At 35.4% G+C, this 140,406-nt stretch overlaps 10 protein-coding genes across 12 annotated transcripts; 5 read left to right on the forward strand and 5 right to left on the reverse strand.

Annotated features, from left to right (window-relative positions):
- Positions 1-1,114: 1,114 nt before the first annotated feature.
- On the forward strand, positions 1,115-11,926 carry LOC136802482 (charged multivesicular body protein 3-like). The gene is made up of 7 exons (XM_067059211.1): positions 1,115-1,293; positions 6,208-6,268; positions 6,780-6,959; positions 8,332-8,453; positions 9,195-9,309; positions 10,113-10,156; positions 10,391-11,926. Exons 1-7 carry the CDS (start codon positions 1,249-1,251, stop codon positions 10,475-10,477), a joined length of 654 nt encoding a protein of 217 aa, XP_066915312.1. The 5' UTR covers positions 1,115-1,248; the 3' UTR covers positions 10,478-11,926.
- Positions 11,927-13,294: 1,368 nt separating this feature from the next.
- On the forward strand, positions 13,295-89,749 carry LOC136802483 (heme A synthase COX15-like). Of its 2 annotated transcripts, XM_067059212.1 has the most exons (9): positions 13,295-13,524; positions 22,218-22,305; positions 22,760-22,946; positions 23,281-23,467; positions 24,234-24,404; positions 25,046-25,127; positions 86,284-86,438; positions 88,756-88,869; positions 89,230-89,749. In XM_067059212.1, exons 1-9 carry the CDS (start codon positions 13,432-13,434, stop codon positions 89,365-89,367), a joined length of 1,215 nt encoding a protein of 404 aa, XP_066915313.1. In that variant the 5' UTR covers positions 13,295-13,431; the 3' UTR covers positions 89,368-89,749. The 2 variants fall into 2 exon arrangements, 1 of the variants encoding a protein (XP_066915313.1); XR_010846015.1 differs by lacking the exons at positions 13,295-13,524; positions 22,218-22,305; positions 22,760-22,946; ... (1 more) ...; positions 24,234-24,404; positions 25,046-25,127 and adding exons at positions 27,494-29,147; positions 29,508-29,903; positions 30,331-31,162.
- LOC136802488 (fibrinogen C domain-containing protein 1-like) lies at positions 35,205-37,914 on the forward strand. Its single transcript, XM_067059217.1, has 3 exons — positions 35,205-35,816; positions 36,027-36,317; positions 36,876-37,914. Exons 1-3 carry the CDS (start codon positions 35,318-35,320, stop codon positions 37,031-37,033), a joined length of 948 nt encoding a protein of 315 aa, XP_066915318.1. The 5' UTR covers positions 35,205-35,317; the 3' UTR covers positions 37,034-37,914.
- Positions 38,281-40,707, reverse strand: LOC136802485 (uncharacterized). Its single transcript, XM_067059214.1, has 3 exons — positions 40,401-40,707; positions 39,462-39,846; positions 38,281-39,289 (listed from the first exon to the last, which is right to left on the reverse strand). The coding sequence occupies exons 1-3, from the start codon at positions 40,665-40,667 to the stop codon at positions 38,868-38,870; spliced, it is 1,074 nt and encodes a 357-aa protein (XP_066915315.1). The 5' UTR covers positions 40,668-40,707; the 3' UTR covers positions 38,281-38,867.
- Positions 45,144-46,971, reverse strand: LOC136802484 (probable serine/threonine-protein kinase DDB_G0275165). Its single transcript, XM_067059213.1, has 3 exons — positions 46,640-46,971; positions 46,018-46,471; positions 45,144-45,740 (listed from the first exon to the last, which is right to left on the reverse strand). Exons 1-3 carry the CDS (start codon positions 46,889-46,891, stop codon positions 45,319-45,321), a joined length of 1,128 nt encoding a protein of 375 aa, XP_066915314.1. The 5' UTR covers positions 46,892-46,971; the 3' UTR covers positions 45,144-45,318.
- Positions 51,672-54,098, reverse strand: LOC136802487 (uncharacterized). The gene is made up of 3 exons (XM_067059216.1): positions 53,379-54,098; positions 53,066-53,189; positions 51,672-52,559 (listed from the first exon to the last, which is right to left on the reverse strand). The coding sequence occupies exons 1-3, from the start codon at positions 53,781-53,783 to the stop codon at positions 52,135-52,137; spliced, it is 954 nt and encodes a 317-aa protein (XP_066915317.1). The 5' UTR covers positions 53,784-54,098; the 3' UTR covers positions 51,672-52,134.
- Positions 60,519-63,200, reverse strand: LOC136802486 (uncharacterized). The gene is made up of 2 exons (XM_067059215.1): positions 62,456-63,200; positions 60,519-61,527 (listed from the first exon to the last, which is right to left on the reverse strand). Exons 1-2 carry the CDS (start codon positions 63,066-63,068, stop codon positions 61,106-61,108), a joined length of 1,035 nt encoding a protein of 344 aa, XP_066915316.1. The 5' UTR covers positions 63,069-63,200; the 3' UTR covers positions 60,519-61,105.
- Positions 78,125-83,083, reverse strand: LOC136802489 (uncharacterized). The gene is made up of 3 exons (XM_067059218.1): positions 82,692-83,083; positions 81,980-82,133; positions 78,125-78,639 (listed from the first exon to the last, which is right to left on the reverse strand). The coding sequence occupies exons 1-3, from the start codon at positions 82,956-82,958 to the stop codon at positions 78,230-78,232; spliced, it is 831 nt and encodes a 276-aa protein (XP_066915319.1). The 5' UTR covers positions 82,959-83,083; the 3' UTR covers positions 78,125-78,229.
- Positions 89,750-96,740: 6,991 nt separating the features above from the next.
- Positions 96,741-104,885, forward strand: LOC136802490 (iron-sulfur clusters transporter ABCB7, mitochondrial-like). The gene is made up of 13 exons (XM_067059219.1): positions 96,741-96,922; positions 97,430-97,636; positions 97,927-98,050; positions 98,369-98,555; positions 98,848-98,929; positions 99,300-99,388; positions 99,675-99,762; positions 100,108-100,282; positions 101,443-101,600; positions 102,343-102,509; positions 102,706-102,835; positions 103,082-103,357; positions 103,829-104,885. The coding sequence occupies exons 1-13, from the start codon at positions 96,791-96,793 to the stop codon at positions 104,060-104,062; spliced, it is 2,049 nt and encodes a 682-aa protein (XP_066915320.1). The 5' UTR covers positions 96,741-96,790; the 3' UTR covers positions 104,063-104,885.
- A 765-nt stretch (positions 104,886-105,650) lies between these two features.
- LOC136802491 (polypeptide N-acetylgalactosaminyltransferase 11-like) lies at positions 105,651-113,059 on the forward strand. 2 transcript variants are annotated; one of them, XR_010846016.1, is made up of 10 exons: positions 105,651-105,747; positions 105,975-106,300; positions 106,725-106,888; positions 107,116-107,482; positions 107,952-108,069; positions 108,520-108,888; positions 109,428-109,532; positions 110,997-111,152; positions 112,109-112,337; positions 112,378-113,059. XR_010846016.1 is itself a non-coding variant. In XM_067059220.1 (9 exons), the coding sequence occupies exons 1-9, from the start codon at positions 105,721-105,723 to the stop codon at positions 112,256-112,258; spliced, it is 1,782 nt and encodes a 593-aa protein (XP_066915321.1). In that variant the 5' UTR covers positions 105,651-105,720; the 3' UTR covers positions 112,259-113,059. The 2 variants fall into 2 exon arrangements, 1 of the variants encoding a protein (XP_066915321.1); XM_067059220.1 differs by having other exon boundaries at positions 112,109-113,059.
- Positions 113,060-140,406: the final 27,347 nt, after the last annotated feature.

The raw sequence follows: 140,406 nt of genomic DNA on the forward strand, positions 1-140,406 counted from the left end.
ATTTAGTTATTTAGCATCCTGGAACAACCAGGGCTAACAAATAGTGCAATCTCTCAGAGTTTTTATAGCTCATGCTTATTCCAATCAGCCAATTAGTCACAAAAGCAAGATGCAATGATGATGTTGAGGACATGATACTTTTCATGTTTTTACACACAAAAACATTATGTGTTGTTGTACAAAAATCTGATTGAATTCATCCTACTGCTACTGTCACTGTCGTTCATCGTTCCCAGCTGTGGTGACATGATATGGGTGGACAATTGGAGTTTACGTTCTTGAGGCTGGATATAAAAATTCTATTGGCTACTTTTTGGATGAGCAGCATAAGCAGAGTCAGCAGCAAAGCATTAGAGTTGTTGAAAATGTTTTATTTATTTTTCACATAATCTAAAAGTGAGAAAGAAAGCAATAATTTCAAGGTTGAAATTTCTTTAGATTTGCTGAGTGTGTTTTTTTTTAAAGCCAGTTAATTTATAGCTTTAACTGTTTAAGACCAGTTCACAGCAGTTTTCTGCACCAACCCTAAAACTTCACCACAAAAAAAAACCAAATTTAAAAAACAGTAATTGGAAGTTGAGACTTATTGCAAGGCTACTAAATTATTTTGAGCCAGTAAAAAACCATTAAAAGACAGAAGAAAGCCATTCTCTATTCCAAACAACAAACACAGTCATTTTCTACTTGCATTTAGCTTCCAAATGTCCAAATCAACATTATTTTCTTTTCCCATGCCAAATGGTCATACGGAGAAGAACTATTTACAGCATTTTGATATAAATTATTTTAGTAAGTGTGCTCGCAGCTCGGCTGTACTTGTCTTCGCAACATATTGCCCACACTCAAGCTGCCAGAGTCCAAAGGTCGAAAAATATCAAGATTCTTGATATTTTCTCTTCTAAAGTACCAGGGCCCTAAACGATTCCTCCAATTATACGGTACTGGCCTCTTTAAGTCGCAGAATCGTTTATCGGCCCTGGCTCGCGAGGGTGACGCTTACACAAAAAAAAGAAAGAAAAGTTTTTAGCGAACGGTAACCATCGTTTTTCGTGCTACACACTTTAAAGGAAACATTACGTCATTTAAGATTTTTTAAAGAAAACTTAAGATGGTAGCAAAAGCTATGGTAGTGGGAAGGTAAAATTTTCAGTAAAATCTGCATCCTCTTTTCTCTTTAAAGATATCTTTAGATAAAAGAAATAAAAGAAGTTTTTTTGAATTTGACTGAAGCATCTTAAATATCAAGTCATGGGATTGTTTGGAAAAACACCGAAAAAGGACCCAAAAGAACAGGTATATTTATTTATTGTACTTTTTTTTTATTATTTATTATACCTTTATTTAGCTATATGTTTAGTTTCAGGCGACCAAGGGAAAGGATCAGCTGACAGGAGGTCAGTAATTTGAAAAAGGCGAGTCTGTATTGTAGACAACTTTAACCTGAACCAGACCTGAACCCTGACCCTGAAACCTGTGACCTGGACGACCTGCGTTTCGTACTAGTCGCTTTTGGTCCAAAATTGTAGCCTTTGCCTTGCTTGTCCGGGGTGAACAGCTTCGAAAAATCCATGTGTTTCCATTTCAAGAAATCATGCTCAAATGCATTAATTTTTCTCATCATTCTTTTGATAGACCTTTTTTCAAAGAGGACGTCCTGCCATTGGCCAGTCAGGGACAGTCGCCTTAGGCAGGCGATGGGAATTTGATGTTCTGTTTACCGTCGACCGCCCGCATGCTCTTGAACTGCCGCTCAAAAAAGTTCATTATTTCTTAAAAACTCATTATTTTCTTCTTTTCCTGTGCCAAGCTATCCAAAACACTCAAAGTGAATCAAAAATAACATCTTCGCTAACAAAATGTGCGCCTCGAGTAAAAAACATGGTTCCAAACACGTCCGCGAATGGGGAAGGCATTTTTTTAAGCAGAGGGCGACATCATGGGCGTTTTCTCGAACGCGTTTGAATTTTTGCGCATGTAATTTTGATTCCGAAAGTGAAAGCAGCTCGATTTAACGGTGGAATTCAACTTCGTTGGAGATTGTAAGCACCAGGTAGGAATAATGAATAATGAATAATGAAATTTTGCCGCATCAAATATTTTTTGAAACGCGACGGTAAACAGAACATCAAATTCCCATCGCCTTATTAGGAGACGCCTCCTGATTAGGAGACGCCTCCTGATTAGGAGACGCCTCCTGATTAGGAGACGTCTCCTGATTAGGAGACATGTAGGTCGCTTGGGGTCGCTTGATTAGGAGACCCGTCTCCTAATTAGGAGACATAAAATTTTGATCTCAATTTTAAGAACTTTAGGCTTTTCCGCGCATTTTGAAACTAGTTTTAATGGAAAGAGCAGCCTCAAATTTAGCCTGGGAATCCAAGCTCATAATTTTAGAAAAAACAAAAAATACCTCACCTCACAAAGTTCTAAAATTATAGAGCTTGGTGCAGGTAGATTAGTCTGACACAGAATGTTATAAACAGTCTGTGTGTGAACCCTTGTTGACAGAGTTTCTGAACTTTGGAAACCCAGGCAGACACACATAATTAACTTACCATAAAACTCCTCTACAATCTATAAAGACTTTCAAAGCTACTAAAAACCAAATAAAAACATCAGCCACATGTATTTAGACTTCCAGCCAACAGCCATTTTGTTTTGAAATGAATCTATGTTTTCATTTTCATTTGTTTTCCTTTTTTCTGCAGAGTCAGCTTTTTCCATAAATTATGCGCGCGCATCGAAATAATCAAAATGCGCGCGAAAGTACTGCTAAGTAATACGCCGAAAGCTGGCCAATCAGGCCGAACCTGCATTGCAGGGAAAAATGTCCCTGCAGGCGAGTTACCTGCGCCAAGCGTTAAACCAGCAGCAAAAATATCATAAACTAGACTGTGAAAAAAAGTTTAACGCTTGGATTCCCAGGCTACCTCAAATTGGTAAAGTTTTAAAAAAATTATCAAAATTTCTCGGTGCAATCGATCACAATCCTAATATAAAATAAAGCACTACAAGGAAGCCCCTCTTGATTTTTTTCATGTCCGCCATTTTTCTTTTTGAGACGCTTTTGTTCAGAAGACAGATTCTTACTTCTGATTGGTTCTTATGGATTATTAGAATTGTGATTGATTCCACCGGTGGATTTTTCTGAAAATCACCATATGGAATCAATTTTTTGTGCTCTTTCCATTGGGAGCAATCAAATCATGCGCAGTTTGCTCGTTCACGAGATAATTACACCCGTCTCCTGATTAGGAGACGTGAACCTCCTGATTAGGAGACGGGTCTCCTAATCAGGAGGCGTCTCCTAATAAGGCGACTGTCCCTGACTGTTGGCGGCAAGCTAAAATATGTTCCATTCGCGTCATGAAACATCTTCAATTGGTCGGTTGGTCGGTAGTAAATTTTGTCGGGTTTTTAAAATCTAGTAAATCCCGAAGAATCAAGTAGTAGTCGGCAATCAACAAAATTTTTTGCCGCCATCTTCTGCCAAATTAACGGGCCGTCGACAAACGATTTTCCTTTTTTTTAACGGCTTCTGGCCGTAAGGGGTGGGAGGGGGTCACTGCAATACCGTTAAAAAAAAAGTAAAAAAAAAGGGAAAGTCTCACTTACAAATTTCATCCGTCCAAAAAGTAGAAACATGTGAAGAAAGGCTAAGACCAAAGCAACCACACGACATTCACCTTATTCCCGATCACCAATTAATGCTTCGACGAAAAAAATGACTGGTCACATGACGAAAGTCGGCAATTTTTCCCTCCGCCTCAGTTGACTCCTTGCTCCACCCATCCCGCCCTGACTTGCTGCAGGTCTTAGAGTTTCAAAATTGAAAGGTCACGGCTCAAAACCACATGTTTATTCCGTGCGAAAAGAAGAACTTTGAGGATTACGAATCGTAAGAACATGTCGGCCATGGCCCAGTGAAAGTTACTTTTGAAGAATTTTTTGGCCGCTAAGACGTAGGGGGGGAGGGGGTCTGAACCTTAACAGCCTCAGGCCGTTAAAAAAAAGGAAAGTCGTTTGTCGACGGCCCCTAAATGTGCGCGCGCATGTGTGAACCTTAAAAGCGGACCTTATTTTCGGCTCTCAAGGGTATTGGCCCTACCGCGTCGCTGGATTTCAACAAGGGTACATGAAAAAACTCAAATAGGACTCAATGTGGGTTAAGTAAACAAAAACTCGTAGCGAATGATGATTCAAAGAAGTGCTTAGCTATCAAAATCTTTTTCCGACATTTTTCCGACTTGTCCGACTCGGGATTAATGTTTTGAAGGTGAGTCAGTCGGTGAAGGCTTCTTCATAAAGACGAAAGACATGTATCTATTTTTCAGATCCGGTATGCGGGAATAGTGTCAGGACCTGCAGGCGACCTAGTAGGGTTTTGTATGGGTGTGGTTTGGGTGTGGTTACGTATCAGATTGGCTAGTAATTGGGTTATTATTATCAGTTAGGGTTAGGGTTGGAGCTCGAAACAAGCACTCTTTTGTGATTTTCTCCTAATACAGACTGGTCTGGAGTTTGTACAATATAAATAGCCGTCAGAAGCGCTATCCTGGTATGAGTCCGTGGCGCAGTGGATAAGGCAATGGGTTTCAACTTTGCATTTAGTGGGTTCGAATCCCACCGATGGCGATCTGTCGGTAAGTCATTCAGTTAGAAAACATAGAAAATAACTCACAAAGAACCATAAAGTCAGAAAAACTACAAACAAGAGACTGGAAAGTACGAAATAAGTCCAGATCTGTCTTTCGTCTTTGTGAAGAAGCGAGTCGGTCGGGCGACGCAAACGGAACATATTTTAGCTTGCCGCCATAAAAACAATGATAGAGCCATGCATAATTACTGTATCATGCATATTGTAATAATTATGCATGGTTTTATCATTGTTTTTCTGTTGGACTACATAATTATTCAACAGTGTGGCCTCTTTGAAAAAACGTTTATTACTGTAGTTTTAAGTTATTAAAAAATGACATCGACCAGCAAAGGTCTATGCTAAATGTCTGTTGTCAAATGAGGAAACTTTTTTTCCAGTGGATAATATATCTGACAGGTTGTAAATGAGTCCAATGCGTTCGGTGTGTGATAAAATGCTTAAGAAAAAAGTCTGGTGTTTGTCTGATGTTAAGAATTTGCATGAGGATGAGATCACAAGTAACTTGTGTTTGCGTCTTCCGACTGAATTTTTGAGTCAGAAAGTCACAAAATTGTCAGAATATTATCCAATTCCATCCATTTCATCCTTTGTTTCACCTGCCCTCTTTATTTCAATTTTGACAGTTACATCAATATGCCAAAAACATTTTGTTCAACCACCTTCACTTCAAGATAGGCCACCATAGAATGAACTTCCTTTTATAGGATGAACTATATTCATGTGGCTTTCAGCCTTGCACTCCATCGCAGAGGCTAATCAATTTTAATGACTTTTTTGACTAATGACCAAGTTATAATTTTTTAATTTTTTTATATTTGAGTATTAAAAAGGCATGCATTCAAATAAGAAAGCACGACCGTGCATGAAAAAAAGAAATTTAATCAAAATTTTATAAATTGAAACATTCACTGTGCAAATTACAACAAAGGTCTCATTTTATTTTGGTCTCACAGGAAATATTAGAACTGATTCTTCCACAATTTGTGGTGTAGCTACTTTAAAAACATGACAAGTTGCTATTTGACTTATATCTAGCTCGAGTTGGATTACGATTGGTTCACTATTACAATGACCAAAAGATGTGGCCTCAATCAGTGTAGCTCTAAAGCCATAAGAAAAAGCATAGAGTAATAGTTTTAAATCATTGCTTGAATGATTATTACTTGTTGTTTGAATGTTTCTTGACACATGACAGAAAGTCTTTTGTGTGATAATTGTCAAAATATGACAGTGTGGTAATTAATTTTGTTACATTTGGTAAATTGATGTTTGGGAGTGCACTTGATAGTTTTTCATCTGTTTAATATTTTGGTTTGGTTTCTGGATGCTCTTTTAGGGCTTTAGAGATACACTAGCATATGCAAACTTTCATTTTAAGTTTCAATAAGAACATTTTGTAAAGGTGTCTTGATTAGGCACTTGGTCTTGGATATATTAAGTGCCTGTCTCCATATTCCTCTTACTATAGAAATGTATATATATTTTCCAGAGTGCTGATTTACAAAAAAAATCATTGATTCTGTAAAATATACACTTTATCTTTTTAGGTCAGAGAATGGTCTTCTGGTCTAAGAAAAGAAGGAAGAAAACTTGATAGACAAATTAGAAGTATGTTTACTTTTCTTTTCTTTTTGATGCTACCATATAAATTGGTATCTACACCTTTTAAATATGCTGTAGTATTTAACAATTTTCTAGTATCAATTTTTGTCTAAAAAGTTTTCACTCTCAGTTACGTAATAAACGGGTAGTTGAACAAATCCTCAAATTTTTATGGGGGATCTAGTCGCTGTGATTATCTCTCAATAATCTCAATTTTTGCCACTTACCTAAAAAAGGTAATAATAGACCAAAGCCTGGCTATTTAGAGCAAAATAAGGAAATCTTCTTTTGAAAGCTGAAAGAAATTTTAAAGATTAATAAACAGGAGCCCTAATAAGGTTGTACTTTAGTACTACACCTGGGACATAATAGTAAATGCATTGATCCTTAGCAAATGTAAATCTCTAGTCTATTTCTCAATGTTTTAATTTACCAAAAGTTATATGTGAGCGTTTACCTGATTTACTATTAAGATTTTGCTATAAATTTGAAATTCTCTATCTTGATTTTATCTTAGCTATCAAAATGGAGGAAGCAAAAGTTCAAAGATCTATCAAGGATGCTGCCAAGAAGGGGCAAAAGGATGTGTGTACCATATTAGCCAAGGAAATTATCCAGTCCAGGAAAGCTGTCAACAAACTTTACTCAGCCAAAGCTCAATTGAATTCTGTTGATATGCAAATGAAAAATCAATTAGGTAAATAATGAAGAATGTCTTTGACTATAAACTTTGAATCAGAAAGAAAACTTTATTTCATTTATTTTTTAATACAGGATGTTTAAAGGAAAAAGTGTACAAGTTTCATCTGAGATTATTAAAAAACTAATAACAAGAAGCACAACTATGGTTGAATGTTTCATTTAAAGTTATTTAAAGAAATTAAATATTTATATTTATTTGTAGAAATTAAATATTTATACCGGGTGCGCCACAAAAAAGTTTCTCTCTTTAAAACTAATTTTCTCGAAATCTAAAAGTTTTAAACGAACCATTCCTATTTCATTAGAAAGAAGAAAGATAAACTTAAATTTTGATGGGTCATTTATTGAATTCGATTCATCAGATCAAAAGTTATGCTCAATTGAATGAAAAAGTTATTTTCAGAAAGTGCTCGAAAACGTTGAAAATCGAGCTATCAAATTTTTATTTTAAAATTGGCAATCGCCATAGCCTTTACATGATTAAGAGCATTTTTCCGCAACTAAACACTTAAATTTTGAAAATGAAGGGTCGAAAGGGTTTAAAATCTTCATCAGAATCATTTTAATTTACTTTTACCCAAATTTTCCTCAGATCTTTGGTTCTAGACTAGATAAAGTCGCAGAAAGTCGATGTAGTGTACCTCAAAACCCATATCTGATGTATTTTATGAATTTTTGCCAGATTTCTTTGCCTTTTTCGACGAATTTTCTTCCATTTGTTATAATTAAACCTTCCTTTATATAACAAAAGGTCATTTAGACAGCTAATTATCATTTTTGATTACTGAAACGAAAATACTGATGCATCATGTAATTAGGCTTCTGTTTAATTTGATAGGTCCATTTTTAACGTTTTTGAGCACTTTCAGAAACTAACTTTTTGATTTAATTGAGCATAACTTTTGATCTACTGAATCAAATTTAATAAATGACCCCTCAAAATTTAAGTTTATCTTTCTTCTTTCCGATGAAATAAGAATGGGCTTTTCCAGAAAAAAACCGTGCACCCCCTGTTGAGGAGGTCCAACCTTTTGTGACCTACCCCCTTGGAATTCCAGGCAATTTTAGGATCATACCCCTCTGGAATTCCGAATTTTTACAAATTTTCAATCACTACCCCCTTGGAATTCCGCTTATTTTTGACGGATTTTCGTCTACCCTTATGGAATTCCACTGCATTTCAAACCTTACCCCCTTGGAACGGAAATGCACCTCCTCAACAGGGGGTGCACGATTTTTTTCTGGAAAAGCCCAATGGTTCTTTTAAAAATATTATATTTCGAGAAAATTAGTTTTAAAGAGAGAAACTTTTTTGTGGCGCACCCGGTGTTTATTTGTAGAAATTAAATATTTATATTTATTTGTAGCTACATTAAGACTTGCTGGAACACTAGAGAAGAGTACTGAAGTGATGTCATCAATGCAAAATCTGATCAAAGTGCCTGAAATTCAAGCTGTTGTAATGGAAATGTCAAAAGAAATGACTAAAGTATGATAACACCCTTCCCCATTATAAAACGAGGATTTAGGGTAATAGTAGACCAGCGTCCGAGATTCAGAAAAGGCCTTATAACAGGTTTTCGTAGGGCACCACTTAGATCTGGGCAAATTTTTTATATTATGCTCCTAATAGGGTGTAGAATTGACAAAAAAAGTTGCCCTGCGAATCTTCTGCAGTTTTCGAGTGAATCGATTTTTAGTTAATTGATAGAGCTTATCAAGGGTCCCTTTACTAACGGTTTTTTCGAGGTTTGAAAATCAAAATCTGATGCTACCAACGGACTCAATATGAAAAGTAGATAAAGAAAATTTGTTTAGTTTCGACCATCTGGTGCCAAGAAATGGCATTTTTAAGGCGAAAAATGGACGTATTGGGCGTTTTGCGATGACGTCAGTATTTTTCTAGGAGCATTTTCAGAAAAAATCATTTCCACAGCTGGATAGCCCTGAGCTTGTAGTATCCAAAAATGGTATGATTTGTTATATTTTAGTGTCTAGATCTCGAGACACAATTCACTACCTCGGCCGCTGGTCTACATTAGAGAGTTTTAATATAATTCCGTTAGAAAAGTTCTAAAACAAGTTTTTTTCCCACTAATTTCCAAAATAGCAATACGTGCGAAATGTTTTGATGAAAAAAGTCATTATTTGCTCTTCTTTGAGGAAAGTACAAACTCGCAATTGTTTATTGTTTAGTTTCGATGTCATTAATGTGTTAACCCATCTATAGGCTGGTATCATCGAAGAGATACTGGAGGATACGTTTGAATCTATGGACGACCAAGAGGAACTGGAAGACGCTGCACAAAATGAAGTCGATAAAATACTTTTCGAAGTCACCAACGGTAAGCCAAGAACAGCCGAATAAGTTTTTTTTCTACCGGGTGACCCACGAAAAAGTTCGGACGTTTCTCAGCGTCTTGAGGCCAAACAAATGTCCCAAAGTGCTTGGAGTTTTATCATTTAGAAAGTAGATATCCTAACTTAAAATCCGAGCCATTACTTTTTAAATTTGACGCACAAGTTCCCTAGTTATGAGCTTTTAAACTCAAAATTCAATTTTCTGAAAGTGTAAAAAACAGGTAAAAAAGGGGTATTAAATTAGGTATTTTTAGACGTTTTTGATATACAGTTTTTGAGAAAATTCCTTGAAAGTGCCAATTTTGATAAAAACTAGTCTTGTTTTAAACAAAAACTACTTTCAAAGGTGTTTTTAATAATTATTAATGTCATAAAACTCGTTAAATAAGTCAATTTATAAGAGATTTTCTAATTGATTACATTAATTTAATACCTCTTTTTTACGTGTTTTTTACACTTTCCGAAAAGTGAATTTTGAGTTTAAAAGGTCATAAGTAGAGAACTAGTCGGTCAAATTTAAAAAGTGATAGCTCAAATTTTAAGTTAGGATATCTACTTTTTAAATACCAAAACTCCGAGCACTTTGGGACATTTGTTCGGCCTCAAGACGCCGAGAAAGGTCCGAACTTTTTCGTGGGTCACCCGGTACATTTAAATTGTCTAGCCGCAAACTTTACTAGCCGCTATACTTTTCCTGTTGAGAACTAGGTTAGCTCTGTGTTTATTATATTTTTTGTTGGGAACATTCGATTAAACCATTATATCAAAATTATATTCCGTGTTTCAGGAGCCCTTGGAGAAGCTGGTCCAGTTGCATCAGGAGGACTAGAGGTATGTTTTATTTACGGCTCTGAATAGTATGAATACTTGGAGGATTTTTGGCAAGTTTTTTTCACACTTCTTGGTGTAGCTTTGAAATGAATAAATGATTTGATATCTCAAAACAATTACAGTGCATCGAACTGGGGAGTAAGGTTGGGTTAAGTTTTTACTGGATAAGCCATAGCACGCGAAAGAAAAACATTAAATGTCATTAATATAAATATTGCTTATTTATTTCAACAGCCAACAAAAAATACAGCTGAAGCCATCTCAGACGATGAAGAAATCGACGATATGCAATCGAGGCTAGAATCATTACGTAGTGCTTGAGTCAGCATAATTTTCTCGTTCCTTAATTGTAAATAAATAAGCTATACATGGACGCATAGTGACCATTCATTCATCGGGAGCTCGATTCAAGATGTTCAACTTTGTATGAGTGAATGGACTTGTTTTCGTGATATGGTACATATGTTAATACAAAACATTCCATAAAACAAAAGACAATTAATACCGACGAATCATTAGTAATTTCGAAAGTAAGTCGAAGTGAGTTATGGATACTACCTTTCGTAGGTAAAATATGTAATTGCGTTTAGCCAACTGAAAGCTGCTACCGTTAGTACCATTGGCAATTCAAAAGTTCGCTTAACAATCAAATTAAAACATTCTTACTGGTCTAATGATTGGAGCAATGAACCAAGCTGACCGGCTAAAAAAACTCTATGAGAAGTTTCTTGTGGATAAAGCGCCATCTTGGTTTCCTTTTTTTCAGTGAAATCCGAATATTTGCTGATCGAACTTTTGGACTGTTTAACGCACAACCAGTCTTGATTACCCATAATTCATTTCGACCGTGAAATACATGTTTTTTTTTTATAAGCAAGTGTATGCCCCTTGGTCAGGCTCGTGTATGCTTAAGTTCTCAAAGCATCTAGGCATAGTTTATGCTTATTATATGCTTAAGAATCATGCTTATGATTCACCCCGAGCCAAGTTTTTAATGAAATTTCAGAAATTTTGTAAAAATTTGTTCAGATTTTGGAAGCAGTGAAATGTTAGCTAGCTGCGAAAATGTCTTATTTTTTACTTGACCTCTACCAAACCTTTTTAAACAGATAAAAATGACCACTTGAAAAATATTTTAGGCTGACATATATGCTCATGTTATGCTTAGGAATTCTGCAAATCTGAGCCTTCATATGCTTATAAGCGTTATGCTTATAAAAAAAAAACATGTAACCTAATCAAAATGCAATTCGTTGTGACTTGATGAGCGTTATTTACGTCGACAAAGTATTTAGAATTTGTGGAAATTATTTGATCGTTTCGTTCTGGTTCACCCTAGGAAAAATGAAATATTATTTTCTTTTATGGCAATGCTAGCTCATGTTGTTTAGCAAGCTCGTATTTCTTATTCTAACTTTGTTAAATTAGACACTTGAGTATCAGTTTCCTATCTCCATGACATTAGTAAATTTTTGGTGCTGGCTTTCAAATTACCATTAAGTATTTCGTTATGATTTATGGAATACTTCATTTCGTGAATTTTTTAGAAAATATTGGCAGTCTTAAATCAAAGCAAAATGAAATTTAGATTGCTCGTCTGGAAAACCTTGTTTACCAAAAAGTGCACTTTGCGATTTTGCATTTTATTTTTGTAGGTACTTATTGTATTTAAAATGTCAAAAATTGATTTTTTATAATATTAAAGAATAGACTTTTCTGTAAAATAAAAAGAAGAAGAAGGAGAAGAAGTCAAACTATGACTACAAAGGATTTATCGTCTTTATGAATATTTATTCCTCGGCTGACTTCTTGCTGTCCACTTCCCGCACTAAAATTTTCCCCACTTTTACGGGTTTTTTACGCTATTTTTTTTTTTCAAAAGGTACGAAATATCTCGTGTTTACTTACAAACTTACTTACAAACAAGAAATTGAAGCCACTTATTTCCTATCCAAAACACAATACGCCACAATCGTGACGACGGATTGTATCTCTAGCGGTTCCTTTGTTTTGGAGGAATACATTTAGCCAAACTGTGGACCTTCAACACTTAATTTGTTCCACCAGCTTCGAAGGTTGCCGTTCCTGTCGCGTTTCTAGAATTTGTCACGTTCCTAAAAAAGTGTCGCGTTCCCAAAAAGTGTCGCGTTCCAAAAATTTGACGTGTTCCCAGCCAGACGCCCAATCAAAACAGAAATTGTTTAGGGTGATTCCCAAAGAAAGTAAAAGCGTGTTGTCATCAATCATAAATGTGGTTTCAAGCCACTTGAAGGTGACGTCTTTTGTATTTTTGAATACATGAATTTGCGCCACAAGGCTACAAAAGAGGATTCCCTGAGTAACAGCTGAAATCACGCAACAGTTTTTGAGAATGAGACAGTTTTTGGGAACACGACAGTTTCTGGGAACGCGACAGTTTTTGGGAATGCGACAGTTTTTGGGAACACGACAGTTTCTGGGAACGCGACAGTTTCTGAGAACGCGACAGCTTTAAAGAAATCTCAGCAGCTTTCGGAATAGATCGCATGTTGACCCTTCTCGACTTCCATAGATTACGAATAGCTTAACTGGTTTGGAATAGCAGTTTCGAACGTAGGTTGCCAATCAGGGACAGGCGATACCAATGTTGTGGAGGAAAGCAGCTCTATTTAGGCTGTTAAAAATACATTTTCAGCGTCAACCAGAAGTACTGCGTCCGTCTCTGCCTTTTTAAACATTGATTGCATTGCATTGCATGGATAGCAACCTCACTTCCTGATTTCTGTCCGCACTAACTCTTTACCGCGTTTACTGACCTCTAAACGGACAATAGCATCGTCTAACACTTGTGTAAAAACTACGCGTGGGCGTTGGGGGAAATAAATGGTTTCATTTCCCATCCTGGAGTCTCGCCTCTAGCCAGCCCTTCGGGCTTAAAACAAAACTCAATGGTTTGTACCCCCCCCCCCCCTAAGAATGAAATCTTTTGTCCTGGTATCTAGCTACGGCTATTACAACGGTAGAATAGAAATTTAGATAGTTAAGGCATCAAATATACCGCCACACGCCCGCCGCCGGCTTTCCACCCAAGAAAATAGCGTGATTTTTTGTTGGGCGAAATATTATCAATCATGTTTTTGTTTATCTAAAAGCGATACTTTGAAATATTTTTAAAGTGAAAGCGAAACTTATGCAACTCGTGGAGCTTCAGATTTTAGATTTTTTGATGAAGATTTCGTACAAAAGAATTTTATAAGAATTTTAATTTATTTGGACTATCTGTTTATCAAGCAAAGATGTTTCAAAGGATAGTTACAAACCATTCCATTCGAAATGCTGTCACAAATATTTCCAAAAGAGTTTATCAACAGCACAATCCAGTTGCAAAGGTATAATATATATTTAGCTTTTTTTTCAAACATTGTTGCATTGGCTTTCAATTCCAGTCTGGAAAGAAGAGAATATTTCTTGGCGTAGCCTTTGTGTAAGCCTATGAAATCTAAAGTCTGCGCCAGAGATGTCGGGCGTACATGCCTTACTTTCAGTCAGGCACATCCTGGCAAATGAACGGGGTATTTTTCACTTGCGATTCGTGGCAAATGCAAGGGGTCGAAAACAAAAGTAATGTAATAGCACTGAATACCCCATGCAATTGAACCGGGTTGGAAATATTTTGCTACATTTCAAAGAACTGCATAGATGAAATTTTTTTTCCATGCATGGGTCAATTTTGTCTTCGAAGATTGAAGAAACTTTTAACGAAAAAATAAAGTTCTCAGTTTTCTTCCTTTTTTCCCGTTTTCAGTTTGAAGTTCATTTTTATTCATTTTCACGCTTTTAGCCTGAGACGTCCTATCTCATTTGCACTGGGTGACGAATACCCCATGCAAATACTCACCCCGTTCATTTGCCAGGATGCGCCTGACTGACTTTCCAGATTGGCTTTCAATTTTACAATAATTTATGTAATTGCACTTTCAGTTTTAGTCAGTCGCAGTGCTGCAAATAAGAAAATTTCAGTTAGTTGGCGGGTAAATTTGGGAGCATAACGAGAATAGTGTGAGCACACGCGTGTTCCAAAAGGCAAATCTTTTCAGCTGACCAAAATGACACAAAAATGACAAAATGGCCCATCAAGACTTTTTAATATCTTTTTGTTTGGTAAAGCAATTAATCCCAAATAAAGAGTATCTTGACGAGGAATAGATAAGCTTTTCATATAGCCAAACAGAATTACCATAGCTTTTACCAAAAAAATTATATCAAAGATCCAATTTTCAGCCATTTTCAGCCGTAGCCAAATCCAACTTTTGTTCTTAAAATTAATAACAGCACTGTTATCATTGACAATAAAACAAAGGATTTTCTGTCAAGAGTCTTGTAAAACTTTTTAGTGCGGTCCCAGGATTGAGCTGAGAACGCCCGCAGAACGCCCGCGCGGGTGAAAAACTTTAATCTGTCAATCATCTTCTCAAGCGAAGAGTATGCCAAGCCATTCCAGCTTCACGATAATGCCGTGGATCATCAGTGGATAGTATTCTATTATCATCATCCCTTTATTGGACCTACCGGGAGGTCCTTTAATTTGACCGTTGTCCGTTCGTCTGTTACAAGCTTTTCTCGGGATTGGCTCATTAGTTTTTTTTAATTTTTTGCACAATGATACAAAATAGCAATGCCTGAAAAGTGACGGAGCCCGATTTTTGAAAAAAGTTTTTGGGGGGCAAATTTGGGCCAAAAACTACCTAAAAATAAGGTTTTTTTGACTTTGTGCAAAATTGCTTCATTAGTTTTTCCTGATTTTTAGCAGAAAGATAGAGTGCAACGTACCCTAAAATGTGGCTAAAGTAATTTTTCTCGGAAAATTTTTTTTCGTCGTCAAATACGGATTTTCGCAAATTTGGGCCAAGAACTACCTAAAAATAAGGTTTTTTGGACTTGGTGCAAAATTGCTTCATTAGTTTTTCCTGATTTTTGTCAGAAAGATAGAGTGGAAGGTACCTTAAAATGTGGCTGAAGTAATTTTTCTCGGAAAATTTTGCTCAATACCAATAGTAAAATGTAGAACACCTACTTTTATCTGATTTTGATCAACAGGTAGGTCCATTCAGCATGTTGCTTGTTTTTGGACCTACCCCGGTGGGGTAGAGGTCCTATAAATTAACCGATGTCCGTCCGTTCGTTCGTTCGTCCGTCCGTCTGTTACCAGCTTTTCTCAGGATTGGCTCATTAGTTTTTTCTGATTTTTGGCACAATGATGCAAAATGGTAATGCCCAAAATGTGACGGAGCCCGATTTTCGAAAAAAAATTATTTCCGGCCGAAAATGCCGGAAATATGCCGGAAAAACCGGTTTTTTGGCATTTTCTCAAGATTTCATCATTAGTTTTTTCTAATTTTTTGCACAAAGATGCGTATTAGCAATGCCCAAAACTTGGCCGAATCCGATTTTTGAGAAAAAATCTTTTCCGGTCGAAAATGCCGGAAATATGCCGGAAATCGCATTTTTGCAGATTTTCATCGGACTTTTTCCTTATATTTCGTTGTTTTTTCACATAAAAACATCATTAATAGCAATGCCCACTATGAAGCATGGTTCAATCGCCAATAGAACTGAGTTTTGAAGCCGGAACTTTCTAAAAATCGCCGGTGCAGCCCATTTTCGCCGGAAAAACGGTATTTCTTGATTTTCTCGAGCTGTACTTTATATTTTTTTATGAAATTTTGCACACTGATGCAAAATGATAATACCTAAAATGTGACGGAGCCCGATTTTGGACAAAAAAAATTTTCCGGCCGAAAATGCCGGAAATATGCCGGAAAAACAGGTTTTTTGGCATTTTCTCGAGATTTTATCATTAGTTTTTTCTGATTTTTTTGCTCAAAGATGCGTATTAACAATGCCCAAAACATGGCCGAGTCCGATTTTTGAGAAAAATTTTTTTCCGACCGAAAATACCGGAAATATGCCGGAAAAACTGTTTATTTGGCATTTTTTTGAGATTTTATCATTAGTTTTTTCTGATTTTTTGCTCAAAGATGCCTAATAACAATGCCCAAAACATGGTCGAGTCCGATTTTTGATAAAAAATTTTTTCCGGCCGAAAATGCCGGAAATATGCCGAAAAAACTGTTTTTTTGGGATTTTCTCGTGATTTTATCACTAGTTTTTGCTGATTTTTTGCTCAAAGATGCGTATTAACAATGCCCAAATCATTGCCGAGTCCGATTTTTGAGAAAAAGATTTTTCCGGCCGAAAATGCCGGAAATATGCCGGAAATCGCCGTTTTTGCAGATTTGAATTGGGCTTTTTCCATACATTTCTTTGTTTTTTCACTTAAAAAAATTTTTGATAACAATGCCACCATCAAGCATGATTCAATTGTCAATAAAACTGATTTTTGCGACCAGAGCTTCCTATTTATTTTTTCCCTACAACCCTTCCCTCTCCTCCCATCAACAATCAATGATGAATTTATTGTGTTGTGTATTTTCGCTAAACGCTATATTTTCTGACTGATTTTCTTCATTTTTCTTTCCGCATTGCTATCTAACTTTCATCATCAGGTAGGTCCATTCAGCATGTTGCTTGTTATTCCTAGAGCTTTGTGTATTTTTTCATTAACTCAAATCAAATGACTTTGGAGGTTGGGTGAAATGGTGGCCGAATTGCCGTCCCATGTTTTGTGAGATAGTCCCAAGTTAGAGCAGTTGACAGTACTGAGATTGAAAGATCTTCTATGTGGCATTTTTTTGTAAAATTAAAAAAAACAATTTTTGTCCCACTTTTACAGGACTTCAGCTTAAGTGCTTGCGTGCAGCATAGGGTACAAAGTCCAAACATTTTTTGCAAATATTTCCAAGCGTTTTTCGTAATTTTTGTATAAAGAGTTAAGTCAACAGGGGGGGGGGTCGGTAGTAAAATCTCAGACATATATGAGTAGTAAAAGGATTTTTACGAATTTTTACATACCACCACCCAGACTCTTGGAAGAGGTATTTTACTACCCTGGTAGTAAAGGTTTTTGGGACAATTTGTCATGGAGACCACCTATTTTTTGGTTGCTTTTCAGACTGATTTTGCAAAAAAAGCTAAAAAATGATTATTTCTGTGACACATTTTTCACGTAGTGCAAAAATTAATGTTTTGCCCTTAGAATCAAAGTCTTTTTTATATTGACAAAGAATTTCGAGAAATTTTTGTTTGCAGCAAACAACTTTCCAACAGAAAATTTTTTCAAATTATAAAAATTTTCGGATTTTTTCAGAAAAGTCATCAAAAAAATTAAAAGAATTACAAAAAATAGCTAAAATTTGCTAATTTTACCAGTTTTAACTACCCAGGTAGTAAAATTTTTTCAACATTTAACACATAGGTACCACCCATTTTAGTATTTAAACTACCCTGGGTAGTAAAAATTTTTTTCGATTTTTCGTCACACCACCACCGTAGTAAACGTCATTATGTCTGAGATTTTACTACCAACCCCCCCTGCTGTCAAAAGGTGACTTTCTTTGTTAATAACTTTTGATAGAATTGTTCCCCTAATTTCCCCTTTTCAGTAGGTCTTACTGTATCTTATGTGCTTCAGAAAAACGAAAAACATTGCCCTAAAAGCTTAGCCTCACAAATTTCCCAGCTAATAATATAATAAAAATCTTTGAATTCTTATCCTATAAATATAACGTAACAGCCATTCTACAGAAATCGCTGTCACGTGACTTTTTTTTACCGCATGATACAAATTGCGCATTTTCATTGGATGTTGGAAATTTATTTGTCACGTGACAAGGAGTTCCAATATCAATGGATTGAAACAATATATGAATATATATGATTTTCCCAATTTTAGCAAAAAAGTCTCCTTGATTTACCGATTTCCGAAAAGATATTTTCCCGATTTTCCGATTTCGAAAAGGATATTTCCCTGATACCCCAGTTTTTGATTTTGGAAAATTGGAAAACCAGGCTAAGATTTCGGATTTCACTTGAACATTTTTATCTGTGTATCCCAAAACAAGCATCGTATCCTGAAGAACCAAAAATGATAGAGTTTCTGGATCAATTCCTTCAGGATCTACATATGAACCAATACATTACCAAACCAACCCATAAGGATGGGAACACCTTGGATCTTGTACTTACCAATAATGACAATTTGATTCTCTCCCACAATATTCTTACGACTCTAAATAGCATTTCTCATCACTCGTTAATTGAAATGGCTACCTTATATCAACCAAATGGCAAATGCTACTACCAAGCCATCCCACAGTCAACCTAAGCTTTCACTCTTCGACTCTTTGAACTTCTTTAGTGACACTGTTTGCTGGTCAGATCTCGATGCCAGTTTAGAAAATTATGACTGGGATATGGAGTTCAGAAAGAAAACTCCAAATGACATGTTAGAAAGCTTCTACAAAATCACCTTTCAAATTGCACAAAATCATGTTCCACCAAGAAGAGTAAAGCAAAAAAGATATGACCCTTCTCAAAGACTTAGAATTAACTTGATGCGAAGAAGGCAGAGGATAAACAAGCTCTTAATTCATACCACTTCGCCTTCAAGACGTAATAAACTCACAAAAGAGCTAATTTCAATTGAAGTAAGACTTCAAAAAGCTTATAAACATTCATCTCAATTTGAGGAAGATAGAGCAATAAAAGCAATCAAGAAAAACCCAAAATACTTCTACTCATATGCAAAATAATTTGTAAAAGTCAAAAACAAAATTTGATCGCTAATTGATGGAGAAAACTTTATCAGTGATCCAAAAAAGATGGCAGATATTCTCTCCAAACAATACAGCTCAGTCTTCAGCACACCCAAACATCCTCCCCCTTCAAAAACTGACCAACCATTGCAGATGGGAGATATCCCACTAACAAGAAAGAACTTTGAAGATATGATAGATGAACTTGGTAATACTTCTGCTGCTGGACCAGATGGCTTCCCTGCAATTTTTCTAAAACACTGCAAAAAATTACTATCAAGACCTCTTCTCATCCTTTGGAGAAAATGCCTCGATGCTGGAAAGACCCCTGAAACTCTAAAGAAATCTCTCATTGTACCTATCCACAAAGGAGGAAATCGAACTCAACCTGAAAGATATCGCCCAGTCGCTCTCACCTCACACCTAATAAAGCTTTAAAAGATCCTTCGAAAGCATATGACACACTTTATTGAAGAGAATGATTTATTCAATGCAAATCAACATGGATTTCGCTCTGGCAGATCATGCCTCAGTCAACTTTTGTCACACCACGATGAGATTCTATCTCTACTCGAGCAAGGCAAGAATGCAGATGTTGTCTACCTTGATTTCTCCAAAGCATTTGACAAAGTGGACTTAAACCTCGCTCTTAACAAAGTTCAAAATCTTGGTCTTGGTGGAAAAATCTTGAAATGGTTACAATCGTTTTTAACCAATCGCTATCAAACCGTACTAGTGGATGGGACTCCATCTAACCCAACACCTGTCATATCAGGCGTCCCACAAGGGAGTGTTTTGGGACCATTGATATTCCTCATCTTAATGGGGGACATTGATGAAAAAGTTCAACACTCTTCGACAAGAAGCTTTGCAGATGACACAAGACTCATCAAAGGTATAGAAATCGTTGAGGATACACAAAAACTTCAAGGAGACCTAGATTCAGTCTATGTATGGTCAGATGATAATAACATGGAGTTTAATGCTGCCAAGTTTGAGCTGCTGAGATATGGCCCAAACACTGAAGTAAAGCTGAAACACACTACACAAGCAGTAGCAACATTGAAATCAAAGAATATGAATATGTCAAAGACCTTGGAGTACTGATGTCCAATGATTGTAAATTCAAACACCACATCAACAATGTTTTTATCAATGCTCGTAAAACCTCATCCTGGATCCTGAGAACTTTCAGAACAAGAGCAGCTACACCAATGCTCATTCTCTGGAAATCTCTTGTTCTTCCAAAACTCGAATATTGTTCTCAACTCTGGAACCCATGGCTAAAATGTGATATACAAAGTCTTGAAATGGTCCAGTGGAGCTTCATTCGAAAAATCATTCACCCCGAAAAGTCATACTGGTCAAGATTGAAGGCATTCAAGCTTTATTCGCTAGAAAGAAGACGTGAAAGATACATGATCATCTACACGTGGAAGATCCTTGAAAACCTTGTGTCTAATATCAACCAGTCAGACGGGTTACAACCTGTTTTCCAACCCAGACTTGGAAAATTGTGCTTTGTGAAAGCCCGAATCACAGGAACATCAGTTGCCCTACAGTCAATCCAACATAATTTCTTATCAACCCGTGGGCCAATCTTGTTCAACTCCCTTCCTAAAGAATTGAAGAATTTAAGTGGATGCCCTGTGCTAGAATTCAAAAAGAAGCTAGACAAGTTCCTTGTTTCTGTTCCGGATGAACCTTCTGTTCCAGGTGCAACAACAAATGCTACATCCAACTCAATCAAACATCAAATGAATAATCAGCAGGCGGACATTGAATTGTTCACCTAGATGGAAGACCATCGAAAGCACTTCCAAGTATTCCAAGTGTCTACCAAAACCCCTGCTCTCGCGTGTCTGATATGGAAAAGTGTGTGTCAATGTTCGATTGAAGAAATAAGTTTTCACCAATGTCTAAACTTTTGACTATATCTAAAGAATTAGTAAACCTTTTTAAGGTCTGTAGAAAGATTTCTACTCCCAAATAGTTCTAGAATAAACCCTGAAAAAACCAAGATAATTGATTAATGATCCAATCTTTAAATAAAGATTGAAGATGAAAATTCACAAAGAAAAAAACAAACCTTAAGCAAATAAATTCTTTATTCAAACATGTGTTTAAAAGGCAATTTCTTTGCTTAAGGTTTTATTTCTCTTTGTGTATCCTTCAATCTTTATTCAAAGATTAGATGATTGATAAATTGTCTTTATTTTTTCAGGGTTTATGCTACATCTATTTGGGAGTGGATAGCTTTTTACAGATCTTAGAAAGGAAGAAAGCTTTACTAGCTCTTTAGATATAATGAAAAGTTTAGACATTGGTAAAAATGTTTTTTTTTGATTGAACACTGACACACACACATTTCCAAGTTCAAAACCAAAAAAAGAAATCATAGCATGGATTTCCAGGCTAGGGTTTTGGGGGGAGGCGCTCTAAAAGTCTGAAATGACCCTAAGATTGGCTAAACACCTATTTTGATTAAAAAAGGACCTAAAAAATTGTACATGATTAAAAATTAGGAAAAAAGCCTAATAGCCTTCAAATTTTAACCAGGCCTGACCAGGCAGTATTACTATTAGTTGGTTGTCTAATATATATGAGCTTGATAAAAACTTTGAAGGATATATTTATAAAGCCCGATAAAGCCAGTTATCTTTTCCACCTGAAAGTAGAACTTTAAGCTCTCAATTTACTGGAAATCTTCTTAAATGCCTCCTTTAATATCTGGGAACCCCAAACAATTTTTTTTATTTTTTGAAAGATTTTTTCTTAGTTATAAATATTATTTTTTCATATTTAGTTGCTCTTGTATTCTTGTAGTTTTTTTATTTTACAGTCAATATATTTCCTTGCAACCTTCATATTGCTTCATATAGTATATGATTGAATCTAGATTGATGAGGAGGCCCTTTCGTAAGATTTGGCCTACCATAAGTGTAACGTATGAAAGGTATAACCCTTGGAGGCCGAAATCACGGCCCCTTTGATTATACATCAGTTGGATTATTTTACTTATTCATTCATTCCTCTAAAGAGTTAAAGTAAAAAAATCTTTTTGTCAAAGGATAAATGGATTTATGGAACAAAATGACTTTCAGACTTTAGACAGTGAAACACTAAAAAGAAGGATATAAAAAGCAGTGGAAAGATGATTTTTGTAAAACAACACTAAAACCTCAAATTAACGACAATAAAAAAGACGGACACTTCTGATTAGCGGATGATTGGCCTCCTCCGGTCATTTCTTAGTCAAATCCTCAAAAAAGTACCCCGAAAGTTCTACTTTAGGCATAGTCTGGACACCGTGATTATGAGAATATGACATTTTGTTTCCATAAAGATTTCAATTTTTCTCTTTTCAGAATATAGTGCAGAATGTACGGAAAAAGTTTATGTCAGGAACAACAGCCACCACTTTGGCTGAAACTCCAAGAGCCAAAAAGATCGTCGGTGAGTTTCTTGTATTTTTGATTTGGTTAAAAAACTAAGTTTTTAGATAAGCTGCGTTTTGTAGTTTTAGCTAACACGTTGTTTCTTTCATAAGAACATCCAAAATTTTTGAAACCTTCTGATGTTCTTTGAGTTTTTAAATTGTTCTAATTATTACCAGTATTTTTGTACCATCTCCTTAGAAATTTTGAATTTTACATGCTTAAAAATGTTCTCAATATTTTGGCTATGTTATAACAAAGAGCGTGTAACATATTACATTGGAACTACAAAAATCAGAAAATTAACATAAATGACCCTGGCAGCGGAATGTGAAAAATTCACTTGAGCCACTTAATATTTTCCTCCTAGTGAGACTTTCTTTCATCGAAAAGACCATGTATCTGCAAATTTAATTCTTATTTTTCTCTTTAAAGCAATGGAAATTAAAGTTTAATCAATCTTCTCATTTTAGGATACTGGCTCCTTGGATGTTCAGGGTCAGTGGCGGGTGCCGTGGTTCTTGGCGGGGTGACTCGATTAACAAAGTCAGGTCTTTCAATGACAGATTGGCATTTGATCAAAGGGATGAGACCGCCACGTTCAGAAGAAGAATGGCTTAAAGAGTTTGCAAGATACCAGGCTTTCCCTGAATTTAAACTGTGAGTTAGAATTGTTGTTGCTGGTTATGTATCAGAAAACGATGTCGCTAATCATGTATGGGTGTGCAAAATCCAGCATTCACCCTAGAGGGAGAAATTTTGAGCGTAAAGTTAGCTTGGAGAGGTGAATACTAACCACCATCAGTTCAAACTACTATAACTATTGCTATTGTTTTTATCGAGAAGTGTCATTTGGCTACTGTGATAATCGATTTGCTTTTTTTCATGTGACCAACTAACGGAAAAATCGGGACTAGAGGTCTATGACCTATTTGTTCCATTCCCTAAGTATTTAACTTGTTACAGTTATACTCGAATTGTCTTTCATTTTTAGGGCTCGTGCTGACATGACTCTAGGCGAATTCAAACTTATTTTCTACATGGAGTGGTTCCACAGGATGTACGGACGTTTTGTCGGTTTAGCTTTCTATTTGCCGGCTGCTTATCTGTGGAAGAAAGGCTACCTCACTAAAGCCATGAAACCAAGAGTAATCGTGTTTGGTAGTTTGATTTTAGCACAAGTAGGTTACATTTTCTATATAGTGTAGACGTTTTCTAGGGTCGTTTATAATCCGTGTAGTACAATAATATGTCCGTGTAGTACCATTATATGGGTGTTATATGATAATACGATAATTGTAACGTGATAATATTAGAATGTCCCTTCTACAGTTTTCACTACACTGTCTATAAAAATGTTGGTTTTATCGAGAAATGGCAGTACTTTTCCCAGATGGCACAAGCTGTCATTTTTTTTTTCAAAACGTCAATATGATGTTTGTTGAACGTTAAGATAATCATCTTATACTTACGGCTGTTAAAAAAGATGATAAATAGATTCGTAGAGCTGTAAAAGAACACAAACGAACGATTGAAAGTTGCATATTTGCATGTAGAATTTATTTCAGCGCTCTCTAGGAAGAGTGTTGCTTTCGCACAACTAAAACCATGCTAAAGTGAACTTGTTGCGTATTGTCGGTGTTGCGTAGGCCTACCTTAGCACGGATAGTAAACATAGATTTATAAAGCCCGAAGGGCTGGATGTCGTGCTTTGGCTGAAAAGTGTGCCGTGGTTAGGTAGGAAATCCTACCTAGGTCACGTGACATTACAATAGAACTTCAGGGCTTAACCAATAAGAAGCTTCGCGGACACAAATACAGCAATATTTTGTGTGCGAGATTCACTTTTTTTTGCTTAGAAGAGCTTAAAGCTCAACATCTAGCCCTTCGGGCTTTATAAATCTATGATAGTAAATCGTATTTTTCATCAATTATTATACATTTTAGGGTCTAATTGGATGGTTCATGGTCAGAAGTGGATTAGATGAGCAGACCATGGCCAACACAAATGAACCACGTGTTTCTCAGTATCGTCTTGCAATGCATCTTGGGATGGCTTTCACAGTTTTCTCTGGATTGTTTTATAATGCGTTGTCACACCTTCTAAAAGAAAATCCAGTAAGTTAGGGTGCTCGGCCACAGATGTCTTATATAAAACACTAGGTAGAGCTACTCTGTATTTCCCAAGCAACGTTAGGAAGCAAAATAATGAGCCATATTTGCTGAAAGTAGGTCACAGTAGAAACCTTGATTTTCACTGTTGAAACATTTTGACTCTGCAAGGACCTCAAAATTTCAAGGGTCTCGCAAGCTAAATTATGACGTCACTTTATCCAAGATGGCGAGTTAATTGCTTCAAACACGGTAGGAAAAACTCTATTGTTTTATATAAGATATATCTATATGCTCGATTGTTTGAACATACAAAATTTAGTAAGAGAGACGTTCCATATTTTAATGTTCATAATACAAAACCTCGTCAACGACATTAGAGAAGATGAATCAGTTAAAGATTTGCTCTTCTCTGGTTCATTCGGAAGAACAAATTAAATCGAGAACAAACCCTAAAATTCATTAAAAAATTCTTGGCAATCAGTTATTTTGTAATAAAGAAGAATAGGAATTTTCATGTCGAATTTAAGGGTGTAGTTTTCAGACTTTATGGCCTGAAATTTTTCGAAAATTGCCAAAAGTTTTGTCGGCATTCTTGCATCAAAGTGTACATGTAATTTTTAGCTTATTGGTGATTTGTTTTATAGCTTCAATACACGAAAAAACTTGGTCAAATGAAAAAGTTTGCACACAGCTCTATGGCTTTGACCTTTATCACTGCTGTATCAGGTATTTTTTCGATTTTTAATCATTCAATCTGGAGTTTTGTTTGATTATTTTCCTTGGAGCTCAGCTCAGCGAAAATGGGTCTTTCAATAAGGAACAATTTTGTCAAAATTAAATCTCCATTGCAGGTGGATTCCTACTTATCGCCACACTCGATAATTTTGGTGTAATGTTGTTACGAGGCAATTATCATTAGAGCTGGGTCTTCACGTTTCCTTGCTACGAAGTTCTCGTTTTGCTTTGAATATAATTATGTTAAAAACAGTAATCTCAAAGTTTAGAACTGATATATTGTTTGAACAAATAATTTTGTTTTTGTGACCTTTTGAATATTTTTGGTCTTAAAGTTAGGAATGGACTGTGATTTGTTTTTACTGTTTGTTACTGATATCTACCACGGCAATCCTTCAATCTTCTTCTCCAATTGATGGCTACAGAGTATTGTTGTAATGACAAAACCCTGTAAAGCTAACCCTATAATTTATTCTTTACCATCAAACGCCGCTCTTCGCACGTCACTCAAACCTGTATCGACGTCAAGATCTCCGTCAATTTCGGATCCTTCAGTGCAACCTGCTCTAAGGTAAACGAACGACTCGAACGTTCACCTCTCAGCCATACCACTACTAGGTTGATATATTGTTTTAATCAATCGTGTTTCTTTAATGGTTGCATTGTGGTGTTTCTTTTGGTCAACCCTCAATTGATCGGTAGGGCTTTTTCTTTTGTAAACCATATTAACGATTAATAACCGTTAATAATGATTATGCCCACAGCGCTCTAAATCTTTATTTTAGAACACCATGATTAGGCCTCCATGTTTTTTTTCACGGCAGCGGGTCAATGAATGACGTTAGTTTTAAAATTTTTCTTATAACTTCCTTGTAAGGGCTTCAGTGATGTGAAATCCTGCGCTGCGATAACTGCGATTTTGGGTAAAAAAAAATTTAAATGTTGTTCCATTCTTGTTTCTTTGGAATAATTTGCTTTTCAAATGTGAAGGGAAATGGGATGTACAGGTTTTGATTTGTAGAAAGGTTCTATTTGACACGTATAAACTTTCATCAAATAAAGAAAACTAAGTTGCTATTTTCATTATTTGATTGATAAGTTTATGCAGCTCGTATTACAAACAATCATTTGCCGTTAAATGTGATTTTATTCCAGCAAAGATCCCAAATAACCGTTAGCCGCCTCAAAGTTTGTGTTCCCTATAGCTTTCTATATGAAGCCGGTTGAAGTGAAGAGTTAAGAATTTTGTTAAACGCTTTAAAAGTCTTTGGCAAACCAGGAGGTGCTCCGAACTCTGATTGTCACCACTGTCAGCCCTGTATCGTCAAAGGTTGATATAATTCTGGCACTTCTTCGAATTTCAAACTACATGAGGCCCAAAAATTTAAGAACATTCTAAGAACATACTAAGGCTTTGGAGACTTAAAAACATGCAATTTCTTAAGAAATTACATCAAAACGCTCAAAAAATGCTGAAAATAAGAACATTTTAAGAACATTTTTAGGCTTCAATTCCAAAAAACTAAGAACATCCGAAGGCTTCGAAAATTTTTGACGTTCTTATAAAAAAAAAACGTGTAACCAGCCAGAGGTTTTGTTTTATTTTTGACAGTTTTTCAAAATTAACTCTGTCAAATTTTAGATTCTAGGCCGGTGAATTCTTGGCGTGCCCAGTGTATTGGTAAGTGTGAATATGTACTTGAGGCAGCGAACCGAATTTTTAGACTGGCGAATTATAATTTATTTGTGACTTGAACCGGTGAAATTCACCGTTCGCTGGGCTTGAAAAAGACCACTGACCAGTAATATTTTTTGAGGCTTGGTTCTTATTCCGTAAATGAAATCGGCCATATTGATTTCTCCTTGTCTGTGTTTAAGCAAAGGCTGTTTGCTTTTTCAGCATTGTTCGTTCTCTAAGCATTACAATTAAGTGAACCAAATTTTGCATAATTTGGCAATAACTTGTCTAAAAATATTCATTCCAGGAAAATACTGTTCTGAAATTGTTCTGATCATTTTAAATTGTTTTTTACAAAGAATAGCTCAACAGTATTGCTGATGTTAACTTTAAAATCTAGTTCATGAAAATTTGGGAAAACTTTAGAGGTACGATGAACTCACAAAGCGTACCCAGCTCCGATAATACCGTGATTATTCCACTTTTCTGACTTAGACTATATATACAGTCTTGAAGGCAAAATACTTCCTTAGAAAATCTGTTCAGTTTCGAGCAAATCTGTTCAGTTTTGATTTTCTAACATGGTTATGTTTATAAATAATTGCAGGTTGTGTAACATGTAAATACTAATCTCCTGCTCCGTTGGAAAATATTTTTCTACTTAATGTGTTAATTAGTCATTCAAAAAGGTTTGTTAAGTGTTTGTACTGTACGATAAAGAAATTGTTAAGATCGCAAGGAACTGCAAGGAAACTTACTTTTTCGCAAGTGGATTGTATTGGATAGAGTACATATTCCGATTTACTTGTAGTTTGTCAAAGTATTCTAAGCGCCACGATGATTTTGAGAATCTTGCAAGGAAAATTTGTATCGTTATTGTAATGTAATACTGTAAAGGTAATAGTCTCAACGAGAAAACTTCCTCGAGTAAACAATCAATCAAATAAAAGGAAAGTTGCAGAGTGGATTAATCGGATTTACTGGACTAAAGGTTGTTACTAAGAGAAGAAATGAGTTAATGATAACGATTCCTGTCACCATCTAACAAAATTATATATAGAAAGATAGTTTAATTAATTCAGGTCGCTGTTATAGTAAAAAAAGACTTAACTGAGAAGACGGATACCTCCTGTAATATTCTATCCATTTCTCAAGAAACATGTTATTACGGAAGACACTTAAAAAGCAATTGCTTCTTTTGCTCTTTGCCACATTGTTGCTCATTTATATTTTGATCGATAAACTACATTTTTCGATGGAGTACAAATTCGTTGGCGTCGATATAGTTGAAGAAGAGATCGTGTACAAAAAAGGCGATGTCACAAAAAACTTTTTTTCTTTTGATACAACACAGTTATCAGGAAATTTTTCATTGGATACTGTGAAAAAGGCCCGAATCAAGACTTATTATGAAGGGATTTTAAAGCGAGAGGAAGCTGAGAGACCTAAAGAAGAATGGTGTAAATCACCAGCCTTCGATCCTTTCAATAAAGAAGCTTTATCTACATGGGATTTTGAAAATACTGAAAAATGTACTGTTAAGAGATATGGTCGTATTAAAAATGGACGTCTCCTTATTCCAGATGATTGGAGATTAATCAAACAAGCTAGAATCACTTACATCCTCAGAGGGCGTAAAAGGCTTCCCAATGGTAAATTAGATATACCGAAAAGAAACAATGACTTAGGTTTAGAAGTACATCGTCGCTACAAATACACTAGTGTCAACAATGAAGATTTTCATGTCCATTTTGGTAAGCATGTTTATCTTAAATATGATTCAGAAAATAAAAGATATGTATCTGATAGATTGTTGACGGATGATTTCTTTATGCTTGAAATGTTGATGAAGAATGGACCAAACGAGAAAGTCATCACTGAGTATCACGCTCATATTCATGATCCGGTCAAAGTTTGCCGACGTCTACATGGTACTGTTGAGGGCAGTACTCGATCGAAACTGGGAAACTTTAAAACACAATCTAGTAAGAGAAACATATTTTCTATGTCTGAAGCTTCTATTAAAAAGCAACAGACGGAAAAATTGGAATCTCATTTGAATCAGAATCTAAATTCTGGAAATTCCACTAAAAATCAAATAAAAGAAGGTGGCTCGAAAAAGAACTCCAAATCACGCACTCATCCATTAAATGACTTGAAATATAATGTTGCTATGATTATGCTGGACGCTCAATCAAGGCACAACATATACAGACAGTTGCCACGACTCATGCAATTATTACATAATGGAGAAAAAGATGACGTCATGTTATTTAGAAGACACGGTATCCATGGTGATGGTACCGTTTGTCAATTAATGGCTGCTCTTGCTGGTAAGCTGACTTTTTTCTCTTTTCTACACCAGATAGAATATAAAATTTCTGACTGGAACAGGTATCAAACTATCCTTTAACTTTGCATTAACCAACCAAAAGAGTTAAAACTAGCACTCGATCTAGCACTTTGTCTCTGTCTAGAGCTTCCACCATAAAGGAAGAGGGGGAAATCAGGGATCTGATTTGAGGCAGAATGTTATCTCTAATAAGTCCGCTAATAGTCAAATAAAAGAAGCAAAAGTAGGTCATTTGTAGCAATGGTTATTATAGCAAATGTATCAATCGATGTATAATCTAAAAAGCTGCGAAATGTACTTTGTGCTGTTCAAACTCTGATTTTTCTCATTATTGCGGCAGGATATCATTACAGTGAATCAATCCAAAATCCATGGGAATATCCAAACGACAATGACTGTGATGAAATTCCCAATTCCGCATTCAAACTTTTCTCAAAAGCTGGTTATTCAACAATGTTTAACGAAGATTCTGCTACGGGTGGTTTATTCCAATTTCGAATGAACGGTTTCAAAAAGCCACCCACCGATTGGTATCCCCGCCCTTATTGGATAGCCGCCCATGAGCGTAATGATGGGTGTGGTCGGCAACCATGTGTTTGCGAAACGCAACAAATGATACGAATGATCAAGCATTATACTGAGACGTGTGAGGACTCGTTGAAATTTTCAGTGAACTTGTTGTCACAAGCTCATGACGAAATGAATAATCTACACATGGTGGAGAACGAGATTATTGGTTAGTATTGATTATTGATTAATATTGATTATCCATTGATCCTTGAAACTATGATTATATTCATCAGCCTTATCTCCTTTTCTATTACCGCCTAAATCAGATTACCCAGTCTAAGCCGCTTATTCGCTGAGTTGGCGGTGACCGGGGATCGAGCCCACAATCATTGGATTATAAAGCGAGTGCTCTACCGACTAAGCTACCCGGCCAGTTTGAAGCTAGAGTGATTGAATTATGAAATAATACCCAATCAGTATAGATCTAGTTGTGTATCCCTGATTTTTATTCTACTTGAATAACTGATTTAATTGGAGATGGCCAATTTTGATCATCAGTCGCAACTTATGCTCACAATCGCATCGTCATACAATAGTGAATCCTTCCAATATCCAATCTGATCCAATAGTGAAATCTTTTTATTCAACCTTAGATTTGGTCAAATTCTTCACTGAAAACGAAAGACGTTGCCAAAACACAATACTCTTCCTGTTTTCCGACCACGGACCACGCGCCGGGGCCAAATACGAATTTCGAAACACACAACAAGGGCGAATCGAAGAGTTCATGCCTTTTTATTCCATCTTATTACCTCCTGAATTCAAAACAAAACACAAGGAATTGTACCTAAACATGAAGTCAAACACGGGGGTACTAACATCCCATTTCGATGTATATTCAACATTAAAGCATATACTAAGTTACCCGAAGTTACCAGACAAGCATAAATACGGTCAATCATTATTTACAAAGATAAACCCTAAAACAAGAACGTGCAATCAAACTGGTATTCCCGAACGTTATTGTTTCTGTTCAAACGGCAAACCTGTAAAGACAGACACTAAGCTTGCATTAGAACTTGGAAAAGCAGTTGTCGATAGAATCAATACCTTAATCTCCTCGTATGAGGAAGCAAAACCTCTGTGTGCTGAGCTGTCATTGAAAGAAATTCTTAACATCAATGTCCAAATTGCCGGCACCGATACGGAGCTTTATAACATCATGTTACTAGTTGCCCCTAGTAACGCAACTTTTGATGCTGATGTTACACGAGACGAAGATGGTGAAATTAAGGTTAATCCGGATATAAGCCGAACAAATTTATACGGTTCTCAGTCTATGTGCGTCAAATATAAGTATCCTAAACTGGCATTCTTTTGTTATTGTAAACAAAATGGTGATGGTTGAATTCCCTTCTCCAACAAATGTTGGATTGTGTTACTAAAATCTTGGGTTTTTTTTTTTTTAACTTGAAAAGATACACTGTAAGTATTTTATCAGATAAACCATACATACATAGTCTTTAGGTTTTACTTTTATTATTTCTTGGATATGTTTTAACATTGAGGTACAAAAACATCAAAGGTTTTCCTATATTTTACTTTTGACACAAAGCCTTGAAATTGACCGTAAAAGTTAACGTAATTTTCCCTTTAACCTTTTTCGGAGGGGAGCTGGGAAAGTTATTACCTGAGAATTGACATGGACCAATGAAAAAGTGCAATGATATTTATAAATGCTTTGTTGTTATAAATGTTGCAAAGTTAGACAAAACTAAAATTGATATCAATTTGCTTGAAGTTTCATGTTGCTTGATGCAGTTGACATTTCAGCCATTTTTTTGTAATGGGCCTTATAGATTATTTTGTGTGTAGCGATTGCCTCGTTGTGAAATCCTTGCCAAGGTGATATCCCTTAAATGTTACTATTATGATATATAAGTGAACTTCTTATAAATTCCTCTGGGAATTAGTCACCATAGCAATATTTTGAAAACGAGGTTTTGTGACGTTATTAGTTAACAGGTCCATTCACCCAATCTGAAGCTAAACATTTCAAACCACCTGTCAAATGAGATTCGAATAATAACATAATGTTGGTTGTTTCCTTTTGAATTGCTTTTTTCTACCTGGAAACACTCCTTAGATATGAATGCGGCAACTCCAGAATGGCTACACGTTTTTTTTATAAGAACATTTTAATTTTTGAAGCCTTTGGAAGCTCTTAATATTTTGACTTTTAAGCCAAAAATGTTCTTAACAGTTCTCATTTTCACCATTTTTTGAGTATTTTTGGCCATTTTCCTTTGAAATCGGGTGTTTCAGAGTCCACAACGCCTTAAAATATTCTTAACTTGTTCTTAAGATTTTGGTCATCGAAGCCTTATGTTTTTATATAGTTTGTTATTATAAAACAAAATGTATATTGATGTTAACTATCCCATATTCATTCCCACCAATGATCTGTGTTTCTCTGACCGTTCCACCTACTTAAATATTGATGGCTATTTGCAAAATCATCACTTTCGAAGAAGACTTTGTTTGTAGTAAACAAGACCATTTCTTGACCAGCCTGTGTTTTGATGAAATTGGTGAAATATGTTCGTCATAGTTGGATTCCATGGTTTTGATCACGGTCGCCGATACTTATTACGATTGGGCCGTGTATTTCGCATTCGTCGGTGTTTCCCGGATCATCGTTGTCATGTTGTTGTTGTTGTTGTTGTTGTTGTTGTTGTTGTTGTTGTTAAGGCTGAGGCAGTTGTTGGCAAGGCAGTGGTAGTTGTTGGGAATGTTGTTAGAGACGCTGATTATTGTTCAAGGAACTTGGTGATGATATATCACCTGGTATTACCTATGCGTTGAAAAATTTGGACAACTTTGGAGAGTATCAACATTCTTTTTGGTGGATTAGCACTCTGATCTGTGGAGTCTGCTAAATGACGTGCCCTACGTGCCCACGTGCTCTCATTTTTTTGAGGTGCCTTCGTGCCCTACGTGCCTTACGTGCCTTCGTGCTCGCTTGACGTCAAAACTTTGGGCACGCAAGCACGTAAGCACGTAGGCACGTCGGGCACGTAAAATTTCAGAGGACACGTAGGCACGTAAGCACGTCAAGGCACGCGAGCACGTAGGCACGTTGGGCACGTAAGGTACGCGAGCACGAAGGCACGCGAGCACGAAGGCACGTAGGGCACAAAGGCACGTCAAAAAAATGAGGGTACGTGGGCACGTAGGGCACGTCATTTAGCAGACTCCTGATCTGTGTTTCATCTCACTCATTTTTCGTAATCAGAAAACTGAACGAGAAATTTTAGCTCTAAAATAATCTAATATAATGTCGATTAAAAATGTTTTAGTGTAAGGTAGCCATTTAATTTGAGAGTAATATTCCAACCTTAGAATTAAAATGTTTATACCTTTTGGAAAATTGTTCCGATATGGAACTCTGTCCCGTATTTCCTAGCATCGAGACTTTCCAGGCAATGATATTTTTCATCCTCGGTGTAAAAACCCCCTAAAAAGGTGTTTTCATTGAGCTTTGACATTCTAAAATACATTCGACTGTTGAACTTGAAGATTTAAAAAATTTGGCGTTTTCTAAAGATGTTTCAACTTTTTGGCTTTCATGTAGACAACATAGACCAGTTCCTAAGAATTCTAAGATCAGATTGACTGAAAATACTATTGCAAAACCTGATCAACAAAAATATGTCGGTATTTCGGTGTTTGATTTACTTTTCGGTGACGGAAAATTCAATCGGTGATACGGTAAATTTGCTTAAAAGGTCGGTGCTAAGGCAAGGGCGTTTTCTCAGAAATCCCTCTTATCCTCATATGTCATATTAGAATTTTGAAAGAAACATGAAAAATGTCGTTGTCGGTATTTCGTAAAAAATGTGTTGGTATTGCGGTGATTTTGTGAAAAACTGTCGGTATTTTGGTGTCCAGGACCCTTGTACTGTATGACAGTATCAAATTAATGTTGTCTTTTTGCTCCAAGATTTGAATACGGCCAAGCTGAAAATGGTCTAGTGAGTTTATATTTAGCATATCAAGTGTGTCATTGCGGGAGGAAAAGATTTTAGTGATTCGCGCTCGCTAGGGTGTTACATATCACTTAATACAAATTTATATCTTTGTTTTCACTTCTTTGACTAAGTCTAAATAGCCTGTTCTTGATGACATAATTATCAACCTCCGCCTAAACTGGGGTCGTTTATAATACGTGTAGAACGGCAATATAGGCGTTATATGATAATGCAATATTTGTTTTAAGATAATACGTTTGTATTTAATAATGCACCATACCATACCCTACTTTCTAGATTCGTCGTCTAGCATGTTGTTAGACTTTTTCTGCCGCGTTCACAGTCATTTTATCGACCTAGTTTCGCTAAAAACTACAGTCAAGTCAAGAATTGGTCAATTCTCCAAGCTATTGAAGTCCGATCTTTTGACTATGGTCAGAGCCCTTGAATGACTTTTATCCGCGTTATTCAGCATGCAGTAGCGTCACTTTCTGTCACTCTCGTATATCTCAGAAAATAATCGCTGCATAGAATTATAAAATTATTAGCTTTTCCGATTGATGTAAGGACTTTGCACAACTATTTTCTATGGAAAAAGCTTTGGTTGGTCTTCAGTATTATAACTCTAAGGTTCCAAAAAGAAGGGGGGTTCGAATTTTTTTAAATTACAATAAACAGGGTGGGGAATAATTGCCGGGTGGGTTTGGAAATTGTTAAAATTGAAAACTCAAATTAAGGTATATTATATTATGTTATAAACCAGGCTATTTAGAGCATTTCACCTTTTGATAGTTGAAAACATTTCATAAAAGCAAAAATAAATAAACCGGGGGATACGTTCATTCAGGACCTTAGGTTAGTGGTTAACCTTAGGTTGGTACTTAGTGTTTTTTCAAGTGTTCGATCACCATTTTCCACTATTTTCATATTTTTTATTAAAGTCACAATCATATAAGATTTCATATATTAACTTAATTTGAAATTAGGGAAAAGTACACGTTAGTGAGATACCAATAGGGGAAATCTTCTTATTACACGTTCGGGTGATAATTATACAAAGAAGTTCTTAAGTTTCTTCAATAGTGTTTGAATTTAGATTAATTTCCACGCTTTTTTATAAGAGCACGAGGCTGAAAATTGGACAAATTAAGAACAATCTTAAGCCTCAGATTTAAAAAATTACTTAAAAAGTATTGAGATTTTGAGTATTAAGAACATCGTAAGAACGTTTCAGCCTGAAAATTTACCTGTTCTTTAAAAAAACGTGTATTTAAGATCGGTTAAATACTCCTTGTGGTTGTTCCTATTTTTGTTTGTTTATATCACCGAATTCATCAAATGAATATACTATGGTAGCCATATTAAAAAAAATGGAAAGAAAACGTTTGAAAATTAATTGAATTATTCATAAAGTTTTAATTCAAAATTATCTTCAATCATATCGACCATCTTGTTTTGAAATTTTGCTTGCCAATCCATAAATATCTTTCAAAACTTTCAAAACTTTCAAAACGTTCGCAGGGTTAAAACATCATATAAATACACTACAGATTTTTCTGTGCGAGTATGATGCTATTGGTCAATTTTACCATATTGACAATTTTTTGTGATGACGTTTAGAATACTATTCTTGGTGGTTCTAATTTGTTATTGGTGTAAATGTGCCAAACAAACTTGGAATCTGATTGCAGTCGACAAAACTTTTGATGATCAACCTTTTTACGAAGTGTCTCTTATGGATGAGCGACAATGTTTTGGTCAATGTGTTTACAACAAAAAATGTCTCTCATTTGAGGCTTACCAAACAGCTCCTCGAAAAGTCGAATGTCGATTGTTTGATTTTACTCACAGTACAACTTTGGTTGAGAAAGTTGGGGCGAAGCTACATTCAAAAGTCATTTACAAAAACTGTCTAGAATATTTCAGAGCAGGTTATATAAAGAACGGAGTTTACAAAATAAATTTGTTAGGAACGCTGCGTGATGTTTATTGCTTCATGGAAGGCGAGGGCGGAGGTTGGATGGCGTTTCAAAGGCGTTATGATGGTTCAATTTCATTTGAAGATAAAGGATGGGTGGAATATAAGGATGGATTCGGAGATGGGTCAGGTGAGATAAAGTAATCTTTCTCTATTGGCGAATTTGTATTTTATAACTAGCTAGAGTCGAGTCACCTGTATGTTACACCTACAAAAACAGCATTACACGTCTTTTGTGGTAATTACTTGGGGTGCACTGTTCATGTATGTAAAATAGCTGTAGAGCCAACTTCATCAAAGTCAACCCTAATGCTTATGTTCATTATTTCTTCTTTTATAGGAGAATACTGGCTAGGCCTTGAAGCATTGCATAAATTGACATCACAGCAATCTTATGATTTATATGTGTTGGCTATGGATTTTACCGGCCGTTGGGAGAGCAAACGATTCGCCGGTTTCACCATCGGTCCTGAGGAGCCAGAGAAATACAAATTCGACTACCACTCTGTTTATGATGGAAACCAATATAGCTCTTTGGAACTTTTTTCCAACTGCAAAGGCATGAAATTCTCAACAAAGTTACATGATAATGATGCTGATGCTCGCAACTGCGCCATAGTTTATCCAGGAGGTGAGTATAATACTTTTGGTTTTTAACGTGGTATTAATTGGTAGAGATAACATACTTTTCTGGTGATTAATTTGAAATCGCGTTTGCTTTTTGCCTGAAAACGATAACAAAAACAAAAACGATTTAGCGACAGCGATGGGTCCTAATGTTTATGTTTTTGATAAAACAGTGGACTTTTGTAGCGATTTTTTTACTTCAGCACCTTCATCACCGCGCTCAAAGACTTAGTTTGTATTCATTCAAAATCTAGAAGGACACCGTTTGTGACTACCAACTTTGGCTGTAATGAGTAATCAGGATCTACTTGCCTTGGAGATTATGTATACCTTATCGGCCCTTATTGGCGCCGCTGGCGTAATAAGACTAAGAGCCGGCGTTAGGGATTTAAATTAGATTAGAGACCCGGGTCGAAAGGAGGAAAAATTGAACTTTGGCGTTATAAGGGCCGACGTAAAAGAAGCTGGTCCCAAATTAGGACCGGTGTAAAAGGGCCGATAAGGTAAATTGTTTCACTCTTAAAGAAGCGAATGACCATGTTTTTAACATGTCTTGTTTTAGGTTGGTGGTATAAAGTATGTCATGCGGATCTTATGAATGGGAAATATTCACAAACAAGTGTTTGTGATTCTCCAGTAGCCCGTGGTGTTCATTGGGAAGCATTTACAGGTCATGGGCAATGTTTGAAAGAATCTCTTTTAATGATAAGACCAAATTAAAGGACATCATTTTGTATCGCATCTCCTACCATTTGCTTACAAATCATTTTTGGATATCTGCATTTTTAAACAAAAGAAATAAAACTTTCTCTTCCTTCCGCCCCGCGCGAGCACAAATTTTGAGTGAAACTTTTGTTAACACGCTTTTTTCTTTATAAGAATATTTATGATGAAATTGGCCAAAAAATTAAGAATATGTTGGGAATAACACCCAGGAATTTAGTAACTTAATCTATGAATGCCATTTTTAGAGTATTTTCCCATTAAACTGCCAATTTTTTTCCCAGCATTGCTTAAAGGTTCTACAATTGTTTTGTTAAGGTATGTATTACATGCTAGATTTTGGCTGGGATTGGATCCAAACCTAAGAATACCGTAGAATATTTCAGGATGATTTTCCCCAAATAGCTAAGAATATTTATGCTGAATTGAAAAAACACCATATTCTTATAAAAAAGCGTGTATTCTGCTTTATCAGCACAAGAGGCACACCCTCTTTCTATGTCATAAAAATAATACAATTGAGTCTATTTAATTCGAACCTCTTAACTCGAATGTCCCCTTTAACACGAACAAGTTTTTTAGCCCCTACAGTTAACAATTGCACATAGACCATAACTTAATATTTTCTTAAATCGAACAAATTTGAGTCTCCAGTGTGTGTTCGAGTTGTTGTGTCTCAAGTGTTCTTGAGTTGTGGAGTCTTCAGTGTATCTTCAATATCTTTTATATTTCGATTGGTATTTTTCGTCTTTTCTACAGAAATCAAAAAAGCTTCTTTGATATTCAAAAGTTTAAAATAATCAAAATGCACAGGTTTCGAATTTTGATTCGACACGAAAAAAATATTTATCGAATTCCATTGAATCGAATTAATTATCGAAGAGTAAAACTAATCCAAACTCGTGTTTTACATTGTAAATAATTTTTTTCAACCTAAATTTTGTATTCATTATTGATGTAGAACATGAATGTCATTCAGGTAAAAAATGATTTTTTAACTCTTGGTTTCTTCACGTTTTAATTGACTACACTGTGGCGTAGAGGTGTGGAGGTCACTTTTAAACCTTTTAAATCTTCTGGGAGGTCCGAATCCGATTCCCACTGTAGTACTGCGGTTCACTTGGCAAGTGAACACACCTTCGCCCGGGTCAACCCATACCATGTGAGGGGTTTAGGTACAAAAGTGTGGGTAATATGCCAGACATCGTGGTGTGTAGTGTAACTCATCCCGCTCTGCGCCTGCGACGAGCTATATGCTCTCCCGTGTAGTTCGAGGGTCAACATGGTTTCTGTGTCTCGCGTGTACAGAACCAGTGGTGTCTGGACAGCGCTATGCACTCCTACTTGAAAAAGGAGGAATTCCTACTTCGTAAGAAATAGTACCCATTCCCCAATGGGGAGGGCCCATATCATCTATGGCAACTACGAGTCAGAACATCTTCACCTAAAAACCATGCATTTTTTAAATATAATGACAAAAACTATATAAAAACATGTTTATTTTTATCTGATTCTCATCCATTCAGCATGTTGCTTGTTAGATTTAAGACCAGAAAAGTTAAGAACATTCAAAGGCATGAAAAACTTGATGATGATGTTCTCATAAAAAAACGTGTAGTCTTTAACAACAAGTTTCAAAACGATTCTAACAATCGTGTGGTAGTTTTAATATCATACTGTTTTTAACGTTGGACGTTAGAAGCCAACTATTCCAAAGCCCTGTTTTCACTAAGTTAGATTGTTTATAGTTCACTTAGTACTCTAGCTTGTTATAGACTCCATAAAGTACCATAAGCTAATTAGGTTTCAAAACAATCTTCAGTTTTTAGCCTTAATTATCTCTTTGAAATTTCACATCCAGTTTAACATAGTGACTGCCATAACTATATCTCGGGGTTAGAGAGTTACCGTAAATGTCTTTAGAGTTGATCTCACTTTGCGCTCTTCCTGTTATAACTGCCAACGTATCATAACCGATTGTGTCTTTTTCGTAGAAAGCTCCGGTAAAAATCACTTTATCATTGTTTGTTGTAAAAGCCTCATATTCGTAAAACTGCTTATATGTTGTTATCGTATATTTCCTGCCTTCAGTTGTAGATAATAATTGGCTGCTTGTTCTCTTCCAGATTTGAAAATTTTGATTATCTGGACGGTTTCCAATTTTGACATTTAATGAGCCGTAGACTTCACAACTATTTCCAGAATCGGAGTGACAGTAAATGAAGATCTTGATGGTCATCTTAAAACGGATTACTGAAATGAATGAATATTTGAATGAATCTCTTTTGATCAGATAAAAACTGACTACTACAAGTCGACTTCAATCTCAAAACATTAACTCTTGTAGACGGAAATAGCCGGAGTTCTCTAAAAACTTGTTTTTGAACTAACTTCATCTTAGAAATGTTAATAAAACTCTACTTACACTGTAATTGTGTTGTTGTAGGGGTCGTCGTCGTTGTAGTCGTTGTTGTAGTCGGGTTGGTCGTCGTTGTTGGTTTCGGAATGGTCGTTGTTGTTGTTGGGGTGGTCGTTGTTGTAGTCAGAGTGGTTGTCGTTGTTGTTGTAGGGGTCGTTGTTGTAGTCGGGGTGGTCGTTGTAGTAGTCGGGTGGGCTGTCGTTGTAGTAGTCGGAGTGGTTGTCGTTGTAGTAGTTGGAGTGGTTGTCGTTGTTGTGCGGGTGGTCGTCGTTTTCGTAGTCGTAGGGGTGATCGTCGTTGTCGGGTTAGTCATAGTTTTAGTTGGTGTGCTCTCTTTCGGTGACGCTTTTTCCTCTTCGTGACAAATCTCATCTGCAGACAGAAACGCGATCTAAAATACAGATAAATAGTGAAAGGCCTTTACTCACACAAAAGAAATGATACACGTACATGGGGTCAGCCCAGGTCTAGGTCCCAGACAAAAAACAGGTCCCCCAAAGATTTAGGTTCCCCCAAGTATTAAAAGTTTTCTAAGCAGCCCCCATTCCTATACCTAGTATAAAATAGTTGTTGATTTAAATTGTTTTTAGGAAAATCACATTTATATTCCATTGACTATAGTTAATTCAAGATGGTAGACACAAGTGAAAACAAACAGAATCAATAGACTGTAAAATGAAAGGTTTTTGGATGAAAATGTGGTGATTTAAAGAAAAATAATTTAGAAGAAATAATCAGCCCCCAGTCATGTTATTGAAATTCCAGCTCCTCTCCAAACATATCAGGTCCCCCCAAATATTTGGCTGTATTTTAGCTCCCAGTTTTCGTCTGCAATTTTTTGGGTGTAATCCCCCCAAATGTCAGGGGGGTTGACGCTATGGCGTAATTGTGAGAAATACAAATACAAGAGCTATATCGACTTGGAAATAACAAATCTTGAAATACCTGTCGTAAGAGTAGCCCTCTTTCGATTTTGTTTCTTTGATCGATTTTATCCAAACAATAACACATCTTATCTTCAGTGTAGAAAGGTGTTTTCTTTGAACGTTGACATTGTAAAGTACATTCAACTGTTGAACGTGCAGATTCAACAAATATGGCGTTGTCTAAAGACGTCTGAACTTGTTCACTTTCATATAGGTAGGCAAGTGATTTTCCAACAAAGAATTGCTTCAAACTAGCAACCAAAAGTAGAAGTTTCACATTATTCATGTTTTCTGCTTCAAACCTTCGACTAATGCATTTTTATGTTCGACCTGAGTATAATAAGTTCACGTTATTTCATAAGAACATCCAATTTTTTAAAGCCTTAGTTAGGATGGTCTTAACTTTTTGAGTTTTTTTAACATGTTCTTATTTTCACCATTTTGTGAGTCTTTTCTCCATTTTCCTAGAGTTTAAAATGTTCTTAACTTATTCTTAATAATTTAGTTATTTAAACCTTGTTCTTATGTTCTTATATAGATTATTTTTATAAAAAATCAAAATGCGTTTGCAAAATGAACGTTTTCATTTACACTAAATACACGACTTTTTATAAGTTAAATTTTATAAGAACACGAGGCCAAAACCTAAGAACAGATTAAGAACCATCCTGAGCTTCAGATTTCAGAAATCACTTAAAAAGTACTGATTTTAACAGATTGTAAACCCATTTGAAGTTCTGGTTCTTATAAAAATAGCGTGTCGATTTCCACACAACATTATTGGGTAATTATACCTTATCGGCCAAAACTTAGCCGGCCCTAAGTGACTAAATTTTGGCTTGGGGACTAAAAATAGGGCCGACTAAAAATTTGGGCCGACTAAAATTTGGGCCAAATTAAAAGTTTATAATTAAGCTTTCCTTAACCCACTTTTCATATTATTTTTCGTATTATTTTAACAAAGAATTTACGAATATATAGTTTTTATTCGGTCTCGGTAAAATCTCGAAACGAGTAAAATATCGAGTATTGCACGAGAAGTCATCAATTTCGATGCATGTCCGTAAAACACTATAAAAGCGAATATTTTTTGAGAGGGTTCGAATTAGATTACAATTACAAACTCGTTAAAAAGAGTAATTGTGTGAAAAACTATCGAAATTACTAAAAAATGAAGACAAATTAACTACTCATAGAAAGATGCCATACAAACCAATATCACATCCAAAAATTTGGAACAAAAATTCAAAAAATCTTTCATTCTATTGTAATGTCATTTCATGTTTAGGAGCTTTTCAAATCACCATGACACTCCTGTCAATAAAATTTGTGGTTTTTTGACGCACTTTTTTAATGTACTTTTTTTTATAAGAACAATTTCATAAAATTAACGAGGCCAAAAATGTAGAACAGTTTAAGAAAAATGCTTATCATGGAATGGCTTAACTTTAGGCAAGGGTTAACTTAGTAAAAAAGCGTATTGAGCTTAAAATACCCCGAGAAATAAGAACAGGATAAAAACAAAAATAAGATTAACCGTTCTCGTCAAAAATTTACTTGTTCTTGTAAAAAGGAAGAGCGTATTACCACTGCTGAGTTTCAAATTGTACATTTCCTCATTTCAACACTGAATATTTTGAAAAAATCTATTATTTAAATGCATTCTCTTTCACACGTGTAAAAATTTTACAAAAATAATTACATTTTTATTTTTAAAAGAATTTCAATTTTATTTTCATAAATCGACGTAGCGCGCGCCAGGCAAACTGGGCACATCGTTAGCAGATGACAAAGGACTCATAAAAATTCATAAATTGTTTAGTTTGGAAAATTGAAGTAGTAGAGTAAATTTAAAGGTTTTATTTTTACATAAGTGTTTCCGTTTCATCTCAGGACAGTGTCTGCCTATTGCTATATTAGGCTCGTATAAGCAAAGAAATGTTTTTCTTTTCCTTTTTCTAACCAATCTTGATCCACATCTGCGTTAATTCAATGTGAAAAAGCTTGGAATTTAAAATTGATGAGTAAGCAAACGATACCACTCTTATTTAAAAACAAAACCTTTAAGAAAAGAATCGACAGAACCTTGACTTTTCAATGCATAATAAAGTTTATAAAAATTAATCAGAAAATTTCCAGATATAATGTCGCGTTATCGAGAATAGAAAAATTCAAAAAATTTCTATAAAAATTATTTCCCTATAACAGTCTTGGATTGAATACATTGCTGGTTTATTTCTAAATTTACATGTATAAAATATGGAAATTTAATTTAAAGCAAGTGGATTGATTGATAAAGCAATATCACGCAAATTGATTCTATCAATAAACTTCGAATTAAAATCGAAAATACATTTTAAAAGTCTCACATTATTAATAATATCTCGAATTTCCTTCCCGTACCTGTTTATACCCACACTCTTCTTTTGTTAGAACCGAAATAATGTTTTTTATATATTTTCACTTTAAGCCTCAAATTATTCATATCATGTACTTATTTTATGTTAAAATTGACTTATTCTAGGCTCTACACGCTAGTTTTACTAATATGACCTTTAACCCTTTGTGTACGCTGTTTTTTTGAAAAAGTTGAAATTTTTCTAAATTTAAAGTGCCATTAAAGCTTGCAGCTATTGATTTAGAAGATGGCTTTGGTACCATTTGAAAGCTATATTTATACTGTTTTTTAAAAGCATTCAGTTTATGCCCCTTTAAATCAAGTGGTTAGGAGCTATGGCCTAAAGTCTGAGACTCAGTGTTTTGGATGCATATACGCATCCCTCGTGGTCTAAGGGTTAAATAAGTAACCATACATATATGAAGCTGTTTGCGGATCTTGTAAATTCAATAGTGATTACTTTTTCCAAGCTATCAAGGGTGCACTGTAAGGGTCGAAATGAGCAAAGACGAGAAAAAGTGCTAAGGGTGTAAAATTTGTAAAATCTGACCATATTTTGCCTAAAAAGGGAAAAAAAAAATAAAAAAAACGCACTGTAAGGGTCTAACTTAAAAGGCTTAATTTTGGGTCGTTTTTGAACCTAGTGATATTCTATTGTCAGAAAGAACAACACGCGCTATATTTTGTTTCACTGTAATTTTTTCAAAGTGATTCAGACCTCAATAGAAAGTCGCTCTAGCTTGAATTACCAGCTTAGGCTAAATCGGAGGGAGCTTTAGAACGATAAAAACTTAAATAAAAACATTCATTCGCGAATTCCAAAAATAAAATTTTGAAGATCCTGATACAAATATTCAATATAGCCCGTTCTAATATTCGTGACAATTTCGAATAATCATAAAAGCATGTTTAGTGGAAATTTCAAAGCTTCATGACATTCGAATGAGTCTAAACCCCTTAACACATTGAAAACTCGAACAAGCAAGAGAATTTGTCTAGAGGGGGACAGGGGGACAAAAAATTGCTCGAATTACAGAAGTTCGAATTACAGAAAGTGTTTTATTAAAGTTCCTAGGGAAAATTGACGGTGATTTTGTTCGAATTATAGAAATATTCGCATAAAATAGAAGTTCGAATTAGTGAGAGTGTAATGTATGACATGGCCTTATTTTGTTGTTTTACAATAATCATTAATCATATTCATACTTGACTCCCACTTTAACATAATCTTCATAATCACTTTGAAATGTTTCAGTTTTATACACATTAAATGCATCTTTAGCGTAAACATAAGCATTAGATTTGCCAGTAATCAAACCAACGGTGTCGACATCCCAAGTGTCTACTTCATAGACAGCTCCAATAATGTCGATCATATCACGGCTGTTAATAAAGTCATCATATTCATAAAAACTATGGACCATGTTTATATGATGTTCCATGTATTCCGTAAGGTCAATGTAATTATCGTCTGTTTTTTGCCAGAGCTGCACTCCTTGGTTAGTGGATCTTTCTCCAATGTTCAACTTTAGTTGCCCATACAATTCACAAGACGATCCAGCATCGTCGTAACAATAGATTGTTAGACGTACATTCAATTTGAACCGTTTCACTGTTAAAATAAAAGAAAACGAGTCAATTAGTTAAAAGTCTTATGATATTGTATGTCAATTTACCTGAAAAACAAGAAAACCGTCATGTTTTGGAAGGTTGTGGTACGTCCACTCGTTGGATCGCTTTTTGAATAAGTTATTGGACTTCTCAACAGTGACAAACTTGTCTTAATTGGATCAAGTCCAGAAAATGGAAAGCCAGAGGTTAGAAAAGNTCAAGGGTGCACTGTAAGGGTCGAAATGAGCAAAGACGAGAAAAAGTGCTAAGGGTGTAAAATTTGTAAAATCTGACCATATTTTGCCTAAAAAGGGAAAAAAAAAATAAAAAAAACGCACTGTAAGGGTCTAACTTAAAAGGCTTAATTTTGGGTCGTTTTTGAACCTAGTGATATTCTATTGTCAGAAAGAACAACACGCGCTATATTTTGTTTCACTGTAATTTTTTCAAAGTGATTCAGACCTCAATAGAAAGTCGCTCTAGCTTGAATTACCAGCTTAGGCTAAATCGGAGGGAGCTTTAGAACGATAAAAACTTAAATAAAAACGTTCATTCGCGAATTCCAAAAACAAAATTTTGAAGATCCTGATACAAATATTCAATATAGCCCGTTCTAATATTCGTGACAATTTCGAATAATCATAAAAGCATGTTTAGTGGAAATTTCAAAGCTTCATGACATTCGAATGAGTATCTAACACATTGAAAACTCGAATTAGCGAGAGAATTTGTCGAGAGGGGGACAGGGGGGACAAAAAATTGTTCGAATTACAGAAGTTAGAATTACAGAAAGTGTTTTATTAAAGTTCCTAGGGAAAATTGACGGTGATTTTGTTCGAATTATAGAAATATTCACATAAAATAGAAGTTCGAATTAGTGAGAGTGTACTGTATGACATGGCCTTATTTTGTTGTTTTACAATAATCATTAATCATATTCATACTTGACTCCCACTTTAACATAATCTTCATAATCACTTTGAAATGTTTCAGTTTTATACATATTAAATGCATCTTTAGCGTAAACATAAGCATTAGATTTGCCAGTAATCAAACCAACGGTGTCGACATCCCAAGTGTCTACTTCATAGACAGCCCCAATAATGTCGATCATATCACGGCTGTTAATAAAGTCATCATATTCATAAAAACTATGGACCATGTTTATATGATGTTCCATGTATTCCGTAAGGTCAATGTAATTATCGTCTGTCTTTTGCCAGAGCTGCACTCCTTGGTTAGTGGATCTTTCTCCAATGTTCAACTTTAGTTGCCCATACAATTCACAAGACGATCCAGCATCGTCGTAACAATAGATTGTTAGACGTACATTCAATTTGAACCGTTTCACTGTTAAAATAAAAGAAAACGAGTCAATTAGTTAAAAATGGACTCTGTCTTATGATATTGCATGTCAATTTACCTGAAAAACAAGAAAACCGTCATGTTTTGGATGATTGTGGTACGTCCACTCGTTGGATGGCTTTTTGAATAAGTTATTGGACTTCTCAACAGTGACAAACTTGTCTTAATTGGATCAAGTCCAGAAAATGGAAAGCCAGAGGTTAGAAAAGTGCGCGTCTAATCTCTGTAAAAAACCCCTTGTTTCTTTATTAAATGCACTTACGTTGTGGCTGTGTTGTAGGAGCCAAAGTAGTTGTTGTGGTGGTTGTTGTTGTCGTAGTAGTTGTTGTAGGAGTGGTCGTAGTTGTCGTCGGGGTGGTCGTAGTTGTCGTTGGGGTGGTCGTAGTTGTTGTCGGGGTGGTCGTAGTTGTCGTCGGGGTGGTCGTAGTTGTTGTCGGGGTGGTCGTTGTTGTCGTTGGGGTGGTCGTAGTTGTCGTTGGTGTGGTCGTTGTTGTTGTCGGGGTGGTCGTTGTTGTTGTCGGAGTAGTTGTTGTCGTTGTTGGGGTAGTCGTCGTCGTTGTCGGGGTAGTCGTTGTCGTTGTCGGGGTAGTCGTTGTTGTGGTAGTAGTGGTCGTTGTCGTGGGAGTCGTTGTCGTTGGAGGTGGTGTTGTTATCATGAAAGCGATCAACTCTGTAGGATCTGTTATGATGTTGTCATCCTGAGTTGAAAACTCAACCTGAAATATGAAATGGATGTTATTCAGTTCAATTTTCAACAGGCAAAATGATACAGATGAGAGAGTCATAAAATTTAAGTCTTCAAACTCTAAACTGCAAGTTGTAAAGTAAAATTTTTACGGAATTTATTTGACCAAAGATTTTATTTTTGCTAGAGTTAAATTTACCTTTGCATAAGATACACCATACTCAAGTTCGACACCATTTTCGATTTTATCCAAGCAATAACACATCTTATCTTCAGTGTAGAAAGGTGTTTTCTTTAAACGTTGACATTGTAAAGTACATTCAACTGTTGAACGTGCAGATTCAACAAATGTGGCGTTGTCTACAGACGTCTGAACTTGTTCACTTTCATAAAGAACACAATTTATTCTTACTGGCAATGTAAGCGAAAATACTAAGACGAATATAAACATTTTAGATCCCTTTTTATTTGACCTATGGTTTAATATCGAACTTGAAATAATGTTCTTTGGTTCAAATTTTTCACTTTGTCATATCTGTCATTTGTTTTTTAATTATTCTAAAAATATTTCAATGATTTTGTAATATTGAAAACTAAATAATTGATGATGTGTACGTCTCTAGTAGTAATATGGTTTTAAACAGGTACTTGCTTTTTTTTTTTAAGAATGGTGTAAATCCATTTCATCATGAATATTCTCAACTTTTTTGGGAAAATCATCCTAAAATATTCTTACAGCATTCTAATTCAGACTAGATTTAACATTTAGTACATACGTCTCAAGCATAAAATGGCATTTTTGTGAAAGGAGTGAGCCTTGGGGGGTAATTGGCAATTTTTAATTGAAAATGCTCTAACAATGGCATTCTTAGCTTGAGTAGCAAAATGCCATGATGGTGATATTCTTAGCATTATTCTTAATTTTTTAGCCATTTACATCATGGACATTCTTATAAAGTGTATTCTTATAAAAAAAAGCTGGTACTTATTTGAATTGACTTGTAGTTTGTAGTCACCCACATGAACCACATTGGATTGCTCATATTTGTTTCAAATGAGTTATGGATTCAGTTTTCTAAATAATTCAGGATCAATGTCAAAATATATGGACACTTATTAAATAATTTATTATTATTAAATCGTTATTAGCAAAAAGGATGAGATAATTTTAGGTGCATAACCATTTACGTAATCATTTGCAAGATTTGTATAATTTTAGGTATTAGCCATAAGCAAAAAGCTCGTACCCATGTCTATTTTTAGCTGTTAAAGCATAATAATTTGAGTTGAGTTCTTTTTCAGGACATGAAACTTGGATATTCAAAATCTACTCAAAATTCTGCTTCCACTGATATATAACATGATAGGGTTATTTTCAAGTTAATATTCCGGTTTTTTTGGATTTCGGCCTAAAAATGACCCATTTTTGGCCAAAAAAGTGATGAAACGCTAAAAATCATAAATGAGAAATATGTAATTATTTTCCTGAATTTGTATAAAGAAATATTATAATTTTAATGTAAAGTTGTCAGAAATACATACTAGAATGAGAAAAATAAACTTAGAAAGTTAAAACATGAGCTAAATCCTAAAAAAAAACCGGGTTTTTCCAAAATTAGTCTACGAAACATTTTGATCAAAAATGAGAAAATCCACCTTGCAGGACCTCTAGTTCATTGTAATCCTGCATTTTTGACTCTATTTTTTGCATATTCTGATATACTCTACCCATTTGAAGAATTTTCAAGCAAAGAAATCTCAATTCAAGTATAACTGACGAAAACATAGGGGAATTTTGACATAGGCCCAAATTTTCCGTCACGGCGTGACAAAAACTAAAAAGGGCTACAGAAAATTTTGTGGGTTGATTTTTGAATTTCTATTTTAGGTTTCTGATTAACACTATATGGTTGATGTTTCATGGAGAAAATTAAGGCCTGATTCCACTCTCATAGATTTTTACAGGCTATTGAAAATTTTCCGTCACGGCGTGACAAAAACTCTGACCTAGTACTAGTCAGTGAAAAAATGGATTTGAAAGCCTCAAATCATAGATTAACCAGTCCAAGTCCTATAGAAAGTTGACTCAGCTTGCAAAAGATGCCTTTTGGTAAGTTTTTTGAATCTATACCTGAAAAAAAACCCTGTAATAAGGACATCATTCCAAAGCAGTTTTTTCAGTACCGTAGCAGCAGGCTCAGATTTAGCCTATGTTGATTTTTCGGGAACATATGCATGTTATATATCAAATTGTCGGAAATTTTATGTAGATTTCAAAAATGGTTAAAAGTAGGGGTTAAAAATGAAGTCAATGAGAAGAAAATGCCAAACTTGATGATTTTTTCTCCTATTTTGGCCTGCGATTTTAAAAAAACCTAAAAAATGCGATAAAAAATTTCTAAAGCGAGGTTAAGCTCTATTTTTTTTTGCTTTTTGCTACAAAATACCATAGCTTCCCATAAAAATAGGTTTTAGAGAGATTTGAAGACCTTCATTTTTTGACATTTTTAAATTTTTTGGGTACGAGCTTATTGCTTATAGCTTATTATATAACACGATTTCAAAAATTATTTCCATAGTATCTCTGCTCTAAGCAAACCATATAAAACAAAGCTTCTGTATACGGTTTTTGTAATATTCTTAACTGATTTCGTCTCGTAATGGGCTTTTTTAGAAAAAAACTTTACCCCTTTGTTGAGGATATTGATTTTTCGAAGTATCGAACCCCCTGGATATCTAATCTTAAAAATATGCTTCACTCCCTGGATATTCTCTCTTCTAAAGATGCTTACCCCTGGATAACCTCTACTATTCGAACATAGCGTCAGCCTGGGTTGAGTCCCGCAGGCAAAAATTAGCCCCCCCCCCCTGAGTTTTAAGTCCCCCCAAAGATTTATGATTTTTTTGTTAGCCCCCAGGACTTTTGACCCTAGACACTTTCAAAAAATTTATCCAGTAAAAAAGGTTTTTCCAATGTAAATTATGTTCAGCTAAGTTTAAAATAAAATATTTTGCACACTTTTTATTAAAATAATAAAATAATTTTTCAGATTCATGAACTTCAATTAGGGGAATTAAAGCCAACTATTAAGCTGAATTATTTTAGCCCCCATGTTAAGTGATGAGATTTTAGCTCCCCCCAATTACATAGTTCCCCCAAAAAAGTGGTGTACTTCCAGCCCCCTTTTTGGGAAAGATTTAGGGTGTAGCCCCCCCCCCCCAACTAGCAGGGGGCTGACGCTATGTCGAATCTTTCCATAATCTAACTGTTAATTTAAATTTTGTATTTCTTTAAAGAACCAAAAACTGCACAGACTGTTTTACGTCTTTTAGACGATCATCAGAATTTATTAGAACTAAAATATCGGTCCCCTCAGCTGGAAAGCTGTATAAAACACACTCAGTGATTCAAATCTTTCTACAATTCGAAAAAAAATTATTAGTTCCTTGAAGATCAGATTAAAGAGAGTAAACTGTATCTAAAATTTACTTCAGTGTGTCTGTATTCTGTGGTAAAAACCTAAATCTAACTGATCATCATCTTTCGGTCTAGGTCCGAATGGATCTAGGTCGGAAACAAACAATAACCCTCCCTCCACAGCTCTCGATCAGCCATTGCAGTACCCAGTTCCTCAATCTCTAGCCGTGTTTCCCGTTTCAAAATATCAAGAAATGTGCGCTTTCTCGTGCACCCAGGGCCAGCAGGACACCAAATTAGGATTTCAGATCTAATTTCATTTTCGCACGGAAACAGTGAGCAGAGAAAGAGATCATCCTGCTGGTCAAGACAGAGGAAATTCTTGGGAGTCCATTATAGATCTCTCGAAGGGATGGGTTGTTGCGCCAATCAAGATTCTGGACTCTTTTCAAAAGGTTTGTATAAAAGCCTTTAAGGCTCTTCAGCATGATTTTTGTCATGGTCCAAGCCTCGGAGCCATATAGAAGAATGGTCTCGACGAGACTTTTAAAAGTTTGAAGTTTGAGAGTGTTAGACAAATTAGAGTGCCATATTTTGTTTAACAATGAACATATAATTATAAACGACTGGACATCTATCTTTTATTGTCTCTTTGAAGCGAGCTTCGTTGCCGCCTGTATTTCAAAATTGGTATATAAAATCCGACAATATTCCGTCACAATTTTATTTCTTTGAATTACTTAGGTAAAGGGATATTTTATCAACATTTTTCAACGCTGAAATGCAGAATTTCGACTGAGTGTATACTTTTGAATTCATCACTCCAATAATTTCTTTATGATTTGAAAAAATAGTATGCCAAAGTTGAGAGCCTGTGTCATAAGAATATGATTTGAATCCCATACTCTCTAAAATTATTCCATATACTTTTGAGTCAAAATTTAGAATTATTAGTCGGAGTTTTGACAAGCTGACAATGATTTTGCCTCTGTTATCTTTGTTATAATATAAATAAAGGACTTGAGAAGAGTAGAACAACAGAGACTTTTGTCGAAGTTGTGACGTTGATAGCAAGGTATTTCCAAGAGCTATACCATACCTACATTTATTCTTTCATTTTATGATTTTAACGAGGCGGCAACGAAGCTAGCAGTGTAATCTTCAAAAACATAAAGGAGATGGATGTCCAGTCGTTCATATGTTCCAAAAGTCACAATGTCCGGGGGGGGGGGGTAAATTTCCAATAAATGTCATATCCTCCCCACCCCCCCCCACCCCCATATTAAATCTGGAATAGCCCAATATGTTTTAAATTTGAATGTGAATTGATAGTGGAAGAGGGAGAAAGCTCAATTTGGAGTTTATAAATGAAAGGTTCGTCAAATAGTTTGAGATATCTGACCTATATATAATTCGTTCCATTTCAACCGCTAACTTTTTAATCGTCCACATTCATAATAATCAAGTCACAAGTTGCAGTCTTGTTGCACTATGTTAAAACAATTCTGGACCCTTTTTCTGGGGGCAATTTATACCCCGGGTGGGTCAAAAAAAAAGTATCCCAAAATTTAAAATCTTATGACTCGAGTATAGATTGTTTTTTTAGACTGAAATTTCAAACAGAGTTTTTTCAATCTATTACAAAAAATTAAGTTCAAAAAATTAGGAACGATCCCTAATACACCTTTTCGACCGTAGCCGCCATTTGCCGCAATGGCATTATTTGTCCGTTTTACCACCCTAATTTAACCGCCGCCAATTGCCGCAATGGCATTATTTTTCCGTTTTACCACCCTAATTTAACCGCCCCAATCTTTTTTTCGCACCTAAAGACGATAGAAAAAAGTGTAAAAAAAGAATGGATCGGGTTTAAGGTGGTAAATTAAATAATATAGTGGCACGCGCTTGACTATGGTCGAAAAAGTGTATTACCAAAAAAATTAATTACTAAAAATCAAAACTGCTACAAAACTAACCAACACACTCATGTAAAAATGAAATAAATTAAACTTAATGACTTTCAATGCTTTTTGTATGATTTTGAAATCACTTTAACTCCTTTTCCTGCGACGAAAAAAGGTTTGATCGAACCATTCCAGCGTAAATTTTCAGTAAACTCCTGCTAAAAGACAAATAATAATCCGACTGTTCCACTAAAAACAATATTATTATGATCCCATAAAGAGGTCTGAAACGGACCAAGATTCGCCATATTTCTTCTTGACCTGTAAGGTTTTTACATTTTCAATCCATGCTCAAAAGAAGGCCTTGAAACTTTAAGAGGACAGTGTGAATCTTATCATAATTTCGACATAATTTGATCCCTGTGTAAATCTTTCAGTTCTGTCTGTATTGTATATTTCATTTGCTCGTACGGCAGCGTTCGGTTTCCCTGTGATCGATCCCAGAAGATCATCGGAAGAAATTCGATCTTCTTCTTTAAATTGACCCGAAAAAATGACGTCATCTTGACTTTGCGTAAAGGTCATATATTCCTGAAAAGAGTGTTGGGTGTCAATATTATGTCCACTCCATCTTTGTGTGTTGATAGCTTCATTTTCATTTCTTCGCCAAAGTTCGATGTTTTGATTTCCAGCACGATTGCCGATATTGACGTAAAGTTCACCATACACTTCACACGTACTATCCAATTCATCCGAACAATAAATTTTGATTCTGACTTCCAAACGGAAATTTAACACTATATGGAAAGAAAAAAATGCCTTTTTGAAACTGGTTACACTTTCACGGGATGCCTGTAATCAGTTAATTCTAGTTTAGACGGCCGACTCTCCTTCCTGCTCAGCCCTGCCTATTTCAAATGTTAGAGTATGCAAAAAGTGGGCAGAAAATTGACTGTTAAAATCATTACTTGAAATTAAAAGAAAGGCATTGCATAGACTTCAAAAGAGGCCCAACTTTCTCCTCACTATGGATAAACAGACAGAGTTTAGCCTGTTTAGTGTGATAGAATCTTTTTCCTTTGCAAGAACAATTTTACAAGAACGACGAGGCTCGAAAACAACGAAAAATAAGAATAATTTAAGAACAAAGCTGACCCTGGGATTACTAAATTCAAAAGCAATAAAAAGTTAGAATTGAGGCTCAAAGTTCTTTAAAAAGATGAGAACAGCTTGTTCTTATAAATAAGAGTGTATGATATCTGTACTGATTATACACTGGGCACGAGGTTGTAAAGATACGCACATGGAGGAGGCGTCGTAGTAGTAGTAGTTGTTGTTGTTGTTGTTGTGGTTGCTGTTGTTGTTGTTGTTGTTGGTGCTGCTGTGGTTGCTGTGGTTGTCATAGCTGCTGTAGTTGGAGTGTTTTGCTATGAAAGAAAAGATAGTATGCTTTTAATGATTAGTAGAAATTACTATGTGTTTTGTCCAAACTTAATTATATCTTGTTCCTTTTGAATGTTTGAATTTCTCTCTCATAAAAAGCTTTGTTTGTGTTGGTAGTGACATTGTACAGTTCAAATGTGAAGTTAGGACATAATTTAAATTGAAAGTCTTACTTCGTTTAGTTCACAATATATTTTCTCTTTTTGCTGTCTTCCATTGCTCTCTGTTCCTATGGTGTAATATCCATTGTTTCGTCTCCCTAACGCTAGCCAATCGTTGCAGTTGGTTGCCACTGTAGAGTGGTATACGGCGCCTGTCTGATCTTTCAATGCTCGATGCTCCCCATTGGTTGTTTTAAACATGACGTCATATAGATAACACGTTTGACCATTGAATGCATAAGATAAACACTCAGGACTGTGGTCGCACATGCTAATACATTGTATGCCAAACTTTGAAGGTCTCCTAGTAAATGGTTGTTCAGATGCAAGGGTTTTTTCCTTTGCAATTAATTGGTAAATATTACTCGATCTTGCTGTGTTGAAGTTTATAATAATTAAGGTGATTAACAGTAACATTGTGCTTCCTTCTCTTAGGTTAACTTAAGTTAAGTAAGGTAATGCGTGCGATACGATCTTCCCCGTCATTCTAAGTCTGTACAGAACAGATAAATATTTAATTTTTTTAAATTATTTATATGCGGCGATGGGTTATTCTTAGTTTTTATCCTGTTCTGATGTCCCCTTCATAACCACAAGATTGTAAATATTTCAAAGTTGTTCATAGTTTTGATTCGATATTCGATTCACGATTCAGATCAGATACATTTTTAAAAAATTAATTAATTTTTGCCACCAAATATATTGAATATGCTATGTTTACCCTGTATTTGAGCTTGAATAGGTGTGAGATTTGCATAATCGAGTAACATCGATTGCAATTTCTAATTTCTAAGATAAACTCTCCCTTTTTGTGTTCAACCAAGTTGCTTGGTTCGACCTAGAAACGTTTCTATACCTATCACCTTTTTGGCCGTAGTCGCGCGGTGAGGCGCGTGTTACTCTATTATTTTTATTATTATTTAATTATCCCCCTAAACTCGATCCAATCTTTTTTTTTACACTTTTTTCTATTGTCTATAGATGCGAAAAAAAGACTGGGACGGTTTTAGGGTGGTAAAACGGACAAAAAATGCCCGCGTGGCAATTGGCGGCTACGATCGAAAAGGTGTGAAAAATGAAAACGAGTCAACAACGAACTTGAGTAGTTGAATAACTGAATTTTGATCAAATTAAGGATACAAGAAATTGATATAGCGTAAAAACCTTAAAAATAAATACCTTAATATTACCTGGAAATAAGGATAACCAAGTCTAAGAATATTTACTGGTCTTTTAACCCTTTCCGTGCCCAAGTATATTTGACATTGCGAAATGTTGTTTAGAATGAGCAGCCGCACAAAAAAAACTGGACAAAATCTTTTAAGTCATGCAAGTATATTTGACATTGGGCCTGGCGGCTAACAACTGGTGAGGACAAACTTTTTTCATTTTCTCCCGCCGAAAACAACTGCATTGTCTCGAAAGTTTTTGTCAATTTCTTTTGCCATCCCCCCCCCCCGTGGGCACGGAAAGGGTTGAAAAGGAGTGTAACTCTAGTCTCTTGCTGGAGCTAGATTAGCGAGTTCGAGTTCATGTATAAAAATACATGAACTCGCTATCAACCCTTTCAGTACAGTATCTTCCTTTTTTATATGCGGCTCATCGTGAGAGATCTGTTACAAAATTCAGCTATGTGCCGGATAGACAAATTGACTTTTCAAACAATGATCGTAGTCGTTTTAGCAATTATAAATAAACGCCTCACCTCTAGGATAGGCGTTTATTTGAAACAAGTAGCTTCAAGGAAATATGATATGAAGTAGAAATTGGATATAATAATTTATAATTTAAGCAATAACGGTCATTGAATTATTTCTGATATACAACGGTATGCATCAAAACAATAAGTTGGTTGAAATTGAATTATATATATTTTGAAAATCAAGATGAAGAGCTTGTTGATCATGCAAATAAAACAAAAGTACAATATTTGAAAAAAAAGTGAGTAGTTAAAATACAATTAGAAATTAAGTGATAGATAAAATATATTACAGTATTGGTAATTATTAAAAATCAATAAATATCTTTAAGTCTATCACGTGACTCCATTTCAGAAATCAGTTTATTGTACATGTTGTCAGTAAAAATAAGTATCGAGTCGAGTGATTATGCACAAAATTGAATTGTCCTTCTTTTTCCTTTGATTTTTAATAGACGTACATTTGTACGACAAAGGAAAAATGAAAAGGGTTATTGTTTTTAAGTACCTTAAGGGAACTAATTTTCGTAGGAACTAATTTTCGCAGGAACTAATTTTTGCTTTTTTCGCATTTTTCCGGCAAAACCGCGAAAATTAGTTCCCGCTAAAAAAAGCTCTTGTAATAAGTCTGTTTGATGGAGTACTTTTTCAAATTTTGGCGATAACAGACACATACACTAATTTTCCACTAAATGACATGTTCAAACTCGATACTTTTTTTCCAGACACCCTGTAGGTTTCTCTTTCAACCAAACAAAACAAAGTCAAGAAAAACTGTTCTCAAATTGTTTACATCTCTCGCTTGTTTTGCGAAAATTCAAGTGCGTGTTCTCTGCAAGTTCTATTTAAAGACAACGTGCATAGACAAACAAGTTATCCGTTAAGTGCAGCGTTGAATTCAAGTCTGAGGTGGATCTCAACACGATTTGAAAACTCTGTAAACGTTACATGATGGTCTTTGTTATAGATGTCAGCTGGGTGAACCTGAGCGTTCTGTCCTGCGATGTTTGCAAGGATCTCATCTGTACCTGGATTGTCGTATTCTTTGAATTGCCCAGTAAAAATGATTGTACCCGTCATACTCGACCGAAAGTCATAACTTTCTTGAAAGAGACTGTGTGCTGAATAAATAGACATCAACCAGCCCTCGAAACTACTGTAAGGATTGGTTTGTTCTCGTCTCCAGATTTGAATGTTTTGATTAACAGCACGGTTTCCGATATTGACATTGAGGGAACCGTAAACCTCACAGAAGCCGTCCCCCAAATCGCTATTACACCCTACCTTGATATTGATGTGCAATTTGTAGTGATACACTAGTGGAGGAAAAAATAGATAACATAATTATACTCATTATCAAGACATTTGGAGAAGTATCATCGAAGTCTCAAATCTCAACGGGGTTAAAAAATCGAAAAATCTAGTTAAAAGGATTTTGGGATTTTTCGAATGGGGATCAAATCATATGTCAATTTCCCAGTGGGGCTAAAATTGTAGGGAAATTTTTCTACTGGGGATGGAATTTTGGCCGATTTTCCAAGTGGGGTGAGCGGGTCCCAGCACCAGCAACGGGTCTGTGACACTGAGATGCCATAATCCCCAAAATAGAGCACTCTTGTACAGTTTGATATTTTTGGACCTACCCCGCAGGTCCTTTAAATTAACTGATGTTCGTGTGTTCATGTGTTGGTTCATCTGCTACCAGCTTTTCTCGGGATTGGCTCCTTAGTTTTTTCTGATTTTTTGCTCAGTGATACAAAATGGTGATTCCCAAAAAGTGACGGAGCCTGATATTATGCTGGAAAAACCGGCTTTTAGCATTTTCTCGAGATTTCATCATTTAGTTTTTCCTAATTTTTTGCACAAAGGTGCGTATTAGCAATGCCCATTAGTAATATCCAAAACATGGCCGAGTTCAATTTTGGAGAAAATCTTTTTCTGGTTGAAAATGTCGGAAATATGCCGGAAATTGCTGTTTTTGCTGATTTTCATTGGATTTTTTCCATGTCATTCGTTGTCACTATTAGCAACAATACCATCGAGCATGTTTCAATTGTCAAAAAATGATTTTTGAAGCCTTTTTAAAAATCGCCGGAACAGCCAATTATCGCCGGAAAAACAGGTTTTCTTGAATTTCCCGAGCTGTACTTTATATTTTATCATGAAATTTTGGACACTGGTGCAAAATGGTAATACCTAAAATGTGACAAAGCCAGATTTTCAATAAGCATACTTTTCCGGCCGAATATATGCCAGAAAAAACGGTATTTTGGCATTTTTGGCGATTTCATTATTAGTTTTTGTTTCTTTGCACAGAGATGCGTATGAGCAATGCCAAAATCATGGCCGAGTACGATTTTAAAGAAAAATTTCTTTTCGGCCGAAAATGTCGGAAATATGCCGGAAATCGCCGTTTTCGCAAATTTTAATGACGGTTTGTTTTTTTAGTCCCTTTACATTTCATTTTTTACTTCCTTTTCTATTTCCATTCTATATTTATCATTAGGTAGGTCAATTTATGCATTTTGCTTGTTTATACGTTATATTATTAAAATGTTCAAAAGTTGAAAAGAACTCACTAGGCTGTGGGGCTGCCGTTGGTACTGGTGTTGTGGTCGGTGGTGGTGTTGTATAAACTTCTTGGTTTAGATAACAATAAATTTCTGTCTTTCGTTGCTGCCCATTAACCTCAGAACTCACGTAGTAGAATCCATTCCTCCTCTTGCCGAGTTGATGCCAAGTTTCACAACTGTCTGCCACTGTAGAATGGTATACGGCGCCTGTCTGATCTTTCAATGCTCGATGCTCCCCATTGGTTGTTTTAAACATGACGTCATATAGATAACACGTTTGACCATTGAAGGCATACGATAAACATGCAGGACTGTGGTCGCACATGCTGATACATTGTATGCCAAACTTTGAAGGTCTCTTGGTGAATGGTTGTTCTGATGCAAGGGTTTTGTCCTTTGCAATTAATTGATAAATATTACTCGATCTTGCTGTGTTGAAGTTTATAGTAATTAACGCGATTAACAGAAGCATTGTGTTTTTTTCTGTTTTATTCGTTTAGAATGATGTACTGTAAACATTTTCCAATTCAACCAACCCTTTAATCAATCGCTTTAAGGAGATAAAATATTCATAGAAATAAATATTTTCTAAATTCGGGACTTTTTTGATGTTATTGTATTTTATGTTTTTATTATTCTTAGTGTCAATTTAGGTTTTTTCACCGATTTCCAATTAAGAAAGCATTTGTCTTTTAATTTGATTCAGTATACCGAATTGGTTTACCGAATTCAATGCAAAGTAATAAATAAATTACACTCTGATTGTCCTTTTCCCATACTTCTTATTGTCTTTAAAAGTTAGGCTGCACGAGAAGATTATTTCGCCATTTCTTTACGCGATTTCTATACGCAAGTTTTTAGAATAAGTAAGAAAGATTTAAAACCCTTTGCAATACAGTTATCATAACGAATATGCAGTAAAATCATTGTTCGATTAATTTCAAACTTGCAGTGTAATTTTCATTTAAATATCATGACAAGATAGTGCCAATACACCATTGCAATGTCTTCCACAGACATTCTTTTCTGAAGTTTTGTTTGTCAATACCATTTGAGACGAGATAACGGGGTTTTGGGTCAATCTTTTGAAATATTTTCTTCATGCAAGCTTATAATACGTTTTTTATAAGAACGTCCAAAAATCCTGCGGATGGTCTTAACTTTTGAATCTAAAAAAAAATTCTTTAACATGGTCTCATTCTAAGAAGCCTTTCAATGATTGCAAACATTGGAAACATTGGAAAGTCAACGCGAAACAAGTTGATGTTTATGTTTTCAAGCTTACGTATCTCTATGCTATGCTATTATCTTTTCTTTTTCGTTCGAACATTTTCATTTTCACTCGGCATGTTTGACAAGGTAGGTTCCGTTACGAACCTTGAGTACCCCTGGTTCCTTTGTTTTGGAGGACTACTTTTTTGAAATCTAACTGAAACTGTAATACTACTGAGTACAAAATTTTGGCCAAATTTTCCAGTGGGGTGGTCGGCTCCCAGCAGAGGGTCTGTGACACGGGGATATCGTAATCCCCAAAATAGAGCACTCTTGTATACTTAAATATTTTTTTCGCGAGATTTAAAATCTTAGATTAAAAAGCTCAAAGGTTGTGTCGAAGTTTACAGTAACACCTTTAATCAATCGCCATAGTGTGAGATTAAAAAGCTCAAAGGTTGTGTCGAAGTTTACAGTAACACCTTTAATCAATCGCCATAGTGTGCGCCCCCCAGAATAGTTGGGGAGAGGGTTTGGTGTATTGGGTCGAAAATTTCCAGGTGAGATTTGGAAATTTTCAGGTTTAAGTCGGGAGAAACAAGTTAAGGTGGGATTAATTTCTTTAGGTGGGACTTTTGGTGTTTTGGTAAAAGTTAAAGTTAGTTAGTTTTTTCTTATTTCCAATTTTATTATGATTTTTCTATATTTTATATATGTAATCTTAGCATCCTCCTCAAATGGTAAAGGATTTGTGTTTCGTGCCTCGAATTGGTATAATTTATCGTGGGGAAAGTATTTTTAGCTGGGATTTGGGAGTCTGGATTGAAGGTGGGAATTTTAGGGCTAGGTGGTACCTGAATTGTTAGGTGGGACCTGGAACTCCCTTGCACACTCTATGGAGGAAATACAAATTCATAGAAAAATAAACATTTGATAAATTCGTGACTTTTTTTATATATGGTTATTTTTAGTGTCAATATTTGGGTTGGTCAGTATTTGTTTTTAAATTTGATTCAGTATTGATGGTTTATCGAATTCAATGATGCAAAATACTGAAAAAGTCACACTATCCCCATTCTTTTTTATCTTTGAAAAATAAACTGTACCCAATAACAATTTTCTAACTGAACCAACTTTTACAGGGATTGAAATGCTATTATGAGACTCATTTCGAGGCAATTTGAAAAGAATTAAAAAAAAATAACTGACAGTTTTCAAAATAACCTTTCTCGGTCAAGAAAGTGAGGGGCCCATGGCTCCCCTGTCCCCCTGGTGACGGGGGCCATGTCCGACAGTAATTGGAAGGAGCAGCTACAATGGGCTTTTCCAGAAATAGTCTGTGCCCCCCCCCCCTGTTGAGGATATCGGATATCCGATATCCAGTGGGTGGGTTAACGATTTTTGTTCAAAAGTGGATATGCAGGGGGTAAAGTGTCTTTTCAAGTAAAAAATATGATATCCAGGGGTAAGCATCTTTATAAGAGATCATACCCAGGGGGTTAAACATATTTTAATTAATAACTCCTTTTCTGTAAAAGACCCTGTCTTGTACTGATATTCACTAGCTGTATATGGGTTGTTTTAATAAGAACAAACTAAAATAAGAACAAAAGGCTTCGATGGCCAAAATCTTAAAAACAAACTAAAAACATTTTAAAGTTTTGTGGACCAAATTACCAAATTTTTTATTAAGAAATTGCAAAATAATCCTCACAAAATAGTGAAAATAAGAATATTTTAAGTACACTTTTAAACTAAAGATTCAAAAAGTTGAGAACATCCGAAGGTTTAAGAAATTTTGGGTTAACTTAAACACGTACCATATTTAACTAAAAATTATGACACGCTTTTTTTTTTATAAGAATGATGTAAATCCATTTCATCATGGATATTCTTGAAAATTTCGGGAAAATTATCCGAAAATATTCTTACAGCATTCTTAAGTTAGGATCCTAATTATTCAGACTACATTTAATATTTAGTACATACGACTCAAGCATAAAATCGCATTTTTGTGAAAGGAGTGAGCCTTACTTGGGGGTAATTGACAATTTATAATTGAAAATGCTCTAAAAATGGCAAGCTAAGGCTTGAGTAGAAAAATTCCATAATGGTGATGTTCTTAGCATTATTCTTAATTTTTTGGCCATTTTTATCATGGACATTCTATTACTATAAAAAAAAGCGTGTATAATTTTAGCAGAATAAAAAAAAACATATAGTATAGTTTAAAAAATGCAAAGAAAATTCAAAAGTCAAGCCCTTTCGAATATAACACTGATTTTCACATAACTTCTACTGTTTAAAAATTGTTCAGTTTTTAACGTGTTGTAAATATCGTTAGCTTGGAAGGAATTTCCGGTGATCTCTGCAATGGTTTTGTCACTAGCGATGGGGTGATAATCTTTGATGTGTCCGGTAAAAGTGACCTTGTCACTGCTCTCTGTGAATTCTAAGTATTCTTGGAACTGATGATACTTTTCTTTTATAAACACCTCCCTTTTCCCACCTATTGAAATGCGATTAGCTTTTTGGACATTCCAAATTTCGATGTCTTGATTTTCTTGACGATTTCCAACATTACATCTGACGACTCCATACGGGTAGCACGCCCATCTTATAAAGTTAATGTTATTGCAATAAAACGTGATGCTGATCTTCATACGGAATATTATCACTAAAGATATAATAAATTTAAATACATTTTTAAGGCTTGGGAACACGAGAAGTTTTTTTCGCGTTGGTGCAATGCAACATGCTCCATCCCACCAACACAAGAAAAAAAGTGCTTGTCCCATGGTTTCTTTTTTTGTTTCATGGGAAAAAAAGTGAGGGAAATACCCAAAAAACACACTGGGACAATGGAGAAAAATTGATTCCCAGGGGCAAAAGTGAGATTTCACTTTTATTGTTAGAAAGAAAAATGGGGTGGAGACACGAGAAAGCGTTCCAGGTTGGTGGGATGGATCATGTTGCATTGCACCAACGCGAAAAAAACTTCTCGTGTCCCAAAGCTATTATTAGGATCTTTTATTAATATCAAACTTTTCTCACTTCAGGACAATCAGTGGACAATTGGATAAGTATGGTTAGTGACCATCTTCCCTCCTAATCTATTTTCTATTTATCGAGGCAATTCTCATTCTTATAATTCGAGTTGAAGTTGTTTTGTTTTTAAGAACTACAATGATGGCCATAATATTTGGCACAAAGGGAATTTCCCAGAATTTCCCAAGATTTTAAAACTGCAAATATTTTTCAAGTGTTTTAACTTAGCGTTGGAAAATAGAGATTTAACTTTAAGTTTTAACCTGAGACTTAAAACTTTTACGAACTTAAGATCTGAGGATCCAAAAGCTTGTAAACGGCGCCACTAGCCTGAGAATTCAGCCTTTTGACCCCTCCCAAATCACAATATCCAATTGAATAATGCAGAAAGCCTGCAAATGTCATTCTCGTCCAAACTTTAATTCTTTAAAATTCTAAAATACTCAGAAATGCCAATATATTTTGACCACCATTGTAGGTTTAGAAAATAAGATATTGACAGAAAGTCTATCCAGACTGCTTTTAATGTCGTTGAAAATCACGTTCCAATCACTTACATGACGGTGTTGTCGGGGCTAGTGTTGTCAGAACTAGTGTTGTGGGAACTAGTGTTGTGGGGGCTAGTGTCGTGGTTGGTGGTGTCGTTGTCAACATGTTTTCCATATTATTTTGTGAAGCTATGGTCGTTATTGTAGGAGGCACTGTTGTAAAAACTTCTTGGTTTAGATAGCAATAAATTTCTGCCTTTCGTTGCTGCCCATTAACCTCAGAACCCACATAGTAGAATCCATTCCTCCTCTTGCCAAGTTGATGCCAAGTTTCACAACTGTCTGCCACTGTAGAATGGTATACGGTGCCTGTCTGATCTTTCAATGCTCGATGCTCCCCATTGGTTGTTTTAAACATGACGTCATATAGATAACACGTTTGACCATTGAATGCATACGATAAACATACAGGACTGTGGTCACACATGCTAATACATTGTATGCCAAACTTTGAAAGTCTCCTGGTGAATGGTCGTTCTGATGCAAGGGTTTTGTCCTTTGCAATTAATTGGTAAACATTGCTCGCTTTGACAACTTGAAGAAGTGCAGTCATGAATAGAATGATTGGAAAATGATTCTTGAACCAATATAAAAGGGAGTCAACCTTTCGGATCCATATCATCTTTCGTAGGACTTCAGAGTTAAAGAAAACACGTCATTGTTACTGAGAACACGTCATTTGTACTGAGAACACGTCATTGGTACTGAGAACACGTCATTTGTACTGAGAACACGTCATTGGTACTGAGAACACAATTTGAAATATTTTATTTCGTCAACGAAAATACCATGAAATAAAATTTTATCATTATTTTCATAAAAATATTAAACAGCAAGGATCTTTATTTGAATGAAACTTTCAAATGTGTTAGTGTTAAATTTGTGGAAATATGTTTTTCAATACCATTCCCCTGGTAGTTTAATATATAAACACACAGAAGCGAACTGAGTTGTCATGCAAACTCGATTCGTAGTTTTCCTATACTTCACTGTTGTTTGCAGTTTAGACGACATGAATTTTTGTTTAAACTTTCATAGATGTCGCATGAAAAAATCATTAGTAAATTTTTTCACTCCTAACTTAAATGTTTGTAAATTCTATTGCTATAGTTTTTTTTAATAACAACATCCAAAACCTTTGAAGCCTTTCCATGTTTTTAACTTTTTGAGATCAGGAATATGGTAATAGCGAAGCTGGATGAAAGACGAGAATTCCTTAGCGGATTGCTTCTTTGTCTTTTCTATTGTAAACTGTTCATAATAGAAATTCATCTCTGTACCCTTGAGTGTTCTGTTTTTATAAGAAAAATGAAGCAGACAAAGTATTCATGCAGTATTCATGCACATGTTTTGCTATGATGTTCCCGCTTTTCATCAAAATAATATTTGTAGAAGATACCCCAAAAGCTTCCTTGTAAATGAAATCTAATTTTATCACCGTGTGTTATGAATTTAAGAAGCTTTCATTATTCCTATTTAAGAATTTCGGATGTAAATATTTTGGCAAATATTGTTTCAATTGACTTGAAATTTTTTCCATAATCAGACATACCGACTTACTATCTGAAAATATCAGTTAGAAAGTGAGGCACCCCGCGGTGTAGCTTTTTATAATCTTAAAGAAGAAATTTCTTATAACGTTACTAATGAAAACAATGTTTTTCTTTTTTTTTAATTGTGATTCACCAATGTTTTACAGACCCTCTTGATTATTAAAAGTTTTTAATCGTGAAGGGTAAATGCATCAGCAGAATCATTGGCTAAGAGGAAATCCAAATTTCACGAGTTTGTAATTAAAAAAGTTAAATTTCATATCAAATTTTAATGTAGGGTACAGAGATAGAACAAGGTTTTTTCAAATGTGCGTTACCCAGCTTTGCTATTACAAATCCCTGTTGAGATTTAAGTCCCCAAGCCTTTACCATTTTGTGATTTTTTAAGCAATTTCCTAAAAACTCGAGTGTTCTAGAGTCCTTAAAGCCTAAAGATGTTCTTAAATTGTTGAAAACTTATGTTCTTATATATAAAATCCAAATGATGAAAACTCCATTAAGTATGACGATAAAAGTAAAGCTGACATCCTCCAGAACCAATTCTGTAGTGTTTTTACGCGTGAGCCACTCGAGGAGCTCCCTGAATTTGATTCTAGGACGGATAAAGAAGTTGAGATCAACATACTCACTGAAACTATAAGGAAAGAACTAAAAAAGTTAAATCCAAATAAATCCCTCGGCCCAGATGAGCTTCACCCAAGGATGCTCAAGGAGCTTGCCGAATACATCGCAGAACCGATTTTCCTGATAATGACAAAATCTTTCAATGAGAGTTGTCTTCCGAAGGACTGGAAGCTTGCAAACGTATCACCTGTCTATAAAAAAGGAAACAAAAACATAGCAGAAAATTATCGTCCAATCAGTTTAACATCTATAGTTTGCCGAATAATGGAAAAGATTCTCAAAACCCATATTATGACATATCTTGATCAAGAGAAATTACTATCTAGCAAACAACATGGCTTCATCAACCGCCGGTCAACTGTAACACAATTACTAAACTACCTAGATGCTTGCACCGAAGATATTGGAAACGGTAAAGCCGTAGACGCAATATACTTTGACTTTGCAAAAGCATTCGACTCAGTTCCTCATCAACGTCTCCTAATCAAACTAGAAGCATATGGAATAAAAAACAAGTTGCTTGAATGGATCGAAGACTTCCTGATCCCAGATTGTCAAAGTAAACGGAGTTGAATCGGTGCAAAAAGCAGTGCTCAGTGGAGTACCTCAAGGTAGTGTCCTAGGGCCTACCCTTTTCGTTCTCTATATCAACGATCTACCAGAATCCGTTAAGTCAAAACTATTCCTTTTTGCTGACGACACCAAACTCGTCAATAAAGTGAATCTGTTGAGGATGCACTAGTAATACAAAACGATATTAACCAACTACAAAAGTGGTCCGAAACATGGCTATTAACTTTTCATCCTAACAAATGTCATGTGCTAACCCTAGGAAAGCCAAATAATATCAAACATGTACACGAATACACACTAGGGGATAAAATTCTTGAACGTGTATCATTCGAAAAAGATCTTGGTGTTATCATCGATAAGAATCTCCTTTGACCAACACATATCAAATCAGGTGAAAAAAGCTAATTCAATGGCTGGTCTTATCAGGCGGACCTTCACGTACCTCACTCCAGAACTGTTTCGAAAACTGTACGTAACATTTGTCAGACCACACTTAGAATACGCCCAGGTTATCTGGTCACCAAAACTGAAAAAACACGCGAGATTGATAGGTGTTCAGCGACGCGCATCTAAAACAGTTGAGACATGTGGACAGCTAAGCTATGAAAATCGAATGCAAAGAATCGGAATAACTAGTCTAAAATACAGACGCGAGGTAAGTGACATGGTTGAGATCTTTAAACATCTAAACTACTATGACAAATCTTGCATCCCTAAGAAATGTAACCAGCGAGGGAGACCTATGAGAACGCACGACTCTGAATTAGTAGTAATCTTTGGGAACGATGGTGTTCGCGGTCCGCAGAGTAACTCCCTATACTATCGGGGCATTAAGCAGTGGAATAGTTTGCCTTCTAAAGTAGTCAACTCATCCTCAGTGGAAGAATTTAAAGAGACCCTTAGTGTGGCCTGGAAAGCTAAAAAGTTTGAATATGATTGAAAGTGTCACTATTGTTGCATACCTGTCTATATTAACAATGTAAATAATTAACCCAAAATGTATGAGCGATTCATAGAGGCCCATGTGTCCGCACAGTGGCCTGCGAATTTGTAAAACAATATTATATAGAACATGTATATCTATAGAATGGATGGTAATGGTAAAATTAAAAAATAATTGTCGATAAAGTTACGTCAATATATCCTAAATATCTATCCGAAAGAGCTTCCAATTCTTTCTCGATAAATACGGAGATATGACGGTTTAAAGTTTGAATTGATTGATATTCTGAAAAATCCTCTCTAAAACACCCTGGTGCTTAATAAGTTAACTGCCGAGCTTTTTTCAGAAATCGAAAAATTGATCTTTTGAAATTTCAACAAAAGTTTGACTTTCTGAGCACCCTGTGGCCTGAATTTGGTGTTAAATGCCTTCAAAATGCACACTAACCGACGCAGAATTTCACGTAGATTTCAAAAATGCAATACAAAAGCTTCTATATGAAAATTTATGGCTCTTTGGCAGCGAACATGTTAACAAGGCCTCGTGAAAATCTTTGGCGCTAGTGTGTGTTTTTCACCATTAACCCTATTTTAACCCCAAACTTTTTTTATTTTTGTAGCCCCAGGGGGGGGGTAGAATCTACCACTTTTTACCACAAAATTGGTACAGATACTCTAGGAAGAAAAAATTGACAATGTCATCCAAAAAGTGATGACGTCATCACAAAATTTTACCTGTCGGGAAAAAGGCCAAATAAATGGTTTGCAAAAACGCCAATAAAGATATTTGAAGATTCTGAAAAATAAAATCTTGCCCATTAACATAATTGCTGGTTTTGCATCTTCCATAAAGATTTTTACTTAAAATCCATGCTGAATATGAGTAAATTTTCAAAATTTGATGAAGTCATAAATGATGACGTCATCATTTTCAAAAACATTCCCGTTAAAGCAATAGTTTCCTTTTCCATATAGTGGTCCCGACTGATAGGGACTGGGTGTCTTTGTGTTTTAGAGTTTTAGAAATTTGATTAGCTTTATTAGTAATTTTTATATTAAGGATCTTTAGTTGGATATTAATCAAAAATTTAAATGGCTAGAGGTTAATACAATCTTTGGAATTCTGAATGTTTTTTAAGAAAATTGAAACAGGTTACCCCGAAATTAGGATAATTCTCGGACAGGAATTTTCTACACGATTCGCATCCTCTATATCAAAATCAATTCTGGGGATGCGCGTAGCCTAAAATGACTAGACTTTACAGAGATGGTGAGAGATCATATATTTGAGATAATATTAGATAATGCATTACATGAGATGATATGATTTAATAATACTTTTTGAGAAAATTATGAAGTGCCATACTTTCTTCCCTAAAAAAAAATGTGAGTCACTCAGTCCATTAACTTTGAATTTTAACGGAGTTTCACGATAAAAAAAAACCTTTTCCAGAGTTTACATAAAATGCAGTGTTTGAAACTTAATTTACTAAAATCCCTTAAACTTATTTCTTCTGCACCACACTGAATAACAAATTAGGTGTCTAATTTAATCCCAAACTTCTTTTATTGGTATTTCTTTTGATACTTGATTGAGCAGACAGAAATTCAAGAAGCCTGTCGGTGACTGTTCTAGATATCTATTACACGATACACCGTTGATGAGGTGTAAGTGCGCTATACTTGTCCCCTATGGGTTTACGCCGGGTTAAAGCACATGATTCAAAACTGCGTGTCAGTATTGCACGGTGGATGGCAAATCATATAGAAGACGGTTCCATTGAGACGACTTCTAGACCTCTTCAAAAGAGGAGCCATACCAGTCATCAAAGCATTGGTCAATCATGGCTTAGTCATATTTTATTGAAAGTGACACGAATTTCAACATAATCATTCGTACGACCAGGTTCGGTACTATAAACTCTTGGTAGTGTATGGTAATTTTCAAAAACATTCTGAGCATGACAATATGAGTTAGATATCTTTGCTAATTTATGACTCTGTGAGTTACCCCAATCCCAAAAATAGCCATAGAATTCGATCTTATCGTTGCTCTGTGTGAAGGCTTCGTATTCTTGAAAGTTATACGGAACTTCAATGTTATACGTTACAGCTTTTGAAATTTCAATATAATTCGATGTTCCGACAGACCAAACAGGAATGTAAGTACTTTGTCCAATGCTGACTCTAAAAAAGCCGTATAGTTCACATGTGGGTCCGTCATCTTCTGTACAAGAAACTGAAATTCTTATTTGCATTCGAAAATCCAACACTGTTAGTAGAAAATAAAAGTTTAATGGTGTTAGAAGAAATCTTTTGTTATAGCACATTAATTCACTATGTCACATAATGTCTTAAAAGTCAGATCGATAGTATAAGATCATGTTCAGACGTTACGGTTCCTTATTATTCCGAAACGAAACGGTTCTGAAACAAATGTAAGCCAAAATTTGAAACGTCAAAAAAGAAGGCGTTACAAAGCAAAACAGATCGAAACGGTTTCGCTCGACTATTTTCATCGGAACGGAATTGCTTTGTTTTCTTGCTCCGAAACGCTCCGAAACCAATATTAACACTCTCGATTCGTAACAGAAACCATACCGGACCGGAACGATACGAAACCGTAATGTCTGAACATGGTCTAAAAAGTGAGGTCTGAGACCATGTTCAGACGTTACGGTTTCGTTACGCTCCGAAACGAAACAGTCTGAAACACTGAGTGAGCGTCAAAATTTAAAACGTCAAAGAAGAAGACGTTACAAAGTAAAACAGATCGAAACGGTTTCACTCCAAAAAAAAGCTCATATCCGTAACAAACACCATACCGGAGCGATGCGCAACCGTAACATCTGAACACAGTCTGAATAGCTCTATGAAAAGAATGACGAGCTTGCTAAAAGCATTGCAATTCCTAAATCGAATCATCAAATCATAATAGCGCGCGTTTCTTCAGTTGATTGTTCTATGTGACAATAGAATGTCCTCTTTAAAAAAACAGACCCTTGATTTAGAATGCTTTGATGTAGAAAATGCCGAGTTAGAAGAAAAACGAATGATCTTCATTTCTAGAAAAGGAGGTCCTCCTTTTATATCCCCCCTCTTCCGCCATACTCCGAGCTTCCCAATTTTGGGGGTGACGAAAAGCACTTTAAAAGAAAAAGGAGACCCTTATCTTTTCAATGAGTCATGAGCGAGTTTCTCATTCCTTTTAGCGACACTTAACAGGTTCGAAATACAATTAATGAGCTAAATGGGAAATAAATTATTCTAAAAGGCTTACGTGGTGGTGGCGTTGTTGTTGTTGTTGTTGTTGTTGTTGTGGTGGTGGTGGTCGGTGGTGGTGTTGTATAAACTTCTTGGTTTAGATAGCAATAAATTTCTGTCTTTCGTTGCTGCCCATTAACCTCCGAACCCACATAGTAGAATCCATTCCTCCTCTTGCCGAGTTGATGCCAAGTTTCACAACTGTCTGCCACTGTAGAATGGTATACGGCGCCTGTCTGATCTTTCAATGCTCGATGCTCCCCATTGGTTGTTTTGAACATGACGTCATATAGATAACACGTTTGACCATTGAAGGCATACGATAAACATACAGGACTGTGGTCGCACATGCTGATACATTGTATGTCAAACTTTGAAGGTCTCCTGGTGAATGGTTGTTCTGATGCGAGGGTTTCATCTTTTGCAATTAATTGGTAAACATTGCTTGCTTTGACAACTTGAAGAAGTGCAGTCATAAATAGAATGATTGGAAAATGCATCTTGAAATAAATCTTCTGCTCTTCTTAGTTTTGTCAACAGATATTTTTCCTGTCTATAATAAACTCCTTTGTTTTTGTTTTTTTGCCTTTTTCGGTCACCACCTCGAAAACCACATAAAAAAGTTAGTTCGCAATACTATGTATGGTCAATAAAATACCGACTAACTACTGTTCATTTTTCTAAATGAAATGAAAAAACCGATTGATCTCTCATTGCAAGGCCTACCGACTTTTTCCGACTCAAACTTGTGACCTCTCTCAGCTTTCGAGTCCGTCGAGGAACTGCGGTATATAATTGAAAAGAAATTCTCGTTTTTTGAATTGTGTACTAGTAATTGACTGATATACAAGGTTCAAAAAGACTTTCGGAAATTGTTTTTTTTAGAGAAAAAATACCTCCTATTTAGGATAGCAATTTATCTCAAAATTATGCAGACACTTTACTTTGTTGACAATTTCTCAGCGTTTATTAATGCTATATTGAAAAGCTATACACCATTGGAAAGATATTTCCATTGAGAATACACATTTTTATAAGAATTAACTATATGAGATCATAAGGCTTCAATAGCTAAACTATTAAGAACAAGTTAAGAACATTTTAAGGCTTTGTGGACTCAAAAATACCCTATTTCTGAAGAAAATGGCCAAAAATAAGAACATGTTAAGAACATTTTTAGGATTAAAACTCAAAAAGTTAATAACATCCGAAAGCGTCAAAAATTTTAGATGTTCTTATAAAAAATACGTGTAATCTAAAGGAAAAAGGATATTTGAAAGCTTGAAAAATGAAGAAGAAAATTGGTTAACCATGGAGTTTGCTAAATTGAATAGGTGCCCGGGTAAAATTTTTCTTGCATGGGTCTATTTTTTTTTGCGTGTGGGTGCGTGGGTTAAAATTTAAAAAGTTTTTTTGCGTGGGTCAATTTCAAAAGCTTATAACTTGAGAACCATAGAACCAAATAAAAAAAATATAAACCAAAGTTTTAATTTGCCTTTCCTCTTTACAATGGAAAAAGAATTTAGTAGAAATTCAAATTATTTCGGACACAGTTACTCTCCAAACCCTTATACTTTTTTCTTGGTCACCCGGTATCGCAAATATGTGAAGTTGCTTACAAAATATTTTCCAATATTGTCCAAATAAAGGTTCTTGAACTTCGGTGTGAAAATTATTCTTCAAGCTAGTTAGACACCCCCGTGTCACAGACCCGCTGGGCACCCCCACCCGCTGAAAAAAAAGCCCAAAATTTTGTCCCCGGGGAAAAAAACGGGCTAAATTTGCCTCCGGGGAATCCCCACTGAAAACTTTTAATCTTTCTAGATCCCCACTAAGTAGCTCTTCAAAATTTTTATTTCCCTGCCGGTCCCCACTGAAACTTGAAGATTTTGAAAAAAACCCCGCTACCCACCTATGCTCAAAAACATCAACAGAATTTATACAAAACTTTAGTTTGAAAACTTATGTTAAAAACTGCTAACTGCTATTCTATCTTTGATTAACTCTTAACTGATAATCTTTATCTTTAAGACTGACTGTTCATTGTCAAGCAACTTCATCCAGCCAGCCAATTTTTTTTGACATCCAATTTAGATTGTCTACCATATTTGTTTTGATTTTGAAATACCTTTAAATATATATTTTGCACGCTCGCAAGCTAAGCGAAACAAACTGACAGATTTCTTTATCTAAGTAGTACGCGCTCAGCTAGGCTAGAAAATCCCGATTTTTTATTATGAACAGGCCTGCTTCTTCATAAAGAATGTGAGACACGGGAAAAACTGTTTACAGTGGTTTTAAACCTTTGTGCTCTTCATGCAGTTTTATGGAGTTTTGATGATTAAAATGGGTTTAAAATAGACTTCTGTTGACCCTGAGAATACTTTAATGGATTTTTATCAGTGTCAGTTTGATGTTTTGTAAACTGTTGTGATTATGATGAAAAGGAAGACAGAGAGAAAACAAACTTGGAAAACTTTGCAAGAAGCTGAGTCCTGAGGGGGACATTTTGTCTGGATTTATTTCTACCTCAAGAAAAAAGAACAGTCACGAGACGAAATTTATACAGGGAAGAGAATGGATATTGTCATTGTAGAAACTCAAAAATTATGGGAATGATTTGCTTTGAATCTTGTTGTGAGGAATTTTTGGAGGATTTTATTTTGTCCATCATGATACAGCATGACCCATGGCCTGCAAAATACAGCAGCAGCAGAAGCATATGATAGGGCTATCTAGTCTAGTGAACAACAAAGACAAAATTGTTGAATTGATTGCATTGAAATAAAACTGTATGCTTATCACACTTACTGTACTGTTTCAACAAACTTGGAAAAAAAAGAAAATTTCGAAATCCCCACTGAAATTTTTATTCTAATTCTGTGTCCCCACTGGTATTTTCTGTCTTTGAAAAATCCCCACTGGATTTCCAAAGAAAATTTTTTATCCCCGCTGAAATTTTAAAAGCCACCGGGTCACTGAGACAGGGGTGTAGTTAGGTTTAACCTAAATAGTTCAGTATATAGTATTCACGCTTTTTTTCAAGAATGGAGTTTTCAATTTCATCATGGATATTTTTAAACTCTTTGGGAAAATCATCCTGAAATATTATTTTATAGTATTCTTAGGTTAGGATGTAAACACAGCCTAAATCTTGCATGCAATATGTACGTCAAGCAAGCATTTGACATTTTTTTTAAAACTTGCAGCATTATTGGGAAATAATTGGCGATTAACAAGTAAAAGGCTCTAAAAATTGCATTCTTAGGTTCAGTTATCAAATTCCATTGTGATGGTATTCTTAACTCTTCGCTTCGAGCATATTCCAATTTTTTTACAAGGGGAAGGGAAGCATCTTTGGGGAGATAAAAATTTCCCTTAAAATCTGAAGATTGACAAGTGCTATGATCTTGAAATTTTAACCAGTGGTAGATATGGATAATTGAGATGATTTACAAAGTTTTGGTGCAACAGAACAATTTCGTTCCCATGAGAATTTGGTATTTTGCACACCAGACTGTAGAATAAACGTTGACCACCTGGCGGAACTCATGAACTACTGGAGCTTTTATCTAGAAATTTTCACCAGTGATATCTGTTGACAATGTAAGACAGAGTACAAAATTTGAATTTTGTTACGCGAGCGGTTGGTTTTTCACTTAAAATGCTCACTTTCAGAATATTTAACAACTCGTTCAATTATGCTGGAATTTTGGCTGTAAGCTTGTTTCATCAATACCTACAGTAACACTTTTCAAAATTTCAAATCAATAGTATTTTCTAATCACTAGATACCAGTACCCTAGGGCTGTTTAGGCAAAAGATACCAACATGTGGCAAGATTTAACCTCTGTCCCAAAAGTTAGAGGGGGTCCTATTTTCGGTATTTTCTAAGAACGATGACGTCATCAGTTTAACATGAGTCACACTTTTCCTTTAACGCAGCACATATTTGTAATCAAAGAGAGATTCAAAACTAAAAAGTTGACAAAAGTTGAGAACTGACCCTAAATCCTTTAAAGGTTTCGTTTTTAAATAAGAGTGATATCATTTTGCTTACTCATCAATTTTAATTCACAAGCTTTTTCACATTGGGTTGACACGGATGTGGAGCAAGATTGGTCAGAAAAAGGAAAATAAAAACATTTTTTTGCTAAAATCAGCATAATATAACAATAGGCAAATACTGCCCTAATATGAAATATGCGTCTGATATGAAACGGGAACACTTATGTAAAAATAAAACCTTTAAGTCTACTAAATTGAATAATATTTAAATACAAAATCCAAGAAAAGTCTTGAAATTGAAAGAAGTTCAAAAGTGAAAGTGCAATCAAAATGAATGAATGAATGATTGATATGAAATCTTGATTTGAGTAAAGTTATTGAGTAAGTAATAGTTATCGGACTGTCAGATAACTGGTTTATCGGTGACCCAAAAAATGCACTTTTTGTGTCGGAAAAATATCGCAGGGCACTTTTGTAGCAAAGTGACGTTAGATTGCTGCTACCGCTACAATGCAACAACATCTTTTCGTCAATTTATATTTTATACATGTAAAATACAAGATATATTGTACTCTTTTTAACCAATCAGATTGCAGATATTTTTTGGATCGCCGATAAATTGAAATATTTGAAAACTATATATTTGAATCAGAAGCCATATTGTATTTAAATGGCGACTCTTCAAAGTCTAAGTGACAACTGAATGATGATGTGTGATGGTGTGGTTTTGAAGTATGATATATAAACAAAGTGAATAAATACTAAACATAGTGGACAAAATTGATAAATAAATGAATTAATTTCTATGCATTAAATATCTTAAATAAACTTGAAATGAGATTTATATTAATTTTCGCGGTTTTTAACTCTCAAAATTTTTCGCAGGGTCAAATGTTCGCGATTTTGACGAAAAACCGCGAAAAACACTAAATTTAATTCCCGCGAAAATTAGTTCCAATAAGGTATGACTTAATTACTAGAAATTTTGAAATTTTGCAATCCTGAGAGTCAATTTTGCTCATGCAACAATCAGGTGGCGATGACGTCATCAATGATGCCGAAACTTTCACCAAAGATGTCAATTCATACTAGGTGCACTCTTGCAAAATTTAAAGTCGATTGGATAAATATTTCAGAAGTTATCAAAAAATTGGTTTTCAAGTCAATCTCACTCACATCCCTTAAACAGTTCTAACTTCTTCGCGGGAACTACTTTCACCTGAGACAAACACGTGACTGATTATTTTCTCAGTCTTCACTGAACCTGATTTTGACTTCAACATAGTTGTTATTCTGCCATTGCACTAGATGTCTAAATCCGGTATAGGCATACTTAGCTTCAGCATATTTCGTATTTGGTGAAACTCCAATGAATGCATACCCGTTTTGGTATAAGGTTCCATGATAAGAAATCCTGTCATAACTATTTTTGAAATCAGGATTCTCGTAGAAAATCTTGTTGGTACCATCATAACTTGTTCCTTTGTGTTGGATAAATTTAGCTTGAGTTGATGCATATGACCATAATTTGACTCCTTGGTTATCAGTACGATTACCAATGTTGAAGTAGAGATCTCCATAGATAAGACAGCTCCCTGGGTTGTTGTTGCAAAAGATTCTGACTTCAATGTACAGTTTGAATGTCATAACTGTTAAAATAAAAAGCATATATATAAAAGGGGTTGTTAGTTGTGATTTAGAGCTGTCGTTGAAAGAGATTCTCAAACAGTAAAGTTCAAATTAGCAAGCACCTCACTAAAAACCGGGATTTTTCATCTCGTTTCTTAGTGAGTTCCACTTTGACGATTTTTGAAAAAAAGAAGCCTTTCAAGTGTTTTGACGCAAGTTCCCCTACTGCAAAGGCTTTCAAAAGTTTAAAATGTCGTCAAAAAATCGAATGTTTGGAGCCAAAAAACCTGGGCCCAAAACATTCGAAAAAGTCGCAAAGTTGAATTATAGGCTAACTTTAAATTAGCCGATCGTCAGTTTAATGAACGGTCATCGGTTCATTAGCCTATATCGAAAGAAGAAAATGTAATTAGAGCGAGACTAAAATTAAGAACGTCTGATGTATTTCTTTCTTAATATACCTCGAAAACTGATCACTCGCCAAATTAAATCCCCGCAAAATTTAACAAAGAGAATATGTGAAAAAATCACAACTTTTTAGTATATTTTATGGTAATTTTCACCCATTTCAGAGTTTCAAAATTTCCAATTCGCCAAATTAAATCCCCGCCCAATTTTACGAAATTGATCTATCGCCAAATTAAATCCACGCCAAAATTAATCCACTTAAGGTAATTTCCATCTCGAAAGATCTTTGGGATCGAACTCTTCCATTCAATAGTGTTCATGCTTATAAGAAAACGTGCATAGTAGAAAAATATTTTGAAATTTCCAGTGCGATACTTACGTGGGGGCTGGGTTGTTGTTAGAGCGGTTGTCGTTGTCGGAGGCGGTGTTGTGATCGAGGAGGCGATCAATTCCCCAGGATTCGTTATAATAGTACTGTCATCTTGAGTTGAAAATTCAATCTGCAAGAAGTTTATGCTAATTTGTTATATCTGAGATAAAAATTTGGAGCAAACCTTTTGCACTACTTTAACCAAAATATTCATTCAAATCTTTATTAAAAAATCAAATCATTGTAACAAAAGAAACAAGACGACTTGAAGTCGAAAATTTCGCCTAGAATTTGAACTGCATGGGAAAAACAAGAAGTAGAGATTGAAGCTAATCTGAAATCTACTTTACATCGAGCCTTGATGAAACAATTTTACAAGAACAACGAGGCTTAAAATCGCTAAAAAAATTAAGACCGATTTAAGAAGAATTGTTGTTTAATTTTTAAGAACTCTTATAAAGTATATGCTTATAAAAGATAAATATGCTCATATTGCACGCCATCCCTTGTTTATTTTGTAAGAACTAATTACGGAAAGGTATATCACCGTCTATGCAAGAGTTATCGATTTGATTCTTATAAAGTATATGCTTATAAGAAAAATAAATATGCTCATATTGTGCGCCATCCCTTGCTTACTTTGTAAGAACTAATTACCGAAAGGTATATCACTGTCTATCAAGAGTTATTGATTTGATTCTTATAAAGTATATGTTTACAAGAAAAATGAATATGCTCATATTGTGCGCCGTCCCTTGTTTACTTTGTAAGAACTAATTACCGAAAAGTATGTCACCATCTATCAAAAGTTATTGATTTGATTCTTATAAAGTAAATGCTTATAAGAAAAATAAATATGCTCATATTGTACGCCATCCCTTGTTTATTTTGTAAGAACTAATTACCGAAGGGTATATCACCGTCTATCAAGAGTTATTGATTTGATTCTTATAAAGTGAATGCTTATAAGAAAAATGAATATGCTCATATTGTGCGCCGTCCCTTGTTTACTTTGTAAGAACTTATTACCGAAAGGTATGTCACAATCTATCAAGAGTTATTGATTTGATTCTTATAAAGTAAATGCTTATAAGAAAAACGAATATGCTCATATTGTGCGCCATCTCTTGTTTACTTTGTAAAAACTAATTACCGAAAGATATATGTTCATATTGTGCACCGTCCTTTGTTTACTTTGTAAGAACTAATTACCGAAAGGTATATCACCGTCTATCAAGAGTTATTGATTTGATTCTTATAAAGTATATGCTTATAAAAAATAAATATGCTCATTTTGTGCGCCATCCCTTGTTTACTTTGAAGAACTAATTACCGAAAGGTATATCACCGTCTATCAAGAGTTATTGGTTTGAATCTTATAAAGTATATGCTTATAAGAAAATAAAGAAAAAATCAAAACTGTGTGACGTAATCCAAAGAAAACCCGCGAAAATTGTCCGTGGTTATACGAGCGTGTAATTTGTAAATTAAGTTTAGTTAGTTTTTTTCCGATGACAACGTTTATTCTCAAAAATGTCAAAAAGTAAAAAAAAAATATATTTTTCTGTTTTAAAACTCTTCAGTGATTGCCTTTCTATTATTTAAATTCTCAAATTCAATTTTGTTTAATTTTTCGCTACCGCGAGTCTGAATAGATTTAATCAAACAAACCAATCTTATCTTTTTCTTGGGTTGTCAAACTTGAATTATAAGGAGGATTGAAAAAAATACTAGCCATAGTGATACTTTTGTGAATATGACATTTATTTACTACAATTTCTGTTTTCAAATAAAAATGAAATCAGAAAGTATCAACAAAAAAAAGTCTAGCCAGACGAATTTCGCGAGATTATAAATTATCATATTAAATTAAAATATTATATTAAAAGTCATTATTTTTTGTGCCCAGTAGGGACTTGACTTTTAACCTGCTCTTTAAAGATTTTATCTGAAAAAGTATTCTTTTAATCTACTTAGTTTCTTTTACCTAAAAAGCTTAAAAATTAGCAATTATCGCCACAGTTATGAATTTTGAGGCACAGATTACTTTTTTTCTTTTTCAGGTTTCGTTCAAACGTTAGCCTCGTATTATTTACGACGTTGTTCTTATAAAAAAGTGTGTTATTTGGGAAATTTTGTTTTTGAATAACAATTTCCTAACTTTGTGGGATGCAAAGAGAAACACCATTCTATGGGGTATACATTGTGGTACATTTACCCCTTACTTATCAAGTAACTTTTTCTTCATGAAAAGCTATTATTTTATACAAAATGACAGATTATTTAAAACTTAAACCTATTCATATTCATTGTCCATCGTGCTTCCTCGCTTGAACAATACATGTGGAGAAATTAGGAAGTTTATATAAAAAAAATAGTTTTACTGTTTTTTTTTTGTTCCTTTCTTTAAGGTTACTTCTCATATATGATTCGCACTTCAACCCAATCGCTACCATATTTTTTTTTTCGACTGTGGTGGACCCCGAACACGTCTCTAGCATAGATATAGACATTACTAAATGTAGCAATTGTGTCATCCCCTGTTATGTCTGATTCTTTGATAGTACCAGAGATACTGATTTTATCGTTGCTGGTTTGAAAGGCTTCGTATTCTTGAAATGACTTAGTGACACTGTAGTATTTTGGTGTCCTCTCATTAATTTCGACGGTGCTGCTTCCTGATACCGGACCCCATATAGCGATATTTTGATTCGACGCTCTGTTTCCAATATTAAGTTTAAGTGATCCATAAATCTCACACGTGCTCCCTGCATCATCGTAGCAGTAGATGCTGATACGAATACTCATAGTGTAGGTTTGTACTAAAATCAAAATACGAAGGGCTTCAAAGTTGTTTGAGTTATAATTTCGAGTAATAGAGACTGGCTTATAAAGGCCGGTCTCCACTTGCGCGCGCTTCAATCGCACTTTTCGAGCAAAGCTTCAACGCTATTGGTAAAAAAAAAGAAACAATTCCATTGGCGAGATCTGACGTAACGGTTGAAAAAACTTTTTTTCGAGTGCGCGCTACATTTTCATGACATAATCTTTTTGCAAGCAAAAAGGATTGAATCCAAAAAGTGCCGCAATTAGAGACCGGTCTTAAAGGTATTGTTAACTACAATCCCGGGCAAAAGTCTGTAGAATTCTCAAAAGTTCCCCAGAATAAATATGGTCACTAAGTCACTAAAGAAAATTCACCAAACTGGCAGCACAAGTGGCTTATGGTAAAGTAAACTGACAACGTTAATCGTTGTGATTTTTGACTCGTTGGCGAAATTTCAAAAAAACAAACTAGGCTATATTAGGCTATTTTTGACCTTATTGGTCAAAGCTTAGGTCAAAGAGCAATTTTCTTTTCTTTCTGCTGAACCAATAAGCTCAATACACTTCTATCGACTTCAAAAGAAAATGACGATTTCAAAATGAAACAAGACGACTTAAAGTCGAAAATTTCGCATAATATTTGAACATCAACGACGAAGACGCGTGAAACGTGACTCCTGCAGCATTATGGATTTTGAATGAAGCGTTACACAAAATATACACATTGTAGTACACAAAGGTCGTAGATACCCTGTTTTCTTATGAAAAATCTGAATAAAAACAAAAAGATTCCTAAAACATGCGACTAAAAAATTCCTTTTTATAAGCGTAAAAAAGATCTTTTAATTGGGTTCAGAATAAATCAGAGAACTGCAATATACTTGAGAAAAATAATTTTAAAATTTTTTGAAAATGAAGAAAAAAAAAGAACTTTCCATTCTTTGATGCCAGAGACTTCATTTTGTGCACCACCCTCAAAATTATTGGGCTTTTCCCGAAAAAATTTGAATATTGCAGAATATTGTAGGGGGGGGGGTTGGAGGATATAAATTTTTTTTGAAATTTACCCTGTGACTTTTGACCCACAGACAGCAGGTCTAACCCCCCGTACAGCAGGTCTAACTCTCTGACAAACATCAGTTGACTCCATGGACAATCAAAACTACCCTAAAACAGAGCAAAATTACCCCAAACAGAGCAAGTTTACCCATCCACCGGACAAGGCAAATTTTGTAGATTTTTCATTAACCCCCCTCCCTGGACACTATATTCTCTACCCCCCCCCCCATGTATAGGCATTTTCTGGCAGAGGCCATTAAAGGCAAAAAGCAGTTGAGCTCAAGCTTCTGAACTAGAAAATGGCAGGGTAAAATCTAGCCAACTTTAAGCTTTAAATAAATAATACTCGTTGAGATTAAAATTTTCCCAAATTTCAACACAAAAATCCATATAAAAATATATTAACTTAAGGATACAGACTTCGGTCAAGATATAATATGGGGACTTATTTACCACCTGTCACTCAAATTTTCCCACCACATACTAATTGACTAAACCTCACTAAAAGTGATGCAATTATTTTCAATTTTCAATTATTTTCTGATGCTATAATAGACCTTTAAAATTAATTATTTCTAGGTTGACCGTAAATCTTTCAAAATCATAAAATAAATGTTTACACACCAGTGAAAGTAGTAAGTGCTAAAAACAGTAAAAGAATCAATATTATATTTATACGTAATTGATTAATGGCCCTTCTAGAAAATCACAACAAAGAATCCTTTATGCTCTAACTGCATCCCATTAACACAAACCTTCCCCAACCTCTTGTTGGTTATCCCGGGGTGAGATTCCAAAAAAGTATCAAGAATCTTAGTGCGGAAATGGGAATCTCATACAAAACAACGGTACCACTGGAGTTTTTAATGATTCAAAATGAAAATCCAGATTGGCAAAAGAGGTATCAAGATCGATGAAGTTTGATTAAAGCACAATTAGTTTGATTTATTACCATTCTTTTTACACTCTGATGGCTTATTAGTAGACCCACGATAAAGCTTAAAGAGCAGGCCAATATCTATCATCCCATCGACCAAGCGATGTCAATCGAACTGTTTGATTACTGAACCAAATCCAACAGTCATCGAACCAATAAATTCCGGTTAGTTTGATTGATGTACGATGTGTTTGATTGAGCTGTTGCGCTAGCAATAACTAGAATCATTTAAGCTACAAAAACACTGATTGGATTTAATCGAACTGCAATGTAAGTAATCAAACTTTAATCAAACATCAAACTGAAGATTTTCTGGCAAAGTTCTATTACTGTTAAATTAAGTTCGATAATCGAACACCTATCGTTCGATTTCGTTCGATGTGTTCAATTACCAAAATCGGTTTAATTGATCATCATCGCCTGGCATCGGCGAGGAAAAGCTGGAACCTTTACTTAAACCAAACTCATCGAACACCAATCAAACAATCAAACTTCATCAGATAAAAAACTGTCATCAAACTTATAGGTATAATCAAACTAATCAAAAAATTTTCTTACCAAATTAGGCTCAGTAATCAAACAGCTAAATCGTTCGATTTCGTTGGATAGCTCGACAGTTCGATTACGGAAATAATTGCTGAATTTCAATTGACATGATGATATTTCTAGGAAATATATACATGGAAAAACTTGCTAAACCAGACTGTTTGTCACAACTGGTTAATATTTAACACATAACTATCTGGTGAAAAAAGGAAAAAAAGATCATACCTGTGCTGTTTGTAGTTTCAGTAAAGAAGAGGGTTTTATGTGTGAGTGTTGTTGTTGTGTAAAATTAACTCTTTTTATACTACTCACTGAGCATTATCAATTTATTGGTGCATTCACTAACTACACAAACATAAAATACTTAGTAGTAAACGAATAATAAACCTCTAAATACTCTACAAAAGACCAGAAAACATGATAAAAATTTATACATCTCAAGTTTCAAAAGCATGCGTGCAATCAAGCAGCCATTAAAAAATTATCATGATGAAGATAGATGTTTACAAAGGCTTGGTTACACTTCTTGCACTAGCGTATTTTAATTATTAAGAAAAGCGCTGTTTTTTATCTTTGTGAGTGAGTCCACTTTTAGAACATTGGCCGTAGTACGCCCGCAGCCAAACGCCCACGCCATAATTTACGCCCAAAAAATTTTCTCGCCACACACACACACACACACACACACATAGAAAGACTATCGTAATACTTTCGCTATGCGAAATTAATAAGGAATTACATAGACCTATACCCGACATTGGTTTGCTTGAAATTTTAAATTAGAATTTACTCACGTTGTGGCTGAGTTGTAGGGGTGACAGTCGTCGTCGCTGTTGTTGTTGTTGTTGTTGTTGTTGATGTTGTCGTTGTCGTTGTCGTTGTCGTTGTTGTTGGGGATGTTGTTGGACTAGGATGTTGAACTTGCCTCTCTTCGTACGAGAATTCAGCCTGAAAAGTTTAAAATTGTATTACCACAAAATCATGAGAAAAGTTTTTTGGCTGACATTTGAAATGTCGAGTTAGCCTAAGATATGTTCCCTTCACACCTCCATGGAAGTGGGGGATAGATTTGTGGACCCTCTCAAACTTTTATTCGAATCTTTCTTTAACTCGAATTGATTTTTAGTACCCGTCAAGGGGGATACTTCTGTTTTCAAAATGCTTTCTATAATTCGAACCTCCAAGTAATTCTAATTAGCGAAAGACAACTAAAGAGTCCATACACTCCCTTCTCACAGACCCGGTAGAATTTTTTCAGCCAGTGGGGATAAAAATAACGGACTGAAACTCGATGGGGATTGATATTCCCATATTCTCTTGTTTAGTCAGGAAATTCAGTGGGGATGGGAAAAATAGCATAATATTTTGCAGTGATGATAGCTTTATTTGACTATTTTCAGTGGGGACAAAAATTGGAGTATAATTTTCCACAGGGGACGATATTTTGGCCATTTTTTCCAGTGGGAAGGCCTTGCTTAAATTTTAATGGTAGAAAACATTGTTTACTTTTTTATAAATCAGTCCATTTTTAACGTCCTCAGTATAAACAGAATCTTGAACTTTATCCAAACAATAACATTTCTTATCTTCAGTGTAGAAAGGTGTTTTCTTTAAACGTTGACATTGGAAAGTACATTCAACTGCTGAACGTGCAAATTCAACAAATGTGGCGTTGTCTACAGACGTCTGAACTTGGTCACTTTTATAAAGACAACAAAATCCTGTCGTCCATAGTTTAAATAATACCAGTAGGTGACAGTCAAAATAATTCATGTCTTAGTAAAATTCGATGAAAAATTTGATCTTATTTATCTGAGCAACTGTTAAAAATTCTCTCAAAAATTCTTTCTATCTCCACAAATGAATTCTTCACTGAATTTTTGTCTTTGAGCCGTTTATATTTCAGAAATTTTGATAGGATATAAAGAAATCACACAATATCATCTTCCGAATATTCAATCAAACTTAGAATTATATACACGCTTTTTTTATAAGAATACACTTTATAAGAATGTCCATGGTGAAAATGGCCAAAAAATTAAGAATATGCTAAGAATATCATCATCATGGAATTTTGCTACTCAAGCTAAGAATGTCATTTTTAGAGCATTTTAAATTATAAATTGCTAATTACCCCCAAGTAAAAAGAATGCTGAAAGAATATCCATGATGAAATGGATTTACACCATTCTTATAAAAAAAAAACGTGTATTACAAATATGTCGATATGATGATAATTTTATTTCTTTAAATCTAAATTATATATTTGGAATCTATAGATATGCAGACGGTGAAAGTTCCATTTTGTAAACAAAGTAACTTTAATTCACCCGATGCAATGACTCGATGCTTGGAGTCGGGTTTACTGTTTTTGTAGTCTACAACTCAATACTATTAAGACATGTTTTCAATATGAAAGTCAAAATCTTTTGAGCCTCCGAATGTTCCTAAATTTCTTGCTAAAAGTATTCTTAAAATATTTTTTATTTTCAGCATTTTCAGAGTACTTTAGTGTAATTTCATAAAGAAAAATTGCAATGTGCAATGTGCGGAGTAATCAGGATCTCCTCGGAGATCAGTTTATACCTAATTTATTCTCTGAAAGACAGATAAAACCCAATGCTACATAATGTTTTGGCTGAAAGTGTTCTTAAAATATTTTTACTTTCAGTATAACAGATTGTTTTAGTGTAATTCCCTAAACAATTGCATGCTTTTAGAGTGCACAAAGCTATAGAATGGTCCTTAAAAGAATCTATCTGAAATATTTTTTTCTTTAACTAAATTCAAAAAGAAAGCCCAACAAAGAGAGATTTTACACCTCATCTCATAACAGATCATCCCTTCTGCTTCAGGCTCTGATTTAAAGAGATGTGGCGTATGTAATGATTATGACCTGGTTCTTCAGGCAAAACATTCAAAACCAGGTTGTCTTTTGCACGAAAACTGCAACGTTTTATTGGTCCAGCGCGCAGCAGAATGGACCTTTAAAAAGCAACTGATCGAAAAGATTTTGTCTTTGTCGGGGCTTGTGCGCGCAATAAATTAACAAGTCCAGGCTAAACCAACCGCCGATCCAAAATTTTTGCCCCGCTTACCCGCGCGATGTTTGACCTATGTTTTGGATTGAATTGGTAGTAGAGTCAAATTTCCCGGTTAGATTAAAGGGTTGTTTCAGGTAGGGCCAGGTAGGGTTAGGGCTAGGGTTGGGGATGGGGATGGGAGTTAACCCCTGGTTAGGGTTTTAGCCTCCGGGTAAAGTTTGGAGTAAATACCATGTTTATAAGCAACTTTGAACTCCTTAATGCAGTTGTGACTGGATGGCCGAGTGGTTAAGGCGCTGGCGTTCAAATCATAGGTGCTTTGTGTATAGTGGGTTTGAATCCCATCGGCGGTAAAAGTTTCGAATATTCTAGTCTAGCATGCTAGACGACTTAACTCAGTAAAAAATAGGAAGTAGAAAACTTGACAGGAGCATCAATATAGTCGTCTAGAATATTTTGTGCACAACAAACTTTTCATAAAAATTCTCTTTTTTCATGTTTTTGGATAACATTTTCAGGGGGTCTTGTTGGTTTGTTTTGGTTTGGTTTTTTTTTCTTTCACTTAGAAATTCTCATTGGCTGAAAATTTTATTTGTTTATATATTTTGTTGTATATGATTGTTTTCTCACCCCGCAGAAATCTGCGGGCCCTGCTGGAACTCCCGTAAGCTACGGAAACCACCTTAGCCCAGTCGTTTATTTTAACCATATCCCGACATAAAAATTTCCCGCTTTCAACAAAAACGTTATAAACGACTGGATTCCCAGTCTACGAATATTCGGGAAATGCATCAAAAACTTTCAAAACTTAGCAATACAAAGAAAGTATCAAAGAATAGATGCTCAGAGTGGAGGATGGGAAGGAAATTTTTTTGCGTCACTTAAGGAACCCGGTACGAACGACATTCGGTTATTGCCACGTCAGCTGGACCTTCACGCCGCTCCGGCTTCTTGTGTTTATGTTATGTTTATGTCGTTAGTTTTGGTGCGATTGTTTATCTTAAGTCAATTGACACGTTAGAAAGCATATTTGATATTCATCCTAAATCTGGATGAAAAAAGATCAAAGCGGTCCGCCAACCCGGGTAGATTCTTTCTTTTATTGAGCTATGACCTATGATCTTCAGACTGAATACGTGCAATGCGCGGAGTACTCAGGATCTCCTCGGAGATTGTAAACTAATTTGTTAGCTAAATAGATTGTATACCCAAATCAATCTGAAAGGTCATTTGTCACGTTTATAATGGCGGGTGTTCTTAATCGCTTCATACATTTTTATTTCAATTGAAGAATATATAATGTCTACAATTTTGTTTGACATAAGTTCTCAGGCGAACATAAATCATAAATTAACAGACAATGTCCCCCCAAAAAGCGACAAAAATTTTACATAGAATAAAACTTTTCATTTTAAATCTTCTTCATTTTATACATACATAGATAGATAACCAAGAGTATTTTAAATAGATATTTCCACAACATGGGTTCTTACACTATTCTAACGTCCGATTCTTGCTCTTTTCTTTATCTCCACAAAATTACGGAATATATTTCAAAAGAATGAAAGGAGTTTTTCAGGACAAATTTCTCAAATCATCTTACAGTCAACTCTCTCTAATTCGAACCTCTATTATTCCTCTAAAATATTGGGCCCCTCAGCTGAAAAGTTGTTTAAAGGGTTTAAATTATTCTCTGTAATTCGAAACATTCTCCAATTCGAAGAAAATCTTTGTCCCCACGACGATCGAATTAGATCGAATTAATTGTATCATTAAAGATTGTTAAAGATTTTATTTTTACATAAGAGTTCCCGTTTCATATCAGACACGTATTTCTTATCAGGACAGTGGTCTGCCTATTGTTATATTATGCTGATATAAGCAAAAAATTCTTTTCCTTTTTCTGACCAATCTTGCTCCAGATCCGTGTCAATCCAATGTGAAAAAGGTTGCAAATTAAAATTGATGACTAAGCAATATCACTCTTATTTAAAAAAACATAACCTTTAATGTGACAAAAATAACGAAATATTTTTTTCTCTCTTATCCATCAGGTGCGTTTGTAGCAGGACTTGAAGCAGGCTTGGTATACAATTCATTCCCTAAATTTGCGGACCGTTGGATACCGTCAGATATTGCAGCCATCAATCCCTGGTGGAGAAATATGTTCGAAAATCCAACAACCACACAATTTAATCATCGACTTTTGGTATGATTGTTTCTTTCACAACTCATTAATAGAGTCCACCCCACAGAGATTTGGGGGTACCTAAAAAAAGCCAAGTTCCTGAAATTATTCTTACATTTAGGGAGTACTTTATATGTTACGGGGTACCTGCATTTTCATTTGTGGAGGCGGGGGCTGTTTTTGTATGAAGTATTTTCCGAGGAATGACAAAATAGCAGAAAATATTTAATTGCATTCACATTTTTTGTGTACCAAAATGATTGCGCGTACCTTAATTTTTTGGGGGTGCCTGAAACCTGGAGGACCCTATGTCATTGAATCCTGATTTCGATGAACTTTTACATGGAAAACAAAAATGCCATCATTTCTAAACATTTCAACTAGAACTGTAGAATTTAAACTAGACTTTTAGGAAAGTAATCCCTCTAAATTGTAGATATTTAGCTTTGGTCGAACTTACTGCTCAATAATCATTCCTAGTAGTAGAACGAAGGAATTCAAGTAAGACTAATATACCATAGATCTTCTCAATTTTCCGGAATTTGCTTTACTCTTAGGTTCCAAATAAACGGGCCCCCCCGCTTGTTAATTTTTCGAAAATTTTCCAACCCCCCCGGACCTCATTAGGACCCCCCCCCGTTTATTAATCTCTAAGAATATCTTCAGCTCTCAAAGAGAAGGCCCCTTATTTTGCTCTAATTAGCCTGATTTTAGCCTATTTGTACCTTATTTTTGGGTTTCAGAAGTACAATTTCCAACCCCCCCGGCAATTAGGCCCCCCCGCCTATTAAAATCTAGAAAATTTTCCAACCCCCCCCCGTTTATTCGAACCCCCACCCCCCCCCGTTTATTTGGAACCTAAGAGTACTCCCTGCTCACTTTTTCAAAAGAAGGATTTTTTTTAATTTTTGTAAAAAGTTATCAAGATTTGGCTTATCGAATTTACGCAGAATATTGGAAAGTATGAAACAAACTTCTTCTTTATTGTTATTATTATTATTGTTATTATCATTTATTAGGTTCAATTTCATACAAAATTGTTCTTCCCCCCTAAACATAAATATCAAAATAAAAAGCACTAAAGAATAAATAGTATTAATAAATATAAATATTTTTACAAATTTTCTGGATAAAATTTATTAAAACTAGACCACTAGATAGACATGAAATGGAATTGGAATAACTAAGACAAAGGCTAAATGTAGATTGTATCGAAATAGGGACTAGCAAAAGGATAGTGGTAATAGTAGTTGAAATATTTAGTAAGTAATAAAGTAAAAATAGATCTTCATAAAGTTAAAATTTTATTGTTGTGTTGCACGAGTATGTGCCCTAGATTTAAAAATTTGGATTCTTTAATAAATTCTTTCAGGTCTTTGATTTCCCTGATATTTTTCGGGAGTTCGTTAAAAATTTGAGCTTGGTCCTGAAATGTCTTAGATAAGCCAAAATCAATTTTAATACCATCATCCTGTGAGCGAAGCTTCCGAGGCTGAGTTACTTTCACCAAAGAAAGATATGAAGGCCATTTTTTATCATTAAGGGCCTTGTAAACAAGTTTGGAAACATTAAAATCAATAAGCTCTTTTATTGGTAACCATTGCAGATCGACAACGTCTTTCAGTGTGGCATATCGGTTTAGGACATATCCTGCAGCAATGTTCTGTATACGTTGCAGACGATTTAATAAGTAATCGGGGATCTGTCCGAATACGACTATGGAGTACGCTATTTTCGATAGCACTATAATTTCAGCGAGTGATTTCCGAACTTTAAATGGTGTGAAACGTTGGAAATTATGAAGAGCTCGAATGGTATCATGACTGGATTTTATAATTTGGTTGATATGGTCGGACCAGGATAGACTTTTATCAAAATGAAGACCAAGAAGCTTGACGACATCTTTTTGTTCAATTGATTTTTTTGAACAAGAAATAAGATACGAGTAGTCACTACATAATTTGTGATATGACGCTAGACGTTTGGTTGAAAAGATGATGTATTGCAGTTTATCAGCATTGAACAAGAGATTATGATCAGCTGACCAGGTGGAAAGTGATTCGATATCAGTCTCGATTTCCCGGATGCATTGAAGTATATCACGAATTTTTGAGTGACGATAAAGCGTTGTGTCATCAGCATATTGGATACTGAGAAAGGAGATTTGGTCAGATAATTCGGTAACATATAGGTTAAATAAAACTGGACCCAAAATACTGCCTTGAGGGACACCAAAGTGAATGGGTTGAACGGGTGATCTTTTATCGTTCACTTGCACAAATTGCTGACTTCTCCTTCATTGCATGAATTTTTCAGTTTTTGCATTTTTCTTTTCTAGGGTATCGCCACCTTCTCAACCATCGCTGCCACAATGTACCTCTCTTCACCACTCGCTCTTCCACACCGTGCACGCTTAGCTATGAACTGTGTTATGGGAATGGCTTGTCTTCAGGTAAGGTTATCAGACTTATAAATTGCCCCAACCCAAAAGGGAAAATTCTTTCAGTGGGAGAAGTGACGAAACTTTGACCAAAGGGGGGGGGAGATTTATTAGGAATTACAATCTACCGGAAACGAGCTGAGAAATGATTTTGACGAATTTGGCGAATTTTAACAAAATTAGGTCTCTCAAATTAAATCTCAAATCGCCAATAATAACTCCTTTTGCAATTTTCGAAATATATGAATTATATTGAATTATGTTTTTAATTGCCTGAAGATTGTCACCAAAAGTGGTATAAAACTGCCATTAGCAGAATAAAAAAGTGTCTTTTCTTCCTGACTGACTATAAATTATATTGTAATCTTTTAGGTTGGTTTGGGAATATCAACTCTGTTATTGTATGTACCTACTGCACTGGCTGCAACACATCAATTCGGATCCTTGACGCTCTTATCTCTCGCTATCTGGTTGAACTATGAATTGAAAACTGCAAAAATTCCAAAGTAAAATTTTAATCGTATTGGTGAAAGACTTTGGATGCCATCATAATGGGTGTGTAATAATAAAAGTAGTCAAATAATTTTCTTCTTTGTTTTGAATCATTATAAACTTAAAACACAAAAGACATTTTAAGTTGCATATTCTCTTGTGCTATCTCAAGAAAGACTGGAGAAGTCTTTGCCCTTGACGCACGAAGTTTTGTTGGTTAGATGAATGGGAGATAGAGTATCGCGATCACATTGTTGAGTGGTATTCTCCGAAAAGGAAAAATCAATTTATTAATAATATTTTGTAATTTAACATTAATCAATTCACTGTAAAATACGCTTATAGTCTGAAACAATATTTACAAACTAATAAAGAATACATGAGTTTGAGCTTTAATAAATTTATTTGAGTGGTTTGCATGTATCCTATCTTTTGTCCCTTCGAGTATCCCCCCCCAAAAAAAAATTATCCAAATGACTTGAAACTTTACAATTGTGTACCAAATATGTATTGGTATCTCTGGTAAAAATGACGTCATCGTGAATAGAATGAAGATTTCGCATGGAAAAAAATCCGAACAAGCTGAGATTGGATATATAATTTGTAAATACAAATACTGAACCTCGAAATAAAAAGCCTCATACACAAATGGGATAAAAGCTCTTTCAAAGTCAACCCAACCCGTCTGGTAGAAGTTATTTTAGCCTTCGTGTGGGGGTACTATCTAGTTTTGTGGTGATACGTGGCGGAAGACCCCGATAAGCCCATCGTCCCATCGTTGGGGCTTTTTGCTGGGAGTCAGTAGGCTAGGAGTTAGTTTGTTTACACTATTATTACAGACATGTCAATTCCCCCCACTCCAATGACCCCTGCGAGTTCATTCCTCTTTGTTTATCACGGGAATTAACTACATATGGTTAAAAGATCGACATGCATGTTACCACAATGCTCGATTCTTTAGAGGAACAGACCACAGATTTATAGAAGGGCCCCGAGAGGGGGGCTACTAGGGCAAAATGGGCTACGGGGATGCTCCGCTGGTCAGGGTACCTTTTTTAACCTCCACGAGTCCCAGGTAGGGTCGCAGAAACACCAAAATAGAAAAATCAGTCCCTCGTATGGTGCCTATTTTTGGAAAATTTGGGAAAAAAGTACAAAATTTGAGCAGTCCCATTCAGGGTCACTTTTTTTGCAAATTTCTAGTCCCACGTAGGGTCCATTTTTCGAACCTCAGTGGAGCACCCCCGTCGGTCGACAAGGGTAGTGCCCCCCCCCCCCGGGAGAAGGGCTAGAATCGAATCTCCTTGATAGGATTTGAAGCCAATAGATCCTACCAAAATTGTGCGGCCTAACGCGCGACCCCCGCCTAGTTTTTACACAAATGGGCTCTTCCAGAAAAAAAATTTTACATAGGGGGTGGAGGATATAACAATTTTTTGTGATTTACCCCCCGGACAAGGTGACTTTTGGCCCCCGGACAAGCATCTGCTGACCCCCCGGACACACCAAATTACAACCCGGACAAGGCAAATTTTGATGATTTTTTGCTACCCCCCGGACAATATATCCTCCACCCCCCCCCCCCCCCATGTAAATTTTTTTCTGGAAGAGCCCAATGCTAGATTTAAACTTAAATTTACCGCTAGATTTCGAAAAAAAATATCACTCGAAAACAAAGGAATCGCTACCGGCTACTGTAGACCATCGGCCCAAAGAAAGCTACGGCGGTGCCAACATTTTTACACACAGCAGCGAACGCCAGCTTTTGAAAAGTTCCACCAGACCCGACTGCACATTTTGTTCTTTTTGAGTTAGTTCATGTAATGTTTCCAGCTCACCAAAATAGACACTAATACGCATGCGTAATTTGCCGTTCTTTTCAACCACAAGCAGTTAATTCCCGTGACAATCAAAGAGGAATGAATCTTTAGGGGTGGAACAGTCACTTTTGGTCGGGGTTGTGGACGGCGAATTATGAAATTTGTCGTTCTTTAAAAATTTGTCGTTCTTTTTGTCGCTTTTTATTAGTTATTTGTCGTTCTTTTTAGATGATCTGGAAACGTTAGATGAACAGTCTCTTTTTGTGGTTTCATCAGTCATTGGCAGATTGGTCAAGTTTTATCATGCACACATCTCTTACTTTCGTGTTTCATTTCTGTTAGAGCTCAAAACTCGAAGAACACTTCTTACAACAAGCAGTACCAAGAAGGAAGTAAGAACAATTTTAGAAAAAAGGCTGGCAGGTTATCAACCTCGTCGAAAGCATCCACCGAAGTGAAGCACATAGCGAAGCGAAGAAGGGGGACTTCAAAATATCCGTTCTGAAGGCACGTTCCAGCTGGATACTGTATGGCGGTCTGTTCTTAGCGAACTAAAGAAAAAAGTCTGCCGGATAAAAGTGGTCTGTTCTACTGAAGATTGGGACCAACTGAAAAAATATGGTCTGTTCTACTGAAGATTGGGACCAGCTGGAAAAATATGATCTGTTCTTATGAAAAAATAGTTTGATATTCAAAAAATAAGGTGAATTTCCTACCGTAAATTGGTCTAATATCGACATCCCTCCTCTAATTCCGACACCCTTCTTTAGAGAAAGTTGAATAAGGCGACAACAAAAATAAGTTGCGTTCGGGGTCGTCTGACCGACTGTTTATTTACAAGAAGAAAACCCGATTCGGAAAGTCGGTAAGATCGTTGTGTTTTTTTGGGCGCTGTTCCCAAGTTCGGATCTTTCCCATAATGGCAGGCAAAGGCGAACGAAGCATGTCTTTGAATCATTATTTTTTGTTTACTTAACCCACATTGAGTCCCGTTCAAGTTTTTTCATGTACCCTTATTGAAATTTTCATGTCAAAAAGTCAGCAACGCAGTAGGGCCAATACCCTGGGGGCCGAAAATAAGGGCCGCTTTAAGGTTAACACATGCGCGCGCAAATTTAGTTTGGCAAATTAAAGATCGGCATAAAATTCTGTTGATTGCCGACTTAATTCATCGGGATTTACTAGATCTTAAAAATCCGACAAAATTTACTAACCGACCGACCGACCGACCAACCGATTGGATTTGAAGATGTTTTAGGACCCGAATGGAACATATTTTTGATTGCCACCTAATATGAAAATTTGAATCACTTATTGGAAAAGGATTATTCCTCTCTGACCACTAGCACTAAGCAAAGATAAACAGTTTCAAATTTTCTATAAATTTCAGCTGATAAAAAGGGTGTCGGAATTAGAGGAGGGGTGTCGACATTAGACCAAGTTACGGTATCTGTTCTGAGGAAATTTCAAAAAAGTCAAAAAGTCTTTGAAATCTACTGTTCTTTTCCTTCTGAATGTGGTTGCCTGCTGGATGGAGTGGTAGCTGGAAATTCTCCACTTGTTCTACAAAACATCTGGAAATTGTCAATCTGTTCAAACTGTTAGCTGGAAATTAAGTTTCTGTTCTTTAAAAGTCCTTCAATCTGTCAATATGTCGAGCTGGAATTTAGTGATCTGTTCTTATACCGTTAAGTAGGGTAACTTACATCAGTGAAGGGAAACACGCATAGCCCTCAAATGACTGACCACTCAAAGCAGCAAAATTTCAACAAAAAAATGAACTACGCAGCTCCGCTTGCAGCTCTACTCTACTATTTTTGTTTTGATTTAAGTTTGTATTTTAATGACCAGATAGGTCATTCATTTGAGGGCTATGAATGTTTGCCTCCACTGATGCAAGTTTACCGGACTTCGCGGTTAGTGAATCACTGTACAAATTTCAGATTGCTTAGACATGCTTTTCTTAGAGCGTGGAGAATTTCTATTATATACTATTTGAATTTATTGGAATACGTCTCATCTTTTTCTTTTGAATCTGTTTGAATGTCATCTTTTCCTTTTGAAATAACATAGGTTCAGCCCCCCCCTTATTTTTTTTTTGGGGGGGGGGGGCTAAGAAATATTTTGGCCTTTAAAGAGCCTGGGGGCTAAAATTACCAAAATATTTGGGGGGACCTAGATTGTTGGGGGGAGCCTAGATGATCTGACTGAGACTCTGGGGACTGTTCAGCTAAATTCAAAAGATATCTTATCTTACTATTAAATCAAATACAAAAAGCAAAAGACTTTTAAACATAAATATTAAAACAAGTAAAATTTAGTTTTCATTTATCAGTACTGTACTCACATATATTTTTTATTGACTTCTCTCTACGGGGACGAGAGAACAATGTTTTTGTTTTTGTTTATCTTGGGACCTGAAGTGTTAGGGGACCTAGCACAAGGCAACTTTTTGGGGGGAGCTAAATTGTTGGGGGGACCTTACTTTGTTGGGGGGAGCTAGAAACCTGGCTGAAGCTATGAATAAAAAAATATTGTTGCTCAATGGATCTTTATATATTATAAAATAAAAAACACCAAAACTCGCTCAAAGTTTAGAAAAAAGAGAGAAAAATCTCATTGTTTAGCAAACAAATCTGTTCATATTGAAAGTCCAACAATGACATCACACGCGTAATCTTTAAGAGCCATTGTCTGTAAGACAGAGTTTCAAAATTGGCTCATTTTGATATTTTGTTCTATAGAAACTGAGTAGCCCTACCGTAATTTGGTCTAATGTTGACATCCCTCACATCTAATTCCGACACCCTTTTTATCAGCTGAAATTGATAGAAAGGTCAAAACTATTTTCCTTTGCTTAGTGGTCAGAGAGGAATAATCTGGAATAATCCTTTTTCAATCAGTGATTCAAACTTTCATATTATTCCTGTCTCTAAAGAAAGGTGTCAGAATTAGTTATCACACGCCAGAAACTCCTAAAATTAATGGTTTAGGAGTGCGATTGACCACACGCCTGGAATTTTCAAATGAGGAAGCCTGAATGCATCGTATATTGATAAAAACGCATTGTGAAACCTAAAAAGTTTCGCGTCTACGGTGGGCAAGATGCACTTTGTGCGATGTGCGATGCACTTTTAAATCGTTAATTTGATCCCTGTTCAACAACTTTTTTCACCTAAACTCATTAAATAGAAAAATTTGCCATACAGTAGCCCTGATTTCACACCAAATTAATTGATTTAGACCACTTTCAGGTTCTCCAATGAAGCAAAATATCCAATTTTTTGGTCAAAAACCAACATATAACTTTTAAAATAATTTTTGAGCTGAAAACTCTCAAAAATATCAAAAAACTCCTTTTTTCTGAGTTCATGTCCTGAAAGTACTCCCAGAACTGTATATACTCAAAAATATAAAATTGATCCCCTTCCAACTTTGCGTCTTTTTTAAAAAGAATTCCAAAATTCCATTGAGCTGTCATTTTGAAAAATCAGAGAGGTTGATGGTTCCCATTTTTCGTTTTCCTGCAGTAAACTGAGGATACTTTTGGGAAATGAAAAGCTCTCCTTGAGGTTTTTGCCTTTAAAAATGCCTCAACTTTGGCGCAAGGTTTAAAAGCCTGATTTCGGGCCATGTATTTTAAATAACCGGTTGTCTGTATATTTGTTTTCTTGTAAAAGTTGTACATATTTTCAGAATATTGTTTCTATTATCATTCAAGTGGAATTTGAGGTCAAAATCCCTATTTAGCCAAATTTGAGATTTTTTGTTGGCTGAGACCGCTCAACTTTGAAATTTCAAACAGCCATATATAAAATCTGAACCGCTTGGAGTTAGAGCTTAAAATTTTATTTCAGTGGATACTCAGTTTCTAGTTAAGATTTTTAAATATAATATAGCTCATTTTAATTTCCACGATATAAAGTTTCTATAATTTGCAAACAATTATTATAGGAAAATCTTTGCCCTTAGATCCCCTTTAAAGTTTTATAAAACTATTTAGGCATTTAAACTCAGAGTAAAATGTCGTCAAGTGAATCTTCAAGTGAAGAAAGTGATTTATCAGACATTTTTAACCCTTCCACTGATGAAGAAACAGAGTTAGACACATCAGAATCAGAGACAGACACTTCAGATGAAGAAACAGAGATAGAAACATCAGAATCAGAGACAGACACTTCAGATGAAGAAGATGAAGCTATTGGAGGGTTTTATGGTTTTGAACCTGAGTATTCAAAAAAAGAGCTAGCAGGTCTTTCAGCAAAGCACAAAGAAGATGAAAGCTCGTCCTCGAGGGACTGCGAACGGGATAATGATGATCTGGAGTCTAGTAGACTTGAGAATTTGCATTGGTGAGCTTGTAGAAACTGTATAATTGGCATGGATTTCACTTTGGAAGAATGTCTATGTTGCAAAGAATGTAGTATTCTCAAAGAGAAACTTGAAGGCATATCGTGTATTACAAAACACAAAGACATCAAACCTTTCATTCTCACCCCATCAGCCCTTTAGTTCACTTATATAACAAGAAGGAGACATAAGAAAATTTTCAAAATAATCAAAAAAATGGTAAGGTAAATTTGATTGGTTTAATTACTAAATACATCATATTGTAAAATAGTTCGTAAATCTATCAAGATGGTTTGAAAATCTACGAAATTGTGCATTCTAAATAGAATAAGTGAATCAATTCTAGCAAGAGTTAGAGTTGAAAACCAGTCTTTTTTTCGTTTATTTCTACAGGCAATATCGTTGCACTGCGTATTGCCAGTATACATCGTGGACACGCTATTTCGAGATACTTAGACGTGACAAAAGAGTAGTGATCCCCTCTTGTGTCGTTAAAGAAATCAAAAACACGTTCCCTAAGCCTATTGATCGAAAATATACTGGTTTCAAAAGAGCTTATTTGAACGACTAGATTTTTGATTCTTTTGTGAGCATATAATATATAATATAAAAGGAAATTCCTAAATTACTTTTTGAAACTATTTTGAAATGTTTTCTCCAAGATCAATTATTTTTCTGGATGATGTTCTGTAAGTGCAATGTTTTTTGGGTTAAGGAGAGTCTATTCGCTATTTCAGAGGCCTTTTGGTCAATCTTCTCTTCTTTTTCTTTTCTTTTTAATAACATCGGTTAATAAAAGTGTTTTCACAAAATCTTTACTTCTTTCTTTTCTTTTGCCACCCATTCTTTAGTTGTTGGCTCTGACGATTTATTGGTAAATCCGAAAGCTTGGCACTATGGCATATCTTTCAAGTTCGTTATTCTAATTACATTTTTCTCAAGACTTCCCTTTGTCTATGTATATACATTCAAATTATAATTTGCCATGAAACATCTTCTTTCTATAAATTTTGTCTATAAAAAAATTTCTCTCTCGAAATAAAAGTCCAATGACGACATCGTTGATAAATTTTAAACATTGATAACTCAATTAATTTGAAAGACTTTAAACTTGTTCTTTTTGCAATGTTTTTATTCAAATAGACCTGCACTCCGTCAAAAAAAAATAAGGATAAAGAAATTTTCGCCCTTAGATTTCCTTTAATCCTTTTTTCATTTCAGTAAGTGTAAATTTTTAACATGAATGGAATCTGTAACAAGAAGATGATAATATGAATCGATTTTTGTTTTCATCGGCATCCATCTTAAGGAGAGAGGTGTTGATTGCTCAGAGGGGGATTGTCACTTGCGTCAATTATAATAATACTGGTGGATACAATTCAACTACAAAGCAAATATCAAAGGTATTGTTTGAAAAGCTAGTCAACACACAATGGGCGTTGTTTTCTCTTTATTGAGTGTTTATATTGGCTAAGAACTGTGGTGCAGGGGTAGAGCATCCGGCTACGATTCACAAGGTTGTGGGTTCAACCCGCAGCAGCCAGGTCATACCAAAGATTCTCAAAATGGTACTTGATGCCTTTCTGCTTGATGCTCAGCAATTATGAGAAGGATCAAGGGTACGTGGAGAAATCCAGGGAGAAAGAGTGGTGCCCTCCCCTACCTTCAGGTAGATAGCTATCAAAAGAGGAGCCTTAGGGTTGCCTCCAACTGCGGTCGTAGACTTACTTACTTATTATGTTGCATGCTTTGTTTTTTATAAACCTTTGAACCTTATTTAACTAACCTCCAAACATAGCTAGTTATTTAACTTTGAGTACAGTACTTCTCAGTCAATAGTTATAGAAAATATTTGTGTAAGTAAGTATAGAAGTTTCAATTTTATTATTTTCAATTTTTCAATTTTCCAGAATTACAATGGACATGGACTTGGAAGAACTCCTTTATACATTGGCCTTCGTCACCACAGTGGGGTCACTGTTGATAGTGACAAAATGGATAAAGAGCTAGATACAGTCAAAGTACTCAACACCCTCGGGAGCCAAGTGTGGCCTGCTGGTAAACCTGCAATAAAAGCTAGGGTTGTTACAGCTCTCAGCTTATTAATAGGATCAAAGGTAAAGAACTTTTTATTTTTGACCATTTATTTTTAGCACATTTGGATTAAATCATACATATTATAATTGGACTGAACTCTAAGTTTTTACAAGCTCTTATTTGATTTGGTTGGTCGTTAAGATGTAATAAAAGAATCTTATTACTTTTTCTAAAGAACGCGTCATCTCTATCACTTTAATAAATTACCAATTAGTGAAGTATCTTGTAAAAACTCAAGCTCATCCCAATGTTCAATCTATTGGAGCTAGAATGAATCATCTTTTATTAATTTTTTTTTATTTCTCCACAGCTTCTCAATGTCCAAGTACCCTTTTTATTCAAATATGCAGTAGATTATTTGAATAGTAATCCCGTAGCCATTGGAGATGTCGAAACTGCCATGGTATCAACTGCTACTATTCTCATACTTGGCTGTAAGTCATCAAATCGTAGATGCTATACCAGCTAATTTACTATCACATCACCCTTCAAAAGTAAAAACCTTACCTCACTTTCCTGTTCTCGTGGCTATGAACAGATTTTTTCCATTTACCCATCTGTTTCCTTCAAGTAAACTGATATTGTATTCATATCATAGATAATAAGAATAGATACCAGTGAAAAATATCTGTTTAAAGAATGCTTCCATTTGCTTTGATTCTTGGTGAGCATTTTATGTTTTGCATATGCTTCCAAAATTTTAGTTATCATTTTTGTATATTTCATGTTATACTTTGTTTTATTCTTTGTAGATGGAGCAGCAAGAGCTGGTGCTTCTTTATGCAATGAAATGAGAAATGCAGTGTTTGCTCGTGTTGCTCAAAACTCTGTTCGAGAGATGGCACAACAGACCTTTCTCCACCTACATTCTCTTGATCTAAGCTATCATCTCAGTCGCAAAACTGGAATGCTATCCAAAGCTGTTGATAGGGGCACTAGGTATGTCAAAGTGTCCAAAGAGTTTTAGCCTTCTTGACTTTTTAATACAATTATCAATTGTACAAATGTTTTTTTTGAGTTTTTTGCAAAAAATTAATTCAAAATATTACATTTTCCTTTTAGTTTAAAAAGAAAAGTAACTCGCAAACAATTGAATTATTATTTTTGTTTTAACCGTCTGACAACCCTCAATAATATTACTTCGAAGTAATAGAAACAAGTTTAAATCAATTACAAATCAAATTTATTTTTGCATCTTCAGTTTTAAACAAAACTATTTTTTTCTTTTTAGAGGAATATCTTTCTTCCTCAATGCCATGGTATTTAACATTGTGCCAACTATATTTGAGGTTTCACTGGTCAGTGGTATTTTGGTGAGTCATTTTTCTATATTTAAAAGTCAGCTATTTATGGCTAAAGAAAATAATGTTCTGTTGGTAAAATGAATCCATTTAATACCTTAATACGGATATTACTTTTCAAGCCAAAAATAATTCTTGAAATTGTGCAGATATCCCCTTGAAAAATTGTAAAACTTCTGAAAAATCCCAACAAAGGATTCTATTGCTGCCCTTGGAAAAATTCTCTGGAAATTTGAAAGATTTTCTTTGAACCTTTGGAATATAAATCAGCTTCACCCCTGGAAATGTATGGATATAAAATAGAACGACCCATTAGATTAAATTTTTCTTCAAGAATTCATTTTTTGTATACAGTAATTCATACTTCCTCTTTTTTAACCAGGCATACAATTGTGGATTACCATTTACGATAACTGCTTTGACGTGTCTTGCTGCATATTCTACATTCACACTTTCAATAACACAATGGAGGTTTGATATTTGTTTTTAAATATTTTTTGTTTGTCATTATGCATTTGGGAGCATAAATTTACATTAACTTGACTCAAACCCCCCAGAATCCATCAATATTACTTAACAATTTGGTTCCATTTTATCAATCTTTCAAGAGAGTCATAATTGCTTTTAATCCCAGTAGAATCTGATACCCTGCACATGGCACCTATTCACTCTAAATGCCATGCCTGTGTCAGAGAATCTGCCCAGGTTGGCACACTGCTTTTGAAGTAATAATTGCCTCATAATTTCTTTTTCTTAGAACAAAATTCCGAGTCCAAATGAATAGAGCAGATAATGAAGCAGGTTCCACAGCCATCGATTCTTTGATCAATTATGAAACAGTCAAAGTAAGAAATTATTTGAGAGTTTAAATCCTCAAAAGCATTTTTTTAACCCTCCCTGTTCGTCCTCACGCTCATAGCTTAAATTTGTCCTGCAAGTCTATATGACCAATACAGTAGTTGTCTATGTGAGAAGATTTGTACGGTATTAGTTTAAAAAAATTATCGAGAATTATTATACATATTGGGAAATATTCAGAAATAATTTTTTAGATATCTGTAAATGACATAACAGCATTTGATACCGTGTATGGTATAAACAGCTCCAATGCTAGGATGATTTATTCGTTTGTTCTTCAAATTTCAAGGAATTAGATTTAATTCAGGATTCTTGTTCCTTTTCTTTTGTAGTATTTTAATAATGAAAAGTATGAAGCTGAAAGATATGGCAAACTGTTGCATCAATATCAAGAAGCATCTTTAAAGACGACAACTTCTCTAGCTTTCTTGAACTTCGGTCAAAATTTCATCTTCTCAAGCGCATTGACAGTGATGATGTTACTGGCTAGTCAAAGCATTATGCAAGGTATTTAGTCTACTTACTATCGTGTATTAGTTCTTAAAATATTCCCAGATCATCTACCAAAGTCTTACTACAACTAGGATGGCTGTTAATTTAGCCTCATGAATTAATTAGTATTCCTTGCAGGGATTTTTCTAAGCACTTTGAGCTGTGGATCGTTTTTGTAAATTCAGATTGAGTTTCTAATCTGGTTAGCAAAGCTATATGCATCCATAAAGCTGGGAGTTTGGGGACGCTTCCGCCCTTCCCCTGATAGTTCGGACCCCCCCCCTTTCTTAAGGGGGGGATGATACCTTCCAAAAAAGTAAAGAAGGGGTATCAGAAATTTTCATTAAAAAGGGGGATATCAAGGAGGGGGCGGGATCGTCTAAGAAGGGGGCTTACATATATTGTAGATTATTTTCCAGCACTGTTATGAAATTTGGTCTGCATGAAAGGAAGTTCTTTATTTTCACTAAAAAGTGGTAATATAGTTGCCAGACTTAATTTTTCTTTACTGTTTCTCTTCCCATTTTACCATAAAAAAATTTTAAAGGTTGGGGGGATGCCAAGAAGGGGGGGGTCATTTAAGAAGGGGAGGGGATCATTTAAGAAGGGGAGGGATCAGACCCCTTTCAGCACTATGCCCCCCCCCCCCAGTGGGTCGAGCTCCCCAAAAGAATGTTCAGATGTTTAATATGTATATGAATTATTTCTGTTTGTATACATCAAGAAGTTAAATTTTGTTAGTAAATTATTTGGATTAGGTTTCTAAAATTTAATCTTGAATTCAGTATTTTGGCTAGTATATACGAACATAAGTTCTTAGAAAAGTCCCTGCTTTTTCATTTTTATTGTACTGTAGACTAATTGAAATATACTATTTAATGAACAAGTGATCCCTTATGACTCTCTATGTTATTAGCTAGGTATTTTTCTCTGCGTTGCAAGTTTTCTGAATTTTTAAATTTCTTGTCATCTTCAAGGTTCTATTTTCAACGAAACTTTTTAAGATTTTGCTGGTCAAATAATACAAGTGGAGCAATCCAGAGAGAAAGAGTGGCGACCTCCCCTACCTTCGGGTGAATAGCTATCGAAAGAAGAGCCTTCGGGTCGCCTCCGACTGTGGTCGCAGACTTACTTACTTACTTAATACGTTCTTAATACGTTCTTTTGTTGTTTAGGAACGATGACTGTAGGTGATTTAGTGATGGTGAATGGTCTTCTATTCCAGCTTTCAATCCCTTTGAATTTCCTTGGTTCAGTGTATCGTGATTTGAGACAATCATTGATCGATATGCAAAGCATGTTCCAACTGATGGATGAGAAAAGTAAAATCAAGGCTAGTTACTTTTTTGTTTGTTTTTATGATTGTGATTATCTTTTGAATTCTATCAACACACTGGTAAAAATTGCACTGACTGAAAAATGTCCACTCAGACCCTAGATCTGTACGTCTATTATATAGTACTCTAAGAGGCGCATCTGTTAAAAGTAATTTTTTATTTTCTTTACCAAAAGTTACTTTAGCCCCCTAGGAGGGGGGGGCTTATTCTTAAAAATCCAAAAGAAGTTGGGGGCTGGAGCTGTTTACAATATTTCGGGCATTCTAAGAGAGGGTGCTGGGATTTGAATTTGAAGGGAAGACTGGATAACTAGCTATAGTTGCTTGTCAATTATGAGTTCTCGTGTTTTCGTTCTTATCTTTTGTATTTTCATCTTTGGTCTTCTTTGAATTTTTATTACTACCTCCTCTAAGGGTGCTTCGAACTCTTCACGGAAAGAGCGAAATCAAGCAGGTAATGGAATTGGGAGAAAAACCTAGGCTGACGCTATGAATTTTGCAGATCTTCTTTTCAAATCTTTTCAGATGATACGATCAGTTCTTGTCCATAAGGAATTTCGAAAATTGACTTTCAAAGAGCGTCTAGGTCAAAATGGCTTTACTTACTTCAATGCTTATAGAAATTTTTCCCCAGCTCTACCAGGTTTGGAAAAAAAGTGGTTTGGGAGTCTCAAGAGACGGTAGGATTAATTATTTTACTGATTACAACTAAAGTTGTAAAAATCATTATTTTATGCAGGAAATACCGGATGCACCTCCACTGATGCTAACATCTGACAAACAACAAGACATCGTCTTTGAGAATGTAGCTTTCCAATATGAGGGTGGTGCACCAATATTCAACGATTTATCGATGACCATCCAAGCTGGCAAAAAGACTGCCATTGTTGGAGGCTCTGGTTCTGGGTAAAATATCAATGAACGTTTGATGTGTTTTGATTTCTTTCGTGATTATTTTTCAGATCATATTATTTACTTTTGAAGTTCAAAATACATTAATTTCACTAATTGTTTGACTACCTAAACAGCATAACAGGGAGTTTGTTTTTCGATGTCATGATAGATTTAAAGCCCAATTTTTAAAACTCGTGTACCATTCTAGGAAATCGACCATCGTTCGAATGCTGTACCGCTTCATGGAGCCCAATAGTGGTACAATCCGAATAGGTGATCAAGTCATAAGTGACGTCACTTTATCTAGTCTCAGAAAGAACATCTCGATTATTCCCCAGGTAGGAGACGCTTTTGAATGATAGTTATATTTTACCGAAAAAAAATCAACCAGATATGCTTGCTCTTGGTTTGATTGTTTTTGTATTCAATATTGATACCATATTCGTTTCATCGATACGAAACGACATAATTCTGCATAATTCAGACAACACGAAAACTTGCATTACCCAATGTATTTTTTCACCTGCAAATACCGAAAATCTAGATCTACTTTGTTGATAAAGTTTTCTCCAATTATTTAACAGGATCAAGTCCTTTTTCACGACACAATATTTTACAACATCAACTATGGTGATTTAAATGCGTCCGCCGAGGACGTCTTCGCAGCCGCCCGAACTGCTGATGTTCATGACAGCATAATGCGTATGCCCGACGGGTACGATACGCGGGTCGGTGAGCGTGGTTTGAAATTGTCGGGAGGCGAGAAACAACGTGTCGCGATCGCACGTGCTATTTTAAAGGATTCGTCGATCATTCTGTACGATGAAGCAACTTCCTCTCTGGACTCAATAACTGAAATGGTTAGTGGTGTTTTTACTGATTTTTTTTGCATGAACTGTCTGCAGAATGAGGAATGATTAGACCCTTTCCCGTGCCAATGTGCCAATGGTTTTATCGACATTTGTTACCAATTTACTACATATATTTTTAACCGGTTTTTTTTTTTTGATGCGGTCTGTATGTGTTTTTACGATGCAATGCGATTGGTTGTTTTTTTTCGCATGACGACGGGTATTTATAGAGCGGAGCGTTGTTAGGAAAATTCATTTCTGACGTCAGAAATTCACACAAACTTTTTATCTTTTTCAGTCGTCTTTCTAGTCTTTCTCGTTGTAAAGTACAAAAAAATCGACCGAGTTAGAAAAAGGAAAAGAGCCCTTGATTCTTGAAAAAATAGTATCCTTGAAAGACTTTTAGTTATATAAAGCTATACGTTTACTTTAAAGAACATCGACACAAATATTTGAGGTAAATCTATATTTCCTTTTCAGAACATTTTGAAATCTCTACGTGAAATCACTAAGAATAAAACATCATTATTTATTGCACATCGATTATCAACTGTGGTCGATGCCGACGAGATTATCGTTCTCGGCAATGGAGGTGTTGCGGAAAGAGGTACCCATCAACAGTTACTGCAGAATCCAGACTCATACTACGGTTATTTATGGGAAAAACAAAATGAAACAAAGATTGCTGAAGAGCAGATTTCTGAAGGTGGCTAAGAGTATGAATCAATGATATACTGGTGATGTTAAAGTTTGATGGTCAGGCTATGGTGTAGGGCCTATGATCTGATTTGGAGTGTGTATGGCTACTGGAGCCTTATGGTTTACTATCAGAGTATCTCTAAAGTCGTTTATTCATGCAAGGAACATTTCTTATGGTCGATTTTCGGGTTTTCCTGAATCAGCCAGCCTTATTTTCTTTCTCACAAAATTACTCGAAAAAAACAAATTTTTAACAGTTAACTGAGGACTTTCCAGGGTAATTTCCAAGCACTTTTCCTTACCGCCGTTTTGGTCTTAAGAATTGAGTTTCAATGCAGTGGTATTAATTGTCGCCCACCATAATTGGGCGACTAATGACATTTTTGCCCTCTAAACGTCCTAGGTGATTTCTAACTTGATTATGAGAAAACAACCATGATTTGAAATGTTTTGGAGGAGTTTAATGTGAATGCTGATGTCAATTCTTATCTTTTGATACAAGTAATACTTTTATTTTGAACTAAATAAACTTATCTCTCTACCTTCGAAAACTACTAGTTAAACTCGTTACAATAGATTGAGTTGATTTTCCTTCTAGTTTTTGTACCGTCATTTCGTTGCATTATTTACCTATCACTTTCTATGAGATTCAAGGGAAACAGTTCAGTTAGGATATTGATTATATTTGTTTCAGACCCACCAAATCTACTAGTTGATTTCAAGCAAGGTTTACAGAATTATACTTTTGGTTTCTAAATCATTTTTAGATATGTTTTTTGAAATTGTATTTAAAATAGTTAGGCTTTGAATAATTTTTTTTTACAATTTTACATACAAATTGGATGAGCTTTTCTGTTTTAATTTCGTGTTTTTCTTTGATTATATTTTGTTTTATACAAAATGATCAAAGTTTATCCCTCCGAGGAAAAATCAAGCAATATGCTACAAGAGATTAAAACACGTGGTCGAGAGGATTGTGATCTATCTTACGTTGTTTTTTTGAGCCGAATAAGAACCAGTTTTAAATGGTACTTAGCTTAGACCATGTTCAGACGTTACGGTTTCGTATCGTTCCGGTATGGTTTTCGTTTATACGGATCGAGGGTGTTCAGATGAAAATAGTAGCGAGATTATGTATCGGAGATAATCTACGACTACGGTTGCGGGACTGCCCATGCGGGTCGTCACCAAAGGCAACATGTCGTTGTCTACTTTGCTCTGTACGGGAAAAACACTAAAACACCGTATAAGTAAAGTCGACATAATGTCGTACGTTAAATATCAAACTTGCTTTCACCCGCCATCACTTGCCTTACTCGCCATTTCCCTCGCCACTCTAACCGTAGCCGTAGAGAATTCCAGATACATAATTTTGCTAGTGGAACGAAACCGTTTCGATCTGATTTGCGTTGTAACGTCTTCTTTTTTGACGTTTTGAATTTTGACGTTCACACTTGTTTCAGGACCGTTTCGGAATGGAACGGAACGGAACCGTAGCTTCTGAACATGGTCTTAGTTTAACTTACGAGAAGTTCGATTGCTTACCACAAAGTAAGAACTGACTTTTTTGAATTTTGTTTAATTTAAAGAATTTCTTTTTTGCAGAGAAATAATTACTAACAAATAGATGAATCAAAATGGTGACTTGAAAACTACAGTGATGTAATGAAAGGATGAGGTTACAATGGAAAATGAAAGCGGTATGTTTTTTTACCCGAAATTTGATAAATCCGTTGTATGTATGTATATTATGTCAGGCAATAAAGTGCAAGTTTTGGATTTTTAGAAGAATATTTAAATCACACTTCTGATCTTTTTGCCTTTTCCGGGTGTTTCAAGAATATGCGAATAAAATTTTACATTTTCCTACCAAATATAGCAAGAAACTTTTAAATACCTAAAAAAACTGCATTCTACTTCTTTACAGAGAGCCAAATACTATCTTGTCATCATATTGTGCATGGTAGTTCTGTATTTGATCCATCACAATAGCTACTACACAACACCTGATGCCTTTAAATACGATCACAAAGAGACCAAATCCAGTGCACTGACCACAGCAGCTGAAGACGCATCCACTGAAATTAAAAGCGTTGGAAGCAAGTATTTTGTAGATGAAGATTATTTTGGTCTCGTTAAAACTGAAGAAGAAGAGAAGAAAAGAGAAGAAGGTTACAAAAAATTCTCATTTAATCTGTTGGTGTCCGATCGAATTGGGTATTATAGGAGTATACCGGACACTAGGAATAAATTGTAAGTATGCATCCTTTGTCCATTACTCTCTGGTACCTGTGGTCTCTTTTTGTTTTGAAAACTTTGACTCAGATTGAGACTAGGATTCATGATATGCACCACTACAATGTCTTCTGACATTACATCACAGCCCCATCAGCTCATTGCTTGCTATTGACGTACTGACGGATTTACGTCACATACAACCAGCTGTTTGAGTCCGTGCAGTCCGTGGTGTAATGTCAGAAGACATTGCAATGATGCATACCATGAATAGCAAATCTAAAAAGGGCTTCTTTAATTGAGTATGAAAATTAGAGAGAGAAGCACGTGTTTTATTGATTTTTTTACTACTGAAAACCAATGCTACCGACGATAATTATGCAATAAATAACGAATGACTTAAAGGATATCAAAACGACAGCTTCTACATGTTGCTTTTCAGATGTAAACATCAATGGAAAACCCAGGGCTCACATTGTAGCATCATTATCACGTTTCACAACGAGGCTATTTCAACGTTGCTTCGGACAGTGGGAAGCATTCTTCAACGTACACCACGTGACCTCGTTAAGGAAATCTTATTGGTAGATGACTTCAGTACTGAAAGTATGATTCACACCTTTTTTTAAGAATCAGAAAATTTTGACTCAGGCTGGGCTAGCTTAGGTTTTTGAAATTTTCAGCCTTGATTGTTTTTAAAATGTTCTTATTGTACATGACTTTAGAATTTTTCATTCATTTTGAGCTTGTGAATCGAACTAGTATTTTTGAAATAAAGTGGTGAATTTACGACAGTTAGTCTTCAAAAAATGGTATAATGTTTAATCTTTCAGCAAATATCGAAAAGATTCATTCTTTCATTCAATCAACAAAAACAACCACCGTAAAACTCGTCCAAGCTCACAAACGCCAAGGTCTCATACGAGGTCGTTTGCTAGGTGCCCGTGCAGCTGTTGGTGACATTTTGGTTTTTCTTGACAGTCACTGTGAAGTTAATAGTCATTGGTTGGAACCACTTATTGAAAGAATTCGAGAAAATCGTAAAAATGTTGTTTGTCCAGTTATCGATTTAATCGATTCACATACGTTTGTCTATTTGGCATCTCCGATAGTTAGAGGTGGCTTTACGTGGAGTTTGGCTTTTGGCTGGGAACAAATTCCCGAAACACAAAAAGGAAACCCGAAAAAAGACCCATTTAAGTATGTCATTTCAATTTTAAATGATATGAGAGTTAAAATTATATATCATAGGGATAACTATAAAAAAATTTCTATGGATTGACCCAGAACGAAAAATGGTAAGAAAGTGATGTTGAATGAAAATAATTAGGAAGTAAGTATACTAATCTGGTGGCTGACAGTGGAGCCGGGATATAGGGAGTCTGCCTTTTCTATTTGCGCTAGACTGGAGGTTGAATGTTGAGGTGGGGCGCCACACCTACTCTCACTTCCCCGTAGCTTACCGCCCATCATCAGATTACCTAACCTAAGCTACTCATTTGCTGAGTGGGTGGTGACCAGCGATCGAACCCACAAGCCTTGGTTTGCAAAGCGAATGCTCTACCGTTTGAGCTACCCGGCTGAAAAATATAAGCTCTAGAATTAGCAGAAGAATCACTCACATCTGACCAAATATGAACCAAAAATTTCATTTTTTTCTCATTTTTAGGTCACCAACAATGGCTGGAGGATTGTTTGCAATGGATCGCAAATACTTCTTTGAACTTGGTGCTTATGATGATATGATGGAGGTTTGGGGAGGAGAGAATTTGGAAATTTCTTTCAGAGTATGTTACGATAGTCGCAATAAAGTCTGCCTCGATATAATCTGCTCGTTGAAAAGATGATAAAGAGTTGGGTATTATTGAAAAATATCAAAAAACATTGGAAAGTAAAATGAAAAAATGAAAAATGAAGAATTGTAGAATTGTAAAATGACCGTCATTTTCATATTAGTGAATCTTCAATTTTAGAGGGTTATTACTTTGAAAAAAATTAGGATATATTGAAACAAACATATAATTGTTATAGAAAACTGACAGCAGGTGACAACAAATCCTAACCAATATACCTCGTAAAACTGGTTTTTGTTTCGATATATTCAATTTTAACCGAAAAACGTGCGAACTTTGATTGAAATGTCATTTGGAGAATCTCATTTGGTTACAAGAAATCTATTAAGTGCTCAGTTTGTAATTCTTTAAATATGATTTATCCTTTAAAAATTTCAACCTTAGATCTGGATGTGTGGAGGAAGACTGGAAATAGTTCCTTGCTCACGTGTTGGTCACGTGTTTCGAAGCCAACGAATCGGTAATGCGCAAACTGATCTTTCACACGATGGAGAAAATGCAGTACGCGTTGCTGAAGTTTGGTTGGATGGATACAAAAAACATTTCTACGCATCACGTCCTTCATTGCGCACGTATAAACCAGACGTTAGCAAACGCGTGAAATTACGTAGGGATTTGGACTGTAAATCGTTCGACTGGTTTCTACGTGAAATTTACCCTGAGATGTCAATCCCTGGTGTGAGAGAAGGCCAAGCTTGGAATGTTTTGGGCGACTCTAAGAAAAACGCTGACAATATCACTTCGGTTGTATCGGTATGTTTAATCATCGCATGTTCAATCATTACCCCAGCTCAATTGTTAAATTCTGTCCTAGGAAATTTATCTCTTTAAAGTCAAACAGTTTCTTACTGGGGAGAGGTGTAGTCTAATTTGTCTTGTCCAGTGGTATCGAACATCCACCGGGAAATTTAATTTAAAGGGTAATTTTTTTTGCTTCCAAAGGAATCAATTTTTTACATTTGGCTTATAAATCAAAACTTCTCGTAAAAAAGATTGAAAAAAATACTTTAATTTCAGAAATTTGTATTTGGTGGGATTTTAATTTTGCGTATTATGAGAATAGAATTTACTTATAAGTACTTATGGTTTTTTTTTCGCGGGAATTTAATTTTGCAGCTCAGCAATATAGATTTTTTTTCAACCATTTTATCTAGCAAATTTTAGCAAATTCATAAAAATCACGGGAAAATCTTGGCCGCGAAAATTTCTGACATCAAAGTATAATGATATGCACCAACCAGCCTCCGAAATTTTTTTTTATGATGACAGACGAGGCTCCTTATGATTTTTAGATTGTAAATCCAAACAGTTTTCTATGTATGGCGGTCAAAGGGGCCAACGAGCCAAGATCGAAGTCAAGAATTGTTCTTGGGAAGTGTCACCTATCCAAATACAAGGTAACGAGTCTGCATACACTTTTAATACGTCAAATACTTTTCGCATCAAGACGTCTTTTTTTAAGCTGGCGAATCTCACAAGGAAAATGGAGGAAAAAAATCGATGAAAATGACCAAGAATTGCCGCTTAAAAATCAGGTTTGCACCCCAGAAAAATGCTTTATTAGAGAAGGAACAACACCAAAAGACACTCTGAACTGTAGGAAGTGCCACCGAGATGTTCATTATGATTGTTCCGAGCTACCAATCTACCAAATACAGATTTGCTTAACGTTTAAATCTCGAAGTTTTCAATGCCAAAGTTGCGTTAAGATCTCGCCAGAGCTGACTGAACTAGTTGAAACATGCAGAAACACCAAAATCGAAGGACTTCAAAAGGAAATTAAAGCATGTGAAAACAAAATGAAGAGATTTCCCAACTGAAATCAAATGATGAACTTTCTTACAAAAGGAATCAAAGAAAGCCTGGAAATAAAGATGAGCATACTCGAGAAAAAGATAGAAACAAAGATCGAGAACATCTTAATCGAAGAGGCGAAAGAGGTTAGTTATCCTGAAGCTGTATCCAAACAGATGAATCAAAAATCAAATAAGGTGGAGAAAATAACTCGATGTGAAACAGCCGGCAATCAGCGATCCACAGCATGTAACCTAATTTTCCATGGAATCAGAGAACATCTGGAGGATCCCGAGAATACAACGAAAATCTACGAAGAGAAATTTATCAAGTACAGAATCCTTGGTTTACAACTGGGCATCAAGGACATAAAAATTATAAACACACAGAGGATTGGAGTATTCACAGAAGAAAGAGAGGAGAAAGGGAATTATCGACCAATCAAGGTAGTATTCGAGAATGAAGAAGACAAGAACAAAGTCTTGAGAGCCATCACGACATACAAAGGCCCTCCTTCATCCTATCGAGCAACAGAAGACCTCACAATTATTGAACGATTGACAATCAAAGAATTGTGCAAGTGAGCACATGAGCTCAATGCTCAAATGAAAGACAAAAACATTCAATTTAAAGTCAGGGGAAGCCTCAGAACAAAACTTTACCTAAAGAAAATTGTAACAACAAGTGATTGTCTTAGAGGCCCACGGCGTGCCTTGAACCTCAATCCTTTAACAAATAAATAATAACCTGTATAAAACCTCCATGTAAAACCATTTGTAGCGGGAGGGGCGTACGGGGTTGTTTGACTGATATCCGGAAAACCGAAGAATTTTACCACGATTTCTGAAATTCTGCAAAAACTACCCTTTTTCGTCATACTGTCTAAATTTCACAAAAAGAGAAGAAATTCCGAATTACTTGAGCAAAAACTCTTCATTTCCGAAATTCCAGAGTAAAAAAGGATCGATTTTCGATACTGAACAATTTCAGAATTCCGAAATACCGAAAAAGAATCGTGCTATTTCCAAAATTCCGAAGTAAAAAAGGTTGCTTTTCGATTTCCTTAGGACTGGTATTACACAGATGAGGAAGAAGTTCGTTTGAAGCATGGAAAGAATAGATTGTGTTTGGATGTTGAACTGTTCTACAATGCTGGTAACAGTCAAGTACGCCTCATGAAGTGTCATGGAGAAAAAGCTGGCCAACAATGGAAATATCATAAAGTAGGAAAATGTCTAGTTTCCTAGTTATTTCCGGGGTGGGGGGGGCAGTACTAAAGTTTGAGACATCATGATGTTTTGTTACATAGTAGTCTTATTTTGGAGTTAAATCAACATTTTTAGGAAAATTGGTCCCGAAAAGACAAAAATAGGGTGGTTAATCCCCATATATGTCTTAGAAAATGTTCATAAGTAAATCAGATTTCTTGAATGATTTAGTCATCACTCCATTTTCCTTGTTACTTTGTCGAAACCTTCAATATTTAATCTTGAAGAGATGAATTAATGGTGCTTTTTTGCACACGTCTATGAAATAATCACTCCCACCACTATGATGGTTGCCATGGGAAGAATTTTATGCATTTTTCCAAGGTTTTCAGATAATTTATTTATTCATATTGGAAGTTTATCGTGGCTTGAATCACAAGATTTACGTTTGGCTATGTTTCGATAGATTCTTCTCCCATCATCGGGCAATGTGAAGGATGTTTTACCCACTACTTGTACTAAGACCTTCTGACTACCCATCATTGTAATTTCCTTACAAGGTGTAAATTCCCATGATATAACATAGGTGTAAGGTAAATTATCTCTTGAATTTATGAGATTACTAATTATTCCATTTCGCCTCTCTGTCTGGATGTTAGGAACTCAAACTTACTTATTCATGACATGAAAAGCCGTTCGAAGTTCAATCAGAGTTAAAAACAAAGCAACCGAAATTTTAATGAAATTTTTCCTGCAAGTATTTGTTGCCAAAAATAATTTTCTAATTTGCAATAAAATAAAATCGTTTTGTCTTGTCTTTTGGATTTTTTTCATCGCAAAAGCTCAAAAATTTACTGAAAAAAAAAGGATTTCAAAAATAATTTACCGTTAAGGCAGGGCTGCACTTCTTCAAGGTTTTCAGTGCACTAATAAACTTCTTTAATATCTAAAAGCCGTTGTTACCTTTATAGGAAGATGAACGCTTATACAATCCAGCTTATGGTATGTGTTTAAGTCAAGATGTCGAACAATATTTTTTCGTAACCATGGCGATTTGTGACGTCAGTGATGAAAAACAACATTGGAAATTGAAAAAAGACGAAACAAAGCGAGTAAAATAATTTGGGCTTTTCCAGAAAAAACTTGAATATAGGGTATCTAGGATATAACATTTTTTGGATATTTACCCCCGGACAGCAGGTCTAACCCCCGGACAGCAGGTCTAACCCCCGGACAGCAGGTCTAACCCCCGGACAGCATCAGTTGACCCCCCTGGACATTCAAAATTACTCTCAAACAGAGCAAATTACCCCAAACAGAGCAAATTACCCACAAACAGAGCAAGTTTGCCCCCAGGACAAGGCAAATTTTGTTAGAATTTTCACTACCCCCGGACACTATATCCTCCACCCCACATGTACAAACATTTTTTGGAAGAGCCCTCTGCCTAGTTTGCTCATATTTATATCTTTTACAGAAACTGAATTGTAATACTCCCAACCTATTTCAAATCTGAATAATTTCTCGCATATATCTTACCTTCTGAAATTTCTTAGATTTATATCTCAATTTTTGCAGACCTTTTTCGTTTTAGAGACTGCAACCTCTATAGTCAAATAGTAATAGAATCTCGTGATTATCTTTCCAATGTTATATCCTTATAACTTAGAGTGTTGAGAAAAATCTTTCACCCTTACTTTGAATTTTATATTTTGTAATTATTTATAAATTTTTTATTTTATTTTTAGGTATTAAATTTTCAGGAAAACCATGAGCTTAAATCTAGGTGTTGGCTATATTTTATTTATGTTGATTATATTGTAACAGTCAAAGTTATCCCAAAGCTCTCCCAATAGTTTATTTATTGACAGAGTAGAAGTAAAAAGGCTTAGCAGCCTAAGAGCAAAACATTCGTTACTGAATTTTTATCGATTTCTTAGGGATATTTAACTCATTTTTGGGTTCAAATTAATCTTCATAAACAGGGCCTTTTTGCTTTTATTATTTAAATTCTGTCAGCACCGCGCTCTACTCTGAAAGTTTTCTGTTTGTCTTTAAAAGCAGTGCGGTAAATGTGATGACTTGACAAGCTTATTCGGTAATTTAAACATTCAAAAACATTCAAAACCGCGTTGACTCTTGCCAGAAAATGAAAACAAAAGCAACTTGGTATATTTTCTATTGACGGTAGATTATGGATTCAATACCGATGGTTTTTAACTAGCAAATCACTGCGCTTAAAGCTTGTTTTTATATATTCATCCATATTTGAATAGGACCGCCAAACTTAGTAGATTTCTTATGGAGCTTGTACAGTAACCGTAGTCTACTTGGAGATTGGTGATTGCATTGTCCTACACCTTACTATTAAAATGATTTAATACTTGTGTAGGTCGATCTTTATACCATATTCATTATTAAATCCCCTGTCTGGCAATATTGTCAACTTTTCCTTTGTTGTAAATAAAAGGCAAGTTGCGATTTGTATACTTTCTTATCACGTTACCATTTTTGACTCTTGGGATTGGTTAATTTTATAATCAAATGATCAAAAGCTATGCAAAACAAACCAATTTAAGGTACGCAAGCTCTAACGGTTAATAATAGAAAGAAATAAAAGCCTTTCAGACTGGGGTTTTTTTATAACGACTATGTTTATACTAACTTTATGTTATTGTGATATTTCGACCTTCACTCGCACTTAGGGTCATTATCAGATAATTCTACTTGTTAAGCTGTTTCTGTAATCATTATTAAATATAAATTTCAAAATGTTTACTTCTTTTATATCTTTCAGCTTAGCAACTTAAAAAAACTAGAAAGTGAAAATATGGAATTATATGCATTGTTATAAATTGTTCACATGATGGTATCTTGTGGTCTTCACTCAATATTGGTTGATGTGGTGTCTCTTTCTTTTGTATAGGTATGCAATATACTTTTTATTTCCAGTTTTTCGGTTTCATTGGGGAGAAAATTTTTCTTAAATCCACAGCACCGATTGGGTACACTTGTTTCTTGGGTGAATAGCTGGGGGTCGGTGTTTTTGTTTTCATGGGCCCTAGTTTTTTGTTTGTTTTGATATAATCAGGTCTATGCATAATTTGAAGGTACTAAAGTTGAGTCCAGTGCGTTGTAAACGTTCTACTATTATGAAATCACTTCATTCGCGATAGATAGAATTAACAATTTGAAGATATTGTCAGGAACTAAAGTACATCGTTTGAATTTCTACTTTGAATGGGTCTTTCCTTAGTACGACAGGATTTCCTATTTTAAAGAACGCATGTTTAATATTTAGCTCGTTTTACGTAGATGAAGGTATCATACCTAAAACTTTGATACCTTGAGCATGACGACATCTCTGACAGTGACACGTGTCGTTTTTATGACACCTATTCTTTTTTTATGACACTTCTTCAGTGCCAATTTTTTTTGCATCAAAATTGTTTAAACCGTTATTATTAAGTTATAACGATATTAAATACGCCTTTTTAATTCAGGGAACTTTTTCTAAAGGCTTTGTTGGTTTACAATAGCTTTTTGGAAGAACAAAAGAAATTTCCTGTTTTTGCACACTTTAGGGATGATAAAAGATGCCATCAAAAATTTATTTAGTCAAAATATCTTGTGTGCAAGATTTCATTTAAAAATATGAACAGGATCAAAAGTTAAGAGTTTGTACAATAAATGCCCATAGATAAAAGCCCGAAGGGCTACCAAATATAGTGCTTTAAGCCATCGCAGGCAAAAAAAAAAGGTGAATATCGGAAAAAATATTGTTGCTATTGTTTTCGAAAACCCGCGAAGCTTCTGATTGGTCAAGCGCTGAAATTTTATTGTAATGTCACGTGACTTAGGTAGGATTCTCATATTTTTCTTTTCGCAGGTCCATCAAGACTATAACTGTCCCAGTAACAAGTGAACAGGACCTATAAGCTGATGACTGTCCCAGTGACAAGTGAATAGGACCTATAAGCTGATGACTGTCCCAGTGACAAGTGAATAGGACCTATAAGCTGATGACTGTCCCAGTGACAAGTGAATAGGACCTATAGCTGATGACTGTCCCCGTGTGACAAGTGAATAGGACCTATAAGCTGATGACTGTCCCCAGTGTGACAAGTGAATAGGACCTATAAGCTGATGACTGTCCCAGTGACAAGTGAATAGGACCTATAAGCTGATGACTGTCCCAGTGACAAGTGAATAGGACCTATAAGCTGATGACTGTCCCAGTGACAAGTGAACAGGACCTATAAGCTGATGACTGTCCCAGTGACAAGTGAATAGGACCTATAAGCTGATGACTGTCCCAGTGACAAGTGAACAGGACCTATAAGCTGATGACTGTCCCAGTGACAAGTGAACAGGACCTATAAGCTGATGACTGTCCCAGTGACAAGTGAATAGGACCTATAAGCTGATGACTGTCCCAGTGACAAGTGAACAGGACCTATAAGCTGATGACTGTCCCAGTGACAAGTGGACCTATAAGGACTGTCCCAGTAGTGAAAGACCTGATGACTGTCCCAGTGACAAGTGAATAGGACCTATAAGCAGTGATGACTGTCCCCAGTGACAAGTGAACAGGACCTATAAGCTGATGACTGTCCCAAGTGACAAGTGAACAGGACCTATAAGCTGATGACTGTCCCCAGTGACAAGTGAATGAGTCCCATAAGTGATGACTGCCCAGTGAACAGGACTTAAGTGAATAGGACCTATAGCTGATGACTGTCCCAGTGACACAGTGGAAACAGGACCTATAAGCTGATGACTGTCCCAGTGACAAGTGAATAGGACCTATAAGCTGATGACTGTCCCAGTGACAAGTGAATAGGACCTATAAGCTGATGACAAGTGTCCCACTGGTGACAAGTGAATAGGACCTATAAGCTGATGACTGTCCCAGTGACAGTGACCAAGTGAACAGGACCTATGAAGTGACTGAGCTGATGACTGTCCCAGTGACAAGTGAATAGGACCTATAAGCTGATGACTGTCCCAGTGACAAGTGAATAGGACCTATAAGCTGATGACAGTCCCAGTGACAAGAAAAGGACCTATAAGCTGATGGACTGTCCCAGTGACAAGTGAATAGGACCTATAAGCTGATGACTGTCCCAGTGACAAGTGAACAGGACCTATAAGCTGATGACTGTCCCAATGACAAGTGAATAGGACCTATAAGCTGATGACTGTTCCAGTGACAAGTGAATAGGACCTATAAGCTGATGACTAGTGGAAAAGTGGACGAAGTGAATAGTGTATATCTTATGCTAATTAAAGAGAGTTCTTTCCTATAGTTTTTTTGGTGGGTGGTTACCAACAGTGTGTTTGAAACACGCTGATCTAGAAATTTAAGCTAGTTTGATTCAGTCACAAGGATAAATCTGATGGTAAGTTGTGACTGAATAACTATTCCAAGGCAAACTTAAAATCCGTAAATATAAAAAATCTTTAAAGCGCCGAAACGCTATATTGCCATTAGCCGTGTGCCCTAGCCTTGTGAACGAGGTTTAAAAGTGAAGGACAAAAAAAAGGGGAGTTGTATTTTTTGCACGAAAGGGTCCATCATAGGTATAAGATGGCTCAAGCAGATTTTTGCAAAAAAATTTTGTTGGCTCAAAAAACGCATGTTTATCTATAAGAATCACTATTAATAAGCATACATCAATGTTCTTAGTCAAATTACTCAATTTTTTTATGAGATAGATGTTTTTTCTGCTCATGAGGGCTTACTTTTGAAGAATATGTGTGTTTAGACAGGAAATCTGGGTTGGCTTGGCGTGTTTTCGTAAAAAACTGGCCAAATTCGATATTTTTTATAAGCACATTATCAATTACTTAGGTATTGGCTTTTCTCGAGATGGCTCTTTCATTCTTTATGATTTTTACACAAAGATGCTAAACTATAAAACCCTTGAATGTGACAGAACCCGATTTTCGAAAAAAAATGTTTTTGGGCAAATTTGGGCCAAAAAACGGCTAAAAAACGGGTTTTTTGGACTTTGTGAAAAATTGGATCATTAATTTTTTCTAATTTTTTGCATAAAAGAAGGGTACCATCATAGGTAAAAGATGACTTAAGCAGATTTTTGCAAAAAAAATTTGTTGGCTCAAAAAACGCATGTTTATCTATAAGAATCACTATTAATAAGCATACATCAATGTTCTCAGTCAAATTACTCAATTTTTTTATGAGATAGATGTTTTTTATTTCTCACGAGTGTTTAGACAGGAAATTTTGGTTGTTTGGTGTGTTTTTATAGAAAAACTGGCCAAATTCGATATTTTTTATAAGCACATTATCAATTGCTTAGGTATTAGATTGATTGGCTCTTTCATTTTTTACGATTTTTTGCACAAAGATGCATAACTGTAAATCCTCGAATGTGACGGAGCCCGATTTTTGGAGAAAAAAGAATTGGGTAAATTTCAGCTAAAAAAACGGCCATAAAAGGGTTTTTTGGACTTAGTGAAATATTGGACCTTTGTTTTTTCTGATTTTTTGTATGAAAGTAGATAAAAGATGGCTCAAGCAGACTTTTGTAAAAAATGAATTTTTCAGCTCAAAAAAAGCATCTTGATCAATAAGAATCACTATTAATAAACATACATCAATGTTCTTAGCCAAATTACTCAATTTTTTGGAGATGTTTTTTTGCTCACGAAGTCTTGAATATGAAAGAACAAGAGCATGAAATTTTGGTTTCTAAACGTTTTTTTTATAAGAAACAAACGACTAATTTTAATAGATCGTCACTATTTGTGTTCTGATTGATTGTTTAATGGTCACGTCACGTAGATATCAATTATAAACGTGTTAAATGCATAATCCAGGTAGGTCCATCAAAGTATCACTTGTCATTTTTCTTCTTGCATTGCTATCTAACTTTCATCATAAGGTAGGTCCATTCAGCATCTAGCTTGTTTTATAAGAATACACTTTATAATGATGAAAATGGCCAAAAAATTAAGAATAATACAAATAATATCACCATCATGGAACTTGGCTACTCAAGCCTAAGAATGCCATTTTTAGAGCACTATCAGTTATAAATTGCAAGTAAGGCTCACTCCTTTCACAAAACTGCCATTTTATGCTTGAGACCTATGTACTAACTACCGGATTCCCGGACAATTCCCCCCTGGTGAATTCCCCCCGGTGAATTCCCCTCCAGTAAATTCCCCCCTGGTGAATTCCCCCCCGGAGAATTCCCACCCGGAGAATTCCCCCCTGGTGAACTAAAAAATCATGTAATTTGAAATAAGCGAGTTGTGATTCTTAAAACTTTGTAAAAATCCTTGACCCTAAAATTGGAGGTTTGTTTCGACTGAAAGTTTTAAATTAGTCTCTCTAAGGGTCGGAAAATTCAGGATTTTTAGAAAATTTTTTGATTTCCAGAGAAAAAATTGTAATAAAGTCTCTCTAAGGGTATGACTTTTTTCAAAAATCGAAAAACAAAAAATTCAAAAAGTCTCTCTAAGGGTCACCTTTTCAGCAAAAATATCAGTCTCTCTAAGGGTCGGTTTTCGTAGGTCCCTTCCGTACATACCTCTCATTCGCCAACCCTAGTACCCCCCTTGGGTTACAGTCCATGATTTCGAAACTTAAAAACACATATGAAAATATATGGGTGGGAAATATATTCACCGGGTGGGAATTTTCCGGGGGGGAATTCACCAGAGGGAAATTTACTGGGGGGAATTCACCGGGGGGGAATTTACTGGGGGGAATTCACCAGGGGGGAATTGTCCGGACACCTAACTACCGTAAGAGAAGAAATTTTCGCGGAAGAAATTTTCGTGGAATTTAATTTCGTGAATTTGGGCGTAATTCGCGAAATTATATTCCGCGAAACACACCAAAATGGCTTAATCGCGAAATTAAATTCCGCGAAATTCGATTTTTGGACCTACCCCGGCGTTCGTTCGTTCGTTCGTTCGTTCGTTCGTTCGTTCGTTCGTTCGTTTCGTTCGTTCGTTTCGTTCGTTCGTTCGTTCGTTCGTTCGTTCGTTCGTTCGTTCGTTCGTTCGTTCGTTCGTTCGTTCGTTCGTTCGTTCGTTCGTTTCGTGTTCGTTCGTTCGTTCGTTCGTTCGTTCGTTCGTGTTCGTTCGTTCGTTCGTTCGTTCGTTCGTTCGTTCGTTCGTTCGTTCGTTCGTTTCGTTCGTTCGTTCGTTCGTTCGTTCGTTCGTTCGTTCGTTCGTTCGTTCGTTCGTTCGTTCGTTCGTTCGTTCGTTCGTTCGTTCGTTCGTTCGTTCGTTCGTTATTAGCTTTCCTCGTGATTGGCTCATTAGTTTTTTCTGATTTTTTGCACAAAGATGCATAACTATAAACCCTCGAATGTGACGGAGCCCAGTTTTCAAAAAAATATATTTTGGGGCAAATTTGGGCCAAAAAACGGCTAAAAAATGGGTGTTTTGGACTTTGTGAAACATTGGATCATTAATTTTTTCTGATTTTTTGCAGGAAAGTAAGGTACCATCATAGGTAAAAGATGGTTCAAGCAGGTTTTTGCAAAAAAATTTGTTGGCTCAAAAAACGCATGTTTATCTATAAAAATCACTATTAATAAGCATACATCAATGTTCTTAGTCAAATTACTCAATTTTTTTTATGAGATAGATGTTTTTTTTAAACCTTCGAATGTGACGGAGCTCGATTTTTGGAGAAAAAAAATTTGGGGTAAATTTCAGCTAAAAAACGGCTAAAAAAAGGGTTTTTTGGACTTGTCATTATCTGACTTTTTGCATGAAAGTAGGTAAAAGATGGCTCAAGCAGATTTTTGTAAAAAAAGAATTTTTCTGCTCAAAAAACACATATTTATTTATAAGAATCACTATTAATAAACATACAATATTCTTAAAATTACTGAATTTTTTGATGAGATGGGTCGATTTTTTGCCTTAAATTTACTGAAATTTGGATAATTTTTCTGTGTACTCTAAGGGTACGGTTTCAAAGGCCTAATTTTTGGCCGTGCACGTACGGTCGTTTTTGAATCGAGTGCCCTCAACCCCGGGAAAACTGTTTCTTCTTCAGCTTCAGGACTTGGAAGTTGGCAATAAAATTTTAAGAACATTAACTTCTTTATATTTTTCAGCTTAGCAACTAATTAAAAAATATAAAAAATATTACGATGAAAATTTGGATTTAATTGGACAATGGATTGCTTGTTTTGGTTGAAATGTGATCAATTCGATGCTAAGACAATGAATCTGGCTTTTTGGATTTAGGTATGTGATCTTTGTGCCTATTATAAACTTTTTCTTGTATACAGTATAACTCGAGCACACAAATTGAAAGATCTGTTCGAGTTATAAGGAATCCAATGTGATAAATTGATTTTCACAGAGATGCGAAATCTGCACTTTACAGTTTGAAGAAGAAGTGTGACTTTTGGTGAATTACCTTCATCGTGTTCCTGCATGTGAGTGCACACTCCTCTCACACCCGGAGATTTACTCACTATTTCCAGTGGGTTGATGATTGGGTGGGGGCTTTTCACTTGATATACTCGTCCGTCGCACAGATGCGTTAAACGGGCTGATTTGTTTGTTGTTTTTATGGTTGAATCGGGTTTTCGTTTCGCATTATTGCATCAAAATTCAAAATGTTTTATACGAGCTGTGTCGTTTGAATTTTCGTTTGATTAAAAAATCTGAAAAACTGAAAAACTGTTGCGAGATTTGGAACTTTGTGACATGCTAGGTGCGATATTAATGCGCAAGATGACTAAAGATGCAACAGAAGACAATTCTTTTTACGGAGAAGAAGTGAGGTGAAACAAAGCTGTCGAAAAATACGAGCAAAGATAGAGACACAGAACTAAAGAAAACGATCGATACATTGATTCTACTGTATAGAGATATTACTGATTGGACGACGAATAAATCGACCTTGAATGAATTAACGATGAAAATAAATTGTGGTTGGATGATTTTAATGAAAATAGCTATTGAGCACTATGGAGAATGAAAGTCGCCCTTCACTAATTTGTAACAAGGAACAAAAATAAAAATGAGGGCCAGAGAAGATCTCCAAAGACAGAGACTTAAAGAAAGAATTAAAGTTGTTATTCAATAATTTGTACCAAGGAACGGAAAATCTTAAAACGCGAAGTAAAAATGAAGCTCGGAGAACGTATTCAAAGAATGACCCTGAAGAAGAGATGAAAATGATTATTACGAATGATTAAGATTGAGTTTTAGACCGTTTTTGCTTGAAGGTTTAACATGTATGTCAGAAAATATTCAAGGTATTTGGTTTGCTCGAAAGTACTTTATCGAAAGCACACATTGAAATATGTAATGATCTTCACTTGAAATGGTCGGCCCACTTACATTATATCATTGTAAGACAATAAGGGTATCTTTGTTAATTGTTCGGGTTGACATAATTTAATAATTTTCAGACTAACTGGTAGGCGTTTTGTACAGTCAAAAGTCTTCAAATTTTCACAAAACTTAACTATTTATATAATCATAAAACGTTTATAAAATGTATTTTTATGAAAATTTATTTTGCACACTCCATTTCCAATTTCCAAATAGCTTCAAAAAACTAAATTTAATAATTTTAAATTAAGTAATTACGCAAACGGACGATTTAAAAGCGCTTGGAGGGAGGTAGGCATGATACTAGAAATTGTTTTAAAAAATGAAAAAAGGAAGTAATCAAACTCATATTCTGCGCCAGTTTCACTCAATTACTGCATTTTAATGGCATGCCATTAAATTAAATCTACCTTATAAAATTCATGTGGGAATTCACTGCGTGGTTTTAGCATGTTTTCCAGTAAAGCACTATATTTTTCAAGTTTTTTGAATTTTTTTTTCTTTCTTGAGTCGCCTTTCCTGACGAAAGGCAAGGTGAATGGTGGCTCATCCGGGCGGGTAAATGGTCTCAATTTTTTGCCTAAGTTATTTCCACTTGTGTTTGACTTTCCGACCGAAATAGGTGAAAGACCAATTTTCAATTTTTGCTCAACTGGACCCATGAAGCACTAGTTTAAATCGCAGATCCCTACAAAACCTCAGATAGGAGGTGCATGAATTCCGTCCGAAAATGCCGGAAATATGCCGGAAAAACCGGTTTTTTGACATTTTCTCGAATTTTTATCCTTAGTTTTGTCTGATTTGTTTGCAGAAAGATGCGTATTCGCAATGCTCAAAACATGACCGAGTTCGATTTTTCGAGAAATATTTTTTTACGGTCGAAAATGCCGGAAATTGCCGTTTTTGCAGATTTTCATTGGATTTTTTCGTTTTATGTCTTTGTTTTTTTTTTCAAACAAAAATATTATTTATAAGAATGTCCACAATTAAGCATGGTTCAATATTCAATGAAACTGATTTTGGTACAGGAACTTTCAAAAAATCGCCAGAACAGCCGAGAATCGCAGGATTTCTTGAATTTCTCGAGTTGTTCTTGTATTATTCTACATTTTCATACTATTGTTGTCATTTTCAATCGTCTTATTACATCAATCTTCAGGTAGGTCCATTCACAACGTTCATTTTTACACCAGTAGTAGTTCAACCTAGATAAAGAAGGTTGTCAAATTTCAAGGCAAATGGGAAAGTCATTTGAAAGATATGGGACCCGAAATACCCCTTGGCAGTACTTTTCTCAATCATGAATAGCCAATCAGAATGCAAGTGTGGTTATTTGATTTAGCCATGGTATACAGGCCATAGACTAGACCAGACCAAACTCTGAACTGCTATTAGATGAAACTAATTTACCATTTCCTATGATTCAGCAATATTTCAAGCTCTCCCAAAAAATTCTGTGACGTTTGTTTTTGGGTTGATTACCACTGACAAACAATGTGATCTTGAAAATTAATGGCAGGTATTAGCAGTATTTTAACTTGCTCTGGTCATCTCCTGTTTTATTAATTACCAAAAATAATGGCCATACAAGTATCTATTACTGTATCTGATCGAATCATTATTTGAAAGATATTTATTGGTCTCATCCCAACAGTTCCGGTATTCGACTCCTTGAGCGTGATTTTCACTTAAATCAGGCAAGTTCTTCCATACGTCTCGATTCTGTTGCACGTGGACAACTTTAATTTATAACACGAATATGAATTAGACAAGTATTTAGCGGCCTTTAAATTAACACGAATCTGTTTTAAGACACATATTTCATATCAGGACAGTGTCTGCCTATTGTTATATTATGCTGATATAAGCAAAAAATGTTTTCTTTTCCTTTTTCTAACCAATCTTGCTCCACATCTGTGTCAATTCAATGTGAAAAAGCTTGTAAATTAAAATTGATGAGTAATCAAACGATATCACTCTTATTTAAAAACAAAACCTTCAAGAACACCATGACTGATTTTGATGCTTAAATTTACACGAATTTTTGTACGGTGTTAATTACTTGCCCACTTATTTTCGTGTAATAAAGTACACTTGGATCACTCAAGCAAAATAAGGTACTTGACATTGACCAGGTATCAGACAGCGTTGAATTTTGCTATCGGTCCTTTTAACGCCGGCCCTAATTTAACGCCGGCCTTTATTACACCACAGCCTGATTTTGGGCTTACGCCAATTAGGGCCGTAAATAACGCCAAATTTTGTTAGAATGGCTATTTATGCTTCAATTTACATTAAAATATCATTTTCCAGTAGTAAACTGTTGAAAGTTTCATTGAAAATCACTGATTTTTGCCAAGTTTCAGATATGGAGTAAAACAATGGATAATTTTTTATCTTCGAATCATACCCAAAATCCTTTAAATAGAGACAAATGGTAAAAAATTAACGCCATTTTTAAGTAAAATTTGTAAAATTTTGGCCCTTTTTACACCGACCCTTATTACGCCAAGAGCCTAAAAATAACGCCAATAAGGGCCGGCGTAAAAAGAGCCGATAAGGTATTTTTATCAACTTTTAAAAAATATCAGATTTTTTACTTGTCAGATGTCTTCTTTTAAGAACTTAATTGACGCTTTTGACTCGATCTGCAGTGTTTTAAATTTAGGTCTACATAGACGTGATGTGATCAGGTCTTTCTCAGAAAATCTGTATCCTGGTGCGATGAGTGGTACCGTCGGAAATCTTATCTTAGCTGCAATTAGGTCCAATGTTGTAGAATCCTTAAAGAATCACACCTAACAGCATTTTTTTCTTTCCATTTGCATCTAACCTTTAACCAAAGAAATTTCAAAGTAAATGACGTCAACCGTCAACTTCAAAGGGGCTGGATAGAGGTCTTTTCAGGTTTATAAGTGATTCTGAAATGATTCTAGTGCGAACTTGTTTGCTATTTTTGCGAGGGGACCTACAATACAGAAAATGGTTAACCGCAATAACCGAAGTTTTTTGTGCCAAGAACTTTAAGAAAGTAAGTATAGTGATATTTTGATAAAGAAGTGCTATAGAGGATACCATTGATGTCTGTCTACGTCTAGATTCTCTCTCTTTTTTGACTTTTCCTGGTACGGTGGAACTATAGTAAATGCCTATCTAGATATCATTTCCATGTGTACCTGTTAGAGGCTATATTCCAAGCCTCATTCGAGCAAATTTGAGGTTTTATATCCCGAGATCCTAAGGTCCACAACAAGTCTTAAGTCTCATTTTAAAACTATAGAGTTAAAATTCTACTTTCCAACAAGATTTTAACGCGCTGAAAAATCATTTGTGGTGTTTAAAATTTTGCCGGGAAATCCCTTTTGTCTCAAATATTTTGTCCATGATTGTACCAAGGCATAACCTTAATATGACGTAACAAAGGCAATTAAACTTGCTAAAAGAAGGTTTGTTTAATATATTCAAGTACTTTTGGGCTCTTTCCAATTTTGCGCTTTCCTTTCGTACATTTTTCTGACATGTTTGCATTTTCGATGACATCTTTCTTTCTGCCATAATAATATTTTATCTGTGGCTTCCTTTGTCCGAAACTTATAATCCTTGTTCCGTTATTTTCAAATTTTTCAGGTATCAGTGAGATAGCCAATCTGATGTGTTAAACTGCTAAATTGTGTTAATTGTACTAGCTTCTAGGTCAAGCCTTTAATAGTGTCTTCTTGCTCGATGATAGGAAATAGTACTTTTGACATTTTGGCACAGGGTTATGTGTGACCAAATTTTTGTATTTTTGTCCTTACAAAACCCCATCAATGAACACCCGGCAGGTGGTTGCCAGATTTAGGAATTAAGATGTTTAGTTACCGCCCTTGATCGCTTGCACTTGACCAATTTTTTTTCTTTTACCCTCTTGAAAAGCTTTTGAATTATCTTATGGATTTCGCAACTGCGGTGGTCAAATGATATTTGCCTTTTTTTGTTCAAGCAAGATAAGGCGATAGTAGGTGAATGAAATCGCAGGGATTTTGCTTTATTTTTACTTGACCAGAAAATTCTAGATTGTAGGGATACGAATTATAAGAGAATTTAGTGTAATGACAACTGTGAATTTGTCCTAATCTATTCAATATTTAGACCAGAGGATTGTAAATCGTTTGGTCTTTATTGGACCAATGTAGTTCGCCATTTGCCTGGCACAATAAGATCCCTGAAATTGACTCTGTTCCATATTCTTACCGATTGATCGGATTCATTCCCGTTAGAAATAGCTCTTTAAATTTATTTTTCATCCTCCTTAGAAATCTACGTTGAACCCACCATCTTTTAATATAATTGGTGAAAGGATTGATAACTAACCGGCTAAGACGGACAAAAACTATAATTTAAAACTTAAGTAAGACACTTGAGTGGAGGGAGAAAAGAATGACACATTTCTCCAACTACCATTATTGGGGAAAAATTCTTCAGGTGCTCAACATTTGTACAGCACCCTGTCAACTATTTCATTATTTCCATATCGTATGGAAACTAGAGACTTTTTGTATGAACCTTTCTCTGTTCAAAAGTATTTTTACTTCTGCCAAAAATGTCACAAACAAAATACTCCAATATCAATTTCTTGCGCAATAAAGTTTACTTTTGTGAGTACTTTTGCATTACATTTTAACTAAGTGAAAAGTGAATTTTAGCTAATTGGACGTGATAGTCTGCAAAAATTTAACGCGGTCAACGCCTTATATATAATATAGCTGTTAGTAATTCTTTTTACCCAGTCTGGAAGATTTTGCTGGAAACAATCTCTCTGACAATCTTTAAAAGGCAGCGATCAAGCCTTTCCGTGCTCAAAGTAAAAAAAGGCAAAAAAAAAGTTGACAAAAATTTTCGAGGCGATACAGTTGTAAAAGGGTTGATAGAAAATGACACTCCCTTCTCACAGACCCACTGGGGCCCCTTCCCACTGGAAAAGTTGGCCAAAATATTGCACCCAGTGGAAAATTATGCTAAATTTTTTCTCCCCGTTGAAAAAAATCAGACAAGCAAATACTCACTGAAAAATATTGTGCTCTTTTTTCCATCCCCACTGAATTTTCTGGCTCGAAAACAATTGAATTCAAATCCCCAGCCAAAAAAAACAAGGGAATATTATTCCCCATGGGTCTGAGAGATGGGGGTGTCAAATAACTTGGTTAGAGTATCGTCTTTTTCCTCATATTGAAGTATTTCTTCCATCGTGCAATGGAGTGAGCTTAATTTTAGTGTTATTACTCAGTTATAGGACTGTTTATAATTTTTGCAGATTGTCAAAAAATGAAAGGGGATACCCCAAAAGTACTGCCATGAAAAGCTGGATAGAAAATCTAATTAAACTTTGATGCGAGACTCGTGCCTAACTTTATTAAAAATCAATCAATGCCAAAATTCTGAGGTAATTCTATCCTCCCTTCTCTTTGTTTATTTGTATTGATTTGAAAGCAAAGAGTATTTGATTCTTTGGTGTTTTCTTTCTTTCTGGGTCACCTTTTTGTCCAGGAAATTTTTCTGCTTGAAATTCCTACCTACTGATTCATGAAGCCGTGCAAATCTTTCAGCAAACAGCAAAAAATAATAACAATGAGATTTGATTTGTGACTCGTGCCGAAATTTAAGAAAGGTCATTCAAAATGTCATGTCATTAACTCGGTTCATTCACTTAACATCGTCAATTTGAGTTCCACCGACGGCCGAGCCGAACTTTCGAAATTAATTCCATTCTTTATATATTAAATTTTAAAATCCGAAAAACAGCGACGTCGATTCTCGACTTCTGTCTTTGAGGTCTAGGTTCGGTGTTTACCAGGGTACTTTTGTATATAAATGTACTTTTAATCGGCCCGGGTGGATCACCTATAAATGGAGGGTGCCTTTATCCGGCTCTTTGAAAAGTTCCCAAATCTTTCCCTTGAAAAGAATAAATTTTGAAAATAAGTCCCGATAAGGGTCCAAAGTTTCCCAAATTTTCGACTTTTTTTCCCTCGATTCTAAACCCAAAATTTCCGATTTTCAAAATATCGGGTGGTATCCACCTGCCATATGGCTAATCTAGTACCCCATGACAATGTGACGTGTAAGTATGTGAAATGACAGGTTCGAGGTGATGTGTCCTGGCAATTTGACGTGCAAATATGTGTAATGACGTAATGACGGATTCAACTTGTGAAAGTATCGTTTTTAAAAATTTTATTTGGGCGCTAAGGCGACCGTTGGGTTAAGGTACAGCTTACGAAGGTTTTTGTTTAAACTTTATCAATGATCCGTGCCTTACACGTTTTTTTTTATAAGAACATCAAAAAATTTTGGATGTTCTTTAATTTAGTTTTAAGCCTAAAAATTTTCTTAACATGTTCTTATTTTCGCCATTTTTTGAGTATTTTTTTTACCTTTTCCTATGAAATTTGTCCACAAAGCCTTAAACTTGTTCTTAACATTTTTGCCATCGAAGCCTTATGTTCTTACCATATAATTTGGCCAATAGAAAAACGTGTATATACGTACTGAAAGGGTTAAGAAATTTCACTTTGGTGTAGGAAATAATGTTTTTTACGAACTAGAGTAATTTATTGACGTTAACGATGTAAAGTAACACCTCGATTGAGTTAAATAGAAGTGTTAATGTGGACGACATTTTTCTCATAGTTGGTCATAACATAATAAATCATGACCGTATATGACGTCATTATTTTGATGAATAAGACATGATTGTGTTAATTCCGAGATGATTCCGGAATCTCTTTTCCGGATAAGGAAAAGGTTTGATACGGTACTACTCGACGGCATTTTAAATGTGTTTCTATAAATAGCTACACAAGAAATCATTTTGATATTTTTATCCAAAAATGTCGCTCTTCTTTTTTCTGTTCCATGATTTTTTTGTTTACATCTCTTTTCGAAGTCCATCATTTGTCTTGACAGGCTATCCTGTTTCTTTTCAACAGCCGAACAGTTTCTAAATAAATCCGTGTTTGCTCCACTGCATGCACATCACAACCACTCAAAGTACATGCTTTGTTATAAGCATAACGCTTATAAGCATAACGCTTATAAGCATATGAAGGCTCAGATTTGCAGATTTCCTAATCTAGCAATAGCATACACGCCAGCCTGAAATATTTTTCAAGTCGTTCATTTTTTTTCTGTTCAAAAAGGTTTGGAGGTGGTCCAGTAAAAAAAGACATTCTGCGACTAGCCACGTTCCACTGCTTCAAAAATCTTAATGCTTTTTGAATATTATTTAATACAAAGAGATTTTCCTAACTGAGCAACACTATGCGGGAGCGATGTAAGCTACAATTTTTATCTCTAAATTCCAAACATGGTAGGATCGTGTTAATTTTCAATTTTGAGCGATTCTTTGCTGTTGTAGAATTAATTAGCTTGATCATCTGTGACGATAGACTTTGCAAAGAATCTATGAATAAAACCAAATTTGACCTATTTTTCTTAAAACTCTTCTGTTCCTTTTCGATGTTCATAAAGAAAAAATCTATAATTACTATCTAAGGTACAAAAAAGAAATTAGAACAGGTTTTCCTTCATCTAATTCTGTCTGCAGGCTAAACGTCTTCTTTTTTGAAGTTTCCAATATTGACGTTTACCACAGTGTTTAGGGACTTTTCGTTTTGGAAAAATGTGGAACCGTACGTCTGAACATGATCTTACTGGGAAAGAATTTCTTCAAATAAAAATTCGCCAAAAATGAACTCTCTTCATTTAGTTCGTACGGAAAAAATTGTTATAATGCAGAATCTGGTGACGTCATCGAGAGTCCGTTTCATCAGGGAGAAAAAACACATATCATCCAATGCCACATTTATTACATTATTGACTGAAATTAAATTAAATATGATGCACATTTTATATTTTCTAGGTAGTCGTCTCCTAGTTTGCGCTATCCGGTCTGTTTTACTGAATTGTTGTTTTTTGTTTTCGTTCCGATAATAGAATTTCCATAAGCGGTAACTACGATGACGCCATTATTAATTATGAAACTTTTGGAATTCCTCTTGCCTTGCAAAAATCAATGGGCGAATTATAAATTGGCATTGGGTCCAAGTTTTACATGCAACAAATCGATAAACTGATGCTGATAATTTGATCTTAGGGTTTTTTACAAGAACATCTGTTGGCAAAGAAATCTTCCCTCTTTCAATTTTGTCAATTAATAGGTAAAAACATTTATCCTAGTTCCAAAAAATACGAGTATTCCTGATATGCACCACTGGAGAGTCTTCTGAGAACTTTTGAAATTTTCCACCCAATACGTCACTTTTTCTATTGTTTAAATGACGTATTGGGTGGGAGATTTCAAAAGCTCCTAGAAGACTCTTCAGTGGTGCATATCATGAATTCCGATAGCCAGGGTGGTTAGTTTTCACGTCTAAAGCTTTTAATAGATATATCCTAACCGTGCTTCTCTTGTAAAATCTAGAGCCACGAGGTTTACATTCCGTGCATCGTTAAGATGGAAAAGTCGTTAGACTACAGAGGAAAAGGTATAAATGCCTCTAGAACCCAGGATAGAAAACAGTGTGAAGTTTCAGCAGCTATTTACAGGAGAGTGGTTAGCTTTTATGGGAAGAGAAAAGATTGTTAAATCATCCTCGTCTCGTTATTGATAGCTATTTTCTGTATCCAAACATGTTAGGCTTGCTATCCTCATAGCCTGCCCGTATTTTGAAAGACTACCGATTTCAATGTATGCTTACAAAAAAATAGCCCACGTGTTTTCAATGCATTACGGAGACGGTGACAAAATGTTGGCACTTGATCGAAGCCACATTATGGGGCGGATATAATGTCATGTCTTCCATAACTTGTTTATTTCTCAAGCTGTTCCAGAAATAAATCTCGCCCTTACAAAGTTGTTAGCTACACTTTGAGGCCCAAGTTGGACCGTTTTGTATTTGTGATCTCACTTTTTAGTGTTTGTAAAGGAAAACTTTTAACTCGATTGTCATCCGGGCGAAATGTTTACCCAAAGTGCAGATAACATAAGTTTTACGTTGAAGCAAGAAGGCGGTTTACAAGCTTGTAACTTTATTTCTTGTAAAATATTGAAATCGAATGATGAATGTAGTTTATCCAAGTTTTCAGGTTATTTTACTCGAATGTGAAAATTGAAATTTGCTGCATTATCAAATTTTAGTTGACATGCATAATATCCGCAGGGTGCTTAGTAGTAAGTCTGCGACCGCAGTCGGAGGCGACCCGAAGGCTCCTCTTTCGATAGCTATCTACCCGAAGGTAGGGGAGGGTGCTTACAGTTTCATTTGAATGATGCAAACAGACTAATCTTAAAGTGAGTTTCGATCTTCTTCTATTACCGGTCGTTGAAATGTTATGATTTTCACATCTGCATTGTAACAGTGTTTTGTTTGCCTTTGTTTTTATAATGTTCACCATGACCAAGCAAAATTTATATACGCGCGTTCAAAAAATAAAGATGGCTCAGGTTTCAAAACGAGATGTCTTACTCGTAGTGCACAGGAAAATTTTTTGATTCCCTACTATGGAAATGTATTATTTCCAGATCTGGAAATCTGGATTTTTCCCTGATCAAACCCTAGCTAGGGAAGGTGCAACAGCTCCCTAGCTATGAAATAACATTTTCTGAGCTTGAGCTTATGTTCAATTTCCCTAATATTAAAAAGTACTTTTCTCAATGAATCCTAATAAAACCCCATATGGTACGTACCTGCGTCCATATTTTTAGCAATTATTTTGACTATATCATATATTTGCGAAATTAAAATTCCCGTGAAATGTTTCCCAAACATTCGGGTTAATTTTTGCCAATTTTACCTCAACTTACTTTACCAGTGTTGTTTTGTCTCAAGGAATTTGAATTTAGGATTTATTGATTCCTTAAAAATAAATCAATTTCTCGGACTCGTTTAATCAAAACACATGAAATTTTGCAAATGCCCTGAAAATTTCTGACTTAGAGCTTATCAAATCATTCATGTACAAGTGTTTGGATTTACATTAATGTAATTTTTCTTCCTCTTCATATTCGTTTTAGTATCATCTGGGATGAAACATTGAGTTCGAAGCCCCGAAAGAGCTAAAGTAGAATCTTCGACCTTTCTCAAGCTTGCCCCACATTTAGAAATTTTGTGTGAAATCAAGTCTTTAAACCCATTCCGAATTTAAATATTCGATTAGATTTATAATATATTTTGACCGAGATTGTATCTCTTTGTTAATGATGTCAGACAATACGAAAATACTTTTACAGTAGTGCCAGAACATCGTTGATTTTTCCTCTTTCGATTTCCGATTGACTTCTTTCGTCTTTGTACTGGCTTTCGGAGTACAGGGAACTCAGGTGCAATTCTAAATATACTGTTATAAATGCAATTAAATTGAACTGTTTTTATTTTTGACCAGCGTTGGCTATCTTTGCCAAATACTCGGTGTAGTCATAACCATTGGGTTTTAAGTTGAAAGCTAGAAGCGAATCTTCGACTTTTCCCAAGCAGGAAAAAATGAAACCTTAAGAATTGTGCCGCATTTCGAATGACAGATTAGCTCCAGCACTTTCTTTATCTTTCAATTTCAAATTCTAGTGGTAAATGTTACTTCCTATCCAGCGTTCGTACGAAAACCAAGTGGTCGCGCAACTTACAACTAGCTTCAACTTATATAGGAGTTTCGACTCTAACCTTCGGCTTTTCCTTATTGGGTATAACCTGCCATTTCCTGAGGCGTTGATTTTCACATATTCGTAAAGTTTAGATTCATATAAAGTACTAACCATTAAGAGGGGAATTGGCCCTTTTTTAGTACGGTATTACGGAATTTGACGAAAAAAGAGTCGGGAAAGCGGTATTAAAATCAGACGGTGACGGCGGTGACGGTGATTAGCCTTATTTTGTTTTTATAATGTCCAGGATTCAGCCAAAATTTTGACGGGAAGACGGCATTTCGAACCCCCACCATTAAATCTGAGGAACTGTCGAATCTTCAAGAAAGGTCTAGAATACTATCCCTCAGTTAATTCAAAGCTCAGAGAACAATCATAATCATCTTCCAGTTTACGGAGCAACTTAATGTTTGAAACCCTTTTTTGCTGACAATGCACATATTTTTAATGTCCTTAATTGGCGTCACACTCAAGGGTTTCTCAGTAACGGGAAGTGACATTATAATCTCACTAAAAATCGAGTAGAAAAGGGCTTCTTATCCTAGTCATACAGTCATTTGTATTAAAAAGTCTATTAAAAGTATACCTATACTTTTAAATAGTTATAAAACGTAATGGATTAAATAGTGTTTTCAGTGTAAAAAGAACGGGAAGGAATACATATACTGTAGATTGCGAGAAAGAAGGAATTTGAACTTAAAACTTGAAATTTCACAGGGAAGGAAAGGGAACCAATCACATCATAATTTGAAGTGATCTAACGGTATTTCTATTCGATCTTTCCATCACGTGTGAGAGGGCGAGAATTTCTCATATAAAGGATGTCGTGTAGGAAATTTACCCGTCATGCTCTTGTCTCTTGTGACGTTTCACCGTCAGAGAGACGATCGAGGCGTGATATCCTTGATCGACTTCAAGTCAGTTGGAAATCATCCTGAATTTTTTAATGTCGTTCAAATATATACAAATGATAAATTTGACCTGGTATCTTAAAATGATAAAAAAAATCACGGATGCAGTCAATAATTTATTTGCTTACTACATAAATTATGGGAAAGTGTCATTATTAGTACCATTGCCCATCATTCTGTTAAATTTAAAAATCTACTTTATATGCTGCCCTCTTTATAGTTTCAGATCCACTTGTAAATGTTCATCATTATCAAAAAGTTTATTTGTATATACGTCTTAATTCCCTCGAAAAATCGAAATTCGGCCAGTTGTGGCACAAACCCGTTGGGACCCTACCCACACTCGAAAATCGCCCAAAATTTCATCCCTGGTGTAAAAATACCTTACAATTTCAGCCATACTGGGAAATTAACTTGCTCTTTGTCTTACCATTTCAACTAATAAATATCATGCATGAATTTAGCGAGAATTTCACATTGCAATCGCAGTATGTTCGTCGTTAGCACATCGAGTCCTTACTTTGTCAATCAATCAGTTTTTTGTCATTAACTCTCAAAAATATCTATCCAACCCTGCCAGAGACGTAATTTAACACTAGTTTACCCAAGTTTCTGAGTTCAACGTGACTTTTCCAATTTAACGCGTGCTATTATACAATAATTTTGGTCAGCACAGACTAATGTCCAAAATGCATGTTAAGAATTGGGGAAATCAAATCTACGGTGCTAAAGTCTCAAGGTCGAATACGGTATATATTGGGTCAGTAAAAATCGTTTTAGTAGCGAGGCCTTGCCAAGTTAGAAACGCTTTAAGATTTTTCATATACTCTTTTAAAGTACATGCTCTTTGGACATCAAAAGTAAATTTTGACAATTTTGTCCCACCTTGCGGTAACATGAGGAGGTTCTCCTTCTGTCAATCTTTTCAACACCTTATCTACGAGAAAAGAAATTTTATGGATTTCAACATCATAAACGCAATAGTTTTGAGTAATTTCTTATCTTTTGATCATACTTCGAATATCAGACATACTCTAGTAAATTGATAACTTATCTTTGAGGTTTTCTTATTCTTCAAAAAACGCGGGAAAATTCATGCATTCTCAAACTGAGGGAGTAGACGGATTCACGCTTTCTTTTGACCGTAAGTGGATTTTAACGTTCATTCAATTTTAACCAGGTATAGCACCTATATAGAATATATTCGTGCAAACCCTTTGGTATAGTGGAATTCGTATTGCATGCAAATTCTAAGCAAATTTCCCGATGCCTTCGTGTTAAACGAGACTTTCTTTTGTCTCTAAAAAAATTCCACACTATAAACGAGGTTTTGCCATTTTCGTTTTTTTTTACCTAAGCTGCAAAAAAAAGGAAGAGACGGAATGATCAGATTTGCACCTTTTTTGGACGAAGGATTGAATCTAGTACATTCCTCGTATACTCGAAATTTTCTACTTTAACTTCAATGGGCAGCGTTAGTGGGAAAGTAAGGCAGATACTTCAAGTATGAATGGAGATCTTTTTCTAGATATCTTTCATTAGGTTTCAAAAGAATCTCATTCACAAACACCTACAAGCCGCAAAAGTTTTCTTTGCGTGTACGAAAGACCGTTAGATTCACACAATTGATTAAAACCTTTAAATCTCTTATCTTTAAAAAGGTAGGCGTGGTAAATCTTATTATTGATAATATTTTACCGCAGAATTCTTTTGCGGTAATAAAGAACGCAAATTTTCCACGGTGATTCAAATGAAAGTAGGAGGCGTAGATTTATTTAAGTTGATATGCGATTTTTTTCTTCACTGTATTTTTGTATGTTTTAACCGCACGTACTGAATAAATCAAGGACTAGCAAAGGATGAAAAAGTTCCCTGCTAAGCATTGATTTAACCTACCTATATCGACCAGAGAGAAATACGTGTATAGCAAAAAGAGTTTATGAAAACCAGATTTGAAATTTTAAAGGAGTATATTTTATCAGACCTTTAAGAATTAAGGAATCATTGATTGAGGGGGAGATGGCCTAGTGGTGTAAGCGCCGTAATCTTCCCTGTTTGTAACTCCGCTCTTTCCAATGTTCCTTTTATGCAGCTCAAAGATAGCCGAGCCAGTAAAACAATCATCGTTTTGTAGAACTGTTTTTAAATATTTCCTTTCCAGAAGGAAATATTTGTTAAAACGGTAATTTTTCTTCTCCTTCTTCTTCTTCTTCTTCTCCTCCAAGTCTAACGCTCGGTTTTGGTCAATTTCGTGAGTTTGTACACGAGTCTCTTTTTAAATCAAGCTCCGGCGGTAAAAACAGTAGGATGTTCTTTTTTCGAGGCGGAAGACGTCATTTTTCCAAGACACGTCGTAGGAAATATGCGTACGGTGGTCTATTCTCCTTGCCGATCGGAAAACGTCGCCCGGTTCGAAAGCGTATTGTTGATCGGACCACACTGCTTTTTAACAGTCATAACAAAGAGGTGAAGGTTTCTTCGTAAAGACGAAAGACATGTATCTATTTTTCCGATCCGGCATGCGGGAATAGTGTCAGGACCTGCAGGCGACCTGGTAGGGTTGGGTATGGGTGTGGTTTGGGTGTGGTTACGTATCAGATTGGCTAGGAATTAGGTTATTATCAGCTGTCGGTAAGTCATTCAGTCAGTTAGAAGACATAGAAAATAACTCACAAAGATCCAGAAAGTCAGAAAAACTACGAACAAGAGACTGGAAAGTACGAAATAAGTCCAGATCTGTCTTTCGTCTTTACGAAGAAGCCACGACCTAACAAAGATGGAGGCAAAAAATAGACAACAAATGTTGCTCTTTCGCTATTTTTCTTTGGTTTTTATGCTTTCATGAGTTGAATTGGATCATGTTTTTTGTACGATTGTCTGGATTTGATGTTTCGTTTACATACTCTTGGTGTGAGAGATACAATCTCTCATCTTGATGGTCTTGGAAAAACAGGACATTTTGTCAACTTACAACTTTCACAACAAGCTATAATAGCTAACTTCAATTTTGCCTGTATATTTACCTAAAGTGATTGTGGATAAATCTGACCATGTAATACCTGAAAAAAAAGTTTGAACTCACTTTTATGGTATGCACCACCCAATGCGCAATGGTCAGATCGCAGATGGCGATGGTTGGTGATGAACTATGATTTAGCTAGCTTTGAGCTAAAAATTTAAACATGGAGCAAAATTGACTGGTTAATGATTGAATTTCCCTTGGTGTTTTTATCTAAAACAATGAATTAACTGGTTAGTGACAGTTAGTGAAAACTCTCTTTGTGGGGAAAATTCTGTTGCGGTTCACAGAACTGTAATTTCAAACTTTTTAAGCTGATATAACCGGAACACCTTGGCCAATATGAAGAATGTTAACTCTTAAAATTTTGATTGTATTGAATATGGAATTAAACAATTGGAACGTGCGTATTAAACGTGGAAACTTTTGTTGTGAATTTGGAGATTTTCTTCCCCGTGCATTTAAAACGTGGAAAACTTTGGTTGTGAATTTGTAGATTGTTTTCCACGTGCGTTTTAAAGGCAAAAGGTTGAAACTTTTGTTATAAATTTGGAGATTTCTTACATGTGCAATTAAACGATGGAAAACTTTTGTTATGAATTTATTTTCTTCAATGCGCGTTTGAAGACGTGGAAAACTTTATAAATTTGGAGATTTCTTACACGTGCATTTAAAAGATGGAAAACATTTGTTATGAATATATATTTTCCGGTTGGTTCGAAACGCAGGAGACAGGACGCAGGAGACAGGACACAGGACACAGGACGCAGGACACAGGACGCAGGTCATACAAACTACAGACCGGAAAATTGTAACATGCACTCGTAACATATAATGTATAAAATGTTTCTAAAAAGATTATACGCAATGGAAAATTATATATTATACAAAATACGCTATTTAAAAGATTTTTAAATGACAAGCCATCAATCCTAAATATTGACAAAATGACATTTAAATTATGTAAATGATGACGCTAGCACAAAATACAAGGTGTGTACATCAGTTTACAAACAAAATGTTTTTTCATGCTCAATAGGATGCTGATGGTGCAAGTAGATATATTTATATATTTGAAAACATTAATGCTCCAAGGGAGCTGTTTTAGAGATATGAAAATAGTTGAATAAGCGGGGGGTTGGAAAAAATCTCAAAACTTAATAAGCGGGGGGGGTTGGAATAAAAATGTCCTGGGTGGCAAATAGACCTTTTTTCAAAGAGGACGTCCTGTTGAATAATTATGTAGTCCAGCAGAAAAAAAGTGATAAAGCCATGCATAATTACTGTATCATGCATATTGTAATAATTATGCATGGTTTTATCACTTTTTTTCTGCTGGACTACATAATTATTCAACAGGGTGGCCTCTTTGAAAAAAGGTCTATTTTTTAAAAGGAGGCTAATACAGCAGAATTGGGACAAAAAAGGGAACTTTCAAAAACATTTTCTCAAAAATTAATAAGCGGGGGGGTTGGAATAAGAATGTCCTGGGTGGAAAACCCGGGGGGGGGGTACCAGGGTTGGTGAATGAGGGGTATGTGCGAGCAGGACCTCCAAAAACCGACCCTTAGAGAGACCAAATTTTAGTGAAAAAGTGACCCTTAGAGAGACTTTTTCGAAAATTTTTCTCTGATTTTCAAAAATTCCCTACCCTTAGTGAGACTTTAATGTAATTTTTTCTCTCAAAATCAAAATTTTTTTCTAAAAATCGTGAGTTTTCCCACCCTTAGAGAGACTACTCTGAAATTTCCTGATTTTTGCAACCCTTAGAGAGACTTTGAAAGGTAAAAAACCAGACCCTTACCGTCTGCACATCTCCAGCACCTATTTTTGCCTAAGTATCCCCCCCCGGGCTATTAGGTACCCGAGAGTAACGAAAATTAAAGGTTGTCTAGCCAATTTGGTTTCTGCATTGTTATTCTCAGTCGAGTTCAGTTTGGATATACTCCGTAATCCGTAGGTTTGAACCTTCGTCATCTTAGGAATAATCCTGCATATACTTGCAATTACATAAACGAATTTTGAAATTCTTGGGGACTTGTGTTGCTTGATGTTATCTGAGATAAAGCACTTTGAAATCTTTTGAGGACATCAATAATTATTTTATCATTTTTGAAGGAAATATTTATCCGCATCTTTGCGGCTCTTGTTTGTGTCTAATATCGTTGGCAAAAATTTCTCCTCTATCAGTTTCTCTAGTGGTTTGATGTATGTTTCTATACCCCGAACGGTACGTAGAAAATAAGTATACTTGTGTGTGTATTTCTCCGTGGCAAAATGCTGTGTAGGCAGCATGAGGTTGTGGCTTAGCGTACATACATAAAAATTTGATTTCATCACACCAGTTCTTCACTTTCTCTGTGGCGTACAACCCATTAAACTCATCACTCCCAACTGCTGCACCTAAGTGTCTTTGTCCTTCGTTTGCATATTTGATGTTTGTTATTCTAAAAATTAAGTTCAAAGTTGATATTTTTTCAGAAATGTCATCAACGTTTTTTTTTAAAGAGTCATAGTGATAGAAAATCATAACGAAAAGATTTGTCTATTATTTCGATTCCATTAAAGTAGCATTACAAAGAAAATTTTCAACATCTGGAAGGTTTTAGATTTGGACTTTTACAAGACCACGTCAAGGTTTTGCATGGGGAGGCCTGGCAACCCAGCCCTCGTTTTTGGGGATTGGCGTGTCCCAACCAACAACAAAATATTTTTAGGGCAATGCGGAAGGTTAGTTGAACCCGACTTGGGATGCGGTACATCAGAGGCTGACTATCATTTCTCTCCGAATGGGAATTAGGTCCACTCCTCCTTTTTAAACTTTGGAGAGCGCGCAAATCCGCCTTCGGAATATCAGATAATAACAATTTGACCTCAGTTACAATCATGGTCGTAATATTTGAAGAAAAGGGAAATCCACCGGGAAGTTTTGAAACCACAATCGATTTGTAAGTGCTCTAATTTCTAAAGTAGGTTGGAAGGGTAGAGTTTTAACATGAGACTTAAGACCTTAGGATCTGAAGATCCAAAAGTAATATAGCCTGGAGGTCAATAAACCCGAGCCAAATTGAAATATCCGATTAAATTTGAGAGATGGACCAAAATCAACTTTCTCGCCCCGAACTCCAAATTTCGAAAAACGAGGAAGTAAGCTTAATTCTCAATAGATTTCGACCATGATTGTTAGCATCTGAGACCCGGAATTCCCGAGTTATTTTGTCCATGTTAAAACAACTGAGTGACGAAAAAACGAGTTATCCCGAGTTATGACGTCATTTTTGGAATTTAGTGACGTCAGTTTTACATATCATAACTTTACTAACATTCCTTTAACTTTCCGAGTTATTTTTCATTTTTAACCGGGAATTTTTTACCCTGAGTATCAGAGGTCAAGTTTTCAAAGAGAAAATATTAACCTCTGAGGACAAGGTTGGGTTTTCTAATCGGAAGGCGCTGCATTGCAAAACGTTCGAAAATTGTCAATCGAATTTTGTTCCGCCTTTCATTTCTCACAATTTTTCTGAAAAAGCAAATCAGACATGATCCGCAACCTCATCTAAGCCAAACGAAGCCAAACGGTGAAATATATCTACTTTGCGAGCGTTTTTCTACAAGATCTTGTATTAAAAAAAAACTTTGTCTTCACAGCTCGAATTTATTCGCGCTGTGATACTCACGGTAGGAATTTTTGCCTTAGTAACTTTCTCGGACAGTTGAAATCAACATAAAAGGGGTTGCGGAACGACCGTTCCGTTTTCGCAAAGCGAAGAAATTTCGACACTAACAAATTATTTTTATAAGTCAATCTTTTATTGATATATAATGTTTTCCAACTCGACTATTTCTTTTTTATAAGAATTTTATAAGAACAATACGAGGCTCAAAAATTAAATACGCCGGGTTTTGAGCAATTCAAAAACAATTTCAGGCTCAAAGTGACAAAAAAGAACACACATGTTTCTTCTGCAATGGCTGAATGACTTACAACAAAGATATTACATTAGGCTTTTTTTGCGTGATGAAATTTTGTCTTTTAGTGAGTCTATTTTTGCGATATTGTGTGTTCGGCAAAAAGATGTTCCCAATGTTTCATTTATAAAATCAATCCAAACCAGTCCAAACTAATTTTTTCAAGAACCTTGCCTTGCAGAATAAAATTAAAAAACTTCTATAATTCATATAAGTATATCTAAGTAATGCCATTACTATTTATTAGGCGGTAATAATAACAAGCGTTATCTACAATCTCACGTCAAAGAGTTTATGAAAATATAAGTTGATTCGCCAGTAAAAAACACTTTTTTGTGAAAGATATCT

Source organism: Clytia hemisphaerica, unplaced genomic scaffold (assembly GCF_902728285.1).
Source record: "Clytia hemisphaerica strain Z4C2 unplaced genomic scaffold, Clytia hemisphaerica genome assembly, whole genome shotgun sequence".
NCBI classification, from domain to species: Eukaryota; Metazoa; Cnidaria; class Hydrozoa; order Leptothecata; family Clytiidae; genus Clytia; species Clytia hemisphaerica.

What these genes read in the sequence shown, in the direction of transcription:
- LOC136802482 (XM_067059211.1), top strand. Translation starts at nt 1,249, where the DNA reads ATGGGATTGTTTGGAAAAACACCGAAAAAGGACCCAAAAGAACAG. An exon ending in ACTTGATAGACAAATTAGAA is followed by an intron (nt 6,269 to 6,779) that starts GTATGTTTACTT and finishes ATTTTATCTTAG; the next exon opens with CTATCAAAATGGAGGAAGCA. An exon ending in TGTCAAAAGAAATGACTAAA is followed by an intron (nt 8,454 to 9,194) that starts GTATGATAACAC and finishes ACCCATCTATAG; the next exon opens with GCTGGTATCATCGAAGAGAT.
- LOC136802483 (XM_067059212.1), top strand. Translation starts at nt 13,432, where the DNA reads ATGTTTCAAAGGATAGTTACAAACCATTCCATTCGAAATGCTGTCACA. An exon ending in AAGAGCCAAAAAGATCGTCG is followed by an intron (nt 22,306 to 22,759) that starts GTGAGTTTCTTG and finishes TTCTCATTTTAG; the next exon opens with GATACTGGCTCCTTGGATGT. An exon ending in CTTTATCACTGCTGTATCAG is followed by an intron (nt 25,128 to 86,283) that starts GTATTTTTTCGA and finishes CTTATCCATCAG; the next exon opens with GTGCGTTTGTAGCAGGACTT.
- LOC136802488 (XM_067059217.1), top strand. Translation starts at nt 35,318, where the DNA reads ATGACGTTTAGAATACTATTCTTGGTGGTTCTAATTTGTTATTGGTGT. An exon ending in TGGATTCGGAGATGGGTCAG is followed by an intron (nt 35,817 to 36,026) that starts GTGAGATAAAGT and finishes CTTCTTTTATAG; the next exon opens with GAGAATACTGGCTAGGCCTT. An exon ending in CGCCATAGTTTATCCAGGAG is followed by an intron (nt 36,318 to 36,875) that starts GTGAGTATAATA and finishes GTCTTGTTTTAG; the next exon opens with GTTGGTGGTATAAAGTATGT.
- LOC136802485 (XM_067059214.1), bottom strand. Translation starts at nt 40,667, where the DNA reads ATGAATAATGTGAAACTTCTACTTTTGGTTGCTAGTTTGAAGCAATTC. An exon ending in GAGGGCTACTCTTACGACAG is followed by an intron (nt 39,847 to 40,400) that starts GTATTTCAAGAT and finishes TCTGTATTTTAG; the next exon opens with ATCGCGTTTCTGTCTGCAGA. An exon ending in TACAACAACACAATTACAGT is followed by an intron (nt 39,290 to 39,461) that starts GTAAGTAGAGTT and finishes CATTCATTTCAG; the next exon opens with TAATCCGTTTTAAGATGACC.
- LOC136802484 (XM_067059213.1), bottom strand. Translation starts at nt 46,891, where the DNA reads ATGTTTATATTCGTCTTAGTATTTTCGCTTACATTGCCAGTAAGAATA. An exon ending in ATGGTGTATCTTATGCAAAG is followed by an intron (nt 46,472 to 46,639) that starts GTAAATTTAACT and finishes TTCATATTTCAG; the next exon opens with GTTGAGTTTTCAACTCAGGA. An exon ending in TCCTACAACACAGCCACAAC is followed by an intron (nt 45,741 to 46,017) that starts GTAAGTGCATTT and finishes TTATTTTAACAG; the next exon opens with TGAAACGGTTCAAATTGAAT.
- LOC136802487 (XM_067059216.1), bottom strand. Translation starts at nt 53,783, where the DNA reads ATGTTACTGTTAATCACCTTAATTATTATAAACTTCAACACAGCAAGA. An exon ending in TATATTGTGAACTAAACGAA is followed by an intron (nt 53,190 to 53,378) that starts GTAAGACTTTCA and finishes TTTCTTTCATAG; the next exon opens with CAAAACACTCCAACTACAGC. An exon ending in TACTACGACGCCTCCTCCAT is followed by an intron (nt 52,560 to 53,065) that starts GTGCGTATCTTT and finishes CTTTCCATATAG; the next exon opens with TGTTAAATTTCCGTTTGGAA.
- LOC136802486 (XM_067059215.1), bottom strand. Translation starts at nt 63,068, where the DNA reads ATGATATGGATCCGAAAGGTTGACTCCCTTTTATATTGGTTCAAGAAT. An exon ending in AGCCCCGACAACACCGTCAT is followed by an intron (nt 61,528 to 62,455) that starts GTAAGTGATTGG and finishes TTATATCTTTAG; the next exon opens with TGATAATATTCCGTATGAAG.
- LOC136802489 (XM_067059218.1), bottom strand. Translation starts at nt 82,958, where the DNA reads ATGAATTATTTTGACTGTCACCTACTGGTATTATTTAAACTATGGACG. An exon ending in ATGGACTGATTTATAAAAAA is followed by an intron (nt 82,134 to 82,691) that starts GTAAACAATGTT and finishes TAAACTTTTCAG; the next exon opens with GCTGAATTCTCGTACGAAGA. An exon ending in CCCTACAACTCAGCCACAAC is followed by an intron (nt 78,640 to 81,979) that starts GTGAGTAAATTC and finishes TTTTGATTTTAG; the next exon opens with TACAAACCTACACTATGAGT.
- LOC136802490 (XM_067059219.1), top strand. Translation starts at nt 96,791, where the DNA reads ATGAATCGATTTTTGTTTTCATCGGCATCCATCTTAAGGAGAGAGGTG. An exon ending in TAGTCAAAGCATTATGCAAG is followed by an intron (nt 100,283 to 101,442) that starts GTATTTAGTCTA and finishes TTTGTTGTTTAG; the next exon opens with GAACGATGACTGTAGGTGAT. An exon ending in TGGACTCAATAACTGAAATG is followed by an intron (nt 103,358 to 103,828) that starts GTTAGTGGTGTT and finishes TTTCCTTTTCAG; the next exon opens with AACATTTTGAAATCTCTACG.
- LOC136802491 (XM_067059220.1), top strand. Translation starts at nt 105,721, where the DNA reads ATGAGGTTACAATGGAAAATGAAAGCG. An exon ending in AGATGACTTCAGTACTGAAA is followed by an intron (nt 106,889 to 107,115) that starts GTATGATTCACA and finishes TTAATCTTTCAG; the next exon opens with CAAATATCGAAAAGATTCAT. An exon ending in ATTTGGAAATTTCTTTCAGA is followed by an intron (nt 108,070 to 108,519) that starts GTATGTTACGAT and finishes TTTCAACCTTAG; the next exon opens with ATCTGGATGTGTGGAGGAAG.